Raw genomic sequence first — 135,602 nt, 5'->3', positions numbered from 1 at the left:
TTGCACCTTTCAGAGTGGTCTTTTATTGTGGCCAGCCTAAGGCACACCTATGCAATAATTATGCTGTCTAATCAGCATCTTGATATGCCACACCTGTGAGGTGAGATGGATTATCTCGGCAAAGGAGAAGTGCTCACTATCACAGATTCTTTCAGATTTGTGAACAATATTTGAGAGAAATTGTTATTTTGTGTAAATAGAAAATGTTTTAGATCTTTGAGTTCATCTCATGAAAAATGGGAGCAAAAACAAAAGTGTTGCGTTTATATGTGTATATCATTCATAGCCTGAATTATACAACATTGTATACCAAAAAACATGGCGAAAATTTATATTTTAGGGCTGTTGACAGTATTTTCTGATTTATGGAGTGATAAAAAGAGATATCCAATATCCCTTCTGTAAAAGCCTTAGATACTAATATGACTACAAAATGAAACAAGAATTTTGAACCTGGCTTTATCCAAAGTTCAGATTTCGATTCCTGAAATGTGTTAAAATATGCACATATTTAATGAGATAATGGCTAATTAATTTGCATATTTAAACATGCTATTTCAGAAAACTTGTAATACAAAAAACAATTGCCTTATTGTAAGTAATTAACTGGAGAAATCTCTAGCTGATACCTTTAAGTTAAAACAATTACCCTATTCACCTGGGGTGTCTCGCCATAAGCAGTGGTTAAGTTCAATAATTAAATCTTCTTTAACAGTTATTGTCGACTGTATGCTTTCCAAAGCAGATAGTGAGTCATGTGCATATCACCACCCTATCTGACCTCTTCAACCTATTGCAGCCCAATAATTGCTGCTAGTATTTCTGCTGTATAAACTGATAAGTTATGTGACACTCGTTTTGAGATTGATATTTGGAATTCTGGTATACACATAAAAGTATCGATCCTATTGGCTCTAGTACCGATATTTTGAAACGTAACGTAATATCGGAAGTATCGATATTTTGGGATCGATCCGCCCACCCCTAAGCTCCAGAGCTAGCTGAAGCTACCAAGCTAAGCTAACATGCTCCCCATCTGCACACTGCCGTGGCATTTTACGTTTCTAAGTTAAGCGGACATGAAACTATTCAGCAAAACTATAAATAATAATCGAAGTTATTGAGTTTTTAGCATAATACTTCAGAATCTTAAAATCCCTTCACGTTTGTATGCAATTGTACTAAATTCAACACTGGAATCAAGCAAATTTTAATATGTTTGTATAACATTAGTTATTTATATTTTGATATCACTTAACTATACGTTTAATACATTTAAGTCAAGCTAAGGTACATGTGATGGTAGCTAGTTAGTGCTCTTACCTGTGAGGCCCCTCCAAACAGCATAATAACCAGACTGTATCATTAAAGATCGGGGGAAATCGTGTTGGTGAACACGAATCAATAGTTTAAAAATCGTGTTGGTGAACACGAAATGCCATGAGACAGGGTTGGTCATCCAGCAAAGATATGATCATGTTGGATATGTGTGTGAGAGCCAGGCAGTGAGTTCAGGAGAACACAAAGTTCCTAATAAATAATTGTTGCTGATAGAAATCTAAACTAATCTCATATGAAGACTGGCTGATTGCCTTGCTGGCAGATGACTGACTGGCAGAAGTGATGACTCTGCGTGGCCGACTGACTGATAGGGTTTATTTGCCTGCATTCCTCAGTGGATACCAGCAGGGTACAGTCTGACCCAGCGTGATAATCCCCTTGCTGCCAGGACCCCTAATCAGCTCTCCTTTGCCCCTGAAATGTGCTAGCTAATGGGGGAAGCCAACCTGACGCACAAAAGGAATGTATGTCCACACACAAACACATGCACACCCACTGAGGCGCCAACAACAGCAAAACATCCATATCTTCCTCAATGAAAGATATCATAGACAATATTCTACTTGGCCTGGCCACTATAGGGAATTCCCAGGATATTTAAGTTCAAGGTGTAAAAAATGCATTATTTAACTAACAAAGTGAGAATCGCTTTGGATACACAGCTAAATCAAAACATGTGCGCAAAGATTTTTATTGGGGGAATTCAACCTATGTAAAACATCTCTGAGGAGTGACGTGCTACAAATTATAATCTTTGAGGACTGCTGTTTGCCCCTGTTCTATGTTTGTGGCTAGTAGCTAATGCTACATAAATGCTTACATTAAATAGGTTAGCTAATAAACTAGGCTATAGCGACCTGTTGTAGAATTGTATAACGATGAGGTAAGCATGAAACCCCTTTTACATGAATGCATTAACTTTACTTAAAGCTATGAAGCGACTGTATTTGTTTCCAATTGAGCGACTTTGCTATGGGCCTATTTGTGAAGCTAATTCTGCTAGCTACTTCCATTGGGCAAGGAGCTAAAGGGGAATGTAACTGAGTACTTGCTCACAATATTCTTGTATGAAAAGTGCTAAACGATCAGTGTCCTCTTAATTTCCCTCATTTCTAATTGGGTGTCAAGTCTACATTAAACACTTCCAGCTAGGCAAATCTACAATTAGCATTACTTCTGTCGGCTAAGGAGGAGATGATGGCTCTGATGTTTTCTTCCTCAGAACAAAGGTGGAGAGTATGGAGAAGTCACACATCAGACCAGAGCTCGCGTTAACCGAAAATGTTTCGTCTATGACGATTTTCTTTAAACTATGACGTAAAAATCTGAAAGCAGTCCGTCATTTTGACAGATTAGAGTGCCCAGACATTTCAATGATTTGTACGGCAAAGTACGGTTTGGAAACTATATCATTTAATTTTTGGAGGGCATGCATAACACGACACCGGAGCAGGGAAACTTTTGCGCTGTTCCGAATTTGTTCTAATCTGTCAAAATGACAGACTGCTTTCAGATTTTTCCGTCATTGATAAACAAAATCCGTCATAGACGAAAAATATTTGGTTAACGCAACCACTCCCTCCGGGCGACGTTTGGGTCTACCTCAACCCTAAAGGTGGAGGTGCTGTGGACGCTAAATGCCGTAGCTAAACACCAATCCTACAACAGCAACGATGAAAGATTGTAGCCAAGGGAGCAGAGCTCAGAAGTTAGCTCTTGTCAGACATACACATAGACACACAGTCAGAGACACACACACACACACACACACACACACACACACACACACACACACACACACACACACACACACACACACACACACACACACACACACACTAGTTTTTGGCTAACACAGTTCTGTGAGCTGTTGTGTTCAGTCATCGTTCTTATGTTGAAAGTGAATACATTTACTTTGTAAGTAATTATGGGACGTATTTCTTATTTCATAGCAATTTTCCTTCATACTTTCTTGCCGCGAAATAGGTCTTAATTTCTATTCAAAGTGATCTTAAAAAGTTCTTAAAAAGTCTTAAATTTGAGTTGGTGAAAGCTGCAGGAACCCTGTAAACACAAACACATTTAGTGCAGTAATCCTTGCCCAGTTGGAATCCCATACTGCATAAAGGGTCTAACAAGAAACTATGAGGATGCTGCAATAAAACCCTTCAGCAGTGATCGCAAGCTACGGAGTCAAAGGAGTGGCTTCATTATCAAATTCCAGATGTTTAGATGAGCATACAATCTTGGTTATAAAAGACCCCTCTTGGATCTGAACCCCTCATAGTCACTGCGGCGCCAACGATGGCATCCAGTGCTTCCTTGTTAAAGCATGTCCGTCCATACAGTGAGACTAAGGAGAGTTATCTGGAATGAGCCCTAGGCTTAAGGGCCTCTAAATCATCACAGTAAAATGGTCTTTACAAGGTGTTGTTTCTCAGAAGATAAATGGATGGTCATATATCACCTAAAGGCATAATCACATGCTCCGGTGATTGGTTCCAATCGACAGAAAAGTGATAGTAACTATGTGAGAAATGTGAACGTTAAATTAACCCCTGAACACCTCTCCTCCCCTGGGCAGAGCTACACTGGCATTCTGTGTGATCACTTGACTCCATGCCAATGAAATAATGATGAAGGTGTATGTCAAATACATACTCAGCAAACCAAAAAAAGTGAAATCTCCTGTGTCCACGGTGCACAAGGCTTTCAAACCAGTAAACACATCATACAACTTTTTCATTGCAACATTTTCCTTTTCAAATACATCATTAAAAACATTACTTGTGTGCATTCCACTAGTGTGTGTCATGGCTCTGGCGTTACAGTATGCACACTTACAACTTGCATAATATATTACCAGGACATCTCACTGGAACAGAGCCATCATTAATGTTATCACTAACACCTGTCTTCACCACACATTCTGGCATTTTAATTCATACAGCATGAAAAACGGGACATCTGTGTTTTTGAGTTCTGCAGTGTGCTTTGAGATTGTTGGTGTACATGTAGGTGTACAGTACATTAACAATGTTGTTGTAGGCATGCAAAAACCTGCAAAAAAAAAGTAAAAGTTTGGATTTTACATTACATGTCACTTGTTGGACGCTTTTACACTAACATACACTCAATACTGTGGGCAGTCCCCACTGGAGCAATTGGGGGTGAAGTGTCTTGCCCTGGGACACAGCGGCATGCTGACTGCAGTGGGGATGGAACCAGTGCTCCCTTCACCCACTGCCACATAGCCTGGATGACATGTTGATATTATTTGGTTTCACTCTATCAATTATTAGCTATTTCCCCAAAAATACGTTTTCCTTTTGCACGCTCCTGCTGTAAACTATCCTAAAAAGGAACAGCTGCAGAGCCATGACTCACAGCATACAGTATGTCATTTGGAGGCAGAGACAGCTCACTGAGGACACCTAGTGGACAGGTGGTGTGCCAACACACCTGCAGCTGGGTCTGATCCTCTCCACCCTGCTCAGACAGATCCTGAGTCCAGATGTGTCCACACTGTGCCCAGATCCAGTTGGGTTCAAACCGTAGTTCACATCTGGCATTCGATTGTGTCTAAAATTGGTCTCGAGTGAAATATCAATTTGATTGAGTGATTTACATTGTGTAATGTCAAGTTCTGAAATTCCTTTCAGTGAACCTCTGTTAGCAACTGGCTCAAAGCCACACTCAAACTATACGAGAGGCAAGAGAACAGCCAAACCCAAAAAAGATAAGGTACCAGGTGCGTAAAAGGTAATGTCAACAGCTTGGAGTATGTGGTATAAGGGTAAATAAACATGTGCTGTGACAATAAGCAGGTATGGAGCCACAGTAAGATACACCCATCTAACCTTTTCAGATACCTGTGTTCTTTAATAAGTTGTATGCCTCACGGTGTGGAATAGACTGTTATTACTCTTCAACAATAATTGTAAGGCAACATCAGGCCTTGTTAATTTAATGTAATCTTAGTAAAAAATTAACAAATACATACTGCTGTGTGAGTGTGCAGGTGCTGCTCATTCTGCTGATTGGCTGCCTGACTCCTGATTGGTCCACCTGATGACATCAGCACTTTTTGAACCGCAGCAAGACAATCACTCTGCTTTGAATGTTCTGTGATCTGTGTTAGTGTTGTAGGCTTTTGGCAAGTTTACATTTGGTATTTTGAAGCACTAAAAGCAGTCGTAGAAGTGAGAAGCCCTTGTTTATGTGATTACTCAAGATTTTAGGAGCTTAGGTCAGAGGTTTTTTTTTTTTTAGGTAAATTGAGGGCTTCAGATTTTTTTCAGTTTTTTTGTTTTGACATCGCTCAAGTCCGAAGTTAAGCCAAACTGCTAATTAGATTTTTACATTGAGTTTTACATTGATTGATTGATTGATTGATTGATTGATTGATTGATTGACTCCTTCATTCTTCCTGACGGATTCGTTGTGTTGGGTAAGATTGAATATATTTTTGATGTTTTTTTATCAAGTATCTTGCCCAAGTACATGTTGACAACAGGGACTGGGAATCGAACAACTGACCCTCTGATTGGTACACGTCCATTTCATTCACAAGTGAAAAGTGAGCATGCACAGAGGCGGTCTAGTTTTTTCTAAAAGACGACCTCAGGCAGGTTTGCTCCAGTGCCATTAGCCTCAAAGGTCTTTGTACGTACAACAGTAGTTAAGACACATTCTTTGTGTTGTAGGAACTTTTGCTTTTTGAGTTAATCATTCGTCAAGTTTAAATTTGTCAATAGATTTCTAACTTCGCAGAGTTACAATAGTAAATCGTAGGCCTAGACCAGCAACTTCGTAAAAATCTTGAAAAATAAATACAAGTGAAGTCAGTTCAACTTAATTGCACTGTTTAAAACATTGAACTGTTAACCAGTGCAATAGTGTTTAAAGCATAGTATTAGGGATGCTTATTTTAGACGTGCGAACATGTGTTGAACCAGCCACAAGTGTAAATTCAAGTGTAAACCTTTGTAATGCAGTAAAACGCATACATTTAAAATCCCTAAAAGTGAGGGAGGGTTGTCGAACAGAGAAATCAAAGCAAAGTGCGATGGTTCTAAAGCTGGGAGAACTGAACAGTAGTTGAACTAACATGCAACTGAGCTCTTCCTTCCATACAATTGATCATTTGGAACATCCAGACGGTAAAGCATAGTATTTCCTCAAGTAAAGAATATTTACTCATCAAAGCTTACTGAGGACATCCAGTGGAGGAAAAAGAAGGAGCTCCTCATGTGGTGGTTGGTGTAATGCATTTCTTTGTGACGTAAAGGTGTCACATTGTGTTTTTGAATTGAGCTTCTTCAATGCTGTGATATACATCCAATTAAATGTTCAAATACAAACTTCACAAAATGTATGTTCATGGCTTATTGTAATATTCTAGCAAAAATGTTATTCTTATGCAGTAACAAAGTTGTTTCTGAGGCGTGAAGGAGATGAGTTTTATTTGCGAATGAGGTTCACCTGAGCTAAGTTCGATATCATTTCTGCTTGCCTCTAAATTTTCTATTATAATGTCAAATTCTTGGCTCAGAAATATCTAAATGTTCACAAACCCAGTAAAAATAATAAAAGTATCATGAAGACTTACTACAGAGAATCCCTCTTTGGGCATACAATACTGGCCATGAACCGTACACAATGTTGCTATTGCAGAAATAAGAACATGGACCCAATAAAATACTTCTTTAGTAAATATAATTAAGTGATGGGACACTAACACCACTAATAAGGACGTTGAAACACAACATAGTGGTTCAACATAACAGACCAGGGAATTTTTAGCTTCCACTATTTTAGCACTTCATTGTTTTTTGTCATTAAATACTTAGTTGTGAACAATGCTGTTATCTGGAGCTGGTCGGCGGTAGACTGGAGCATCAATGACTTCCATGGTATTGTTCATGTGCACCAAACTGTCTCTTTTAGGACCTCTGTGGCTTTCTGTCTGTGGTCAGTGCCCTGTTGTTCCACTTTCACAGCTTCAAAGTGGAACAAAGTGGTGGCATTTAACACAACTGACGTAAAACTACAGGAAATTACTTTCATGGGTGGATTTCGAAATCTTTATTTAATGCCACAAAACATTATTCATGTAATGGATAAGAGATTATATCAGTGATATAAAATTAGACTCTGTTTGCAGTGCTTTATGAGAGAGGAATCACAATCTAAATCAAATTAAGAGACAATTTACGGGTTTTTTCAGACAGTGTTTAATCAGAAATTCTTACAGAATAATGCAATCAGAAACACAAAATAGTAAAAAAAAAAAAAGTAAACAGAAAAGGTAATAATGGTTCTGGAAAACATGTAGGAATAACACTTTTAATATGTATTTTTTAATAAAAAGACTTTTTCAACATCATACATAATGCAAGAGAGCAACAGGTTCAGGGTTTATTAGCTTGAGAAGCCATCTTGATTATATTTGTATCTAAGCACACAGATGCTTCTACCTTTGTACAGCTACGCAGAGCAGCAGCTTCGGAAAGAAGAAGTGCAGCGTGTTCATTTGCATTACTAGAAAGCTGTGTAAAACTGCAGTGTCATGCACTGAATGATGTGAAGTGGTTGGATCCCTCTGAAGAGACACGCCCTGAAATGAAGATATCGGATGTTGCGCGTGAAGTGTGTGCGGAGTAGATGTACTTCTTGCTAAAGCACCACAGGTCCACCATTATCTGCCGGAAGTGGCTCCTGAACTTCACCCCGATGAAGGCGTACAGGATGGGGTTGAGGCAGCAGTGGAGGTACGCTACGCTCCTGGAAATGGCCAGAACTTTGAGTTTAATCTTCTCCAACGTACAACTCCTCTCCTTAAAAAGAGACAGGGTTTGGTTCAGCAGAGCAGCATTGTAGGGAAGGTGGCAAATGATGAAAACCACAACAACCGCCAAAACCACGCGCACTGCCTTGTGCCTCTGGCTGCTCTGCGCCCTCAGCAAGGTGCCCACGATGCAGGAGTAGCAGAACACCATCACCAGCAGAGGCAGAAGGAAGCCGATGGCCATCTGAAGAGTGGGAACCACCACCTTTATCAGCTTTGCCGTTTCAGTCTCGTTGAAAGACATTTGACAGATCACAGAGGCGGGTTCTTCTCCCAGATTGAAATCTTCAAAGAGCTTGGTGTAGAGCAGCGTGGGCAGAGTTAGTGCCACGGCTAACACCCAGACAGCTGAGCAGATGAGGCGGCTGTAGGTCAGAGCACGAGAGCGAGCACCGAAGGACCTTCTAGCCTGAACTATAGCCACGTAGCGGTCGCCGCTTACGCACGCCAGCAGGAGCATGCCGCTGTATAGGTTGATGCTGTAGGCTGACCTCAGCACCTTGCAGGCCACGGACCCCATTGCCCAGCTGTTCTGCTCGTTGTAGATGATGAGCGGCAGAGCCAACACGAAGATCAGGTCTGCCACGGCCACGTTGAAGAGGTAGACGTCCGTCATGGTCTTGGCTCTCTTGTAGAACATGTAGGTGGCGATTACCAGGGTGTTGCCCATCAGACCGCATGCACAGATGATGGAGTGGATGTACGTCTCGGTGACGACGTCCACAGGGTTGGGGTCCAGGTTGCAGGGCTCACACCCTTCAGGAGGGAAGTTTTCGTAGTCTAGAGTGAAGTTTTTGTAGTCTAGAGGGAAGTTATCGCAGCCTAATGTCTCCATGTTTTAGATCTAGAGAAGAAAATAAATTGCAATTTACACCAACAACTAATTATGAGGCGACTGCTATAAAACGTCCAACATTTTCAAAACAAATTTCGGTGTCATATTTTAATAAAGTTTCAGTACACAAGATAAGAACATAATAAGATATTGTGGTACAAATTGTAAAACGCACTTTGAATATTGCCAGTAACATTTTCAATGCAGAACTTTTATTTGTAATTTAGTATTTTTGGACTATTTTGTTCTCTAACCAAGCAAAAATATCTGAATTCTCCCTCCACTAGGCAACTAAATGTATTATTAATCATAACATATGACTTTACTAAAAGGTATAACAAATGTATTTATTCTTAAACTGATGAGTAATGTGCCCTATAAGACTTCAGCTGGAAAGCGGTACCACCACAAATAGTTTATTTGCAAGGTGTGCATTACTTGGACTGGGTATGAGTCACATCACCGGTTTTTCTTCTGTTTACAGGAAAAAAGCCGGCGTTCTAGTTCAGCTCTACCTCTGGGTGTGAATGACCTTATTTCAAAAAAGTGAATGTACTGGAGGAAGTGGGTTTGCTTTGTGCTTTATCTGATCCCAGAAGCTGATAAGATCTGTATCGTGAAGGATCTGAGATCTGTCTCTGAGCATCAGTCAGTGTACAGAGGTTACTCAAATGTATCAGGTTCACAAGAAAGATGCACAGATCTTAGATTTTTTTTCTGACGATTCTTACAGGAAATTACCGTTTCTTTAATTTAAAAAATGTAGTTTACTCGTGCTGTCTTCTCCAATGTTGCCTACACCCAAGTTTAAATAAAGTTAAAACGCAAAAAAAAAGGTTTTGAAGAATCCTGCATTTAAGGTTTGACTCCATGTAAAAGTACTAGCAATAAAAATGTACCTATATTATATGAGTGCACTTTCTGAACAATGGCTCATTACACAATAATAAATGTTGAAGAATTATAATCAGAGGTGGAAAATAACTAAATACATTTGCTCAAATATTGTACATAATATGTCTTAACTTATTAGCTTTTAGCTGTTAGCTGTTAGCTGTCATGCTGGACCAAGTGATAGAGCTAAAAGCTAACGTTGATGGAGGTTTAATTTAGTTACATTACGATGTGTTTAAGCCGATTCTGTGAAAATTATTCTTTGGTCACGGTAATAATAGAGTTTAGTACATAATAATGTATTTCTTGATTACATCATACTGCTAAATCTGTCAAATAATGAAGTGGAGTAAAAGGCACAATATTTCAAGAATTGTGAACTGTAATGTAAAACAATAATTAAAAAATCTGAGCAAATGTACTTCCTGTCTACCACTGGAGCTCAGTAAAGCCTAGTAATCCTTTCAACGGATGAAATGACACACCAACAAAGGATTTCTCCTTTATTTAAATAGAAGCGTGTTAGAAACCTGTTTGCGTGCTTCCACTTCCACTTCTTTAAAAGCCTGATAAGGAACAGACATGACAATGTGATGATATCTCTCGTTTCAGCACTCTCACTTCTACAGTAGATTATACATAGTAACGCACAGTAGCACGGGTCAATGAGGAAGGGATGGTTTTACACTAACAGTAGATAATTGAACGAGAAAAGATGAGCCTTTTGTTTAGAAACTCAGTATGAGAACTTCAAGAGCTATCGTTTCCATTTTTTTACAGAACTGACAGTTCTGTAAAAGTCTGCCCTATGTGAAACTTGATTCAATAAAAACATTACACATTTTTTAAGTGAGCAATCAATCAGTGCAGTTTCAGGCTTCAAAATTCTTCACACACACTATGTCAAGGACAAACAGTGACCTTACACTTTAACACTTACGTTTATACTAAAGGATTAACACATTGAGAAACCCTAAAATAAGAGTTTGAGGAAGTACTACAATATTGTATGTAATTAAAAGTTGTTAAACCACAGTGTATAAATACTTAACTACAGATAAATGTCCTGCATTCAAAATATCACTTATTTCAAAGGACAAAAGTATTGCATTGTAATGAACTAAAACTATTGAAGTGTTCACCGCTTTAATGTTGCAGCTGGGGGATCTTTAAAAAAAGAAAGTGTATTAATCACCTTCATTGTTGGCAAATAAATGTAGTGGAAACCAAATAACAACATTTGCTTCTAAATTGTAGTGGAGTAGAATAATTAAGCGGCATTAAAAAGTACTTTTAAGTAAAGTATATGTATCTAAGAATTGTACCTAAGCACAGTAATATAGTACATTTATTGAGTTACTGTCCTCCACTGGTGAAAATACATTAAGCAGTTACCAAACTGGATAATGTGACCAAATAAACCAAATAATGATTCATATTTACTTCTTCTATGTTATTTTCTATTCTGATCAGACTTACCTTGCAGAAAGATGATTTATTCTCTGGGTTGAGCAGAGTGAAAGAGTGAGACAAATCTTGCTCCCGGAGATTCACCTGTTTCGAGGCTGCTTCTGAACAAAGGTCAGTGGGTGGACTGTATGTCACTAATAATGTGCGCTTTAAATATCGAAAGAAGAAAGATATAGGCAAAGCTGCATTCTCACAGGCTCTGCTGTAGTGTGAGTAAAGTGCATCAGGGATCTTCCCCCTTTCTGAAGTCACACATGCAGGGACATTCCGCCTGCACGCTCAGTAGATCTGTTGCGCTCAATTCACACCGACTGCTCAGTCGCAACAGGTCCAGCCTTGAAGTTAAGGACAGAATTGTTTAACGACTACTGTAGATTTTTTTTTTTCACTTCATCAATTACATTTTTAATAGAGTTTTACAAACTAGTTGGCTGCCCTCCCTTACTCTCACTCTGTCTTTGATCACAGGTGTAAACTTACTCATGCCAACATCCTGCACACAGAAACTCTCTCTTTATTCTCTCATGCCCTCAAACCTCAATGTAGGTTTTTCGGAGAATGTGCTTCCCATTTGCCATACAGTTATTTTGTTATGATACATCATATTTTTTGTTTTTGCCTGTGCGTATTATTTCTGTATTTTCTTATATTTTTTTGTGCTTGCTCCAATTTTGTCAGTTTTAAGTATTTTTGCAAACCCTGATTGAGCCTGATGAATCCTTTACAAAAAGTCAATGTTATTATTTTTGTAGCATTTACTTGTTATGTGTTTGACATGAAGTAAATGTGTATTACAGTAAAATATGAGGTGCTTTTCCACAACATGACCAGCAGGTAGAGCTGTTATTTCAGTAGATAGTAGATCATTAACTTCCATTCAGTCGTAAAAAGTCACATCACAACTACCCATAATATGTTTATATTGTACAGGATGCTAGATCTGATAACTTTTTTCAAGTTCTCATTCTCAGGCATAGAGGAAATGAACGGAGCTATCATTTATGGAACTTTTTGGCCTCAGTTTAATGAGCTTCATGTGGTATTCAGGTACACTCAATGTCACTGATTCTAGGGATTTTAAGGATAAAAAGAAAAACAAATGCTTTTCTTAAAGTAAAACAGATTATGGCAGAACGACAGCGAGACTTCGTAGATAGGGTTAGAACGCTGGATTCCCCACCATTTACTGATTCAGGGTATATGCAGGAATCCTGAAGTCAAATGTAATACCTTTTAAGACCTTTTTTAAGACCCTTTCCATACATTTTAAGACCTCATTCCAACTTTGAGTTCTAACTGGTTACATTGGCTACACACTTTACCTCACATTTACTATATTGATAGTAAGATAGCAAAACTAAACAGAGTGCAGACAGACTACTGAAGCCTCCTTTCCACATGAACTTCAACCTCTCTGTGAAGGTCAGGTTTAATGCAGTATGCTGCTTTTTTGCTTCTGTAGACTCTGTGTTCTTTCATTCCAGTAAAACTCCTCAGAAACCATTAGAAACCAGTATTTGACCAATAAACAAAACAATTGACAAAACTTTGAACTATGAAATATGTTAAACTTTGGTGAGCTTCAGCGGCGTAATGCCATATAGGAGCTCCCTCTCAAATACCCAGGGGTTCAATTGGGCTGGGGCTGTCCGGGGCTAAGCCCTGGCACATAGGACGATGCTCTGACGTCATCACCCTCACACATTTGTCATATGTTTACAAAAAAGGATATATATGTTATGATTTTTTTCGTTGTTAATATAGACTATATTTAGGGTCGATATGTGTTGACTTTACTTTAAAATAGCAGATCTCTGTGACCGGATATAGTTTGGCTTAGATCCCGGCCCCACGAGGACGCATACGCAAGCGCAAAAAAGGCTTCCGTTCACACGCATGCGATTAATTAACGTGTCCGTTCACACTAGACCGCTGGAAATGCTGGAAACGAGGCCTGTAAGTGGCGCTGCTGCCTCCCGAAATACACCAAAAGCAGTGAAGACAACCCCGGAGCATGGTTGCCCTTCTGTTTATTCTCCGCGGTGGACGGCGTGTTCTCCTGCTGTATATCTCTCCGGTAGTCCACAGCAGATGAAAAACACCCACCTCACCGCCTCTTCCAAGGAACGAGGGGACCGTGCGGCAGTTTCCGTAAAAAAAATGTTCCTCCGGTCAACATGTCCGTTAAAGTTTAAATCTTCCGTACAAAATTAGAAAAGTGCCGGTCAGAGGTCTTCTTTGTTATTTATTGAGCTTTCAAACAAATTGATAACGACTCTGTTCTCTGTATAATAATATAATAATATTTAATAAACGGTGCCTGCCCCCCCCCCACAGAGCGGAGCAAGGCAACGAAACTTAAAATAATAAGCAGCATTTTACGGCGCGCGCTATGCATGAGGCCGCCTTGGGGGGTTTCCCGACATGTCGTTTCAGTAAATTAAAGGGTGTTTCACTGTTTCATGTTGTCGTTGCTGTGGACCTTCTTAATACCTTGAAAATGCCGTTTAATACTTTTTAATACTTTTTAATAGCCTTAATTTTCGCTAAATTGATTTATCAACTTTTAATACTTTTTAAGACTCCGCGGACACCCTGTGATTCAAAATGAAAATTAATTGATATATAAGAAAACGTTTTTATAATCTGTACTTTTAAAGTGAATGAGAACCCAGAGTGCATACAAGGAATACAAATAGATAACGGCTATGGGTTTTTTATTAACTGGCCCTTGGCTTCCTGTTACACTTACAAAAGTGGCCCCTGGGCGGTAACTGTTCAAACTGGGTTGAAACCCTTATCATAAATTCAATCTTGAAAGCCATGTGGTTGAACTTGTATCACTCTCTTACATTTAGAGAAAAACACTTACATCCACACCCATATAAAGGCATCGTAATCACACAGAGGGTTAAGATGTCATTTAAAGCAAAGTGCAGGTTTCCATCGTTGTTGGACTTAACTGCAAAGCTTGTGTTGAAATATTTAAGAGCCTGCTGCATCAAGCAATAATCTGGTTGTAAAACGTTTGCTTTCAAAATAATAGCTTTTTATGTAAATCATCAATAAACATATACAGCTGATACAGTATACTGTATAACATGTATTATAAAACGGAGAAGTCAAATCAAGCAATCTGATCTTATCCGTGATATACTGAGCGTATACCACGGTTAGAATTGTAAATTACTTTTTCAACAAGTCAATATCCCTCCGCGCCTGAGAAAAACAGTATACAGTTGGGATTGTCGACACTCTGCTTCGCGTCGGGCCGAACCACACCCCTTAGCTGTGATATAATGAGCATATACCACGGCCTGTCGTGAAATATTGCTTAAGTGTATACGTGTTGTTGTACAATAGCGGAAACTACTTAGAACCAGCACTGGGGACCCATTTGTGGCCCCTAGTGGGTCACTGTAGCCATGCCTTTCTAACTATTTCCTCCTGCTTTGATCTTTGTCTCTATTTTGAACCTCATTATGCCTGTAGCTCAAACCCAGCTCCTTTAAAAGAAGCACTTCTTTATCTCAAACAAGTTTAACTGCATATTCAAGGCGATATTACGCATTATTATATATCTATACAATCATATAATTATTTTTTTGCATTTTTATGAATTTGAAATGTTTATTTTCTGATGACATCAGAACTTTTTATAAGTGAAGCATAAGTTTTTTTTACCATAGGTAATTACGTCGATGTAAAAATAGAATATTATAACAAGTAGGGCAAGCTAGACTACAATTTACAATACAACTCTGGCTCTGGTTATCCTGGGGAGGGGTATAAGTAGAAACATTCGATTTATATTAATCGACAGATAATCAATCAGCAACTGTTTTTGATTAAATCAGGTATTTTAGTATCATAATGATAAAACATTCGTTTATATAATTCGATAACAGTGTTGGTATGATTTTATTTTGAAGTTAATAGTCGGAAGTGTTTTATTTCTTCTTCTACTGCACTTCTATCTTAACTGATGGAGCCATGGATCCACGTGTATGTCGTGCTATGGTATGCGCTCCGGTGTGGGCATGTCCCTTGCTGCCTCGCGGCAACTTGCTCTGCAGGTTATCCCGGTGAATCACTCCTTCAGCAGCTATAAGTAGGACAGCTCTCCTCATGGTTATGTTTCCCTTCTCGCACTTTCTGAATAACAGCCACCATGAGTAAGTCTAGCTCCCTGAAAGTAAAGAACTTATTTAAAAGCAAATCACCTGATAAAGAAAGCAAGGAGCGGAAAAGGTCCGATGTAGCAGCGTCCAGCCCCCGGGACAGGTCGGACACTCTGCCGGCAAACCTCGGTCCCTTAAGCCCGGGAGACAGCGTCACTCTGCCCGGGGATGTTTTACCCATTTCCCCGAAAGAAAAGAAGCCAAGGAGGCTGTTGTCGTTTAAGATTAAACGAAAGAAATCCAAGCAGAAAGAAGAAGCAGGAGGAGATGTGTTCTTCACTGATGAACTGGACAGCTTCCAAAGCAACAAGTAAGAGACAAACTAGTTTATTTGTATTACATTTTTTGTTTCATGTTTTGATGCTATGGATTGGCGTTTAAGTTGATAATAAGATACTGATATGTAAATATAATAACCATAGAGCTGCACGATTAGTCGACTAATCATTAAGTTGATTGACAGAAAAGATCAACATCAACTGTTTTAATTGTTTTCATTCTTTAAATAAAATGTCCCTGCAGAAATAGCACAACAAATAATACAGACAGAACTTGTTTTTTTTACAATTTTAAATAAGACCCCTGATCATAAAACATGTTGTCAAATATAATTATTGTATCATTTGACCATAATCACTGTTGACGCTGGGAGCTGAGGGACACAAGTGCAAAACAAAATCATACATTTTCTAATGCTAATGCCCCCCACCCCGAAACTCCCACATTGTCCCCCTTGCAGTCCTTTAGGTCCTGCTTTGGATACCAGAGCACCAAATAGAGATAGATCAAATTGGAGGGATGAAACCCTCTTTCATGGTCACACATGCAGAGCACACAGCACACATTGACGTGTGTTCTCTGCATTTAACCCATCCTAGTAGATAAAAAGCTGTAGGAACTGAGGGAAGATCTGAATTGTGTGGGTAAAAACATCTCACATAGCAACCGTTTCCCCCCTGGCACAAAATCAACCACAGTGAGCTGTGGCTGCAGCTAGTTTAGTCAAGTTTGAAAATTGCAGAGAGCGGTAAACAGTTACAGCGAGGAGGGCGTGAAACTGAACTGTCACGCAGGACACGAGATGCTGTTGTGTTCCTTGCATTTTTACATGTTTGGGCTTCACTCCGTGGGTAGTTGTAGAAAGTGTTTGTGAAACACCAACTGACCCCATTCTGGTGCTCTTGGGTGAGGCATTTGACTGATAACCGTTCAATCATCTATGGCCGACAGTGAAAGACTGTGGCAGATCCGTGATGGGAACATGGATAAGAAGTAAATATTCACTCTGAGTCACTCTTCCCTGGATGAATCAAAGATTCAAACTAAAAGATTGGTTAACCTCAAGCGGTCACAATAATGATAGACATTCACATCTTAAGGACTTTATTTATACTAGATATTTCCAGTCCTTTTTTATTTTTGATCCATCCCTTCTACCTCTATTTATGAAGATTATTGGAGCATAAAAAAGTATATCAGAGAATCACATTTTCTACTCTAACGCTGAGATCAAATTATTGTTGGTTAAAATATTCAACATAAAGTTAAAATATGGAGAGGGAAATCAACTGCCTTGCTCCATTAAATAAGGTAAAAGGAGCCACTAAACGAATGCCAGATTGTGAATATCCTTGCGTTTGTGTGAGTTCTACTTTCAACAAATGTAGTTTGACTTAATTCTGTCATTTCCCCTTATCCCTGGCCCCATTTCTCTTCCATAAGATGAACGTGCACCCAAACCAGTTTGTTGATGAGATCTGTTGCCTCTGACTCAGGTGTTTTTCTCCCAGGCAGTCGGGCTTACAGATCACAGATGCTATTATGATATGAGAAGAACAAGCATTGCATAACAGTCAATGGTGAAATGAAAAACCAGCCCTGCAGGTATTAGTTAGTCCTTCTTCTGTCCATTTATATCTGACTCATTGAAGTTGGTGTTGTGATCTTGTCTGGATCATCAGAGTAAATATGACTTCAGGAAACAGAGTTTGGATGCACATGACATGTGACGCATCAGAAAAAGATAACTGACTCCCTCATGACAATGATTATGCCTTCTCTTATCAGCTTGATTCGGAATAATACTTGTTTTGTGTTGTGAGAGCCTTGGTGCATCACATGAATGTTCGCTGAACTCATTAGTCACATGCATCAGGGTAAAAGACGACTTGCTGTGGTGGCTAAGGCTGTTAGGGCTCACCTGTTCACCATGGCCTTTGACCCCTAACCCGTCACAGTCCCTCTGCTTCCACTCCTACTGCTATTTATTTAAATGTTTACTTTATTATTTGCCCCTTTTGTTTGTTTGTTCACCATGTAAAGCGGCCTTGGGTCCCTTGAAAGGCGCTATACACATTTGATCTATTATTATTATTAGAAGAAGTGTGAAAAACGCAGAAAGACTGGAGACCAAAATCAATTTCCACGACACGGAGGATTGTAAAATAACATATTTTAGGGTTAGGATGCACTGTCGTGCAAGAAAGACATGCACGACAGTCTTTCTTCTCTGACATCATTGCCAAAAACAAAAACAACGTACGTGCCTTGTTTGCTACCGTTGACAGACTAACAAACCCCCCAGTGTCAGTAGTCTCTGAATTTCTATCCACCAGGGCCTGCAATGACTTTGCCTCCTTCTTCACTGACAAAATTCAGAAAATCAGACAAGCAGTCAGTGCCTCTGCATCAGGTACAGCAAATGTGTTGTCCCTATGTCCACCTAATATCAATTCAAACATCATGACACAATTCCATCAAAGTAATGATAAAAACCTGGAGGACATTATTCAACTTCTGAAATCCTCCTCCTGCTGCCTTGATATTATTCCAACAAGATGTTTTTTCATTGCATGACCTCAGATCTACTTCACATAGTAAACAATTCTCTTTACTCAGGTGTTTTTCCACAGGCCCTGAAAATTGCAGTCATTAAACCGCTCTTAAAAAATAACGCTGCTGCTCGAGTCCTCACTAACACTAAGAAAGTGGATCACATCACTCCTGTTCTGAAGTCTTTACACTGGCTTCCTGTGTGTCAAATAATTGATTTCAAAATATTGCTGCTGGTTTATAAAGCATTGAATGGTTTAGGCCCAAAATACATTTCTGACCTCCTGCTAAATTATGAACCATCCAGATCTCTCAGGTCTTCAGGGACTGGTCAGCTTTCTGTCCCCAGAGTCAGAATTAAACATGGAGAAGCAGCGTTCAGTTATTATGCTCCAAATATCTGGAACAAACTCCCAGAAACCTGCAGGTCCGCTGCAACTCTGACTGCTTTTAAATCCAGGCTGAAGACTTTTCTTTTTGTCGCTGCTTTTAATTGAACTATTCATATCTTAAACTGCACTGTAACTTTTATTATCTTTGCTTTTTATCTTTGCTTTTAAATGAGTGTTTTTAAATGTCATTTTATATCATTGCTTTTAAATTAGTGTTTCTAGATAATATGTTTCTTAATGTCTTTCATTTTCTAAAGCACTTTGAAATGCCTTGTGTTGAAAGGTGCTATATAAATAAACGTGCCTTGCCTTGCCTTAGGCCGGGTGTAGCTAGTGTATGTCCAGGTCATTTCTGTGCAATGGTTACTTTTTACAGTACAATTAACAAAAAATGAGAATGCAATAATGGAGTTTGGGTTAAGAGACAAAGTCCATGAAAGATTTCTTTAAGAAGTAAGGCAATGCAAGTTTATTTATATAGCACTTTTCAACACAAGGCAATTAAAAGTGCTTTACAAAAAATGAAAGACATTAAGAAAATGGCATTTAAATCAGTCATTAAAAACAAAAGTTAATAAAATAAACATTAAAAGAAAAAATACATGGATAAAAGTTACAGTGCAGTCTAAGATGTGAATAGTTCAATTAAAAGCAGCGACAAAAAGAAAAGTCTTCAGCCTGGATTTAAAAGTAGTAAGAGTTGCAGCGGACCTGCAGGTTTCTGGGAGTTTGTTCCAGATATTTGGAGGATAATAACTGAACACTGCTTCTCCATGTTTAGTTCTGACTCTGGGGACAGAAAGCTGACCAGTCCCTGAAGACCTGAGAGATCTGGATGGTTCATCATTTAGCCGGAGGTCAGAAATGTATCTTGGGCCTAAACCATTCAATGCTTTATAAACCAGCAGCAGTATTTTGAAATCTATTCTTTGACACACAGGAAGCCAGTGTAAAGACTTCAGAACAGGAGTGATGTGATCCACTTTCTTAGTGTTAGTGAGGACTCGAGCAGCGGTGTTCTGAATCAGCTGCAGCTTTCTGATAGATTTTTTTAGTGAGACCTGTGAAGACACCATTGCAGTAGTCCAGTCTACTGAAGATAAAAGCATGGACAAGATTTTCCAAATCCTGCTGTGACATTAGTCTTTTAATCCTAGATATGTTCTTTAGGTGATAGCAAGCTGATTTAGTAACTGTTTTAATGTGACTGTTGAAACTCAGGTCAGAGTCCATGACTGCACCTAGATTTCTGGCTTTATCTGTTGTTTTGAACATTGCAGACTGAAGCTCAGCGCTAACTTTTAAACATCCTGCCTTGGCTCCAAGAACCATTACTTCAGTTTTATCTTTGTTTAATTGGAGAAAGTAGAACGTTTAAAAGCACATTTTTAAAACTGGAATCCAGCTAATTCTGTGTTTCGTGTACGGTTTACCTTTATACTACTTTATACAAACTGATACCAACATCTTACCACAAACAGGAAGGGTGTGTTAGTTTTAAATGTTGTATTGTTCCCTTAATATTTGAGGTTAATGAGTTAATACAAAATGCAACATATCAGTGTGCAATTCTGTAGCTGATACTCCAGTCTTTCCACATCTTTAGCCTGTGGTGTTTATTTAAGCTAGTAGTTCAGTAACATAAACTCAACTGCATATGAAATAGAGGAAACTTCTAGATTTTCATAATGCAACTTCAAGATCGTAAACCTCTCTATGTGTTCTCTGTTCCAGCGTGTCATCGCCTGCTGAGTCAGTTTAAACAGTGTTAAGCAAACATACACACCTGGTGGATTCAGGTATATTCCCTATATTGTGCAAACTGAAAACGGATACATCATCACGCTATACCTTGTCACTGTTTGCAAGAGGATGAGATCATTCAGTTTGAGGCAGGTTTCAGCTGTCATGTTATCATTGAAAGAAAGAAATTATATCATTACATTACATGTCACTTGTTAGACGCTTTTATACAAAGCAACTTACATACTCAATACTGTGGGCAATCCCCACAGGAGCAATTTGGGGTGAAGTGTCTCAGGGACACAACGACACGCTGACTGCAGTGGGGTTTGAACCTGTGCTCCCCTGATCCGAACACCATCGCTCTATCCACTGCGCCATTCGCCTCCCATCACAGCTCTTTAGAATTTTCGGGCCTGTGACTTGTTGGAATCTGACCAGTATAACACCTGAAGTATTTCAAGTACTGAGGGAACACCCGAGAGAAAGTACAGCCTGTTCAAACTCACTGATAACACTGAGGGATTAGAAACAGTTCTGAGAGTCTGTGTTTGTGGTCTGATTGGTGCTAGGATACATGCTTTGTTTCTCTCTTTTGCTGCAATATTTTTAAAAAGTCTGTCTGTGAAAAAAAGAAAAGCCAATAGCTTCACTAGATGACTTCCAAACAAAGTGTAGATGAAAGCTCTTGCAGTCTTCCAAAATACCTTATCTAGCAAACAGATAAACCCGTCCCACCCTTTGAGCAGAGGCTGCAGTTTCCTGCCTTTCCTAGACAATCCCTAAGGTGAGGGTGTGGAGTTTAAAAGCAAAAATGAACAAGTCAACATTTTTTGTGGCTGTGGTCCCACATCAATAATGCAATCATTCCTACCTTGTTTAATCAAGATAATGTTTGGCCACTCTAAATTAATATCTGCTAAGATTATTCTTTCTATTGCGACACTTTCCCACTGAAAATCTAAAGTTTAATCACGCTACGTTTAAAAAAAACTATTATTTAGACAATGGCACTGTGTTTGCCGAAATACCTGTCTGCCACTGTACGATTTCTATTTGGTTCAATTCAGGGGCCTGCAAACTGATAAAGTCAAAGTAAATGTAAACATGTGTTGTAGTGTTCATCAATAACAAATGAACCACTAACTACTATACCAGTCACTGTCACACTCGCTTTCTATATTGACCAAATAATCGGCAACAGTTAGTGGCCTGAACCATTCATTAATAAGCCTGTTTATCATCGTTTCACTTTGCATCAATGATAAAGATACAGATCGATGGATCGTTACACTCCCCGTAGTTCACATCCGCCTAAGTTAACCAGGTTGAACTGAACCCTGGAGTGTTTTAACCCCCTGGTGCGATCTGGCCCATTCTCTTTCACCAGTGTAGTATATAGGAATTAGATAGCTAACTGGCCAGCAGCTATATGAGTAACATTTTTGAATCACTTTTTTCCACGGACTACTTTCAAACCTCGGAAAAGCACATCCTTTCTGACACTGTTGAGTAATACAGAAATTCAACATCCACCACATTTTATTTTATTTACAATTTCTGTTTGCCTTTGGGAACTCAAACTGGATCAGTTGGAAAATGTAAACCATGTGTCATCCTTCCATTTGTTTGATTAAAAAACTGGGCCGTTAGGTGTGAACCCACGCAGAGCAACTCAATGATACCACCTGTAGTCTGTGTGTGTTTGATAAGCTCAACTCCTATCGTCCCCAGGGCACAACGTGTTTAGTTAGCTCTGATGATTCTACCACCAGTGTTTTTCAGAAATTTGGCTTAAGTTGATACAATTAATCAGTTCTCAAGACATCCCTAGTGCATGACATGTTGTGAGAAGCCATGGACTGAAATGCGCTGTGACTCCCTGATAGAATTCACACCTGTTCTCACCTGCTCATTCACATGCAAACAAACACTAGACACCAGGTCTCAGAGGGAGAGACTAAGAGCATTGGGCGCCACATGGACCAGGCTGAGAGCTTTACTGTTGATTTCCTCCAGGCAATGGGAGGACTTGTATAAGCAAATGCAACCATAAGTAACTTATGTAATGGAACGTAATATCATCGACTTGAGAAAAACATTGACACACATTCCTCAATGTTCCACATTAATGAGATTAGATAAAGAAAACGTTTTAAGCACCATGCCATTTACTTTTGTGTTCAAATGGCCAAGGCCTGGTTTGAGTGTTGTGTGTGTGTGTGTGTGTGTGTGTGTGTGTGTGTGTGTGTGTGTGTGTGTGTGTGTGTGTGTGTGTGTGTGTGTGTGTGTGTGTGTGTGTGTGTGTGTGTGTGTGTGTGTGTGTGTGTGTGTGTGTGTGTGTGTGTGTGTGTGTGTGTGTGTGTGTGTGTGTGTGTGTGTGTGTGTGTGTGTGTGTGTGTGTGTGTGTGTGTGTGTGTGTGTGTGTGTGTGTGTGTGTGTGTGTGTGTGTGTGTGTGTCAACAGAGGGAGAAAGAGTGATTGTGTTTGCAATTTTGCAAAACATAAAGAATTGGAAAGAGTTGATGAGCAGTGCACTTCTTATGTTCTTTTGTTTGACTGAAATCTAGTTCATTACCCTACCTGTGCTCTGCTACTGTTCTTTGCTCTACTTACAGTATCTTCACGGGAATGCAGTCAGCCAGCAGTACGTTTGACTGGTTACATTTGCTGGAGGATCAGATGTTAAATAAAGATTTACTGTTTGACAGTTGCAGTTTATGGCAAATGCTTAAACAACAGGTTGAACTTCCTGAGAAAAGAACAGGTGGCCTTCTGAGTAGGGAATTGTAGTCACATGTTCAACCAACCAGCCACGTTTACAGTTGTTTAAATGGGTTATGGGTAATCAAAAAATGTTGCAACTGCAGGAAACAAATGTCTCTGGAATAAGTTTTCTTTTCTCACCTGCTACGCGAAAAGATTCACTGAGATCCAAAAAAGAGGGATAACAAATCTTTCTAATTGAATGAAAATGAACTTGTGGTTGTGCGATAATCATGGACCACACCCATCTCTTTCATTTTTAAACTCAAATACCTATCTATAATGTTCGTGACTGCATCTTGCACTGTTGTGATGCTGTTGTGTTGACAGAATCAGTCCACAGATAGGAATATACCTGGCAAAGTTCCACAAACTGCCTTTGTTTTGGCTGCAGCGGGTATCCAGGGTCACATTTTGCCATGATGACAATAACACAATATTGAAAAGGATACTAGCCACATGCTGTCGTAGCTGGTAAATATTAGCCTGTTGAGTGCCGTCTATATCAAATATGAGTTTGAGAGATATTGCTGGGGGAAGGAGGCACGCAGGCACGGTAAAGAAGGTGTGTGCTGCAGGGAGGGTTGGGGGAGAAAACAAATGAGTTCACTCATGTGTAAAGGATGTCGCTTCAGCGAGCACGCTGTAAAATGTGCTATTTTAACTGTTGGGAGAGATATTTTTGAAACGGCTTTGGGTGGGGTTAAGAAGTGTCTTATCTCTTTCCAGAAAGTGTAGATAAAATCTGCATCTGTGAAGTTTTTGATGCTCACACATCTCCTACATTACATTATTACATTACATTGCATTTAGCTGACGCTTTTATCTAAAGCGACTTACAATAAGTGCATTCGACCAAGAAGATACAAACTTGAAGAAAACAGAATCATATAAGTACATCAGGTTTCATAGAGCCAAAACATTTCAAGTGCTACTCAACTGGCTTTAGCCAGTCCTTTATTAGTATATAAGTGCTTTGTTAGTAATTCTTTGTTAATATATAACTGGCCAAACGACTTAGATTTGCAAAGATTTTATCCTTATTACTGAGGAATGTGGATTGTCCTGTATCCCTACAGAGTGATTGACAGTTGCATCTAAATAATAATGTTATAATCTCTTCTTTCTCCCTCTTTATTGTAACTGACAGATCTGTCCTCAGCAATATGAGAAGGCATTTCATCATACCTGTCATAGACTACATTGCTAGCGTAGACCTGCAGTCTCAAAAGCCTCTCAAAGAATTCCTCACTCAAACATGTTTCGATTTGTTATTGCTCGATTACTAGCTCAACCAAACTACAGGCCTCGGTCAACAGGAATATGAGATGGGGTTGCCAATATGGCCAAAAGCTTATATTATGGTTTATGTCATTTTACATCACGGTAACGGTATATATAACAATACAGAATTAATCTTTATTTAAGAAATCCATTTAAAATAACCAAAATAAATTAGAGCTTACTTACGAGTAAATGTTCGTATGTATTTTGTGCGTGTAGTTTATCAAATACCCAAAGCACCTAAATGGTAAATGTAAAATCAGTTATTAAAATCTGAAAAAATTCACCAAGGCATAATGGATGAAAGAATTTTAAAACACACAATTGCCATATTTGTGTAAAATACATTTTTTTGATCACAGAATCATTATTCAGTAAAATCGAAACACACAGGCATGAAAAGCATATATTTGTAGGTCTATACAGAATGTAACTTCAATATAATAAAAAACATGACACAAGACATCAGGCCTACAGTGGGGCATAAAAGTATTTAGTCAGCCACCAATTGTGCAAGTTCTCCCACTTAAAAAGATGAGCGAGGCCTGTAATTTTTATCCTAGGTACACTTCAACTATGAGAGACAGAATGGGGGGAAAGAATCCAGGAAATCACATTGTAGGATTTTTAAAGAATTTATTTGCAAATTATGGTGGAAAATAAGTATATTTGGTCAATAACAAAAGTTCATCTCAATACTTTGTTATATACACTTTGTTGGCAATGACAGAGGTCAAACGTTTTCTGTAAGTCTTCACAAGGTTTTCACACACTGTTGCTGGTATTTTGTCCCATTCCTCCATGCAGATCTCCTCTAGAGCAGTGATGTTTTGGGGCTGTCGCTGGGCAACACAGACTTTCAACTCCCTCCAAAGATTTTCTATGGGGTTGAGATCTGGAGACTGGCTAGGCCACTCCAGGACCTTGAAATGCTTCTTACGAAGCCACTCCTTCATTGCCCGGGCGGTGTGTTTGGGATCATTGTCATGCTGAAAGACCCAGCCACGTTTCCTCTTCAATGCCCTTGCTGATGGAAGGAGGTTGTCACTCAAAATCTCACGATACATGGCCCCATTCATTCTTTCCTTTACACGGATCAGTCGTCCTGGTCCCTTTGCAGAAAAACAGCCCCAAAGCATGATGTTTCCACCCCCATGTTTCACAGTAGGTATGGTGTTCTTTGGATGCAACTCAGCATTCTTTCTCCTCCAAACACGTCTAGTTGAGTTTTTACCAAAAAGTTCTATTTTGGTTTCATCTGACCATATGACATTCTCCCAATCCTCTTCTGGATCATCTAAATGCTCTCTAGCAAACTTCAGACGGGCCTGGACATGTACTGGCTTAAGCAGGGGGACACGTCTGGCACTGCAGGATTTGAGTCCCTGGCAGCGTATTGTGTTACTGATGGTAGCCTTTGTTACTTCGGTCCCAGCTCTCTGCAGGTCATTGACTAGGTCCCCCCGTGTGGTTCTGGGATTTTTGCTCACCGTTCTTGTGATGATTTTGACCCCACGGGGTGAGATCTTGCGTAGAGCCCCAGATCGAGGGAGATCATCAGTGTTCTTGTATGTCTTCCATTTTCTAATAATTGCTCCCACAGTTGATTTCTTCGCACCAAGCTGCTTACCTATTGCAGATTCAGTCTTCCCAGCCTGGTGCAGGTCTACAATTTTGTTTCTGGTGTCCTTTGACAGCTCTTTGGTCTTGGCCATAGTGGAGTTTGGAGTGTGACTGTTTGAGGTTGTGGACAGGTGTCTTTTATTCTGATAACGAGTTCAAACAGGTGCCATTAATACAGTTAACAAGTGGAGGACAGAGGAGGCTCTTAAAGAAGAAGTTACAGGTCTGTGAGAGCCAGAAATCTTGTTTGTTTGTCGGTGACCAAATACTTATTTTCCACCATAATTAGCAAATCAATTCTTTAAAAATCAGACAATGTGATTTTCTGGATTTTTTTTCTCATAGTTGAGGTATACCTAGGATGAAAATTACAGGCCTCTCATCTTTTTAAGTGGGAGAACTTGCACAATTGGTAGCTGACTAAATACTTTTTTGCCCCACTGTATATGGAAGAGCATTAGGGCTTCATTGCAAAAAGGGAGTGCTAAGAGTTTATTTGAAATCTTTGCACTAATATTAACAAATACTGTTAAGGCTTAAAAGGTTGGCCATAGTGCCTTTGAACCCACCTGTCATGGAGAAAACTGTACTGAAAAGCTGAACTCTGACTATATTTACTAGAAATAGAGTTTGGTTTATAATTAGATATACCTGCAAATGTAGCATCCAATTAATTACCTGAACCTAAATAACTCAATTGTTTACATTGGGCTGTTTGATTCAACAGGTCTGAAAGAAACCAATGAATCACAGGACACGTTCGATCAGCCTTTACTTTCAACAGGTCCAATGACAAAGCTATTAAATAAGTGTTACTCCTAAGTATAGCTATTGGATAAGCCAGGTCTAGGTGGAGCCAGTTTTATACTCTGTTGGCCTTGTTAGCCATTGAGATTGTTTAGTCATTCAAGTTGTGCAGGATATTAATGACCATTTGCTATTATTCTGTACAAGGCAGTGTTTTGATTTTTACTTTCATTAAACTAAATAATGAAAGTGGAATGCACAAGTTGAATAATGTTACAGAAACATGCACATGTCTGCATACTGTATATGATGCATAACTGTACATTTGTCTTTCTGTCAATATTTGCATGCTGGATAGATTTTGACATGTGATAGTGGCTGCGTGTTAACTCCAGCATAAACACCCTTTTGTTGTACTTTTGTATTGCAATAGGCCCTCAAACAAAAACACATCCACTAAAATGTGAAAAGGTGAGGGAGCAGCAAATAGGCAGGTATAACTAAAGTAAACATGACCTGGCTTTGGTCCTCAAACTAACACTGTTGTTGAACCTGTGTGCATCTATTAATTGGTGGGTTTAAACACGTAGATGTAGTTTATTGTCACTAGAGATAAATCAAATGAAAGACAGAGGATGGAGTTTGGTGGCGTTGTTGGCCTTTGTCATTGAAACCTTGTGAAGTCAGCTTCTTGTTGTTGTTATCACTGTCATTCTATGTACGGTAGTTCAGGAGGTTGGTATTCCGGGAGATAAACTATCTGTTCCTCCTCTTCAAAACAAACACATCATTTGTTTAAAACCTGTTAACACAGTTGTTAAAGAAGTTTCATGTTTTAATTCAGTGTTTTCCTAAGTGAACAGGGACACATGACGGATGGGCTACAGGCTAACATTTGCAAATCTGTTTCTTTGACATAATCCTTCTGAATTGAGACGTTCATGAGGTTTTTTAAAGGGATATAAATTATCCCCAGTGTCCTCCTTGCCAAATCAAATTGATAAAACCTGGTAAAAACTCTGAATAAAGTCATTTTAGGTTCAAACTATTTGATTTCCTATGCAAGCCACCACAAAGGTTGGATACGTTTTAATCCAGATGTCCTTCTAGATGTTCCTTTATCCGATAAATGTAAATTTAAAAAGACCAAGTAAGTTCACAACCTAACAACATATAAAATATAGGTCTAGTTTTTTTCCGACATTTTGAAGAGGGAATTTTACTTATTTTACCTTTAAATTAAGAAGCTAATATACAACAAACTGCTTTGTGTGCACAATTCACACTTTCATGCAGAATCCCACACCCCAAAAAATAAGTGTTTCTCATGATCCAATTGGGATTAGGTATGAATTGTGGGCTGACTCAAGATTCTCAATGGAAAATTCTTATTGTGAAAGGATCTCTAATCTTTGAGCTGATTGTCATTATTGCAGCACACTGAGCACAGGAGCCAAATGTGTTTCGACACAGATATCCGCACTGCTGTTTGGACATTTTGTGCATCAAAGTTTTACATTTCTTCTCACTTAGAATTTGTATTTCTGAATGAAATGGTGAAATAAGATAGGGATTGGAGTAAATACGATTTCATTGATACCAAGGCTATTATAAATTCTGATTATCATCTCAATTGTTATTTAGTAATTCCTGATCCTTTTCTGTGTGGAATAGAAGTAACTAGTCAAGTTTTTAGTATCAACTTCACTATTTTATTACAGTATCTGTCAACATTTGAACATGTTAAAATAAATAATAAAGGATACAAAAGGATTATTTTATATATACAATAAACGGAATAGGAGGCATCAAAATTACAATTAAGAACCACATTGGTACCGTTTCCTGATTACTATCCTTAAATATATTGGTTATTTTTAGGATTTGTGGACTTGAGGATACAATTAAATGCATTCTGAATGTGTCAATGTTTGGTGTCATAAAGCTCTTAAATATTAGGGATGAGAAAAATAAACATACTTATGGTCAGTCAAATTGATGAAATATCCCGGGAAATCCCTTACTTACTAATCATTTGATTTGATCTACAAATCTTGTGAAATAGAGTATCTATACATGTAGGAGTGAAACTTGAGATCTCATAATATTCACTTACCATGAGTATTTTTATGTATCATTATTCAAATGTTTATGTTTTCCTGACAAGACAACTAGCTTCCCTGGCAATAATAGCCGCTTATGAAATTTGGAAAAAAAGCAGGAGAGAAAATGGAAGGACTTTGGGAGGGGAAGCAGACACAAACACACAGTGTGTGTTTGTGTCTGCCTCCCCTCCCAAAGTCAACATGTCAGCCAGCATTATGAACAGCTTTTGTAACACAGTCATCACCTTGTAGTTGAAATTACATCAAACTCTCTTTCCCAAAGTTATAGTAACAAAGATACACTGTATGCATTTTATTACTTCCTCTGCACTCACTTCTGCAGGATGGAGCGCACATGCATTTGGTTTCTGTACTGTGAGTAAAATATAGTTTAGCTGCCAAAGAAGCATGATCATGTCTGCATGCAATGTCTGCAAACATTTTCAAAACCATATTGAACTGGTCCATTGCACACAAGCACCCCAGCTATGAGTCCATGTGGCAGTGTAGTGGCTGCAGCCTAGTGGTTGCCGCAGACCCGCCCAGCATCTGGCAAACACTCATCCCTGCAGCAGTTGTTCCAGGCACTCCCCAATTCACAGTAACTCTTGCAAACAAGGGCTGTTTTCGACTCATAGTGTGAAGCCACTTTAGGGCATATTTATATCATATCATTAGCACTTCATTGTGTTGATTTGGCTATAAGTGCAACATGTGTTGCTAAGGATAACACAGAACCCTTGGTTGTTATCTGAGAGTGAGGAAATAAGAAATAGACCAATTATAGAGCATCAGCCTCTTTTTTTGCTGCATTGATACATCAGATCCAGTTTCCTATTGGGCGACTGGACCTTGGCACAGGCCTTCACATGTTTGGATCACTGGCTGTTCGTCGTGTGTGCAGCAGTAAAATCCAGTGCCCTTATATTACAGCAAGTTATATTCCATCAACAGCCTCAAGTGACTCATTATACCCCTCATATACCCAACAAAGAGTGAGTCACTTTTTGAATCCTTTCCATCCCTTGTTTGAGTGTTTTCAGTAGCTCACACAGGCCTGCAGGTCCGCGCTGTTCACTGAAATCTCTTTGTTGTATTTGCCTGTTTGTTCTGGAGCAAGGAAAGATGTGTTTGTGTTAATAAGGTTTTCCTGGCAACGGCATGTTGTATTAGTGTGGTGTCGGCCTCCGGGTTGGCTAACATACTGCTCATGGATACAAAGGTAACATATCATTGGAACCTTCCAGATTAGCTGTTTTACCTTTTTCGGACACAGACTTGCAAAGTTTCTCTAAATATTTCTAAACTAAAGCCCAAAGACAATGGAAGGGATGTTACCCATTTTGCTTTTTACAGGAGAAAACATGTCAAGCATGTTAACACTAGTGGTCAAAATTAGGGCTGCTCAATTAATCATATTTGAATCGCGAATACGATTATGGCTTGCAACGATTACGAAAACAACGTAATCGAAATAAAACGATTATTTTTTTATTATTACTTTTATTTTTTTTAATATTTTTTTTTTGGGGTTTTTCAGTTGAATTATACTTAATGTTCAGGGTAATCAACTGTTAAAAACATACTGTTCCAAAAAAATGTCTCCAATAAATGGATGTTTTCAAAGTCAATGAATAATCGCATTCAATAATCGCAATTACAATTATTGAACTAAATAATCGAGATTATGATTTTTGCCATAATCGAGCAGCCCTAGTCAAAATACAGTTTCCAAAAGTCCTCCAAAGTTGAGATAAACAACCTATTTCTTTTAACAAAGCGTTTTTAAAGTTGTATTTTTTTGCAGTAGGCACAAACAAGCAATGAGGTGAAATTAGTTTTTGGCGATACACTTGAAAACTGAGGTTTAAAGGTTATGTTTTCCCCAGTAATATACAATACATAATAAAGAGATGATTGTACCTGTTTAACTTCTTAACAATGACAGCTTATTATACGTAATTATAAAAATACCATCATTTATTTATCTTCGTTATTTATTTTAGTGGCATGTTTGGTATTGTAACATCCCTGAAGCACCCTTAACAATGGAATATATTGCTTTAATGTTGTGTTAGGTCATTGGGCAACGTCACATTAAATATATAATAATAAAAATGAAAATCATCATTCTCACAGTGACACATATAAGGTTCTCTTAAGAACAGCCACCCAACTCAGATTTGATTGTTTTCTCATGATTTAATTGTTTCAATCTGGACATACATACGAGATCAGTTGTTCTATTCAAAAACTATTTGTACCCCCAGAAATTGTTGACAGATGCCATGGTTAACACTTAACTTCCTTGTTAAAATCTAATAAACTGTGCGCTGTGGAGCTTTTGTCTGTTGCAAAAAAGAGAAGGTTCAAACAAGTCGGAGCTGGTTTGCGCCTGCGCGTCGACGAGAGGCTGGGAAGATTTCACCCACCTGATTCTGTTACAGGTTAGGGTTAGGGTTATATTGGGTCTTTTAGGTAAGGATTCATACCGTAGGTTGCAATTATCCTCTCACAATGAGCTTTCACTTTTCAAGGTGACACCCGACCTTCAGACATGTGCTTGCAGTGATTCAACTCTTTTCCAATGCAGCCTAAAGGTTATGTTTGGGTCAAAGGTTACAGGGTGCTCTCGTTCCCTACACAAAGCTGTTAAGACCTGTCTTAAAACCTGGACCTTACTGTTTCATGTGTTTGTTTTTATTGCATTTATGTTCTCTTTTATTTGACTTTGAAATGTGGTGGTTGCTTAGCAGTGCAGGTTCATAGACAAACCTTTTGGAGAACAAATCCTGGGCATGTTATCTTTCATAAACTGTAGCACCAGGATCCTTCACACCTATGTGAATCCAAAGTTGACTATTTGTATTAAGGTGTTGAGCAAAGCACATTATACCACCATTTTTCCTTACAGTATCTGAAATCTAAGATATGTTTTTATTTTTTAAGGTGGACTTTTAGGGGCTTATGCATAGCTCGAACTGATTTGCTCTATAAGCAGGATTACAACAGCTGTGAAGAGACCATGTGAAGAACTCAAGCACTGTGATTGGTCAGCTACTCTAGAGCTGCTTATTTGTTCTCCTTCAAGGTTCCTTTGCTGCCAGGAAACCTTTATCACAAAGACTTTAAGCAAGTCATTAAGTTAATTTCTCGACCCATTTAGGTTTATTTTTTTATTTTTAATGTTTTTATTTTATTTTATTTATTTTTTCGTCCGCGACCACAACGTCATCTGCGATCGATTAACTTGTGGACAATGATCCCTCCCTCTACTCCTCCTTTACCCAGTCCCGGACTGGCCATCGGGAGGACCGGGGGCATTCCCGATGGCCTGGCCTGTTAAGTGGCCTGCCTCACACAGGGTGACTGTCATACAGATCATAAATCAAAGCCCTTGATTGGTCTCTGTGTCATTCAAACTCGGGATAACCTCAGCTCAGGTGAGGTAAAGGACTCTGAGTGTTTAGATAGTTAACTTAGTCTAAGTTCTTAGTGGGTCTCAAACGGTTTAGTCACCATTTATGTAAACACATATTTCCATTTGAGAAGGTAATGATTAGTCAAATATGCCTAAATAAATAAATAAAAAGTTAGCTAGGTGAAAAAAGGTAAGATAGACTTTTAAAACTTGTTGAGAGCTAAAACTAGTCTTTGCTGTCGCCTCACAGAGGAGAAGGGGGGAGAGGAGGGTGACAGGAGAGGCTGGTTCAGGAGCACAGACACACTCACTATAAATGAACCAAAAATAAATAAATAAACAAGTTTCAGTGTTTTTTTCATATTGGAAATGGGACGTTATTGGTTATGGCCATGATGTTATGATTATTGAAATGTATACAGTTCTGTTTCATATAGGTGTTCCCATAGATATAGTCTCTTTATTTGCCCCTCAAAGTGCACAAGATTGATGCATTTAACTTTTTTTTAAATCTTACCGGGGGGGGGCATGCCCCCGGAAAGCCCTAGAGGATTTGAGGTCCACCCCCACTAAAAATCACATGGATAGGTTCTTAAATACATTTACCATTTTTTAAATAGTAACCCATGTCCATATGTTTATGTGTGGGTAGTAGATTTAAACTATAGGGGTATCACTACGGGCCCTGCCTGTACCTGTTCGCTCTGCCATCGCGTGAAGGGTCTGCTAACAGCGGCCAACAGAAAGGTTAATGTTGTTGCACATCCCAAAGGCATATCCCCGCTACCACCACCCCCCCAAGTATATTACAGATTGGTGGGAAATAATGGTAAGACTGAATACAGGACGCAGCCTGATACTGTCAATGACATACTATAAATCAGTTCACATGCTGGAGGCAGAAACGGCCGGCCTGTATCTCTTGCTGCAGGAGCTTTAATCCACACTAAGAGCTGTCTTCATCTACTTGTGTCAGCTTGATCAGATTCTGCGGGTTAAAATATATCCATATGACCATATTGGATTCAAAGCAACATGTTCCTGCGTGTTGCTCCCTGGAGGATGTTGAGAAGCATTTAAGGAATCCTAAGAAATGTGGTCAGACAGGATGAAACATATCGAATCATAAAGAGGTCCTTTGTTCTTGTTGGGTTTTTCCCTTTCCTGTACTGTGTTTGTTTGAGTTTCTCTCCCACACTGCCTGAAATGCCCGGTTGGACTCCTTTGTTTGCTTCTGTAACATAGTGACATCACTAAATTACATTTGTTTTGTTTATTTTTTTATTCAACCAGACAAAAGCATTGACATAAAATCTAATTTACAATGCTGACCTGGCCAAGAAGGCAGCAACGTTACACATTATTACACATAACACAGACATATAAAATACAGAGAACACAACTAAGTAAACAAAAAGATGAAAAGCAGTCACTGCATTGTGCACATTAGGACAGTAAGAAAGTTGCACTACTTATTACTGCAAGAGCAGCTGGTGGTAAGGACCTCAGACAACTTCAATTTAAAACAGGCTATAGGGACAAGTGCCATCAGTGACATACATGCTTCTATTGGCTAGCACTCCAACACATTGTACGTGATGGGCTAACGAGACGGGACATCTCTAAGCGGTTGACCAATTACAACAGAGCTGGCCAGCTAACCAATCAGAGCAGACTGGGCTCTGGTTTCAGACAGAGGGTGAAAAGAGGTGCTGCAGAACAGGTAGTATGAGACAAATAAAGAGCTTTTTAAACATTAAAGCATGGAGACATGTCACAGTAGAGGAACACAACACAAACATCAACCTGAAGATGAGCATAATGTCCTCTTTAAATAATATTAAAACACTTCTACACTATGTAATTACACTGAATGTCATTCAGTAGTAATATTAGTGGATTGTGGTTTTGGCTCAGTTTGTCTGTTTATCAGCTAGAATATGGAAAAGCTACTGGCAGAATACTTTGATGATAGTGTGAAGCAACTGAAAGTACATGTTTGGCGCTGATCTGAAACACAGGCCAGAAAAACAAGTTGTTTTTTGCTCTCGTTAACATTGCAGTTTGGATTCAAGTGGGGTGAGGGAGTCAGAAGTGTTGTTCAATCACTCTGAACAATAACTTGCAAAAATTCTTCACGCACACAAACACATCATGCATAAAAAAACCCTCATCCTCTGTGTCATTCACTGAAGGTCTTTGTATCTGTCGATAACAAAAATGTCATTTAAAAAAAAGAACAATGATGAGATCAAAGTGAACCCATGAACAAGATGGTGATATAACTGTTCATATCTCTATTAGATTATGTCAATATCATCATGAGGTTTCAATAGCTCCAGCAAAGTACACATTCAGCCTGTTTTAACAAGAGTAAAGTTACTGAGGGTCACACCAGGGGAGGCGTGGCTCAGTCATCCCGCAGCTCAGCCTGCACAATAATGTAAACACTTTACAATCAGAAGGCACAAGCCCTAGATCTACCGCTCTAATTAATAATTTAACTGCTATTGGTAATTGCTATTATTAACTGTTTTCCGTATTTTTTTTCTCAGTCGGTAAACCATTCAGACCTCTCGTCTTGCCACATTTGAACACAGACAAAGGCTTCAGAACAGTCATTCATGTCAACTGTATTTGTATCTGAAAAACTGATCTAGCTCTGCCCCCTTGTGGGGAAACACTGCACTGCAGAGACTCGTCCTGGTTATTGTGGCTGTGGAAAAAAGGGAGCTACTGCCGCAGGTGGCAACATTATGGTGTCTTATTTCAGGACACACCCCGCGGGAGCATCATAAGCTGCTCCACACACACACTCAGACAAAAATCTACAACCACAGTCGACGGTCAATAAAATAAAGAATCTAAATAAAGAAACGGTAATAGACATGATAAATGGTTTAAAGCAAATCATTCTTAAATAGGTAGGGACATATTGTATTTACAGATAACTCATTCCAATCTGAATTTAAAAGCTTTTTTTTACTTCTTCGGATACAATAAGGATTGTTAAGGTTCATTGATATACAAATAACAGGGTTTTAGTGGGTCCTTAAAAGTCTTAAATTCTACTGTCATGAAACTAAGGTCTAAAACTTAAGTCTTAAGATGTATTCTCTACTTTTGTGTTAACTGCAAGTAATCAAGGAAGTCTTCGGTTATTTCACATTTCTTTATTTACATTCATTTCTATTAAATATTAGTTTGTATTTGCTTAAACATTAAATAAATGCATGTGCTTGTACTCTATACTCTAATAAGACTTATTTAATACGAACACATCTACAACTCTATTGTGGTCTAAAAAGTTCTTTACCCCTAAATAAATTGACCTCTTATATCTATAAGTAGCCACTTAAGTGTGTCTAAGTGTGTGGTATACACTGGTTTTATATTGCAGGGGTGGATATCAGTTTTACAAGCATTCTGGTTGAAATGTAAATGAGAAACAATGTCTGGATCGGTTCAGAATATACTGCTTTAATGTTATCTTGTCAAACAATATTCTGCAGTACACTCAAGCCTTGGATTATTGTCCTCACCTAAGTGACATTTGGATATGTTGTTCTTATTGGACAATTTCACACCTGGAGGCAGCCATGTTTGTGAACCCAGGATCGTGTCAAATGACAGTACTATCCCGTAGACACAATACAGGACAGCAGCTGTGGCTCCTCTCCTGTTGAAATGAGGTGGAACGCTGTCTGTCATTCTCTTATCTTGCTGCTCTCTAGCTCCAGACTGGGTGTGATTGTTCTGTAAATACTTGAGCTGCAGAAAAGCCACTCCTCCCTGAAATAGATGCATCTCTTCATGCCTCGCACGTGTCCTACAATCCTCCGCTGCACTCTAATTACTTAGAGTTGATGTTTTTCCGCTGAGGAGTGAATGTTGCCTTTCAAGTGTCATATTATCTGTATCCAACCCTGTTTTCCAACCCAGTGCTAAGTGGAAAGTGTCACCGCAGTTAAAAACACTAAGAGGTGCCAGTGCAGCTGACAGGGGACGTCCCATAATCATATGTTACTTGTTGGACTAGACATTATGTTACATTTAATTTTAAAAAGTACCGGTACTACTAACCATTATTTTAATTTCCATCATCTTTTTATTCTTTAATTATAATATTTAGTTGTCATCAGCTTTATTTTTTTTTGTAACATACCTACAGACATTAACTTATATTATATTAGTCCCTGTGTATTTTTTTTAATAAACAATTGATTTAATCTTTTTATATATTCTATTATCCCTACTTTCAATACCTCTTTATTTTCAGTAAATTTTATTGAGTTAATTATAGTATTATTATTATAGATATTACATATCTTATATTATCTTTGCTATTAACATCTCTTTATTTTTTATTATCAATAGATTTTATTTTGTTATTTATAGAAAATAAATAATTATATATTATCCCTCAGTTAACATGTATTTATTTCATCCTATTATTAATATATTTAATCTTCTGATATATTCTATTATCCCTACTTTATTTATTTTTATTTTCAAAAGATTTTATTTAGTTAATTATAGACAAATTATAATGATTGTCCCAAAAAAAAAGATATTTGTATAATGTCTCAACACCTTACATTGCATATGTCACACAGTTCTGAAGTTGCTTGTACTTACCCACTTATTGGTCTTTATTTGTATTCTAGTATAACTAACGTGTGCTTTTCTTCTATATATGAATATGTTAATGTTCTGTGTTATTGCATGCCTTTTTTTAACTGCTATGCCACTTTTGCTGTACCAATGTAAATGTCCCCGCTGTGGAACTAATGAAGGATTTCTGATCTGATTCTGACTATTAGATATCTCGTTGTATTCCTACTTTCAATATTGTTCTATTTTGTTTTTAACAGTATATTTATTTTGTTACTTATAGAATATTATATTTTATATTATTCCTAAAATAAACATCTCTTTATGTAATTATCAGACATTAACAATGTTGTGTTTGTCTATCACATGTTTTTTTTCAATTGTATCTAGCATATTGAAGTCACATTGAAATTGTAACAATAACAGTTTGTCCTTGAGAAATCAGTTACCATACAAAATGTCAGGACAGGGACTTTGATGAAGTGACTGTAAAAACAAAGCACTCTTCATGAGAGCAGAAACAAAGACCAATGGCATAACATCCCCCCCCCCTCTCTGTTTCCTGCCTCTCTCCACAAGGAGCTTCGACCAGATGAGTGTTTGCACAGAGTCGGACTGGGACCCCGAGTCCTCCTCCATGATCAGCTTTGACATGAACCAGCCACACCACCCTTCCTCACCCTCCAAATTCTTCAAGGTTGGTTTTATTCACACATTTATAATCAGTGTTGGAGTAAAAAAACGAAACTGTTTTGGATCAGTTTGTGTGTGTGTGTGTGCATATTTCAAAAGTGCTGTGTTTGCAGTCTTATAATAGTTGTCACAGCAGCTGTGAAATGTTTAAAAACAATCTTGGGAAAAGCATTGATTTCATGACTTCAACCTCATATTTCTGTTTTTCTTTTTTCTTCTTGCAATAATCTAACAGATATAATAGTTCACTTTTGTAAGGCAAATAAATAAGGAATGTAAAATTAGAAATAAATAGGAATGTTGAGTATGTTTTCACTTTATTATACTTAATAGTACTCAAGTACTTTTAGAGAACATTTTGAGTTACTTGTTGTTTATTTTTTTTATTTTTGCTTTTGCTACTTAAACTTCTCCTCCACTAAATCTCAAATGGAAATATTGTACTCTTTACTACATTATGTTAACAGCATTTCTTTCAGTTACTAGTTAAATGCATAATATTCTTTATGCAAAACATATGATGATCATTTAAAGAGGCCCTCTTATGCTTTTAGGGTTTTCCCTTTATTTGCTCCTGTAGTGTGTTATATAGGTTTTTTGTGCATGTAAATGACCTGTAAAGGCTAAAATCCCAAAGTTCCCCCTTGACTGAAAGGCCTCCATTGGATTCCTTTGTTTACTTACCTGACACAGGGGCTGTTTCTCAATCGCAAGTAAAACTGCTGCAGAGCAACTATTTCAAGTATATTACGTCATCGAGTGGCGCTAAAGGACTGTTTAAATGCATGTTAAATGCCCAGCATTCTGCACCACTCTATGACATAGTATACTTGAAATAGTTGCTCTGAAGCATGTGTACTCGCGATTGAGAAACGGTCAGGGTGTTTCTTAATCTCAAGTACGCTTGCTTGGTAGCACATGTCTTCCGAGTCAAGAATACTTCCTGGCATTCGGAAAACGAAAAGTGGAACAGGCGAGCAAGTGTGCAGGTGTGCGTCATATGAGAGGCCCGCCTTACATTTTCCGCCACAGATTTGGGGAAATTGGTCCGTGCGCAAAGCATTGTGGGGATTTTAAGACCGCGGAGTCTACACATGTGCAGCCTCGACATTTCTCCAAACGAAGTACGCCGGGCTCGGTAGAATTCCAAGTATGCTGGACATTGGAACAGTACTTCGGCGGCACTCAATGACGTAGTATGCTTGAAATAGTGGCTCTGGAGCAGCTTTACTCGACATAGAGAAACACCCATAGTGACATCACTATGTAATACTCACGCTTATTTTGGCTAACGGTCTTACACATTGAACTTGATAGGCTAAGGGGCGGGACATCTCTAAGTTGTTGACCAATCACAACAGAGCCGGACAGCTAACCAATCAGAGCAGACTGGGCTCTGGTTTCAGACAGAGGGTGAAAAGAGGAAAATGAAGAGCTTTGTGAACATTAAAGCATGTAATCATGTCCCAGTAGAGACACTTAATACAAATATGAAGCTGGAAATATGCACAACAGGGCCCCTTTAAAATATCATTCACTGTTTTGCAATAAAGTTTGGGTCGCATTAATTAACTACTAGAGAAATTCATTCATTCAAATGAATGCATCTGCAATAATAATTCAATAATATATAAAATAATGCATCTTAGAGGGGCAATTTCTTCATTATTATTTTCTTCATATGTTATTTTACACTACATTTGATATTTTAAGTACTTTTCTCTATTTATATTTAGGTTAAAGTAAGATGATGTCCTTGCAGCACAGCCATCTCAGCTAACCGCTCACTAGCTGATATCAGCTACTGTTAGCAACATATCTGAAAATACAATTTCTCCTTAAAATATGATGGAGTTTCAACAAAATCAACGTAGTCCTGTAAAGTATTAGGCACTTCTTCAACTTAACTACATTTACGTATTGCAAAAAAAAGAGATTTTGGCCAACCAGTGGGACTGAGGAAATAATTCTCATTACTTCGAGTCAACGTAGCATTAAAAGGATTTTGATGCTGGTATTTTAAGGTAAAAATAATTACATATTCCTGCATTAAGAACTTAAACTATGTGTTCTGTAGTATTACTTAGTGAAAGTATTATAGCTTTTTGTAGCTGTTTTGACTTTTCCGAGGTTTCTTGTTTAAGTGACCATACTTAGCTTCCCATTCCAGATCATTCTCCAAGGTCTGACTTTCACACTGCTTCCTCTCACGTCTGCCTCCAGGGAACAAAGCTTAATGCTAAGTGACAGACAGCATGTCATATCTGATTAAGTAAACATTTAGTTACAGTGAAAGTGTGCCTCCACTTTAAGATAAGATGACAATAGTCCTTTGTGATCTCATTGTCTGTGTGCTATTATCATCAAACCCGTCAAACCTGCTCCTGGATATATTTGTGTCGGTGGGGGTCGTTAGGGAAGTGGTGAATGTTCCCAGGTTTAATATGACAGCCATCCCGCCTTGTTTACACTTTGGCATGGAGTCTGAAAGATCCAATACCCTGCTGTACTTAGGATCACACTATTGTTCCTGTGTGTGCCTTTATTATTGATTATTATCGGCTGCTGAGATCAGAGCATGAAGCAGAGCGTTGGCTGGCAGATAAGGAAGTAGAGCATAATGCACACAGATATGGTTCTATATCTCCACCTACCTGACATTTGTCATTGCTGTGAGTAAATACAAGAGGAATGCTTAGCGCAGAGCTAATAGTAGAAGCTTTGCTTAGAGGGACGGCAGGTAGCCATACAACGCTTAAACATACACTGAACACAGGATACTTTACGTACGCTGCTTTTAGTATTTATACAGCTTCGGCGCGTGGATTTGTGAATGAGTTCAAGCGACTCGGAGGTAATGTATCATTCTTCACTTTTTATTAAAGCAAAACTAAAATCCTTGATCCGAGAGAGGCTATTCAGTTTTTGTGTTTTATTCTAGAAAAGAGCTGGAAAACTTGGCCACAGGCCACAGGCTGTCTTTACGTTCTGTTTGCTCAGGGAATTACTGTTTGACAACACTGGAGAAGAGGACAAAACCAGTTTTTATCATAAAACCTCCCAAAAACACAGCAGATACCACATGTCTACTTGATTTGCACCGCTTTAGTAAGAGGAAGGGTGGGGTTTTCTCCACACCCTTTCAATATCACTGGATTGTAAATTCCTTTTTTTTCCCTGTTTGCCATGTGAGACATCTTTCACAATATCTTTGTTATACTCTAGTCATGATGCTAATGACCATGCCCTGGAGTCACTTTGTTCAGCGCTGGGACTTTTAACCGTTGACACGCACAACTCCCTGCAGCCAGTACTGCTTGTGTGTTCATCAGAGAGGACTATTCTATTTTCTATGGAATCTGCCACAGAAGTGGGATACTGGCTTTTGTATTTAATGGATCATAATCTTAAGTATTAACTTTCTTTGAGAACTCGAAAATAATTCCACACTTTAGCCTCCAGAAAGTCAAAATGGTATGTAACTGTTGCTTTTTCACACTGTGGTTCATGCTTCTTGTCCTGACGTGTGCTCTTTATGCAGGAACTGTAGTTTGCTAGGTTGCGCAAGTTGTGTTTCACGCCGGCAGAGCATTTTTCACTTTGTATTCGGTCTTCTTTACTGTGACAGAAATCCTGTTAAAAAGCGTCAAAGCAGCCTAAAAATATGAATTAAAACTTCTACACAAGTCACTGCTGCTTGCTCACTCTGTTCCCATATTTTACATTAAATAATAATTTTGTTCTGATTGATTATGAGGCTCTTGTTGGTCGTAAGCCTGTGTGGTTTGATTTCAATCTCGTACTGTTTATGTACAGCTAGCTGTGATAACTGAAGTGAACCTTGAACGGAGCATAAAAGAAGTTTTACATCTGTCTAGTCAGTCATTAGCAAACAAACTCCAGCCAGGCTGCGGGTGTGTGCCCAGGCTGAGTTCCGCGGTGTCTCGCTGTCTCGCTGACGGCCACTGAGCTCACGGAGAGGGGGGGGGCAGGAGCTCCAACAAGCCGTTTAGGTCAGAGAGTGAATACACATACTATACAGAGATGCTGTATGAGAAACCAATGTGAGTTTGGAAAATTGCACAATATAAATCTATTTTAGTATCCCATGACATGGGACCTTTAAACTTTAACCTGAAAAGACAATATGTTTGACAAATTGAAAGTGAACTTTTATGAAAACACAAATGCTAATAAAAGAATAACAAATAGTCAAACATTTGTCTAGTTTTGTTAAAATAAGAATTGGTCATTTTAACATACAATACAAAATATTTTCTTAAGACATAATAATTGTACTACATAAGATCAGGCCCAGTGTTTTTCATAATGAAGCCACCATTTCTTTAACCAAAATGTAATTCCAAAGCTTATAACTGGAAGTAAATATGTATATTTTCAGAACAACACTGATGTTGGCGTTATATCAAGTAAAACTAATTGTAAATTCCTATGATTCAAATTATGTAGTCATCTTTTCCTACAATTTCTTAAGCAAAAACAAAATGAGACATGGTTCTGCCACACAGATGCATGCAATTGTTATGTAATTAAAAATATATTAGTTATATTATACTAGATATTTATCGGTCTGTGTGATCAAAAAGTGCATCTGTATTTTTCCATGCATATTCTTTTCAGAAACTGAATGCAGTAGTTTTATACTCTTATACTCTATATTGTGCTTTAAATTAGACTTTTAACATTAATTAAGTTACAGTTTTTAAGGTGTGGTAATCTATGAAGTAAATACTTCAGTTCCTCAAGGAAAATATTTGGCAAATGATTTCTATTTTGTCTAGCTATGGTATCCGTTGAAGAGCATATCTTTTTAGTTTTCGTTCCCTATTTTATTTTCTTCATTTCTATCAATAGCAACGCTAGAAATGAAAGAGTTTGCCAGCTGCTCTCTCCAACTCATTGTTTATCTTTATGTCTGTCCTCCTTCAGGGTTCGGAGGAGAAGAGGGGAATGATGGATCGCCTCTCCCACTTCTTCAACAAGAGAAAGAGGAGCACTAGGCATCGCTCAGACGCCTCCAGCGATGGAACCACCCCAACATCCCCCCTGTCTCCATGTTCACCCCTGCCCCCAGAGGAGGATGGGCTGAAGACGCCAACTCCATCTCGAAAAGACATTGAGGGAGCAGAGTATGGCGACACACTCAGCCACGGTTCGAGTCCCAGCGGCACCAGCATCATCTCTCTGTTGACAGGGGATGCAGACCTCCCGTTTGCAGACAGTAACAGCAGTGGCAGTGGCAGTGTGAGGGAGGTTCATATGTGCAGGGTCAGCACAGCCAGTAGGGAGAGGAAGTCTGGGAATGTGACTCCAACCACTCTGGATCTCGCTACCACAACTCAACCAAGTGCTGAGTCAGACTTAGGCTTAGCGGAGTCGGTGGTGGAGGAAGTAAGCAGGAGGCTGAGCAGTTTGGATGGAAATACTGTGAAAAATACAGAGAATAAGAGCTCCACATTTAAAATCTCCTTTTCCAATGTAGCTGAGAACCCAAAGTCACCAAACTTAACCTCTATAACCTTGGGAACAAATAAAACATCAGTGAAAATTGGAGAGAAGGGGCACAGCACCGCCTTGAGAGGGTTAACTTTAGGCTCTCGTTCGTCTACCTCGCGCCCCGCCATGACCCAAAAGGAGGGCGGAGACTCTCCGTTCTTAGCGAGGGAAGACAAGAGGAGGGGTCAGGTATTCTCTTGGGACACTAAAGCCTCAGATTGGAGCCCATCACCTGAAAAAGAGAAAGTGCCTGAAGGGGGTTCTCCTGTCTTCTACAAAGCATTATGGGTGGAAACACACCTGGGACCAGAGGAGGACGTGGGGAGGGAGGGGGAGAAAGAGAAGGATATAATGAAACAAGAGGAGGAAGGCTTCAGAGCTGATTCTCCTCCCGTGCTGGCTATACCTGTCACAGTCATTCCTGAGAACGACTCTCTCCCCCAGAGCGTGGCAGACTGCCCCTCCAGCCCCTCTGAGACTCTGCCGTCCGGTGGAAGCCTGCCAGAATCAGACCTCTCCTTGGCACCGACTACAGGGGAGTTTCAAACAACAGTACCACAGCCGGAGGAGCCTGGCACTGGCACAGGCTCAAAGCAAAGTTCACTTCAGGACAAACGAAGGGTGAGAGAACACCGCGTTTCGCGCAAGTCTGTGAATTTGCCTTCCAAGCACAAAGTGTTTGCCCACAAGGTGCGCGTCAGCCCCGAGACAAGTTTGGATGGGGACGAAGCAGCGGAAGAGGAGCTCAGCAGAGATTCAACTACAAAGACTTCAGACGCAACACAAGTGAAACTGTGAGTTTGTTATAATTTTTCTGCGGTTACTGTTTAATAGTCCCTTTGATCCTGGGGCAAGGCTTGGGAGCTTTAGAGAGCTAAGCATGCGTGCAACCTGAGATCTGAGTTCCCAAGCTCTATTGTACCAGAGGAAAACAATACAAAGCTGCACTGAAATATTCATGTACAGTACATCCAATCATAGAAAAACTCTGCTATAGATTACCTTACAAATGTAATGCATGTGTTGCTTTCTTAGATATACGTGTCAGGCTTATGCTTCATTTAAATGAAGGTCACCTTTGCTGTGTTTACCTATGATGTGTGTTTTCACTGTAAGTTAGTCATTAGGAAACTGGACGAGCAACTGGCGACGACAGCGTGAACACTTTTGTTTGACTTTAGGGTTACATGGTTACACTGAGGCACATATATAGAAAAGGCATTGCATACGTAAGGATACGGCTCTCAAAAGAAAAGGGATGAATAGTGGTGTGACAACACCCTGTACATTTGTGAGTTACCGAGCACTGCAGGCTACAAATGGTCCTGCCTGACACATGCCTGAAGACTGATTTATTGTCTCACAACATAGCTGACGTTTTTATGAACATAAGGGGTTACTTCAAAAAATTAACCTGTAAATAAATGTAATAAGTAACTAAATCTAAGTATCACAATATGAAAGTAATTTAACCTGATAACTTTTTGTAATTTTTGGTTGACCTCAATATCAAATTCAATGCGAATAAATACAAGAAGAAATAAATGTCAATAGGATGTTTTTTACTTAAGTATTTTATGTAAGACAACCAAAAAAAGTTAGTTTAGAAAATAAGAAACTCAGATATTAAGTATCAAATAAGGTGTCCGTGTACTGCATTTAAAAAAAAAAATGAAAGTGGCATAATAATGTACCAGTAATTCAATTACATCTTTTTTTAATGTAGCTGTGAGGGAATACAGTTAACATTATTATTTTTTGCCAGAGTGACACTAATGCAACTACCGCTTAAGTTATTTTACTTGCATGCAGATTGTTTAACTTTTCCCAGCAGAGTAAAAGGAATGTACTTTTCATTGTACCTTTTGAATGACTCATTCAGTGAGTGGTTGTTAATGTTACTCTAAAATATCTATGCTTGTGTCTCTCTCACTCTCTTTCCTTTCAGACTGCCAAGCCTCCAGGACAACAACAATGTGGAACTTAAGGATGCCAACCTTGAGCCATTTCCAATAACAGACGTCACAACACACTCTGAAACAAACACTCCTGAACCCCTAGTTATAGAAAAAACAGAGTCTGAGGCCTCAGATTTTGATGATATCTCTGCAAACTCAGACATGTTCAGAGCAAAGTCACAAGCACCTGGGTCTGGGTTAAAAGGCCAAGAAACTGCTCAGGCTCAGCCCTCTAAACGAGGGGTTAAAGCAGCAGCAGAAAGTCGGCATACCACAGCAAGTGGAGCAAAGGCCCCGTCATCAGCAGCTGGCAGCAAGGACAAACTTGTGACAACAAAGGCTAAAGCCTCCACAGAGAGCACAGAAGTGGGAACTTCCAGTGATATTCCAGCACAGAGGGAACCTAGCAATGATAAAACAGCTTCTATGTTACCAACATTAAAAGACCAAATCACAAGTGGTCCCTTAAGTCCAACTGCTACAAAGTCTAAAATCCCCAAAAGGTTAGGATCGGATGCTGATGTGAAATCACCAGTGACACCGGATAAAATGCCGGTGGCTGATGCTTCCGGGTCAGTGTTCACTGAGGCCTTGAAATCTCCGGTGAGTCCAACCAGAGCTGTCAGGAAAAAAAGTTTTGAAGAAGCCAAGGGAGGCCGAGCTCTGTCAGGGAACATTTCTCCAACAAAAACAACAAACAAGACAGGAACAAAGCTTATTAAAGAAAATCCAAATGAGGTCAGTGACTCTTTAAAGCTGGTAAATGGCCTGGAGAATGACCACGAGGAGAGTATTGTTAAAGCAGGACACCAAACGGACAGGGAGAGTAATGCCTCCTCGGCATTAAAGAGCCGATTACCCATTTCATCTCCTACAAGAAAGAAGAATGTTGATACAAGTGGCATCAACTTCAAAAGAATGACACATGATCAGACCAATTCAGACATATCCAAGACAGAACAGAAGCCAAAGCAGCAAGAAGTAATTCCGGATGAGAGGCCTGGTAGTGCATCACCACCTCCACTGCCTGAAAGTCCCAAGAAAGGTAAATACAAACAAAACATATGTATACTGTCATTATTTCAGAATCATTGGACCGTAGTTGACAGCAAAGGTGTGGACTTGTGTTACATGATTTAAACTCGAGTCAGACACCAATAAAAAAAAAAATGAATTTAGAATCGACTTGAAAAAGAAAAGAAAATTGAAACTCAACTTGGAGTTAAATTACAATGGCTTGATTTGACTTAATAATTAGCAATTAATTCCTACAAAGTTGGCTTTTCATTTCCAGAATCCACCTTGTGAACTATTCATATCTTAGACTGTACTGTAACTTTTATCCATGTATTTTTTTGTTTTAATGTTTATTTTATTAACTTTTCTTTTTAATGACTGATTTTAAATGCTATTTTCTTAATGTCTTTCATTTTTTGTAAAGTACTTTGAATTGCCTTGTGTTGAAAAGTGCTATATAAATAAACCTGCCTTGCCTTGCCCTGTTTTAAACACAGCATCCAATCAAGTTGCAGGATTTAGTTGGAAATATAGAACAGATGAATTTGTACAAGTACAAAAACCAACAAACAACCAGCAGATCAATATTGGTGGAAAACTCATTATGAATGTTTTTACACTTCGCAAAGAGCTTTAAAGGTAGGGTAGGTAATTCACTTCAGAAACACTTTTTGTTATATTCCATGGAATGCTCTAAACATCCCGATAGCAATGAATAAATTAAATGCTTTGACAATAAATATATACAAATATTTCAGCTGTGAAAGCCGTGGCGCTGTAAAAAGCACGTCCAATTATCTGCCTCGGCCCGCGGCAGATAATTGGATGTCCTACCTGCTTGTCAGCCTTCCATCTCTCATTGGTCATGTGCACGTTCGTGTGTGTTGGAGGAGGGGCTCTGTAAGGAAGTCTGAAGGAAGGGAAAGATTTTTTTCGGTTGTGTACTTTCAAATTCTAGCGCACTCAAACTGGTTTCTCCATTCTTACCTACCCTACCTTTAATATGACAACTATTAAGCTTTAGAGTAAATATACTTTTATTTATTTTTATTTTGTTACCTTTAGATGTGCTGCTTTTCTGTTTTTATTCTAAGCTAAGCTTATCTCCTTGCTCCAGCTTCCTATTTACCACACATCTTTTCACCTAACTTGACAAGAATGCATAAGATTGATTTGTATTCTTGTTTGTCATACAACTATTTGTTTGTGTCACAAACAGGAGGTATGCTGTCACCAAGATCATCCAATCGCCCCACTAAAAGAAGCATCAACCAAGAAGACAGTGACACACGCAGCACTAGTATCTCTCCACCTCCCACCAAGCAAGAGAAACCCTTCTCTTCAAGGCTCTCCAAACCCAGCGACTTCAAATGCCAAAAAAGTCCAGTCCCATCGCCTGTAAGCAAGCTTCCTACAAGAGGTGAGAGAAGCCCCAACAAAGTAAGATCCAGAAAACCTTCACCAACTGAGAATTCTGTGAGCACATCCACGTCCAAACAGGAGGACTCAAATCAGAACAAAGCGCCTGAGAGTGTCAAAGCAGATCAAGTGAAAGACAATTCCATTGGTGACATATTTGTATTCAATTCTCTATCAAAAGAAGGAAAAGAGCATGCAATAAAACTCACAGACAGTATAGGTGAAAACAAAACAAAAGGGTCAAAAGATTTAGAGGAGAGCACAACCAGTCCTGCAACAGAGAATATTTCAAACATCCAACAAATACAAAACAATGATGCAATTGTTCCGGAAAAGGCTCAAATAATAGTTACACCACTAAAAGGCTCAGGGGCTGAGGTGTTGCCAAGCAGTGATGCTGCCAAGGCAAGCCCATCTCAGACGCCTATTTCTGATGTAGTTACTGGTGCAAAACTCGATTTGCAACCCACTACAGCTCACATTCAAAGTGAAAACACCAAGCAGGAACAGGAAACAGCACCAAAGATTTGTCCAGAAGAAGTGAAAGAGAAAGACAATTCAGAGGCAACGCAGCTAATAGGTAACAGAAAACCAGATTCAATCAAAGATAGCGGCCTTCCAGAGCCGAACTCTGGCGTGTTGGCGAAGGACACAATATCCGCCTATGAGGATGTAAGTGATATGTCAGCAAAACCTGTTGTGGTTGGCAGCACTCACTGTGACAAAATGGCCCGTTCTGATCTGGATCATGTTTTACTAGGAAGTGTTTCCTTTAAAGAAACAAATAAGGTCCCTTCTAAGGAATATAATGGCAGAAATAGCCTTTCCGCTAAAGACCAAGATGCTGAACCCAAAGCTGTATTAGCAAGCACTTCCATTGATACTGGTGTTGACCTGGCCAGAACAGAGCAGCAAGATGAGTTATTGAAGGATCAAATTCTTAAAAATGATAGATTTCCCACATCGAGCAGAGATTTATCAAATGATTTTAAAGAGAAACGTATGGAGGAGGTTGGCAAGAAACAAGCAGAGGGTTTGGACATTCAAACACAGGCTATGACTGTTTGTGAATTGCAAAAGAATGTTGAAAATCCGATGGACAAAGAGCTTCTTTTGCTGCCAGGAGAATGTGAAAGAGATGAGAAAGACTCAAAACCAAATAAAAAGCTAAATGATACTGTGGTGGAAAGCTCTGACTCACAGAGCAGTTGCAAAAAGGAGCTGAAGCGCATAACTGTTGAGGATGAAGAAAGAAAAGACCTTACAAAACCACAGAAGCCAACAGATCTTTCATCTGGAAATAAATGTTCACAGCCTGACTCAGAGGACGGAATACAGACTGTAGTTACAGATGCCCTGGAAGAGAAGAAGTCTGAGCAAGCAAAAAGTGCACTCCAGGACAATACAGCCGGTTTGGTTGATACAAAGAAGCAATGTGAGATCCTCTTAAAGGAAATTGAAGAGAGTGGTGATCAGGAAAATTATCAGCACATGAACACTCAAACTTTGGAAAATGAACAGGAACCAAAAGTCATTCTTACCAAAGATAAGAAGATCGGGGATAAGGAGGCAAAACAGGGGGAAAAACAAGCTGACGTTGCTAAGAAAATAAGCACTACAACTACTAAGAGTAAAACAAAGGAGGTGTCAATGCAGAATTTACCAAATGAGAATTCTGAAGTTAGGAAACAAAAGGAACAGAAGACATTAAAAGCTGGAAATCAAGATGGGGATAAAGCAGAGGAGAATGCTAATGGATCAGCAAAATCCAATGTTTCAAATGCTAAGCGAGAACAGCAACCTGTAACAGAAACAGTTCCAAAGAAAACAACAAAAAGCCATTTTTCACAAACAACTCAAGAACTAAAAGCAGTAAACAGTGAAACCCAGAGTGCTCAAGGTACTACAGACAAGACTGAAACTAAAGATTCACCAATCAAAAGTTTGGTGAATGAGACTCCAATTGTAAATGCTGAAGTAAGCAAACAGAAAGACCAGATGTCCACACTTGTGAGAGAGCAAGATGAAGATATTACAAGACCAGAGAAAAACCAATTAATAAAATCCAAACATCCAAAATCTAACCAGCAACAGCAACCACGGACAGACAAAACTCAAGTTCAAAGTAAACAGATTTCACAAAGTGATACAACTCAAGAACTCCGACCTATGTGCAATGAAGATTGTACAAAAACTGACCTGAAACAGGAAGCAGAAGCGGTACAATCAGAAGCTACAGAGAAGAAGTCAGAAAGCCAAATTAAAGATCTAAAGGTTGTAGGCATTGAAACTCAAAGTGCATCTGGTATCAAAGGAAAGACAGAAACAAAAGATTCATCTGTCAAGAGTGTCGGAGGTAAGGTAGCAAAGACATTAGAAACTCCAAAGGTATCAGAAAGCAACAGTCAAGAACCAAAGGTTGCAACCACCAAAACTCAAAGTGTTGAGGGAGCTAAAAAGAAGACGGAAACAAAGGATTCATCAACAAAGGATCAGAAGACTGTAATTGCTAAAGATCAACATGAGGACATAACCAAACCAGATACAAATAAATCAACTGTATCCAAACCTCCAAGTACTGACGTGATACAGGAAGTGCAAAAATCAGAAGCACCAAAGAAGAAATCAGAAAACCAAACTCAAGAACCAAAGCTTGCAAGCACAAAAACATTGAGTGCTAGTGTAGCTAAAGAGAAGACTGAAACAAAGGACTCATCAGGAAAGAGTTTGGTGAGTGAGACGTCAACTGTGAACGCTAGCAGTGAAGTTAGCAACCAACAGGATCAGAAGTCTGTAATAGTTGAAGATCGTCATGAGGACAAACCCGATACCAGCAAATCGACAAAATCCAAGCCTCCAAGTACTGATGCGAAACAGGAAGTGATGAAAGCAGAAACGTCAGAGAAGAAATCAGAAAGCCGAATTAAAGATCTAAAGGTTGTAGGCGCTGAAACTCAAAGTGCATCTGGTATCAAAGAAAAGACAGAAACAAAAGATTCATCAGTCAAGAGTGTCGGAAGTAAGGTAGCAAAGACATTAGAAACTCCAAACGTATCAGAAAGCCGAAGTCAAGAACTAAAGGTTGTAAGCCCCAAAAGTCAGAGTGTTGAGGGAGCTAAAAAGAAGACTGAAACAAAGGATTCATCAACAAAGCTTTTGGTGAATGAGACGTCAACCGAGAATGCTAACTATGACGTTAGCAAGCGACAGGATCAGAAGACTGTAATTGCTAAAGATCAACATGAGAACATAACCAAACCAGATACAAATAAATCAACAGTATCCAAACCTCCAAGTACTGACGGGATACAGGAAGTGCAAAAATCAGAAGCGCCAAAGAAGAAATCAGAAAACCAAACTCGAGAACCAAAGCTTGCAAGCACAAAAACGTTGAGTGCTAGTGTAGCTAAAGAGAAGACTGAAACAAAGGATTCATCAGTAAAGAGTTTGATGAGTGAGACGTCAACTGCTAACGCTAGCAGTGAAGTTAGCAACCAACAGGATCAGAAGTCTGTAATTGTTGAAGATCCTCATGAGGACATAACCAAACCCGATACAAGCAAATCGACAGAATCCATGCCTCCAAGTACTGATGCGAAACAGGAAGTGATGAAAGCAGAAACGTCAGAGAAGAAATCAGGAGGACAAATTCAAGATCCAAAGGTTGTAAGCACAAAAACCTTGAGCGCTGGTGGACCTAAAGAGAAGAGTGAAACAAAGGATTCATCAGGAAAGAACTTGGTGAGTAAGACATCAACTGCAAATACTAACTTTGAAGTTATCAACCAGCAGGATCAGAAGAATATAATTGTTAAAAATCAACATGAGGACATAACCAAACCCGACACCAGCAAATCAACAGAATCCAATTGCTCCAAGGCTGACCTGAAACAGGATGTGGTACAAACAGAAGCTGCAGGGAAGAAATCAGAAATCATAATTAAAGATCTAAAGGTTGTAGGTGCTGAAACTCAAAGTGCATCTGGTATCAAAGAAAAGAGAGAAACAAAAGATTCATCAGTCAAGAGTGTCGGAAGTAAGGTATCAAAGACATTAGAAACTCCAAACGTATCAGAAAGCCAAAGTCAAGAACTAAAGGTTGTAAGCCCCAAAAGTCAGAGTGTTGAGGGAGCTAAAAAGAAGACTGAAACAAAGGACTCATCAACAAAGCTTTTGGTGAATGAGACGTCAACCGGGAATGCTAACTATGACGTTAGCAAGCGACAGGATCAGAAGACTGTAATTGCTAAAGATCAACATGAGGAAAAAACCAAACCAGATACAAATAAATCAACAGTATCCAAACCTCCAAGTACTGACGTAATACAGGAAGTGCAAAAATCAGAAGCGCCAAAGAAGAAATCAGAAAACCAAACTCGAGAACCAAAGCTTGCAAGCACAAAGACTTTGAGTGCTAGTGTAGCTAAAGAGAAGACTGAAACAAAGGATTCATCAGTAAAGAGTTTGATGAGTGAGACGTCAACTGCTAACGCTAGCAGTGAAGTTAGCAACCAACAGGATCAGAAGTCTGTAATTGTTGAAGATCCTAATGAGGACATAACCAAACCCGATAGAAGCAAATCGACAGAATCCAAGCCTCCAAGTACTGATGCGAAACAGGAAGTGATGAAAGCAGAAACGCCAGAAAAGAAATCAAAAAGAAAAAATCAAGATCCAAAGGTTGTAAGCACAAAAACCTTGAGCGCTGGTGGACCTAAAGAGAAGAGTGAAACAATGGATTCATCAGGAAAGAGCTTGGTGAGTAAGACATCAACTGCAAATACTAACTTTGAAGTTATCAACCAGCAGGATCAAAAGACTGTAGTTGTTAAAAATCAACATGAGGACATAACCAATCCAGATAGCAGCAAATTAAAAGAATCCAAACCTCCAAATGCTGACCTGAAACATGAGGTGGTAAAAACGGAAGCACCAGAGAAGAAATCAGAAATCCAAATTAAAGAATTAAAGATTGTAAGCAACAAAACCCAAAGTGCTGGTGGAGCTAAAGAGAATACTGAAACAACAGGGACATCAGTAGAGCGTTTGCTGAATGAGACGTTGAATTTGGAAGTTAACCATGAAGTTAGCAACCAACAGGATCAGAAGTCTGTAATTGTTGAAGATCAACATCAGAACATTACCAAAGCAGATACAAGAAAACGTCCAAAGGTTGACCTGAAAAAAAAAACACAAGAGAAGAAATCAGAAGGCCAAATTCAAGAACTAAAGGATGAATGCACTAAAACTCAGAGGGTAGAAGGAACTAAAGAAAAGACTGAAACAAAGGATTTACCAATGACAAGTTTGGTGAATGAGATTGTTATTGAGAATGCTAACTTTGAAGATAGCACAGAAAAGGAGCAGAAGCCCTCAGTTGTCAGAGATGAGCCTTTAAGGATTAATAAACCAGAGAATGTCACTGGTCAATCCACAGATTTTAAAGCAGCCAACAAGAATGATGAGAAACAAAAGAAAATTAAAGAAAGGAAAGAAGGCTTTGAAATATCAAATAAAGTGACAAAGCAGGAAAATCAGCAGAAGAAGGCATCAAAGTTAGATGCTCACCAAGAGTCAGAAAGCATTTCTGTGAAAGATGCATCTAGCAAAATAAGTGGTGCAGAACAAAAGGACAAGCCCACTGTTGTTCCAGAGACGGGACGTTATAGCACTGATGCTCAGAAGAAAGATGAAGACACCAAAGAAAAAAGTAAAACAGGCAGTGGTTTCAAACGGGAACAGCTGAATTTAGAAAAAGAGAAAACCAGAAACCTCAATGATCCAAAAAACCCTACAAGCCCATCACTCAATGGCAGTTTGTCTCTTTCTGCAACAGCGGAAGCACCCGCAACATCTCAAAGTCCTCAGCTAAAGAAGGAATCTCCATCTAGTTGGTTAGATTTAGAGCATCCGAAGCAGAAGAAGGCGCATAAAAGAAGACTAAAGGCCTCTGCAAGTGAGGATGAATCTCTTGATCCTGATGACTATGATGAGTTAATCAGGAGCATTAAGGAGGGCAGCATTCCTTTCTCAGTGCCTCCCAAGAGGCATATTCCTAAAAGGTCCCTGTCTCCACCTCTTACTTTGTCACCTATCATTGAGGATCATTTTGAACCATTTGATCGAGAGCAATTCCAGTTCGGCTTAGGGAAAAATGGCGCAGGTTTTAAGGACCCTCCCCTATTATCTATGGTGATGAAACAGAAAGCAGCTAGTAGGGAAGGGCGGTTTCTGGAACGAGAACAGGATAATGCCAATCGCACATCTAGAGGCCAAATGAATTCACTTGATGAGGTGGAAGGCAAAGATGGAGTCAAAGAGGGGGATAATACTGAAAATGGACAAGAAGAGGGAAATAACAATGGACAAGAGGCAGGGAAGCTGACGTCACGACTTGGGAGGATGTCCATCCTCTCCAGCTTAATGAATTCCCCTCGGCCCTCCAGGAAGGCCAAAGGGGAAGTTGCCTCTGACACAAATAGCACGCTTTCCACTCCACAACGGGACCTGCTCTCGCTTGGAAAGAAAGGAGTGTTTGATTCAACTCTGCCTGCAAATAAGAAGGGTGTGAAAGGTAAAGACCAAGGCCCACTTGTGGGTGGTGGTATAGGTGCAGTTAGTGAGTCAGCAGTCAACCCCTCCTCTCCTCCTCCTCCTGCTCTCCCGTCGTTCTCAGAGTTAAAGCAGCCTGTTCATTTAGAGAAGTACCTCAAGAAGAACAAATCAGAGTCTGAGGCCTCCAGCGGCTCTACACATATGACTAAAACTGAACTAGGTCCTAAGGGTGCGACAATGGACCAGACCTCAATAGAAGTACCAAATGTCGAAGAGAGCCTGAAGGGCCCCGCAGCACTGCCTCCAACCAGCGAGAACAGCCAGCAGACTTCCCTGAGTGGACTAACTAAACCTAAGCCTAAGGTAGGAGTTTAAATCCTTTAGATTATGATCTTTTATATTACAGTTCATTTTTCGTTTTATTCAACTTTGAAAGAAAAAAGGTATAGTGGCCCACAGCCTGACTGGGCTTTTAGCTGTGCCCTAACAGAAGCTTTCTCTCTTCAAGTTTGTTTCCATGGTAATATGACTCAGTCTCATATCCTGTTTTGTGGTGCTGTTGCAACAAAGTTATGAATGATTTGCAAGTAAAGACAGGACAAAGCAGGATGGCCTCACCTGGCAGGAGATATTTGCCAAGATCAGCTAAAGCTGAACTGTCACGTCACAACATATTTGCATTTATATGCAAACAAAGCAAGACTATGCAAAACATGTGTCTGTGTATTACTTACTGCACGGCATGTGTTCAATTCTCTCCCTCAATGATTCCAACACACTTGTACCTTAAGGGTTTTTATTTCTGCAGTTGCCAGGGATAGATTATAGTGCGGCTCTACTTATATGACCAAAAATAATTTACCATTTGGTTTAACAAATGTTGTGTAAGCATTATTGACTATGGTTAACAAAATGAAATACATAGCTAGAAGTAGTGGATACATTTGACAAAGTTTGCTAAAAAATTCAAATCAACACTTTAAGGAGTGGGGATAAATCGTTCCTATTTCCACATATAATTCAGCTCTGAAAAGCATAACAATTGAAGTTAAATCTACTTTTTTAAGTTTAAGTTCATGATGAAATGATTACATTTTTCTTTCAGACACCTGCAGTAAGAGGGTTCCACAAAAGGCCTGGAAAGGTATGATTACATGTTATTTACTTATTATATTATGGTGCTTGCTGCTACATGTTCTAATGAAATGTCTATTTGAATCCAGATTGTCGTACATGAGCAAGACCAATTTGGAGGGCAGCAGTTTGAACTGTACTGTGATGTAGAGGATGCCACCACGATGAAGCTGTCCCCTGTCATCTCAGTCAGAGTCATCAGAGGATGGTAAGTGTATTTGATATATATTTTAGTCTCTGTTGGTACTTGTTGTTTCAGATTCATCCCATTTGTTTTTTGTTTCTCTTTGCCCTTATAAACATCTATCTAACAGAGTGATCTACAGGTGTAAAATGTCTCCTTCCATAAACTGCAAGATGACTGACAATGTAACTCTCTTTTTCATTAGCTGGCTGCTCTATGAGAAACCTGGCTTCCAGGGTCGTATCATCGCCCTGGAGGAAGGTCCTACGGAGCACTTAGTGAATATGTGGGCAGAGGAAGGAACCCCGACCACACCAGATGCAATGGGTCAGCCTGTACCAACAGCACCTATGGTCATAGGCTCTATTCGACTGGCAGTTAGAGTACGTTAACCTGTCATACTGTTTCCATACTGTTATTGTAACTGTTTGTTCTGTTATGTTGTTTCCAGTCACGTATGATCCCTGTGGAATTTGTTAAAAAAAAAAAGTCCTGAATATTGTACCTCAATAATGTATTGGTAAGTATTGTATTTAATTTAATTTTTTTAGCAGACCGTTTGTGATCCAACTATATATTTTATTTTATACTGTATTTGATGTGGATTTCTTATATTGAAATGTACCAATAGAAAAGTATGGCTTCTTTATAAATGCATAGGCACTGATACAATTCAAATGCACAATATTTTATTTTTATTTGGTGTTTACAGGATTATAGCATTCCCCATATTGACCTGTATCCTGAGGTCAATGGGATGGGGAGGATGACCTCTTACTATGACGAGACTGCGGAGATTGGCTCGTACAGTATGCCGCAGACCACTGGCTCCATTAAGGTTCATTCTGGAGTGTAAGTTCAACCGACTCATTTAAAGTAACAAGGAGTCTATGTAAATGTAGTTGTTGCCTTTTAGAAACATATTTTGGTTTCATTGTTGGTGTGGTAGTTTTAAATCAAACTCTGTCTATGAAGGTATGCTCACTGCAGGCTAGAGCTTACCATTCTTTAAGCATAGTTTTAACTCTTGCTCATGATTGATGGTTATCTTACTTTCATTGTTTTACTAGATTAGAGGTGAAGTACAATATTTAGTCCTTTTACTCATGTGTAATATGATAATACAGATTTGCCTGTTCAGAGCACTGCAAAGGGAGATTCCCTCAGTGGAAAGTTCTCTTCCCTCCCTTTCCCCTTTGTCATGCTGTGTCTGTGTCTCTAGCTGGTTGGTGTACACTGATCCAGGGTTTGGAGGGTTTGTGGGAGTGCTGGAGGTGGGGGAGTATCCCTGCCCAGAGGCGTGGGGCTTCCTTCAGCCCTTCATCGGCTCGCTCAGGCCCCTCTGCATGGTACATTATATAAAGTATAGAATAAATGTTTCCACTATAATGTCATTTTGTAAGTTGCCTTGGTCTGACATGTATGTGTATCTTTTCATGACAGGGAGCGATAAAGGTGGAGCATCCTCATGAAAGAAAGGTGTGTTACATTTGTTTCATCTATAAATATCTGCTGTTTACAGACACCACGGAAGTGCCAACACCAAGTCTTAGATGTTCCTTTTTTTAACCATTAGTTATTAAATGTTTTTAAGAGGAAACGAATGGTTGACAAGCAGGGAAAATTACGTTCTAAACTAAACAATTAATTATAAAAATAATAGTTGAAATATTTAGGGGGACTGACTACAAAGCTTTTAATTATTTTCAATGTTAAGAAAGAAGTTACCCAATAGCAGCTTTTCATTTATTTATTTGTCTAACCCTGGAACCATTGAAGGCAACTAGATTTCGTTCTTAGTTCCAGTAAAAGTGTCTGTTCCCGAAGGAAATATTCACTAAATGTCCTACATACAGCTCAAACGCAATACTCAAAGAAATAAAGACTCGGTCTTAACTATTTTTTTTGTGTGTACTTCATGTATTCTACGAAATGCAAAAAATATAGATATTGGTGATCAATTTTCACCAAGTCTAATAAATCCATTAAGTTCCTTCCTTATTTGTAATCTATGAAGCAGGTTGGGGAACAGAAAGTTGTGGCTGTTTGTTTTTACTTATTTTGGCAACAAGAGGCTGACATGCACCAGTACCACTTGTTATAAATAGGATTAACATGTTTTCTTGCCAAAATATATGTAATATTAAATGACTTGTAGACACACAATATATGTACATTTTATTAAGAGTGCATAGATTGGTGCACTTCAACCTCTTTTTGTCCAAACAAGTATTAAAAAAATGCTTTATTTCACACAAAAAAAGCAACATACTGAAGATCCTTGCAAAACCTTTTTTTTTCAATTGCCTGCCAGAGCTTCCATTGTAGGCTGGATGCCACTGTAACTTGAAGAATGATTTTCATTATACTTTAGGACAGAAATGAGCCAAACCATACACTAGGGCAGTGGTTCTCAAAGTGGGGGGCGATTCAAAAATAATATGATGCAGTACAGTACTATTACGAGAGAGTGAGAGAGCGCACATAGGTACCGGAGATCGTTGTTGTTAGCTTCTGGTGCTAGCGAGCTACGCTAACGGATATACGTTTTTTTCAACAACAAAGTGGAGGAGAGTCCTCTCCTGTCAGACTGAGAGGCTCAGTGAGCTAAAGGACTCTCTCAGTGTTATCTCAGTGGGTCTCAAATGTTTTGGTCACCATTAATGTAAACAATTAATTCCGAGGCACACGTTTATATGATCATTATAGTTATAAAAAAATAAGAGAATAAATGAAAAACAGGTATGAAATACTATATGACAGTAACACAAGAATAAAGTTTAAAAGGGTGATTTGTAAAATATCCATAAAGAAAAAGTAAATCTGTTTACATTTCTGTTTCATATGGGTGTTGAGAGATGTATCCATAGATCTCATCATTTTGCTCTCAAAGTGCACCAGATTGACGCATTTAACTTCAATATTTAAAAATAAATCTTCCCGGGGGAGCTTGCCCCCGGACCCCCCTATGTGAGGTCCACACACCACCTATAAAAATAGCACTTGACCCCTGCTTACACCTATATGCCGTGAGCTGATTATCGAGCCTTCGTTGTAACTGTCACACTGTGTATATGCGTGGGGATTGTTGCAGTAGAAAATTCCACTGTAGAGACCGGTACATTAATGGGAAACCCTAGATGTTTAAGCACCCTCTATGAAACGTCAAGCTACCCCACAGCACCCCCAAAATAAATCTCTGGCGCCGCCACTGAGCCTGACTATTTGTGTTGGTGGGGCCCGACTTTTTTTTTTCTCCAAAGGGGGGGGCCTGAGAGAAAAAGTTTGAGAACCACTGCACTAGGGGAACAAATTCTGTAGACCGATACACATCCATGGCCTGTCTTTACAATGACCTCTCATCTTTAACTCCTTCTTTCCCCAGGCCTTAGTGTTTGAGAAGCCCAACTTTGACGGAGAGTGCATAGAGGTTGAGGGTGATGTGTACAACTTGCAAGAAGAACTGGAAGAGGATAAAACGGGCAAACCAGGCGAGGAAAAGAAGACCCTGTCTGCAGTGGGTTCTATAAAGATACTTGGTGGTTTGTAAGTATCTGTCTGAGTTTATTAGGTTTGGACACACTTTCATTGATTCATGGCTAAATTGGCTCCAGAGCTACACGAATTTGGAACTGTTTGCACCCGTATGGAGCCGTTTCAAAATACTTGAACGCTGTTATGAAACATATTTTGCCAATTCTGTAATGGTTGACTTTAGCCTATTTATGTGCTAAGCCACACCCCTTTCAAGTTTGATATCTTCAAAGCACTAAAACATGTCAATAAGCTCATAATAGGATTCATGGTAAACGTTGATAGTAATCCGACCACTTGTCTAGGTAGATATTCTCAGTTTCTTATTTTAAAAAATGATTGCTGAAAGACATTGTGAACTTTTTGTGAATTATTTCCGTTCTGTCCTTGCAGCTGGGTGGGTTATCTAGAGGCGGACTTTGAGGGGCAGCAGTACATCCTGGAGGAGGGGGAGTATCCTCACTCCAGTGACTGGGGGGGGTCTGAGGATGGGCTCCTGTCACTTCGGCCTGTGTGCACAGTAAGTGTCACCTGTAATATAATACAAACATTAATCTGCAAGATCTTGTTTCCTTCTCATTGATGGGGTGGTTCTGCATTGATTCAGCTTTCACAGTGCACTGGTCATTTCATCAGTTCCCGCTCTGCCCCCTGTTGATTCTTAATGAACTGGAAACCTGAAAGACTTGAAATGAGAGAAGTAGAAAAATTTCCCTTTCTTATCATTTCCCTGTATTGTGTTCCCTAGGATTACCTCTCCCCTCACGTTAAACTGTTCATGGACCGGCACTTTGATGCACGAGGGCTCAATGTGGACTTGCTCGGACCTGTCCCAAACATGCAGGACGTCGCCCATGGTTGCAAAACACAGTCTGCCAACGTCATGGGTGGAGTGTAAGTAAAGAAGAAAAACTCCCATAGTACGAAGTCATAAAAAAAGGAGGGAAATAGTTAGACTCCGCGCCCTCACAGTGTTTGGGCGTGTTCCTCTTACCTTCAATACGTGACTCAGCACTCTGTCACTGTAGGCACAAACAAACACGCACTGGAGGATAGCATTAGGAATAATATTGTGTAACTGATCCATTTGAGTAATTGATAGGTTGTGGTTGACAAAGGATAGAAATCTCTCGGGGGCAAGGATTTACACTGATATGAATAAGTGCCTCTTTCGTTACAAAAATATATATAAATTACAAGCTTATTTTCTAAGTTTCAGCAAAGAGACTGGATTCAGGCACAATACATACTGCACAGTTTTTAAAATCAGTACCTAAACATTTCACAATGGGTTGTATACCATTTTTAAGTGAGTTATTTATATAAATAATATAATAATAATAATAATATTTTAAACCAATTTTTAGGGAGCAGATTTTTGTCACATTTGACCTGAGTGGATTTGTTTAGTCTTTATCAACATATTTTATAATGTTCTGCTGTTTGCTTTGCATCAGCTGGTTAGTTTTACAACCTCTTAGAAGAAAGGACTTTATGTTTTTATGACGGCAGCCTTCAGTCCAAGTCAGTGATTTATTCAGAGGGACAGGCAGATTACGAGGAGACAGTCTCACCTGTGTTTGTCTCCAATAAGATAAGATAGGAACAAGATTAATGATCCCTGGATTGGAAAGGTAGAGTGTTACAGCAGTCCAAATACACATCATTAAGTACCGTTAATATAGAAATAAAACAACAAAAATAAAGAAAATAAGATTTACATAAGAGTAATCAAAATAACTGAAGGAAGTTTGTTTTAATTTGGATGAATTTTGAGCACATTATTTGGTTTCCCTCTTATGTTGTTAGGCAACTTTGAAAACAATTCTCTTTATATGTCCAGATATTTTTTTATATTAATCAAACCAATAATCGATTATTGTTAGGAAAATATCACTCGACACCAGGTTGAGAATGAATAATCAGGTACTAATGTATTCTTGCAAGAAGGAGCATAGGAGTTAAATCACATACAAAGGATATGGGTTAGCTCACACACATGGGGTATGTTGCTCACCGGAGCAGCAAAAAACATCAGGCTTATATAGTCCAAAACACGGAGATAACAACAAAGTCGTAAATCGAGGTGGCGCTAATATCATCAGCAGTTGTCGGAAAGGTGTCGGGGTCATCTGCGATGTCTTCTGGAAAGAGTCACGTTCTTCCTTCATGCCTCAGAGAAATGAGATATTTAGGAGTACAAGTATGTGTCTTCTCATAAATATCAACAACCTGAAATGCCCTGCCTCCTCCTATCACAGCAAGAGGCAGCTGCAAGGTCATGCACAGTGCAGAGTCACACATAGTATCAGTGCATTAAAACAACACATAATTGTATTTTCTCCAACATATCCCTCCTGTTTATACTTCGTATAACATAGAATTTGGAAAATACAAATGATTATAAAGATTACAAATTCATATACAAAAGTACCCAAACGGCTGAGGTAGGTAGATTGTATAGGCACACGTTCTAATGTAATATGAATGGATGCCATGGCCTAATTATTTTTTCTTTGATACATCGTCAGTTTCTATCACAAAGAAAATAGTTCCAATTTCTTTGAAAGGATGACAACTAATCGATTCATTTGTGCACTTATGTAGAATAACTAGAATAGCACAGCAGTATAGGAGAGTATCACATGTTTTATATATATATTAAATGTAGCATAGTATATAATTGAATAAGTCCAACAGAGAGCTAATGAAGGCAGAGTTATTTGAGATGTTTGTGTCCCTGCAGGTGGGTGTGCTTTGAGCAGCCCGGCTTCAGTGGAGAGCTCTACGTCCTGGAGAGGGGCCTCTACGCAGGCCCTGAGGACTGGGGGGCCCAGAACCCCAAGATCTCCTCCGTCCAGCCAGTCTTCCATGTAAGGAATCATGTGCTGGATCAGTTAACGACAGGATGTGGCTAATTTCACATGGGGGTAGTGTTAGGTTCAGCTGTTTTAATAAGGACTGTGTGAGTGAACAGCTTGTTTTAATAACTCCTTCCTGTCGGTTTTACAGGACCCACTGATGGGAACGACTAAATTCAAGGTATCATCCCCTCATCGGAGACTTCATAATAACAGATTAGCTGATTTTTCTGTTCGGGCTAAGTTTCTAAATTGTGTTTCTTAATGTGTCACAGATGCAGCTGTTTTCTGAGGCAGACTTCCAGGGCAGGCTGGTGTCTCTGGAGGACAGCACAGCGGCTCTGGATGAGGACTTCACCCCCCGGTCCTGTAGGGTGCTGGCTGGCAGGTAGGCACCGCTGAACTGAATCAGACACCCCCCCCCCCCCCTCCAGAACTGTCAGGGACCCTCTGGGTGTAAGAGATTTGGACTTGGCTGAGGAAAACCCTTTTATTTATTTAGCGCCAAATAAAAAACGTTTCTTTTGCCAGGTAAAAACCTTTCGTTTAGTTTAAATTCCACATGAATCTCTCTGTAATTGGACAACTAACAAGCCCTTTCCAAACACAGTGAATAAAATTAGCAACATTTGAGGGACCCAAGTTTCATCGTTCGTCTCAACATGGTTATAAAATGGTTGGATATGAAAGAAACCGCGAATACACGTAAAAAAAAGAAAACTGAACAGGAAGTCCATTTATTCCTATAGGAACCTATATGATCTCATATGCAACACTTCTGCAGTTTATGTTAGGCAGATTGTGTGCACTTGATTCAATATAGTTTCTTGACTAGGTTGGGAGTCAAACTGTGTAATTGTATAGTTAAAAGAAACCACAAGCTGGTTTGTATGTCCTTTATCTGACTTGCTAATGCTACAGGCACATATCCCAGTACACAGCAAAAAACAGCTGTAAAGAAATGTGTTTCCTTACGACCAACACTGTTTGCAAACGAGGCTTTAGAATGTATAAATGTACAATGTTTTACAACAATTGATTTGAATGGTACAAAGTTATTGTCACAATTGAAGAAGAATAATAAGTGTGTACTTATACCATGACTTATACTCACTGTACTGTTTGTCTCTCTGTGTCAGCTGGGTGTTATATGAAGGGGCTCAGTTCACAGAGAACATGTATGTGTTGGAGGAGGGAGAATACCCCAACGCAGAGGCCATGGGCTTCCTGTCCTCAGACTGCACCGTCCGCTCCATACAGACCACGGGGCATGTGAGTATCTGCTTATATTCAAAACTATTTGTGATCAAATCATTGTGGACTAGACTAATAATACATGAAAATATCTTCTTCTCTTCCTTGCTTAGGAGTTTTCTCTGCCCTCCATCGTGCTGTTCAGTAAGGTGGGCTGCAGGGGTCGCAGGGTGGTCCTGAGTCATGAAGCTGTGAACCTGCAGCAGGCTGGCCTGGACACACGCACACGCTCCCTGGTGGTGGAGGGAGGAATGTATGTCAATGTTTAAAATGTCTTCTATTATCTTTTCTGTTTTTATAAAGAGACAGTTAGTAATCTAAATGGAAACAAATCAGTACCCGCATCCCAAGCAATCAAAGTCTGCTGTTATAAACTTGATTGACATGTCCTTAAATATCGCCCCATGCTCTATGGCAGAGGAGCACAAAAGGATTCAGTGGAAAAAACATTGAAATGTTCATTTCTCAGAAAGGTTTAACAAGCACTCATGAAATTCCCTTAAATGGTGTTAGCTTAGCTTTTAGAAGCACACGAGTTCTCATTAGGAGCAGTAAACATATCAAGGATGTGAGGAAGCCACAAGGTGTATGTCACAGCTGTAGACCAGGAAGCACAGGGGGAATTTAAAGACTGTTCATTTGTGATTTATTTGTAATACATTGTGCCATGCTTTCTCTGCACATGTGTGAGTCTGAACTAACACAGAGGGCTGTCCTCTCTCTAGGTGGGTGTTGTATGAAGGCAGTAACTTCCGGGGTCGACAGCTTCTTCTGCAGCCAAGTGAGGTGCTGGATTTATGGAAGTCCAGAGGCATGCAGCAAATAGGATCCCTGCGGCCATTAGTCCAGGTATGGAAGGAGGGATATGAGCCACGGTTATTACAGAAAACTTCAACTAAAAGGAAATAAGCTTTACAAAATATGTTAGTAGACTGCAACTAAATAAAAACAATATCCTTTATTCAAACCAAGACACATTCAAATAAAAACAAGGTGAATTGTTTTTCAGCTTTAGATTTTCTCTAGCTATAATATATTGAAAAAAGAGACGGCATGAATTTCCGTCAACTTTTCTTACCTGGAACAAAATAAATGACTTGACATTCTATTAGATTGTGCTGCAATTGCTCAACATATGACACATTACGAATTATGGACATTGCTGCACATTTGTCCAAATATGCATGTTTGTATTTATGTAGCTTCTACATGTAGCAAGCCCTTATAAAATCATTTGAGGCAAAATTAATCGAATGCACATACAAAACACACTGATAGTAAAATATAAATTAAAAATAACAATTGAACCTTTAAAACTCTAACCTTGATATAATTATATATCAAATCAAAAATAGTTGTTGTCCTTAGTCTTGTTAGATTCTGATGTATTGTATGGAACATAAAATACCAAATTGTCACATTAATCAAGTCAGATCAATAAAACACGTGTTGTTGGCATCTTACATAAACCAGATGTGACCCTGGGTTGTTGCATGTTCCCCCCCAACAGAAGCAGATGTACTTCCGTCTGAGGAACAGGGAGACAGGAAGTGTGCTGTCTCTGACGGGGACTCTGGACGACATCAAGCTGATGAGGGTTCAGGTTGTGGAGGAGACAGGGGGGCTGGAGCAGGTCTGGCTCTATCGGGGCGGGCAGATGAGTTGCAAGGTACATCAGACCCCCACCACACAATATAAAGCTGTAACACTGACCACGCCCCCTCTGGAAACTACCTATGGACTGATTATCTTCAGTATATGAGCTACTAATATATTGTTGGAAATACAAAGAGTTTTATGTAGTAACGGTTTTGTTACTTTAAAATATGGCTGTGTTGAATATTTGGTAGCCTTTTTCAAGGCGCCCATGTATGTACAGAAATGATAAAAACACTTACAATGCGTTTAATCTGCATATAGCATGTGTGTATTGCATTATAGAAAAAATATAACAAAAGTAACAATTCATGTTTTTTGGTTAAACGTTTCTGTTTTCAAACTTCCACAAAAAAAAAGAACAATCAAAGATTTTTAAATCATGAATAGTTACACAAACACTTAAAAGGTGAGGACTTCCTCTTCCTTCCGCCACAGTTTTGTTCATCTTACTGTGTTCCTGAAAACATGGGCGTGATCAGGACAATATGCAAAGCAGGCACACACATGTATTCCCACGAGACTTCATTCCATTGGTCTCCGCCAAAGACTTGTATTTCCGTTTTGTCTGGCAGTCAAGGATACCTCACACTTGGCAACAGGTTTGGATGCAGTTTGTTGGAAAGTTAACCAATGGGACGATGAGGAGTGTTTATAGTTTAGACCTCCAGGATTTCTTTACATTGCATGTTTTATTTGTTTTGCTTTTGCTACTGTTCTTACTTTAAACATGTATCCCAAAACATTATATGTCTATCATTGCTTATTCAAATAGAGATTTTAAATACTCTCTAAAAGCACATTTGCAAATAGGAGATTGTGTAGCAAAAGCAGAAGTGGATTGTAGCTTATTGTAGTTTTTTTTCGCATGTATACAAAATGAATGACTTGAAATGAAAGGTAAACGTTTTTTTGAATGATTCATGTGTATCCATCCTCACCTGCCTCTCTGTCTGCAGCTGGTGGAGGACTGTTTCCTGGAGACCTCAGGCAGTATTGTGATGGAGGGCAGCAGGCTGTGTGTCACCCCGGTGCGAGGCAACGGCAACAACCTGTGGAACATCAGCCCTGATGGTCTAGTGCACTGCGTCCTGAAACCTCAGCTGGTGTTGGAGGTCAAAGGTCAGGCAGCTTTGACTTAACCTCAAACATGTATTTGTTCAGGTACATTTTAGGAATGATTTAAAAAGGTTCCAGTAGTTGATTTTCAGTCAATTCAATGAGCCTAACCCTAATTCAACAGCTCCCTCTGCTGGTGTATTGAAGAAGTGCATTGATTGAACACAATATCAAAATATATGAAGCAGTTATGCGATCACATTTTTTTATGTCATGTTGATAAAAACCAAAGGAGGCTTAGTATAAGATGTCAAAACCTATGGTCAGTAAAAAAAGTCATAGTATTTCAAACTTTTCAGAAAAAAAAGAGTATAGTTACTATGCCTTTGTGTTTTCTATTTATTCGACATACTATACTATAGTATGTCAAAAATATCATAAAAAGTCATAAAATATTCATAGTATTTTGAAAGTATCATGAAAAAGTTACAAGTTAGTATATAAAAAATATAATGAGAATTCACCATAGTATGCCGAAATGTAACCTATAGACACCAGCCAGACCATGCAACCCGCTGTTGTTGGTGGACTTGGTGAACGTGTCTCTTCTTGTGTATGAAGAAATCTCCTAAATTCACCCAGTTATTTGCATATTTAAATACACTTTCAGAAAACAGGTGTAGTTTCACGGGGATAATGTTTATTCCCCTGTGCCTCCCCTTAATGATCCACTTACCAGTTTGTGTCAACAAAGATGTTTACAGTGCAAACACACTGACTTGTGTTTTATCGTCTTAGGTGGACATCAGTATGACAAGAACCTGGTGGTCCTGAACATATGTGAGGAAAGAGAACTGAACCAAAGGTGGACCTTGGACATCCTGTGATCTGATGAGCAGCTCCGTCGTGGGGCCCACTCCACAGAGAGGGAGCATCGGATCAATCGTTGCACCTTTGTGTGGAGTTCTGACTGTTGAGGGGAACCATTGACTGGATCAACAATATAACTATGTTCTTAGAGTAGATTGAATGATTGAGTTGTGTACAAATATTACATATTTCTTTGCCACTATAGACCAAAGACTCCATGCACAAATCTCTATGTTTTCACTGCTTATAGAGAGGACTCAGCCCTGGTTCAATGCTGCACACCTCTCTTTACTTTATGGTACAATTCTACTGGTTCCTTTGTCTTATTTCTGATCATAATGTCTGCATATGTGAATGTATAGTGTATATTGAGAGCTGCATTATGAAGTCTGACGTGCACACTACACTCCAAAGATGTATGGAGACTAAGATGTATTCTTTTTTTTATCAATTTAGATTAAAAAATAGCTATTGTAGAGTTTGGATATCTTGTTAGGACTTTTCACAAGCTGTAGCCTACTTCATAAAGTTGTACATAAGCATCAAGTGTATATATTTGAGATGAAATTTCATAGCAGAACTGCAACAACTATGCTGCCCACTGCTGTAAATATGTGAATGTATGAGAGAAAGCTGTCGCACAAAAAAATAAGAATGCCTTTGTCTTTCTTTTGTCTTTTTTTAGAAAATAAAAGATTTTAATAACTTGTTTCTGTGACACTCAGTTCGTTATATTAGCTATCTCATTTCAAAACAGTCATCCACACAAATGTAGAGCAGTACAGCAAAGCATTCCTCCAAGAGTCGGTGCTATGAGTAATCATCCTTATCGCTGATCAGGACCACAGTCTTCCCTCGAGCGTGGCCTTTCTCCATCTTCTCAAAGGCATGAGGAACCTGGGAAAAACTGAAAGTCTCCTCCACCACTGCCCGGATCTGAAGAGAGAGGAAGGGAGGGGTCATATATCCTGCTGCTGTGTGAATGCAGTGACTGTAACTGTGATGCTCTAGTTAAAAAGGAGTGAACTTTCCACATTTGTTTTTACATTTGATATATAATTATAAACACACGTGTCAGTTTGTTATCATCCCTGAAAGGTTATGAGAACAAAAGGTGGTAATGTACCTGTCCTGCATCCACCATTTCACTGATTTCATCCAGTGCGGGACCACTAGGGGCAAAGAATCCCCAGCGGTAGTGAACCCCTTTGACGAGGTGCTACAAGAAAACAGAAGGAGAGCAAAGGCATAGAGCATTGTTACATCCTGTTACACTGTGAGCCAAGCAGAAACATTACTGGTGATAATGACAGTGCACCAAAGTAAAGTCTGAACCTGAGATACTACTTGATTTACTGATTTCCTAATTCCCAGCATTCTAGCTGATCTCAGTGCTGCTAGGTCCTGTAATAAAGGACAAAGCATTAGCCCCTTGCAACTGGAATATCCAATTTGTCTTCATAAAGATAATTTACTTTAATTTACTTTTTTTAAACTAACTTGATCTGGTAAGACTGTTGGTATGATGGTAATGTTTGCATATTTTAGTTTTATTTATGTGTTCTTCTGGGAGTGACAGTAAAGCTTACTTGAGGCAAAGGGTTCACAAGTATAAGTGTTAGAATAAAATAGTGTACAGAAGTGAGACCTATCAATTGGGTGGGTAAGTCTTAAGAGCATTAAAACAATTAAATTATAAAAGTATGTGTGCACCAAGCCATGACATACATGTGTAATACTGAACATAGATGCTGTGTGTGTGTGTGTGTGTGTGTGTGTGTGTGTGTGTGTGTGTGTGTGTGTGTGTGTGTGTGTGTGTGTGTGTGTGCGTGTGCGTGTGCGTGTGCGTGTGTGTGTGTTTTCAGGAAGTTCAAGTAATGAAGTAGTAATTAACATGTTTACTTCAGGTTAATTTAAAACGTATGACGCTGAAAAAGAAGGGAGCTAATGAGAGACACTGGATGTGGGAGAGCACCTCTCACAGTCTTATATCACATTGTCTGAAGCACAAGGCAGTTCAAGATCCAGGGGCTAATGTGGGCGGTATGGCTGTTCCTTTTGTTCCTATTTCTACAGAAGTGGAGTGTTGATAGCATTTCTAAGGCGTCACACTACATGAGACACACACTGTAGAGTCAGGAAGGAAATAGTTCAGGATCTGAAAATAATGTGGCACTTTCTTATATGCTGAAAAGGAAGTGAAGAAATAGAACTACACAAATATGCAGTTGCTACTCAAGTTTCACTTCTACTTTTAAATAGTATTGTTTCACAAGCATCAAACAGCAACTCCCCATCCTAAGATGTACCAGTATAGACTGTTTCAAGTCATTCTGCACCTCTTCTGTTCCCTTCAGAAGGCTAACACACCCCCTTGGTTTAACATTCACTCTACTTTTGGCAGGAAAAGAGAAGGGCAAGTTTCTCTGGGGCTGTCCCCATCTCTAATAAAGCCCCTTCCACATCCCCCTTAAGTTTAAAGTTCATGTGACATTTTACTCAGGCAGCATAGTGTGATCTCTGTTCTGAAAATGAATCTGTAGGCGTTAGGACAAGATGGTATTAGAAGTGCCTAATATTATTAGAGTAGTATTCACACTTAAGGAAATTAACTGAAGGTGAAATTAAGTCTGGAGGAACGCAATGATGATGAACCAATATCATCTTCTGAGGATTAAGATTATTTTACTATTTTAAAATAACTTTATTTAAGATGTCTTCTTTTAACTCTCTCAAATCTGAATGTCTTGTTGAAGCAAAATGTTTCTGACCTAAGAAAAACAGACGGAGATATTTTTACAGTTTGTGGGATGGTAGGCCATTTAGAAACACAAATGTGAGTAAAGTGAGGTATCAATGGACATATCCCAGTGCCCGTTACTGTGAAAGGTTTGATCCACTTTTTCATATAAAATATGTATGAAAGCAGTTCTCCAAAATTATAAATGTTGGCTGTTGTCAATCATATATGGTGTTGATAATCCTGTTTCTCTTTCCCAGGTGCCAATATCTGCGTCACATTGATGATTTTTTGAAGAACTTTTTTAAATAGCTTGATATACTCAACATATTTCTTCCACCACACATCCTGTCTGTATGAGTCAAAGCACATTTCCTTGGTACTGAACGGAAAGGAAATTGCATCATGTTCACTTATTACAAATGTATTTAACTCCCAGACAGTAAATTCCATCTCCAGAACTTTTTCAGAACTTCTAGAAACAAAACCTCTATTTACTTATTCTCAACGCCATTCATGTAAAACATCATTCCAAACACCTCAACAGGATAATAAAGCAACACACATTTGGCTCTGGGGGCAATCAGACCTTGAACCAAGAAGGAAGTTAGTTAGTGGTTAGTGCTTCGAGTCAGAAGAGGTGGAGCCACAGCAGCACCAAGCCGTGTGCATGGTGCTCACCACAGCTCTCTGACAGGATGTTCTGATCTCCAGGGAGTGTGTGTGTGTGGGGGGGGGGGGGGGGGGGGGGATTAAGTTTATATTCTAAAGTTGTCCTGACAGTAAAAACACATGATAATGCAAATGTACAAATGATGATGTTATATTTCGGGGAAGATAGTATCAGATACGTTCAATAACCTGTAGCAATAGTAAATATATCACAAGAGATTTTACACCTGTATAAATAAAGGCTAAATAAAATATCACAAGTCTGCGTCATGGCCGATGAGAGCATCTTATTTGAGAGGAAGTCTTTCACAGTTTTACTCGATTTTGTGATTAGCTAATCACTACTGAGTACTCTGTTTTTGTCTAATTTCCTTTTAATCAACATATCTTGTCAGGTACAAAGCTACTCACAATAATCTACATGTTCATTGCATGAGTACTTTAAAGATAAATGTAATCTTTTGGGGCTGCTTCCTTTTACAAAGGAACACAAATATTACACCAAAGATATCAAACATAAATATGAGCTTGTCTTTCTCCTAAGCTTTGTTGCTTTTGTTGCTAAATTTACTTTAAGCAGTTAGTTACTTTAAGTCCTCCTGACTGTGCTGCCAGTGTAGTAGACCTGGTAGAGAAACAAATATAATTTGTTTCCTTCAACAATACAAATTTAAAATGTCCTCAAAAATATTGCATGTCAATGTGGAGCCACACGAGGACGATAACGCAAACGGACCGCAATCGTTATCAAAAAAGTCTTCCGTCCACACCACACGCAACAACAGGTAGGCCTACCAGAAACATGTCCGTTCACACGAGACCGCTCGAAAGCCCTGGAGACGCTGTAGTACGCTGTAGTCATGCCACAAAAGCAGCGAAGAAGACTTCCCGCGCAATGTTGCCTTTCTGTTTATTCTTCGCTGTGGACGCTCTGGCTCTTTTTCTCCCTCCCCAAAGGCAAGCGTGTGCTCCTGCTGTAATTTTCTCCTGTAGTCCACCAGCAGATTAAAAACACGCACATCTCCGCCTCTTCCAAGGGACGAGGGGACCGTGCAGCAGATTTTTAGTTTGATTTCTTTTCGCCGGTCAACATGTCCGTTAAAGTCCGGACAAAATTAGAAAAGGGCCAGTTTAAGGTCTTCTTTGTTATTTATTGGGGCATGGGCTATCTACTGCCATGATTTTGATATTTGAATACTTGTTTTTTTCAGTTTCAGATTTTACGTTTTCAGATTCAAAAAAAATATTTTTTCAGTTTCAAATCTTTTTTTAAGGTTTCAATCTTTTTTATCCTTCAGATCGTTTTTCACTTTCAGATCTTTTTTTTCGCTTTCAGATCTTTTTTTTTTCGCTTTCAGACTTTTGACCCTGATATTGCTTCGCGGGGCGGGGCTTACCAAAGAGTAGTTTGGCCCCCTGAGTGACAGCCCTCCCTCTGTCATGATGCCTTCATGGATGTTAGGTCGCGCAAGAAATACAACTACACACTTTCTATACACAATACTCCCGTTATTGGTGGTAAACAAAACTGATACCAGCATCAAAATTCCGTTAAGCGAGCTGTTGAGCATCGTAGTTGGCAACAATCAAGGTATAAGAGCAATAAACTGTGCTAGAATCTGAAATCATGTATCCGCAATCAAGCGTTTTCCTTCCCCACTTCCACGTAGCTCCATGAACGCAGCATAGTATTGACTTGGTTTTTGCGATCAGAATACCTTTATTAGTCCCACAAGGGGTACATTTACATTGTTACATCAGACAAGAGCCAAAGACAGCTTAATGTTACCTAAAGCATGCATACAAAAAGTATTAAAGATTGAAAAAAGAAATTATATATATTTTTAAAGTTACACATTTTACATAATACACACCCTGTGAAAGTTCTGCAGATTTAGCAGCCAGGTATATATTGCAGTTTTTAATGGCAAATATATATTGCACATAATGCAAATATTGCACATAGTTGGTATTTATCAACAAGAGGTGTTATAGTTGTCATAGTATTGTTAACTGACTACAAGGGGAGTTGTCATATACGTTACGGCATGTTTACGACAGTTACAGTAAGTGGGAGTGGCGCGAGAGGTAGTCTAGGTTGGGATTGATGAACCACCGGAGGAGGCAATAAAGCGTGTTGTTAAATAACCAACTGTTCCGTTGTCTGTTAATATCCAAGATATTACATGGTGTCAGAAGTGGTCGGGATGGCAAAGTTTCAACCACCAGAGAGTTTTTGTTTCGAGAAACCCGCCGAATGGTCAGACTGGAAGAAACGGTTTACACCAGGGGTGTCAAACTCAAGGCCCGGGGGCCAAATCCGGCCCGCGACTTCCTTTTATGTGGCCCGCAAGAGCTTGCAAAGAATATAATACGTTTATTATACGGTTACATGCTACTTTACAGTATTTCTATATATGTTCATTTTAATTAATTCATTCACGCGTTGCCGTCTACATGGACGACATCATCATCCATGGCAGCAACACCAGCGAACATGATGAGCGGCTGCAGAAGGTTCTGGATCGGCTGGAGTCTGCAGGCCTGAAGCTGAACAATGAGAAGTGTGTGCTGAGAAAGGAGGAGCTGCACTTCCTGGGTCAGGTGATCAACAAAGATGGTGTACGACCCGACCCAGCCAAAGTGTCTGCAGTCAGCAAACTTGAACCACCAGAAAACGTGCAGGAACTAAAGAGAGCACTCGGCATGATCAACTACCTGGGGAAATATATTCCAGACCTCGCCACAGTGGGCCAGCCACTATATGCACTGTTAAAAGCAGACTCAGTGTGGATGTGGGGTCCGGCGCAACAAGCAGCCTTCGAGCGAGTTAAAGAGCTCCTCACAACGTCACCTACCCTTGTTTACTATGATGTTAACAGGAGCACAGTGGTCTCAGCAGACGCAAGCAGTTATGGGATAGGCGGTGTCCTGCTGGCTCGTGTTGTGTTCAAGGACCCTGACCTTGGCCAGGAAAGACAGGCACTCCCTTGTTTAATTTTTTTGCGCTCTAGATTTCTTAAATGTTTCTTTTTTGCGTGTGTTTATAAATTACCTCAAGGGCCGTACCAAATGGTCTCGCGGACCGTATACGGCCCGGGGGCCGGAGGTTCCCCACCCCTGGTATAGAGGCTTACACACAGAGCCGTTTGCCCCCCCAGAGCATTCCGTTTGCAGATCTATCCACCTTGGGACCCGTTATCGTTTGCGGGGTCCGTTTCGATCGTTTTGTTACGGCCTCGTGTAAACGAAAGGGCTATATGCAAGAGAAACTATGTGGATACAACCCGTATCGTCCTCGTGTAAACGGGGTCTTAGTGCTGATAAAAAGATTTCTTATTGCAACAGCAAACAGGGACATAGGGTGCAACAATTCCCCCCTACACAAATAAAAATGATTTTGCAGCAGATTAAATGCCAATGGTTTTGAAAGGAGATGTTCAGCAAGCACATACGGATGTATTCTACGTGTCCACATACTTTGGTAAGATGAACACATACATTTGGCCATGTAGTGCACGTAAACACAGTCTAACTTAAAGGGGACCTACTGCAGGGACATTTTTAGACCAAGGAAGTTGATCGTAGTTTGCAAAATGTTCAACCGAAATCCTGATATCCTGACACGTTAAAATGGGAAGAAAAAGAGTACTGCAGTAATGATTCCTTAAACCTGGAAATGTTTCAGTATTTCGACACACTCGGTTCTAAATCAATGCGTTTCAAACTGGATTTTGGTTAGACGCTTTAAAAAAGGTCTGTGGTTAACATAAGCCTGAGAGATTTTAACACATAGTGGCTAAATGAGACAACAAAGCAATCCGGGCAAACATGAGGAAACTCATCGACTCAGGGTGTTAAAGTTGAATCATTGCGACCATGATGTAATTCATTTAGACACTACAATGATATTGTTCCTTTGAGTGATTACATTTATGCTTGAAAATCATTAAAGTAAAGTAGAGTTCATTTGTTAAGATTGCAGGGAAAAGGCTTCATTTTCATAAACTTTTGTCTGCCACAGAGTTTATTTTTCCTTCAGTAATCCAAAAGCCAATTGAAAAGGGGAAACCAGCCCAATGCTAACTTCCAGGTTGGCATACAAAAACATGTCATCCATGAAGCACTCCATAGGTAAAAATCCACAGTAAGATACCGTTTAGCAACATTCTGTCGCATGATATGCCAATGTGATTAACATTTTGAAATTGGATCAATTCCATTTAAGGGCACAACCAGTGCATTTCCAATAAATATATAACTTATCAAGCTGCATCTTTGTTATCTACCAGGATTACCTTGAGGGCCTTGGTGGCCACCGTGGCAGCAGTCTGCATCATGCCGTCAGCGATGCCCAGTAAGTCAGTGTTCTGGAGGAACGGCGTCACAAGGGTCACATACTTGGCGCCACTCCAAGGCTTAAGCAGGGTCAGCGCCCAACGCTCTGTTTCCCCCCCGACATTATCCAGGATGAGGTCGAATCTTGAGGTAAAAAACAAGAGAAAAGGGTAAAGATACATGCAGTTGTTGGGCATAAGAAATAAAAGGAGAGTTTGGAGGTGTGCAAGACAGACGACAAGCTCCCTCGCTGCTTTATATTTTGTTTACTGTAAATTGGTATTTCAACTTGTATATTTTAACTTTTTTAATGCCGTTTTATTTATATTTTGAGATCTTTACATTTTAGAATTGTTTATTTCTACCATTTACATTTCTACTTATGTGCAATGCCTTGTCTTTTATGCTGCTGCAACGCAAACATTTCCCAAATTGGGATCAATAATCTTATCTTATTAGTCAACTGTAGCTAGAGGGGCAGGGTTGTCTTGGTAACAAGGGGCAAGTCATGGATACATTCACGCACCAACTCCCACTCAAAACCGACAGATATCTGTAGTTGTTCGTTTGGGATTTTGTACTTCTCCAGTTCACTGAGTGGTTTCTCAACAGGTCCGGAGGTGTAGTCAACCACATGGTCCGCCCCCAGGTCCCTCACAAAACGCTCTGCATTCTGGGAGCAGGTCACAGTCACATGGGCGCCCCAAGCCTTCAGCATCTGGACACAAACGATAGGATCAGATTTAGTTTGTATCCTTTATCTAACATTAAAAACAAATACATGTTTAGGTTACTGTAGAGAGCAGAATGCTAGCCAGTGTTTGAGAGAGACTCACAATGTTTAATTAATGAGATCAACGTCTGTGTAATGTGAGATAGAGTATTCAGGTCACCAAGCAAGGTGTGGGGCACAGTCTGAAACCTGACAGGCCAGGCCGACTTTTAATTCCACCCCTGTTTATTTTATGACCTGTGTCTATTTTTACGCTATTGTCACAGAGAATGATTATATGGTTGTATTTAGTGCTGACTGTTTTGAGCTTGAGGCACTTAAAAAAATGCTACATAATGAATTATTTGTGTATGGTAAGATAAGACAGGACTTTATTTGATTACAAAGGAAAGAGATTGCTCAAGAAATACAACAATATAGGAATAAAAAAACACAATAGAGTAGTGTATGGTAAACAATATCAGCGCAAAAATAAAATAACAATAGGAGTAAGATAAATTAAGTTCACTTAAGATTAATATAATATTCATAAAAAAAAGAAGAAGAGTAAAAAAATAAAGTGTATAAAGAAGTCATATTAAAACCAGTGCCTAATAAAATGTCAAGTCAATAAAGTAAAAAAAATAATTTTGCATATGATTTTAAGTGTAATATCTCCCAGGATATGAGTCCACTTCACATCTCCGCTATCAGCCTCCTCCTCCTCCTCCTCCTCCTCCTCCTCCTCCTCCTCCTCCTCCTCCTCCTCACCTGTATAGCAAATGTTCCGACTCCCCCGGATCCTCCAAGGATCAATATCCTGCGGGGAAGAGGAAAAGCACACATTCAACAATGTTTACGCACTTTTGCTGCACAGTCTCCCTCATTAGGATTCATGTCAAACAGACTTCAGGGCTTCATCGTGTCAAGTTCGCAGCAGTGAGCCGCTGCCGGAGAACAATGGCTCTTCACCTGGAGGCTCGTTACGGAGCGAGGGAGCTTAGGAGGAGCGCTGAGAGGAATAATGATTCAGATCAAAGACAGAGAGCTTCTTTGGGGCGGACAGAGATTAACAGCGAGAGGACATTGTGAGTGTGTCTCCCTCACCGCTTCTTGGCACAGTTGTCCTTGCTGAGCCCCCCCGTGTTGACCAGTGCAGACCAGGACGTCGCTGCCACATAGGGAATGGCTGCTGCCTCTCTGTGGCTCAGTAACTTTGGTTTGCGGGATATCTGAACACAACACACAAGAGTTAGGGATTCACAAAATGTATCTGGCAGATAATGGGAAATCTATATTATCATGTATTATTCCGATAATTCAATTAAATATAGCCAGTAATATAAAGCCACAATGCTTTCATTGACGTGTGAAGAATCCCTAACAGTCCAATACTGTACGGGGGGGGGGGGTGTGCACCTTCAAAGATGGTTTGCATCACACAAATATACGCTACAGGTTCAGCATATTTACGAGCAAACAGTGTGGACTGTTTTACAGTTTCAGAGGCAGCATGAGTTTGGTACTTCCAATGAGAAGCAGCTAATTATCATTAATTGGTATCGGCTCAAAAAGAAAATTCATATTTTCCCTCTCTAAATAATAAAAGCAGTAATAAAGGGTATCACCTTTCAGCAGTACACGTGCTGAGTCATTATGAAATAGCATCTGAAAGCCATCACCAACGCACAGTATTTACCAGATCATCACATTTAAAAGGGGCCCTTTTATGCTTTCTTGAGTTTCCCCTTACTGTATTGTGTTAAAGGTTTTAGTGCATGTAATTACCTCAAATATGGGTTACTCAATTTAAAAGGAAAAATCAACACATTTTTCATATGAGGGTGTTGAAACTGTTGCTGGGCGACTGACACAAACCACAAAGAAAAGAGGAAACTCCTAACCCAGAACTGATACCCGAGGCATTGTGATCTCTCACCAAGATAGATTTGCACCAACAACATTGATGAAGTATACCTCGTTGGCACTCAGCACCACAAACTCAGCCAGGCTGCCCTGCTTCCATGGAGGGATGGCTGCCCACACCTGAAGGAGACACACAGCGACATGACACCCATTCAATTGACATTAACAAATGTGCGTCTGCATTTCTATAGTTAGTTCTTCTTTGGTAAGATAAGTATCAAATTAAAAGTAGCACATATCATATGTAGGTCACAGAAAGCAGAATATGACTTCAGGAAGTGCTCAAACTACTCATAACACAAACATCAAAAATAATTTCAAATAATGTACAATCTATATCATAAACACTAAATAAATACAAATAATTATACAAATAAGATGTTTGAACAAAAAAAACTGTTGAAAATATAAATAATTAACTAAAGTAAAAAAAAAAAATATGATGTGCAATTAATGTTTGGTTTAATTTTATACATTTTTTTTTTTGCCAATTTTTTCCTTTAACCATAGAGACATGGTAGAAAAGGTTGGGTATTTGATATACAAACGGTCATTTTTTATGTAAAGTATTCCTTTAAAATATTTTTGTTAAACAATGAATTAAGACATTTTAGTTTGATTCCAATTGATTTATCAAAAAATGATTTAGTTTTAACTCTACAATGCGTTGCTTCTTAAAGGGGCCCTATTCTGCTTTGTTTCCCTCTCCTGTAGTGTGCTATAGGTTTGTGTGCATGTAAATGGTCTGCAAAGGCTAAAATCCCAAAGTTCCCTCCAGAGGGAGTGTCTCTCCCACACCCCCCGGGACTGAAACGTCTTTGTTTACATCTGTAAATTAATAACATCACTAGCTAACACCTGTGCTTCTATTGGCTAGCGTCCTCCAACACATTCTACGTGATAGTGATGCCCGGGCCTTAGCCTAAGTGGTTGACCAATCACAACAGAGCCGGCCAGCTAACCAATCAGAGCAGACTGGGATCTGGTTTCAGACAGAGGGTGAAAAGAGGTGCTGCAGCACAGACAGTATGAGAAAAATAAAAGGACTGAAAGTAAGCATATCTTCCTTAATAATATCATCAGTGTTATCCATCAGTTAGCAACTCTGGTTAAATAAGACAAATAGTATCTGATCTTCCTGCACAACCCTCTTGTACTGCAAAGGGCTGAGATGCGAGTCATGTCATGACGGTGCATAATGTGGGTAGAAGGATCGTTGCGACAGAGTTCACTGCGGCCAGGAGAGCATGAAGTAAGTTATTCCAATGTGATGATGATGATGCTCTGCTTGAAAACAGCCTCACACTATCACACCACCAGCTGCTGGCCCCATTTTGTAACTTCCTCCGATTTCAGGATTCATCATCTGTGTTTAAGCAAGGTGTTTTTGTGCACTATTAAGGCAGCTACATGTTTTTGTTTACAGCATCATGACTACAACCCTACCTCATACTTTATTCATACATGACTCACTGTGTGCCTGTGTATCAGGTGGTCACATCTCCCTCATTTACCTCGTCCCTTTCTGTGAAGTACTTCACATCCAGGCCGCACTCCATGATGACCCCAGACATGTCTCTTCCCAGGATGAGAGGGAACTCCATACCATTCTGATTCAAATTCAGAGGGTCTCTCTTCATGGACAGGCTTGAAGCACCATAACCACCTGCCAGGGAGAGTTTCTGATTAGAGACCATTTTGAGAACATTCACTGGAACAACAACACAAAGTTTGAAAGAAAACTTGATGTTGAAATGTTGACCTTTTGGTTGCTTAATGTAACTAACAAGGAAACTAAAAGAAGGTGATTATTCAGTTTGAGCAGCTGCTAACAAATATGTTAAACTGATTATTTTATCAAATTAATTTCAACTAAGAATTATTTTCAATATAAACCTGCCGATTATATACATATCATTGGCCATAGGATAATTACGGAAGAGGTTAAGGGCTACAAGTGAAAAACATTTTTGAGATCTGACCAAAGTTAATTTAGTTTTAAAGGATTCCAAAAGTTTCTGAGAGATCTCAAATTAATTTTCACTTGTGGCCATAAACCTCTTAGATAATAACAAGTGGAGGTTTGTTTTTGAGTTCGGCTACAGTATCAAAAAAGTCTAGGATTTAGTTTTTTGTTACTGAATATGCAAATTTAAAAAAAGTGCTTTGGCAGCTAAGACAGATATCAGGAAAGAAAAGCGTCATACCTATACTGAACACATGCAAATTAGACAACAAACAATTAACACCTTCCAATATGCATTGAAGCTGCTCAAACTTTAATTTGTACAGAGCGCCCACAAAAAAATGCTATTGCATTGCCCCTCTCTTTGCAGCCCTGCACCAAACCACCACCTCCTTACTGCCGACACTAGCTTTGTGGCAGAAGAATGACGGGATGCATGATGCATTTTATCATCATAACCACAGGAAACATCAACCTCACACTCTGTATCCTCACTTTTAAGTATTACTTCCAAAAAACGTTACAAAAATCATTGTGATTATCCTAACACTTAAAATCTGTTCCCATTGTGCTGTCACTCACCTCTCATGCCGACATCAATAGGGTTCAGTCCTGCTGCATGCACTTTGATAATAACCTCATTGGGGTATGTGATGACGGGGAAACTGGCATTTTTAGTGAACCGCAACACATCATTGCCTCCATATTTATCAATAACCCAGGCAGGCATAATAGTCATCCTTCTTTTGGTAGTACTAAACAGTCTTTTCTGCCTGCCATGCCAGCAAACTGATGTGTTCACACTCGGTGATGAACTGCAGTGAAACAACCACCTACTGTACATTAAGTGTCTCACATAACTCATTTTAAACTCTTAAATATTAAATAAAATAGTGCAGCTATAATTACCTCCCTGTTACATACAGGATCCACTCTAGCTGTAGCTTTAGCGGTACTATGCTAAATTTCAGTAACCCACGTAACGTTATTTAAGTCCTTTACAAGCCAACTAAATATGAACATTTCCTTCTTTAATAAACATGTCAATCCATTTCCATATAAGCAATATTTACAACGTTTGTGTTTCATTCAAACCAACGTCCTCTTCTTTCCTTAACATGCCACTTCTACTACCGGTGTCTTACAAAGCCTCTCCACCAATCAGAGAGCGCCTTCCTCAACAGCTGTCCAATCACAGAAAGCGTTGTTAGAGGTTTATTGGTCAAACAAACATGGCAGCCTGCATGGGCTCCACACTGTACGAAGGTTGTTAATTATTTTTGAAAGGTTGCCATACAAATACTATAAAAATGCTCAGCCTGACAATAAGGGAGGTTAGTACGACTATTCACTGTTCTCCATGTCTGTTTAGAGCATTTAACAGTTAATTACATATTGGTCGTTGTGTACTGTCAAATCAAACCAGCTTGAAGTGAAACAATGTACAATGTGTGAAAATGTGCTTTCTAAACATATTGTTGGTCCTTACAACATTGTATGAATGTATTAACTTAAGAATGTATAAACACCTGTCTTGATTTTATACAGTTTGTGAAGAAATATCTTTATCTGCAGCCCTGAACTGAAAAGTGTCGGTTTCAGATTGTTATTTATTATTAATATATGATTGGGTTATAACTAATATATAAACCTTAACATTCAACGTTTCAAGGTGAGGCTTTTCAAATAAATATTGGGTAACATCATAATTATGTTCCTTTGTTTTGTAATTTTGGACACCTGAATAGAATGGAGCTATAATGTGCTATTCCTAAGCTGACAACCCAAAGTGTTTATTCTCAAAATGGTAAATTAAGTAAAATTAGTCACATTCCATAACTTGTTCTTCATCATTGTTCTCCAGGTGTCTTTGGCGCTCAGGGAGGGAAGAATCTCCCCAACAGAGCTTTGTAGGAAGTGTCTGAACCGCATTAAGAAAACACAACATCTTAATGCCTACATCACTGTGACGGAGGAGCTGGCGCTGAAGCAGGCTCAAGAAGCAGAAACTAGACTGCTGCAAGGTGTGGAAACACGAGCGTGCATTTCTATACATTCTTAGTGAAGGCATTGGGGTCACAGATCTTGTTTTTCTTCAGGTACCCCCAGAGGTCCTCTGGATGGAATCCCTTTTGCAGTCAAGGATAACTTCTGCACAGAAAATATCAAGACTACATGTGCATCCAGGATGCTTAAAGGTCTGTGCATCCTAAACCTTCTGCATACTGCACACTAGTATGCGGAAGGTTTTCAAAGTATTCAAATGCACTGAATACTAAATACTAAATTAACAACTATTGGTATTATTTAACCAGCAGACTATTCAGACTGTAGTATACTCAAGTGGATCTGTCACATCTCCAATAATAGTGCACCAAACTTCAGGTATCTAAATAACAGGTGTTATTTAGATTTTAAAAAAGGCAACATTCTGGGAATATACATTTTTACTTTATTGCCTGAACATATCAAAATGTAATAAAGTGAAAGCTATTAGCCTTGCTCAAAATATCACGTGACTGATGGCCAAGACGCAATACATTGTGGGGCTATTGAGTATGTGCAGCAGGCTAAGGTCTCATACCCATACATTCTTGCTTATGTAGTAAGAAACACACTAGACTTAATTGACTTATTCCAAGTTTGGATAGTATAATAGTATGATTTAATACACGCCTATGCCTCATTTTTCCCGAAAAATAACATTATGTTACCTGTGCTTCAGACTACACTCCACCCTTCAATGCTACAGTGGTCCAGAAACTTTTTGACCAAGGGGCTGTTCTCATGGGGAAAGTCAACATGGATGAGTTTGCTATGGGGTAAGGGCATTGTTATCAATGTCTCAGTACTCACTGTCAGTAATGGATATTTCCAAACACCATATTATTTTATAAATAGCTTGATTAAGCTGTTTTACGGATTTTTACACATACAGAAAAATACATTTTGATAACTGGTTGGCAGTTTTCCTATTTATTTATCGATTGGTTTCTTTGTCTTACAGTGCGGGAAGTACTGACGGGGCTTTCGGTCCGGTGAGGAACCCCTGGAGCTATTCTGCGTCCTACAGAGAGCAGACAGAGGCAACACCAGACTCTGACTGGGTCATCACAGGAGGAAGTTCAGGAGGAAGTGCTGCAGCTGTGGCCTCACACACCAGCTACCTGTGAGGGAACATATTTACGAGTTGCATAACTGTTACAAAGAAAACAAGTTCAACATCTGAATACAATGAACTTTTACTGCACAGGGCATTGGGTTCAGACACAGGTGGTTCTACTCGTAACCCTGGGGCACTGTGTGGTGTTGTAGCCCTGAAGCCCACCTATGGTCTGCTGTCCAGACACGGTCTCATCCCCCTGGTCAACTCCATGGACGTCCCCGGTATCATCACCCGCAGTGTGAGCGACGCAGCCATCGTCTTAGGTAGGAACCTTTTGATGAACCTCATCCAGGCCTACTTTACATAAAAGATGTCTTGCTCTTAAAGATGGTGATTCCACATTTCTAGTTCTTCTAACCATGTAATATAAATAATATTTGACATTGCAACTAAACCAATATAGCACCTCAGCATTGTTGTTCTTTTTCATACTGCGATCTAATGATTAACCTAACCTTGGTTTTACTTTGTCACACAGGAATCCTCCAAGGCCTTGATATTAAAGACTCAACAACAATTCCTGCCCCCTCGTCACTGACAGAGCTACCAGAACAATTTGATGTCAAGAACCTCTGTGTCGGCATTCCTAAGGTGAGTTTAGTTCCGTATTAAAATCATCTTCTCCTTAGAATGAACAAAGACCTAGACCTAGAGGTAAGCCATGATCTGTACTTGAACTGTATGTGTCTTAGCAGCATTATCATCAAGACAGATTCTTTGAACTGTATGTGTGGCTTAAGATATTTGTAAGTGGTTAAAACATATCGGTGAACACAAATGCATGGATTTTCTGAAGCTGCTTTTCTCTCCTGTCTCCTCACGTATGTCAGGAGTACCACGCCCCCGGGCTGTCTGAGGAGACTGTAGCACAGTGGAGTCGTGTTGCTGACATGTTTGAGAGGGCGGGGGCGCGGGTGAAGCAAGTATCTCTCCCCCACACCCAGTACTCCATCGTGTGCTACCACGTCCTGTGTACCACTGAGGTGGCGTCTAACATGGCCCGCTTCGACGGCCTAGAATACGGTATGAACCCGAGTACAATATATAAACTGTGCTTTGTGCACCGGTGCTTGGGGAAATGGCATATAGATCATATCTCAACTTTTTTAGGTATTGCTGCAATATCTTCTTACTTCCAACTGTTTATACTGTGCTACCCTTCAATGCTTTTGATCATTACAAGTGTGATAGTAAATGAATCTAAACAGTCCTTATGGTGGTATCTGTTATTAAGTTAGACAAATTATTAAAGACAATTCAATTGTTTCTCTCTGAAGTATAGTTTGCAGAGCAAGGTTTTAAAATTTGTATTCATTTATATACATTCATTTATTATTTCATTTCTATTCCTTGTGGTTTTTTATTTATTTTATTAATTATATAAAATACACTGACTGACTTTTATAATGAATGTAAAATATCCGATTAAGTTTATTGAAAGGTTGCTTTTATTTTGAAAAACCAAAGCAAATCTCATGCCAGTATCTTCAAAACAAAGTGACAATTAAAGAATTGTCTGAATGTAATAGTAATTTACTACATCCCACTTAGAACAAGATACATCTACTATAGTTGCCACCTAACTTTCAGATTACACAGGGAATCTCTTTGACTATCTAACATTATGAAATGGCTCTCCTTTCAGGCCATCGCAGCGAGATGGATAGCTCGACGGAGGCCATGTACGCCTCGAGCCGACATGAGGGCTTCAACGACGTAGTGAGAGGAAGGATACTGTCTGGGAACTACTTCCTGCTCAAACAGTAAGGCAGTGTACAAAAGTTGCAACTTTATTGAACCTTTTTCTCTTTGGCCTCTTTTTCATATTGTATGCTGGAGCTGTAATGTTTCTGAAACATCAAGAACTAACTGTCTCCCTCCTCATCACTCTCATTTTGCCAGGAACTACGAGCACTACTTTGTGAAGGCTCAGCAAGTGCGGCGGCTGATCGCAGAAGACTTTAAGCATGTCTTCAGCTCTGGTGTCGACGTGCTGCTTACGCCCACCACTCTGACTGATGCGGCCCGCTACTCCGACTTCACACAGGAAGACAACCGCACACGCAGCACGCAGGAAGACGTCTTTACCCAGCCTGTCAACATGGCAGGTAGGCAGCAAGGCCTTCAGGAAGAACTGTTCAAGCACGCATAGGAAGTGTGGGAGGATGCATTCATGGATACTCCCACACACCGAAAAACTTTCTTTCTCTATAAAACCCACTTCAGTTTAGTTAATCTCATAAATTATAACCACATCATTTATAGGGAAGTTCAAATTGGCCCTATTGTGCTTTTTGGGGTTTCCCCTTTCCTGTAGTGTTATATAGGTTTTTGGGCCTGAAACACCATCACTATGTAACTAGGTACCTCCAACACAATGTACATGATAACGGTAGGCTGAACAATCAGAGCAGACTGGGTTCTGATTTCAGGCAGAGGGAGAAAAGAGAAAACAGGCAGTATGACAAAACAAAAGCTTCTTGAACATTAAAGGAAGTAAACATGTCACAGTAGAGGTGCAAAAGGAAAAAATTAACCTGTAAATTAGTATAATAGGCCCCCTTTAAAAGGGCAAAGGAGTATTTCACTTCTCTCTTTTCTTTGTTATTATCTGAAACCATAGGTAAACACACATTAAGTGTACCTTTGAGTGAGTTTAAATTATGTTCCGCCTTTTATCACGCTACAAACTAACCTCTTTCTTCACCCCAGGTCTCCCTGCTGTTTCTGTGCCAACTGCTTTATCAAGACGGGGCCTTCCCATTGGTTTACAGCTCATAGGCCCCGCCCTCCAAGACTGGAAGCTGCTCAGTGTGGCCCAATGGATGGAGCAGAGGGTTGGGTTCCCCTCCATCAGTGACTATGGAGACTCCAGCAGGAATGATACTGGGAGGTCCAAACGAGAGCGGACTTCAGCTGTATGAAGAGAACTGTGGACTAAAAGTGTAACTTTAGTGAACCTTCTCCACGTGGAAGATGCCTTTTTGGGACATTTCCGATGGAGTTTCAGCAACCATCTAAATAATTACAACAAAGCTCACTATCACTGTTTTACATCATGCATCATATTTTAAGTGCAGGGACATTGTGTTCAATCTGTGAGATGCTGCTGTGTTTGTTTATCTAAAGGTGGCTATTAAAGATATGCAAGAAGGGATACTTATTAACTTTTCACTTTGTTTTATAACCAAATACCTTCTCAACTACTTACGCTCCCATTCGTCTAAGCTTTTCTCTGTGTTAAGAGCAGATAAGCAAATTGTTAACATGGTAAACATTACACCTCCCATATCACCATGTTCTCAGACTATTAAATTATTGATTGAACAATAATAAATCAAAAACCTTGTGTTCATTTTGTTAAGGTCAATTTCTTAGCAAATGAAGAAATTGATGTATTTAAATTGGTTTTGTTCTACTACTGTCACATAAACATTACAAGACATCACATGCTCCGACTGTTCGGCAAAATATGTTTCACCATTAAAGGCCACGTCTCAAAGTTCCCTCCCGTCACGGAAGGGTCAAAATAAAGTCAAAAAGAAATTGGAAACAAAAGTATCATAGAATTATGAACATTTAGAGTTGCAAATAAAATGACATAATGGGGAGCTGAATTTAAGGAATGTATTTTTCATCATTTTAACTTTACTCTCAAAAAGCAAATGCCTGGGACTAATATTCTTCCGTACTTGTCATATTTTCATATTAAATCTCAAAACTAAATTCTATAAACCTCATCTGCAGTCCCCATGGCATTTGAAAAAAAAATGCAATGCGGCCAATAATACAGGTGTGTTGGGAACAATCACATCAACGGAGTGCACACACATTTCTTACATTTGTGATCATTTTAGATGATCCGCTATCCCTTAGTCTTGATATAGTGCCCAGTCACACAGTGGATCTAACCTTGTTGTTTTCAATAATCCACACAGAGGAACACAGAGTCCCATGCATGACTCTTGTTTCCTTTGACATATTACTCTCCGGATGTGCAGATTTGCCGGCTATCCCCTTCTCCTCTCTTTCATCCTTTCTCCTCCCCTTCATCCTTTCTCCTCCCCTCCCACCTGCCCTGGTCTTTCCTGTGTCTCTCATTTGATCCTGGTCTCTGTGTTCATTTCGCAAATGTTGCCCTTGCTCTCGGCTGATATAGGACGTGCTAATAAAAACTCAGCAAAGCACAGCCTCCTCACATACGCCATGTTTCTTCCACAGGTTGTGATAGATGAAAAAGTTAGCTTAACTATAAAACAGAATATCCCTTTAAGCTCTGACACTGAATTACACCACAGCTCTATATATGAATATAAAGTACTGCAAATTGTAAACTACCCTAACAGTGCTCTGTGCAAAATGAAGTGTTTGGTATCATATTAAGAGGTGACATTGATTGTGATATTGGTTATTGGACTCCCACTCACCCACAGAGAGGACATCTAAGCATGTTTGTATTGGTTAAGGAGGGGAAGTTGATTTTCATAGAACTTTGTGTCTTTCTTGGAAAACCATGACGATACTGGCTATTAACAAGTGTGTGTGCCTGTTCCTCTTTAAACCAGAGGATTAGTGGCACAGCTGGGTGTTGCCAGGTGAAAGGATCTCCCAAACTCACAGGCTGGCTCCTTCAGCGTGCTGTACCTTCAACAGATTGCATTGGGGTTGCATAAGCTCAGCATGCTTTAAAAGACTGTTGTGTGGATGCCACTTGTTTCTATCAGTGTGCTAAACTATTGACCTTTTGCCCAGTACATGCTTGAATAGCAGCCATCTCTCTGTGTGGATAGATAAGACTCTTTTTCAATTTGGCAAAAGAGGGTTAAGGTAGCATGTAACTATATCTATTTGTTCTGCCCTTTATATATACAGTCTATGGTTCTATGACCCCCTACTCATTTGCATATTTGCTAATTACATTTCAGAATAATGTAAGTAATCAACTTGGGGACTTTCAAAAAGGTTGCAAAATTTATATAAATGTAAAAGACATATCTTTTAGGGGTGTTCCATCAAAATTAGGTAAGTTCATGATGATATCTATAAGTAAACTATTTACCATATTCACCTCAACCAAGACCCGAAATGAAGAGAGGGTCAGAGGTTTGTTTTTGAATCATAGTGGTCAGCAACATTAGACAATGCCTTATCTGAATTACAGGATTTAGTGTGCATGAGAATGGTAAATGTTACATGTCTTTATTGGAGACTTATGTTCCGCATGTATAGTGTGTTGAAGGAAGTCCCAGAAGTGATGATGCATTCCATGATGGCTTTACTGTACATGTAATAAATGAAAGGATGTTTAATAGTTTAATTGACCATGGTTATACAACTTCTGTACGAGAGTGCGATTAATGGAGTTGTTCCTGTTGCTAGGCTGTGCCAAGTCTCTACAAGCTCTATACCTGACTGGCAAGGGACCACAGTGCCTTTTAAAGTCGTACACTTTTACATAGTAAAGACATTGCAATTTAACATAGCACTCTTTTTTTTTTGTTATGCTTTGGATCATGGTGTGGTTTTGAATAAAGGTTTTTGGTAAAAAGAGTAATGCAAATTCCTTGAAACATGAAACCCAAGAGTTGCTTCCTGTTCTTTTAAATACAACCGCTAAGCCTACAGCATAGAAGGCTTTGAGTTTTTCTTTCTTCCTCTATCTCTCACTACTTGGTATTGTCTGAGATATAAGAATACTAGAGGAATTAAGATTTCATTGAGGACATATTAGCCTGCTTTAAGCAAACGCTACTGCCTTGCTAACAGATCTGTACTTAGGCACAGTGGTGAAGTTAGGAAAATGCTAATGTCAGCATGCTAACAGCTGATAAGGATTCTAACATTCTTAAGTTTAGCATTATATGTTACAACGTTTCCCATTTTCTTTTCAAAATTGTTTTTATGAATTTTCTTGTTCAACACAGAATTCCCACAGATGTGCCGAAACATTATCACAATGCAGTGCATTTTCCGATTTTAGCGTGCTATGTAGCATTCAAGCGTATGTTTGCAGGTTCCTATATTCCGCAGTTGAATGTCCTCTTAATAAGACAAATGACTGAGAAACATTTGTATGTCCTCATCCTTTCTTTTTTCCCTACATCAAATGTCCAAATGTTCCAAATACATCTTTAGGCCTTTGATCCGCGACTTCAAACATGATGCCTCAAATGTGCAGGATAGACTGTTTCCCTGACTTCAGACTGGTATTACCAAAGAGGCTTAATCCATTTCAACAAATAGAATCACATTTGAATAACCATTCACTTACAGCGAGGACCCTGGGAACTACAGGTATCTGGTCAAAACTAAATAATGGACCAATAGAAATGTTGACATGGATGACGCCAAGTGAAAGGATTAGGAATCACTTAAGCAATGAATCCTGAATGGTAAATGAATGTGTGTACAAATCTATCCAATAGATGACGAGACTTTTCACTCAAAGATACTGAACATCGGCTGTTGCATCTTTTTCCAGGTGGGACTATACCAAAACTGCACCTATTTTCTGTACATAAATTTTGCCCTTTAGGGACGCAAATTTGTCCATGACTCTGTGGTTGAAGTCAGGGATGTCTTTCACAAGTTTTCTCTCCATAGAAAGCATGGCCAAGGCATTGAGACGATCCTGGGACATGGTGTTCCTGAGGAAGGTCTTGATTCTCTTCAGCGTTGAGAAGCACCTCTCAGATTCATCTGTGGTCATGGGAGTGGTGATCTGGATCTTCAGCAGTGCCACAGTCTCTGAAAAGGTGTCCTGAAGATTGTTCTGCATGAAGAGCTGGTAGAGAGCCACAGCACCCCTGCAGTTCTTGAACTCATCGTTGCTGTAGATGAGTGACAGTTCGTTTTTCAGCTTGCTCTGGTTCAGCAGTGGGTAAGCCTCCATCGTGGAGTCCAGTGCTTCTTCAGGAAAATGGCAGTTGTACTGCTGGAATTTGTCTCCCTGCAGCAGTGTAGCACTGATCAGGTGCTTGGTGAAGGAGAACCGCTGTTTGGTATGGCCCAAGATAGTGTCACAAACCTAAAAAATGAAAGCACCAATTTAGTACAATATGGAAATGTCAATATGACAATATATATCAAGTTGTACCATATCAAAATATAATCTGTAAAAACGATTTGATCAATGCATACATTTGATAGGAACCATGCAAATGACCATAGTGTCACTCTAAAAGTTAGCTCACCTTAGCTGTAAATACTGATAGATTCAGGATGTATATATCGTATAGTAAATTATGTACAAGATTGCTAAGTATCAGGGTGGTTCTAGGGGGGGGGCAGTGCCCCTTAACACTGACTTTGGACCCCCCTGAAAATGAAAAGTGTATGATTAAACGATTTCTTGGCTGACGGAATAGGCGGAACTAAGGTTATTTGTCATTCTAGTCGTACCCATTAGAGCGTAAAAACTGTAACTATAAGTATCTGAAATAAATATGTGTACCAATAACTGTATTGCATTGTTTTCTTATGCGCAACTACTTCATACTGTCTTTGTCTTTTTCGTCCTGCATCTATTGTGCCCCTCTCAGAAAATAATTGGCCCCAGCCTGGCCCCCCCCCCAGTCAAATTGGTCTAGAACCACCACTGGTAGGATATATCGTTTTTACCTAACTGAGATTTGTACAAAAGACTAATTAAAGGAAAAACCTGAATAAAAGAGTGGAGAAGCATATCAAATGCAGAAGCTTCTGAGCACCAGGGCTAACTAAATAATTTGACCAGTGTGATAATGATGGCCGCTAGTTGCTGATGTTTTGTATACTGTGAGTGTATTGTATTATTTAAACTGACATGACAAAGATTGCAATTAAATTTGACTTGCAATTGATTAAGTGATGTGTGTGACTGTCTCTTAGGTTGCATGTCATTTTGTCACATCTAGCTATGTTTGTTTTTCATTCTAACTGTTGGACTTAGGCCTTTTTTGTAGAGATTTAAAATAATTTATGAAAGGGGACACTTTATTTGTCTCACCTCTGTAGTTTCATCTTGCATTAGTAAGTTAGAAAATGTATAAAAAGGACCTACTTTAAGGTGCGTAATGTCTTTTCTGTACAATGCAGCACTAATACAATTGAAAACATTGTAAAAGACCACACATTTAGCTTCTATCTCACCTCTGTAGCGAGCATCTGAAGTTCACCTGGGCCCAGTGTGCGCCGTTTCTTGCCCAGCTGCTGCTGAGATGCACAGCTGCTGTGTTCTCCACAGAAAGTAGGGAGGGAATCTCTGAAGAGAAAATGTATAGCTTTAGTTGACAGGTAAAACAATTGAAATTGTACATAATAATGTTACATACATATGAATTTACCTGATGTTTTTAACGTTGTCCGTGAACTCCTGCATGATTCCCTGAACAAAGACTGAGTTGACGGTCCGCTTCTGGAGCTGGTTGTAGAGAACATCCACATGTGGCATGATGCGATGGAACAGTTCCAGGAAGAAGCGGAAGGTATCATCCTCCAGTATTCTCACAAAGCCTCCAGCTTCTCTCGTAGTGTTAGGATCAAACTCGCCGGAGTCCCTGATGGTTTCAAAACACAGGAGGAGGTCATCTTTGTGCTCAAACACAGTCTTCACAGTACAGCTGTGGAAGTTCCACCTCATCGTGCATGCTGTTGGGAGTCTGTGGGCCACCACTTTATCGAGCACATTGGTTCTCTTGGGAGATCTAGCAAAGAAACCAGAGATTCCACCCAGGTCAGAGAAGAACTGTCTCACTCTGGTGATGTGAGATGTCACCTGCTGCATGATGAGGTTTAGTTGGTGAGCATAGCAGTGGATATAGTGTGCATTCACATAGACGTCTTGAACCTTCTTCTGCACACCACCTGTGGTTCCTCTCATGACACTTGCCCCATCATATGCCTGGGAAATGAGCTTGCTCTTCTGGTCAATGGGGAGAATGGAGCTCAACCTATCCAGAAGCGCGGTGGCAATGGAATCAGCTGTGGCACTCTGGTGAGATATAAACTCAAAAAACCTCTCTTGCACATCATGGGCTTTGTCAATGTAACGGATCACAAGGACGAGTTGACACTGAGTGGAAATGTCCATTGTTTCATCAACCTGGATGGAGACAAAGTCTGCACTCCTGATTTCTTCCAAAATGCACTCTCTCAAAACTGATAGCATACAGTCAAGGAGCTCATTTTGTATTGTCTTAGATGTTCCCTTAAACACAGTGGCAGTCTGCAGATGCTCTTTTAGAACCACATCCAGTGATGCAACAAAATCCACCAACCCTCTAAAAATATCAGGATTTTCTGAGCTTTCACTCTCGTCATGTCCACGCAGGGCAAGCTCAAAGGCACCACAGAACTTGACACAGTCTATTATTTTAGAAAGGATGTGCCGGTTTTTGTCCACCTCCTCGTTATGCTTACGGATGCCTATCCTGTAGTCTTCGTCGAGTTGGACAGCTATGTTTACTCTTCCAAACATGGCTAGTTGCATGGCATTTTCCATGTGGACTTTACTTTGTTCATGCTTTTTTGCTTTCTCTGATAGGTGTTTTAAGTCATTAACACCTTTCTGAGTCCATGCTAGGTCTGATCTAGAAGTCCGGAAAAGGAGGCAGGGGAAGCAAAATAAAGTGTTGGTGTCGCTACAGCCAGTTAGCCAAGCCTTTTTGATAAACCAGCTCCTTGAGAAACAGCGATGAAAATGCTTACGTCTGTCCTTTGACTCCTGCCTAATGGCGATGTCGGGCCGATCAGGACCAAGATTTTTTACTCTCAGCTTTCCCTCCAGTGTCCTCCCCTCAAAAGCGGTTTCTTTGAGTGATTTAACTGAATTTTCCTTCTCAATATTGATCGCCATTGAAGTTCCGAGAGACGGGAGTCCAAGGCGGTGTGTAAAAATATAAAGCTGGTCTTTTATTCAACATGGAACAACATATAAACAAACTCAAGCCCGGGGAAACTGACTGACCGGAAAACGGAAGTTCCTGTAAACTAAAATGTCCGTGCGGAACAATACCCCCACCCATAGTTCCGTGAGTGAATGATGTCAACCCACCACATTATTTTGTTTTTGTTTACACTCCTGCCCTAAATGTATAAACACTATGATTATACATTTTACGGACACCAACTATATAATATGTACCTTGTTAGTAATAAAAAAAAGTATAAAATTAATAAAAATGTAAGTATTTTTTTATGATAATTTTGAATGTGGGAAACTTTTGAACCAATTTTGGGAAACTTTTGAACCAAACAGTCTGGCCTAGATTCTGAAATATACTTACTTTTTCCCTAAAGGAGGGGGGCTGTCTAAAATGACTTCTTTTTTTAAAATCTTGTTTCAGTTCTACCACAACCACAGTCGATTTGAAAAGGCACATAAAATGTACGATTAGAATCTACATAGCAACCCCCCTTTGCTGTGAGGTGCTGTAAGTATTCTGGAAAACCACATTGACTGTGTAGTGATATGTGTTTCCAGCACATGATAGTCTTTGACTTATTGATAAGCAACAAAGTCCAGCCTGTTGTTTTAGACTCCATAGAAGCACTTTGCAATGACTGCTGAATCAATGTTGAGGGATAAACCTTGCTTTTAAAGCCTGAAGCATCGTTGTAATTGTAAAAAACTGAGCGGCCATTTAGTGGCTGGTGTCAATCCACTTATCAGAGGCTTCAGCGTCATGGTTTTGAAAAGCAGATTTCTGGTGGGAAAAGCAAAGAACAAGTGAGAGTGGTTGTACACTCATTGATAAGGGCCCTTCACCTTTCCCTGATCCCTCTCTCTTTTTTTATTTACTCTCAATCATGTGCTCCCTGCCCCCTTCTCTCCCAGCAAACAAACACAGATGCCTGAACTCAGGTTTCTCCTTAGGTTTCAGGTGGGAGGGAGCCGAGGAGATGGGTGGAGTGGCTGGAGGAGGGCCTTAAGTGGTTACACTCTAGCGGTCGACTAAAGGAGAGCTCTTCTCTCGATCACCTGACCGCACTCCAGCAGAGTTACAGTTTCACGGCCACACTGCAGGAATGTGGCCAGTGCTTCGTCAGGTCTCTTTTTCTTTGGATTATAAACTAGAGACTGAGGGGAAACAAACTGAAGCAATGTAGGCTACTCAGGACAATATTAGGATAGTCAAATCCAGAAATTGTCTGGAGTTTACATTTCACTAATTTAATGACATTGTCCAAAATGCTCTCAACTACTGGAAAAGCTCAGTGTGTTTTAGGTCAGGGGGTGCATCTGTGTGAAGGAGGACATAGATATCACGGTTATCTTGTCGCCCTCAGCCTTTAGGAACAGTTCACATTTTCCCTGCATCTTTGGGAAAATGACCCTTCTTTAGCTTTGGCTGTTGCTTTTCTTGAGTTTTCCCACTAGCCTTAAAACAGAAACATCAACAATGGTTTGGCAATAATTCTCCAGACCATGAGCTTCTCTATTCACACGAGTTCAAAGTAGGATGTATTGGAGCGGGCAGGGTAAAGTAAAGCTAAAATGTCCAGTGACAATGATTTGGATCATTTGGGTTCTCAGATACAGCTCCTATTGGTAGTATTATGTCAGGGTTCCTGTGCATGTTTGATATGAGCTTGAGAGATATGCAAGATTGAGATCAACATCTTGAATAAAAAAAGGTGATGAAGAAGTGGGGGCGGGATGAGAGGCAGGCCCACGGAGCAGATAAGATGAGCTGGACAATACAGCCATTGTCATGTGATCACAGTGGGATGCAATTCCCACACAGACCAGCGTGTATGCACAGCAGGGGGAGGGGTAAAGGGAGGAAGGGGGGAGCAGCAGGTGAATTCCAGCAGACTGTCTTTCACATATAGAGAGGGCCTTTGATGGCAAAGCCCCCGAACCAGGTGAAGGAGGCCTGGCTCACCACCTTTTCATTATTCGTCCCTCTCAAGTCAATAAAGGTTTTACTCACATCCTCTTTGTGTAGTGATACTGTTGATCTATATAGCCGGCTGACTGTATAGAAATGTACATGACTGACATTTGAAATAAGCTGTTGCGCAAATTGATACATTTGTTTCAAGTCATAAAATACTGCTTTTAATGATAATGTGTGCCCAATTGTTCCAGCGAAAGGGGCCACCACCCTTCAAAAAAACAACTATAAAGTTGCAAATATAACCTGTTTAACAAACGGTCTCATACTTTACTGAAGTCTGTTCTCAGCGTTTACACAGGAGGCTCACAAACCTAGAGTTTTAAATTGAAAACTGGCTACAACTGTTTTTCAAGCTTTTTAAAAAGGGAGGAGGGTTGTGATCCGAGCCAATCTATTTCTGTGAACATGGGCAAGTTAGCCATTGTAAGGTGACCTTGTTTGAATAATCAGAGGCCTACCATATAACATGTCCAATACAAAAGGAACACCTTGGTCTGAAGGGAGGCATTAGCAAAGTAAACAAAATTGAAAAGCAAGCTCATCTTCCATGATTAAACCAGATATAGCTACACCTCAAAGCCATTAAGAAATTAAAGGGCTAAATTGTTTTTAATGATTAGACAAAACAAATAAAGTTGTTCCTCATCAGCACGGAGACATTACAGCCTACTCAAGAGTAGGCTTTATAAAAGTACAAATCAATCTGGATAATCCCATGTGCAACTGATACAGTTTTAGTGGACCTATTCTGCGTCAGAAGTCTGTTTAAAGTGTAATGACTCGGAACATTTACTTTCCACACATGTAGGGAGATTCATTCAATTATACATTTGCCATAAAAAACAAGAAATACCTGCAGCAAAGGAATAAACGGAATAATCTGGTCAATAACAATTCAAAGCTTTATTGGATTTACAAAATTGAAGATTCTAAAACATTTACAATCATACACATTTCCCAGAATTTGCAATACAAACTTTTACAATCTCTTTAGGGCCATCGGATCATAAACACGACTTATTAAAGAGCACAGTGATACAAACTTCCCAATCCCCTTATTTCCTGAAAAGGGGATTTCTTTATACGGTCCCAACCAACAACAGAACATGACACCAAGAGCAGCAGGGCGCGTCCCCAGCTGGTGCGTAAAGGTAACGGAGAGTCAAACAAACTCCAACGATGACAGAAAAAAAGTATTTGGTAGAATCCAAAGGGGGCCCGTTCTTGCGAGACCGTTGAATGCCCAGTCCAGCAGTCTTGGCAGTGTGAAGAGCGACATCAGTCCGGTTTAGGACCTCCCGAAGAGGAGGGAAGCGGCCATCGCCAGCGGCAGCAGCAGCGTGGAGGCGGCGGTCCAGCCGCAGCCGCTTTTGAGTGTCGTGTTCACGCCGATGGTGGTGGGCATCATTGTAGTATAGTTGCCCATAGTCGTGTTAACCGTCGAGTTCTGGGCCTGCACCACCTTCAAACAATAAGATCACGTCAGATACTTTCTTAACTTAACTAGGCTACATTGAGGCAGATCAAAAGCACTAGGCAGATCAAAAGCAGGCATTGGTCTGTACGCGCAAACATGGTTAAAAAGGTGACCATGCTTTGCGGATAAGCTCATGATTTTAAAAATTCAAGCAGGAAATTCTATCAAGCATAACACTTATCCTCCAGTTTAAAAAAAACCGGATTAGTTTAAATTAAAAGGTTCCATTTCCACTAGAATCGGCCTATTCCCTGAAGTGTTGCTCTTATAAAAGATAAACGTTAACAAAAAAAACACCATGGGAGAGCTTGCCAAGACGCCGAAGAAGAGACTGATGTTTTTCACAATTTGTTCATTTCAGCGCAGAACATTTTTAGAAAACTAAAGTAGTCTAATATCACGTTGAAATTCAGAGCAAAAAATAAATGAGGAGCAAAACTAACCTGTGTTGAGATGAGATGGAGAGCCAACAGGAGAGCTCCGAGGAAACCTAGACACATCTTGTTCATCTTGCTGTGGAGTGTGAGTGAAGTCTGGCTCGCGAATCAGGTCAGTTCCTTTGGAAGGTGAAGGGATGAGTGAAAGAGGAGATGCAGCCGCGCGCTTTATACCCCCGGTGACGTCATTGTCCACTCAATGCCACCTGCTGAAGCCGAGGCCGTGCTGCATTCATCTGCTGTCGAAAATATGTTAAGCGACAAGCACAGACGTATGTATAGGCTACAACTCTGAAATAAAACAAATTGATAATGGCTGATTTATTTGGTGATTTCTTCGAATTGAGAAAGACTGCTGTTTGTCAGCATACTTTCAAAGTCAAAGTTGTGGTGACATTTAAAAAAATAAAATAACCACCCACCAGTATTAATGTCATAAGTATTTCTAATAGTAGGAATAAGCGTCGTTTTCTTAGTTATTTAAGACTATAGAGTTTTAGTTTTTAATTGTAACCACTGGATGGCAGTGAAAGCTCGCCAGCACTCTCAAGATTGCAATCTTGTGCACTTCCGGTAAAACATACTTTCAAAGTAAAACAACTCAAACGGATCAGTATAATGACAGGATCGATAAGCCCAAGTGCAGTAACGGGAACTATTCCTAATAATATACATTTGAAGGTGAATTTTCCTGCATAGGAACACATTTAAACCATTCCATATTTTATTGAATTCCAGTGACCGCCCTTCCAACTTGAGTTTTAAATGCGATTGATTTATATTGATCCTACTGGCTTTCCGTAGTTGTCCTTGCCTTAATTTCTTCCGGAAGAAACACAGCATTGGACGAAGGACGGAATATGACAACACGTAGACACATAGATAAATGCGCACAGTAAATTGTCACAACAACACTTGTTATTAATTGTCTTTTTGCTTGGATACAGAGCTACCTCACCTCTCCATGCTGCTGTGCCGGGTTTCGGCAGTAAGCCAGACACTATCGAGATGGGGACGGAGGTCACACCGGGGAGGCGGCCTCCTGCACCGGGCTCTCTCCTTCAGCTCCAGCCGCTGTCAGGCTGTCAGTCCGGGGGAGGGCAGCCCTCAGCCCGCAGAGACAGGCTCTCCCCAGGGACTGTACCGAGACACAGTGCTCCTTCCCCGGACTGACTTCCCAATGAAACTGACCGGACAGAAGCTGCTGAACAGAGAGCTCCAGATTCAGCAGGTACAACGAACCATTTAAGCTGACCCTCTACGTCCCAAAATCCTCTACACTACTTAGGGTTCACTACTATCCCTCTCTATACGTGTGGATGCATGCATTTGACTCATTGTTTGGTGCTCTTACAGGTAGCGCCCTTTGAAATATGCTTATTTGTTTTCACGTGAAATATGAACACTACACTTTTGCAGGAGTGTGGATTTGCAGATTTGTACTCCTGGCAAAGAGAGAGGAAGGCCAAGAAGGAGTTCTGCCTACATGATGGACCCCCATATGCCAATGGAGACCCTCATGTAGGACATGCCCTCAATAAGGTGATAACTCCGATCATGTTTTACTTATTTCATACTGTAATGCTGCAAAAATATAATTACTAGTTGCGTTTGTTGCAGCTTTCAGGTGGCAATGACTCAAACACTGCCAAAGTAATAATTAATTTCACTGTCTTGTTTGTGTCCAGATCCTGAAAGATATCCGAAACCGTTTTGAGATGCTGAGGGGGCGTCAGGTCCACTACATCCCAGGGTGGGACTGCCATGGCCTGCCCATCGAGCTGAAGGCTCTGGGGGAGTTGGGGACCAGCGGCTTGGGCCCCCTGGAGATCAGACAGAAAGGTAAAGACGGACAGAAAGCCGGATGACTGTTGTTGGATCTGCAGCTGCTGTAATGTTTCTATCCTCCCTAGCACGAGAGTTTGCGGAGGGGGCCATAGCTCGTCAGAAGGCTGCTTTTCAGCGCTGGGGGGTGATGGCTGACTGGGACCAATGCTACTACACGTATGATGGGGTCTATGAGGCTGCCCAGCTGAAGGTCTTCCAGGAGATGCACAGCAAGGTGGGCAGAAACTGTCAAAACCAACAGGGAAATACTGTGTGATGTTTTAATTGTTATCATCTCAGTCTAATTCTTTTCCCTTTGTCGATCTTCAGGGTTTCATCTACCAAGACTACAAACCGGTCTTCTGGTCTCCTTCAACAAGGTACTGAGTTAGTGTGCATGTGTAGAAGAGGCCGCGTGCCTTCTTTTTTAAATCCAAACACGATATCTGATTCTGTAACCCGGTCTACCTGCCTCTCTAGAACGGCCCTGGCAGAGGCAGAGCTGGAGTACAACCCTGAGCATGTGAGCAGATCCATCTATACCACGTTCCCCCTGAGCACACTGCCACCTGGGATAGCCTCAGAAGGTAACACACACACACACACACACACACACACACACACACACACACACACACACACACACACACACACACACACACACACACACACACACACACACACACACACACACACACACACACACACACACACACACACACACACACACACACACACACACACACACACACACACACACACACACACACACACACACACACACACACACACACACACACACACACACACACACACACACACACACACACACACACACACACACACACACACACACACACACACACACACACACACACACACACACACACACACACACACACACACACACACACACACACACACACACACACACACACACACACACACACACACACACACACACACACACACACACACACACACACACACACACACACACACACACACACACACACACACACACACACACACGCACGCACGCGCATGCAGGTAGTTCTGCCTTTTCAAGATATTATTCTTCTGACTGTAAGAACTCTCTTGACCATGTGGAATTTCGGTTTTCCTGCAGGATTGGAAAGTGTTTCTGTGTTGGTGTGGACCACCCAGCCTTGGACCATTCCTGCCAATCAGGCTGTGTGCTACATGCCCAACGCCAAGTAAGCTCCAACACCTCTAAAGACCTCTAAAGAACTGAGCAGTCTCAATCTTCTCCTTTCGCTCAGTTTGTAGTTGGTCTTTCTGAGTTGCTGCAACTAGCAATTATTAATTTTTTTGACTTATCTTTCTTTGTACAATAGTTGATATAACTGCTTAGTCATGAAATCACACCACCCTTACTAAAGTGCCTTGTTTTCTGTGTGCAGGTACTCTGTGGTGAAGAGGGCGGACACCTCTCAGCTGCTGCTGGTGGCCTCAGAGTGCTCAGCCAGCGTGGCAGCACTGCTGGACACAGAGCTGGAGAGTGTAGGCACCTTCACAGGTAGTGCTGACACACGCACACGCACGCACGCACGCACACACACACACACACGCTAACATGCACAAACATAACAATGCTGTTTTTCTTTATCATTTTGTTTTAAGGCTCCCAGCTTGAGGGTGGGATCTGCAAACATCCCACAATTCCTGACAAGGAAGTGCCACTCCTGCCTGCCAATCATGTGACCATGGCCAAAGGAACCGGATTGGTCCACACAGCGCCGGCTCACGGCATGGATGATTACAGTGTGGCTTCACAGTTTAAACTGTCTGTGGTACGTTTTATTTTGAACTGTGTCAATCTTTTGCAAATTGAGAACATCTGGACTTGACACCAACTGTTTAAGTTATTCATTAGGGAAAAAGTGAAAGATGGCTGAAATTACGCTGGTAAACATGCTTTGTGTCACTTTGTAACAGTGTGTATGTTTTCCCTCCACCAAAGGAGTGTATGGTGGATGAAGACGGAAAGTTCACTGAGCTGGCCGGCCCCGAGCTGCAGAATCTGACTGTGATGACGGAAGGCACGGACAAAGGTACAGAAAAATACATCAAACCTTAACACACTACATTGACTTGGTCCACGCGGATTTGTTATTGCATGCGTTAATTTAAATGTATTTGTCTGTGTTTCTTGTTGTGTTTATGTTAGTGATTACCATGCTGAAGGAGTGTGGCTCTCTGGTGAAGGAGGAGAAGTGTGTCCACAGTTACCCGTACGACTGGAGGACGAAGCAGCCCGTGGTCATCAGGCCCAGCAAACAGTGGTTCATCAACACAGCGTCACTCAAAGACAAGGCCAAGGTAAGACATGTTACGGTCAGAATAAAATCTCTTCCTGGTGCACAACAAGGAAAGCATTGGGCTCTTTCAGGAAGTGGTGCATTTACAGTTTGTTCCTAAGAAAGACATTCCTGTGTGTGTGTGTGTGTGTGTGTGTGTGTGTGTGTGTGTGTGTGTGTGTGTGTGTGTGTGTGTGTGTGTGTGTGTGTGTGTGTGTGTGTGTGTGTGTGTGTGTGTGTGTGTGTGTGTGTGTGTGTGTGTGTGTGTGTGTGTGTGTGTGTGTGTGTGTGTGTGTGTGTGTGTAGGAGGCACTGCAGAAGGTGCGTGTTCTGCCTGAGTCGGCGAGGGGCAGCCTGCTGACCATGCTGGACAGACGGACGTACTGGTGCATCTCCAGGCAGAGGAGCTGGGGGGTCCCCATCCCCGTGTTCTACCACAGAGAGACCGGAGAGCCTCTGATCAACAAGTGGGCCCAAACACCACACACATGCAGTAGGGCTGCTCGATTATGGCAAAAATCATAATCTCGATTATTTGGGCCAATAATTGATATCACGATTATTAAAAACGATTGTCCATTTACGTTGAAAACATCAATTTATTGAAAAAAACAATGTAAACAGTATGTTTTTAACAGTTGATTACCCTGAACGTTTAATATAATTCAACTGAAAAACCAATAAAAAAATGTTTTTACATTTTAAAAAAGAAATAAAAAGATAATAGTTTTATTTCGATTATGTTGTTTTCATAACCGTTGCAAGCCAAAATCGTAATTGCGATTTAAAATACGATTAATTGAGCAGCCCTAACATGCAGACTAACTGGCTCGTGCACATGCCTGGACACACACACATACTGCATGCACACTCACATTTCGACACATGGTCATTGCACACACACACACACACACGCTTTCGGGTATTTCCATGTCGGTTTTGTATTGGTATAGTTGTCACATTTTATCCAATAAATGTCATCTTGATTTTTTTTGTATCTTGTTAAACCATGTTAAGCACTTTGTAACTTTTGTTAAAAAGTCGTAGCTGTATTAATAAAGTGTATTATTATTATTTACAAGTGAACATTCCTCCTGTCTCTGCAGACACACAGTGACCCATATAGCTCAGCTGTTCAAAGAAAAGGGCAGCGACTGCTGGTGGGAGCTTCCTGTTGAGGATTTACTGCCAAATGAGGTGCTCAAGAAGGTGAGAGTGTGTGTGTGTGGGGGGGGGGGGGGCGGGGTTAAAATACAGTGAGGGCCGAGTTGTGATAAACAAGCCTCAGTAATACATCAAAGGAGATCCCTTTCTACTATGATAAAATATAATTATTAATGTTATTTTAAAGGCTTTTGGTCAAGAGTAGAAAGAATTACTTTGAGCTGTTTGAAATCATTTAAGTCAAATATAAAAATGTTTCTGGCCACCACTCTACTGCCCAGAAGAAAAAGCAAACATCCCTGAATACATTTTGATTGAACAAAAGAAGACTCTCATTCGGCATTCAACCTTTTGCAATCGGCTGTTGATTTTTTATTGACATTGACATTTATTCATTATTAATATTTTCATCAGTCGTCATAGCTTTTCTGTAGGTGAGCAATGAATCTCCTTTTATTCTCTGCCTCTCCCTGTGTGTCTCTTCAGAGTAAAGCAGGTCCAGTGACTGACTACGTTCGCGGAGAAGACGTCCTGGACATCTGGTTCGACAGCGGCGCTTCATGGGCCGCAGTACTAGAAGGTACGTCTAAATCTGTCCTGCATGTTCAAGTAGATTCAGTTAATTTGATATTGTATGGCAATGTTTTCATCCTCAGTCATCTGGGTTGATTTAAGGGTAGCAGCAAAACGCCTTTAATCAACTCAGCTGTCATTAGTGTTATTGTAGAGAAAGCTCATTACACTGTCCGCTGCTTAAGCTGCTTTAGAAAGCGGACTGTAAGCAGAAGCAGCACACACATGGAGTATTAGATTGGATTATGGATTATAAAGCAGTGCAGCCTCAGCACACTAGGGTCAGGTGTCTGCAACTGAACATTGGTAGAACAGAAGAAAATCAAATCAGTGAACACATTTACAATGCAGATACAGTGCCTGAGATATCCACCATAACTTAATCTTGCCCTAAATCTTCAAATCATACTTACGTTACACAAATGTGCCAGTATGTATTGAGGCCCTGAGAGGCAATTGAGAAACTAAATGTCTGGTGGATTATTTTTTTTAAACCTTTGTCTTTGAAATGGTACAAAATATAATGTTGTACCATTGTGGCTGTTGTTACAACAATAAACACTTAAAGGTGGGGTATGTCATTTATTTCAGAAACACTTTTTGTTATATTCCATGGAATGCTCTTAACATTCCGATAGCAATGAATATCTGAAGTGCTTTGACAATAAATACATTAAAAAAAGTCATCTGTGGAAGCTGTAGTAATGTAAAAAGCACGACCAATCATCTGAGCCGGCCCGGCTAAAATAACTGGATGGCCTACCTGCCTATCAGCCTTCCATCTGTGCACAAACTTATCTCGTGCCCTCATTGGTCATGTGCACGTTCGTGTGTGTTGGAGGAGGGGCTCTGTAACAAATATTTTCAAATTCTAGCACACTCGAGCTGGTTTCTCCAAAATTACCTACCCCACCTTTAATGACAAAATACAGTTAAAAAATCACCTGTTGAAACTTTTTGTCTGCGTATTGTTACAATGAGAAGGAAAAATTTCTTTATTTTCAACCCCACAGATATAATAAAATGAAATTATTATTTTTTTAAACCCAAAAGACGAAACTGATATTTGTTTCAATTTCCTCTTGGAGCTTCCATAACTATGAAAACAAAATAAATGTCTTTATCTACAGCAGAAAGGGTTCCACTCTATCTTTTAAGGACCCATAACACATATTTCTGACGTAATTGAGATGAGAAGGTTCTTTTTCTGTCCTTGGAAACAGGATACGAGACCAAATGACTCCTTAAGGTGGCCCTTTTAAAGTTGTCTGGTTGTGTTGTTATTTGCAGAGGAGTCTGAGGGAGACTCTGAGGAGGCGGAGTCCCGTCTCAGCTGGCTCCCCGCTCGGCTCCGCAAACCTCTGGTCCCAGGTCACATGATCCCCCTCCTACAGGCCTGCAGCGCCTCCCTCTGACATGTCTCTGTTACACTCTGTCTCTGTTTCCCGGGCTCAGACTGCTTTTACCTGTCACTTAAGACAACTGTGGTACCTAAACACTGAAAAAGGACATTTAGTCCAACTCAGTTAATACTCTTCATGGAGCATTTGAATGTGCTGTGAAGAGTATTTATGGATAGTGGACAGCATGATTCTCCACTCCTCTGTTTCTTTGTGGCAGCTTGTTTCTTTTTCCAGGAATGGCTCAAACTCTGCACTTTGTCTTGTATGTGGATTCCTTCAGGATCAAAATGGACGTTTGCTCAAACTTGTTTCTGCCTGTGATGCCATGGCTGCAACACCTGTTTGTCAGATAACTGTTTAGATATGAAATCTTGAGTTAAAGAAATAAAAACAGGCAATTTAGGGGCGTTTTGGACATGGCATGTTTCCCTAGTCTTAAGCAACGGTCACCTTAAAGTGTGGTCTTTGCATTCCCCCCCCCCCCCTAACACTGGCTGCTCTCTCTTGTTTTTTCTAGACATTTCTCTCCTCTGGGACAACACTTACTGTTTTATTTGTTTTTAAGTAGAAGGGAGTAACAGATTTTCTTTCTCTCGCCCTGCAGAGTCAGAATCCAGGGCGGATGTTTATGTGGAGGGAAAGGACCAGATAGGAGGCTGGTTCCAGTCCTCGCTGCTCACCAGCGTGGCCGTCAGGAACAAGGCTCCTTACAAGTGAGTGTCCCGTCCTCTCCCTGTGGGGGTACAAATGTACTGAAATGTAATAAAATGACTTTGTAATGTGAATAAATGCCGAAGAATGTTCCATTGAGGCAGCCGAGGTTGAGATACTGTGACTTTTGGCTCTAGCATGGGTCAGGCTCCAAAAACACTAGCTTTCACAGAAGCCAATACAATAAGTTATACTACTAATGACCAATGAACTGAACTTGTGTCAAATATGCGACAACGCCTTGTACGCCACAATTGTACCGCATGTAGCAATAATCAAATTATACACAGAAATACTAATTCAAAGCCACTTACATTTACACAAATTTGCTATACCACTAAGAATAGCGATGAATAGCCAAGAATCACATTTTCAAAATGTTCCTTTACACTAACCTAAGTGAACTAACTTTTTTTTGCATTTGTGTGTAGGGCTCTGGTGGTCCATGGTTTTGCTGTCACTGAGAAAGGAGACAAGATGTCCAAGTCTCTGGGGAACGTAGTGGATCCAGATAAAGTCATTAATGGAGGGGAGGTAATGGAGACTTTAACCACACCCTGATGAACTGAGCTTCATATCATCCTTTATTAATTAAACAATAAGCCTTGTTACTTACAACCTGGTGTTTTTCCTGCACTCTCCTTCTCTCACTGTCCTTCCATCTCCAGGACCCCAGTCTGCCAGCATACGGGGCCGATGTGCTGCGCTGGTGGGTGGCCGAGTCCAACGTCTTCTCTGAGGTGCAGATTGGACCAACTGCTCTCAACTCAGCCAGAGACAGCATCAACAAGGTACCAGAGTGCGGTATGGACACTGTACAAGTGGCTTGCGTTATTTCAATCAGGAAAGACTTCATTTTTAGTTTAAAGAACATTTATGGACAGATGCGCCATATGATAAATGTTAAAAGTCTTTGACGAATAGTCCCCAATCCTGAAATCGTATATATAAAAGGGGGAAATGCAGACATATAGGAACCCCCCCCCCCCCCCACCGGGGTCTAGACACTGGTGGTGATGTTGAAGGATTTGATGAGGAGATGGGATGAAGAGGAGGCGTGATGAGATCTTTGGATTAGCTCTCCTGGGCACAGGATATGATGATGAAGGGAGGTGGAAGGGGAGGAGGCGGGCTGCAGCATGAAGACCTGAAATCACAGCTGACTGCAGGAGAGAGGAGAACCATTTTAAAGTTTGGCTGCAGCAGGATGATTGGCTGCTGGAGATTGAGGTGAAATGTAATAGGTTAAAGAGAACGCCTGTGATGAGCTGATTATATGCAGCTGCGGAGTGAATTAATATGTACCCAGTCTTCCTGAAAGAACTTGTGCTGAGCTTCATGTGTACGAGACTCAATGCCTTTTTGTTGTTCCTCCACCAGCTGAGGAACACTCTGAGGTTCCTGCTCGGCAACCTGCAGGGCTTCGACCCCCGCGTGCAGGCGGTGGACCCCAAAGAGATGCACTACATCGACCAGTACATGCTGCACCTGCTCCGCGAGTACAGCATCAAGGTGAGTTCAGGTGTAAAGCTTGTTGACCTCAGTCCAAAGTGCCTCAGCTGCTGACTGATATGTGTTTGTGTGCAGGTGACGGACGCCTACACTGAGTTTGATGCTGGCCGGGCCATCCGTGTCCTGCAAGGCTTCATCGCCAGAGAGCTCTCCAGCTTCTATTTCAGCATCATCAAAGACAGGTAAAGGCTCGCCACAACAGGAACACAACTTGTTCAGTGTGCTAGCATTCTTCCAAATACAAAGCACTTCACAAGACTGAAAATATCCCTTTATGTTTCTTCTAAACTCGCACATCTGTTTGTCCTGCTTTGTTCCTTGTTCCATCTTTTCTCATTTCTGCCTCTTTATGTACTATATTTTCTTAATGTTTTATGTTATTAAAGTTTCTTGAAATAGTTTTCTATCTGTGTTTTTTAATTTTTGTTTAATTTTAATGAATGCACCACAACACAAAGTCAAATTCCTCGTATGTGGTAACCTACCTGGCAATAAACCTGATTCTGATTCATTTAGGTTGTACTGTGATCCAGAGGACTCGCTGGGCAGGAGATCATGTCAGACTGCCTTAGAGGAGATTCTGGACGGAGTGACCCGATCCATCGCTCCCATCCTGCCCCACCTGGCTGAGGAGGTCTATCTGCACGCACCAGGACATGGCGGTATGTGCCAATCACAACCACACAGTATATTACGTGTTTGCTTGCTAACAAGAGTATTCATGAAACCACATTTGTTTCTGCAGAAGGAGAGACATTATTTAAGAGCGGCTGGATCAAAAGCAGCTCAGTGTGGCGCCGCCCAGGATTGGAGGAGGCGGTGGAAGGGGCGTGTGCCATCAGAGACTCCTTCCTGTCTTCCATTCCGGGCAAAAACGCAGCTCAGTACGACCTCAACATCGCTGTAGAGCCCGGTCTGCTGTTTGAACTCATAGAGGTCAGTGAAATGTTGTTAGCAAGCCAATTTCTTTCATGTATATAATCAGTCTATTTTTAAGGGATAGTATAAATTCAAAGTCCTCCTCTTCACCCCCAGTCCCTGCAAGAGCATCCCAGCTCCACCTCCTCCCAGCTGGCGGAGCTGATGATGGTGGCGCGGGTCAACCTGTGCAGCGTGCTGCCCCGGGACCTGCCCTCAGACGCCCTGCTGAGCAGCGGCTCCTTCCTCATCAACCTGGAGGGTGAGGACATCCACACTGAGCGGATGATTTCATGTGCACAGAGGTTTTACACGTTCCATGCAGCTGGATCCTTTTGGATCAGATTGAAACCAACAGCAGGTTTTGTTCTGCACTGGTGACAGGGGTAGCTGGAGGCATAATGTTATTTTAATTTATTATGAATGGGAAACATGCTTTGAGGGAATTTCTTAACATTTTGTTCAAACGTACGCTTAGACTATAGACTTCACTGTGACTTTTATTTTTTTATGGCATTCTATCATATGTAATTATAGCGATATGGCATACAACACATATTACCTTTTTGATGAAATATAATGGCATACCATTTTTCTGAAGGCTTTTTTAATGAAACATTTGTGAAATACTACAGTATACAATGTTTTCTTTTTTAAATGAATATTTAATGATATACAATACTAGAATTCTTTTTTTATTGAATGGTACTAGGACTTGTTTTTAAATGCATTTTTATTAAGAACAAAATGTTGACTTTTTACAACATTTGATACAATCCATAGTGGATAAGATCTACAACATTGTGTACAACACGTGATAAGCTATGCCTTTTCTGATGTGTGTGTCCTCTCAGGTGGTGTTATCCGAGAGGACAGTGCCTACAAAATAGCCGCGGTGCCCACCTCTGCCGCCCGCTGCCCGCGATGCCGTCGATACACCGCAGACTCAGCAGACTGCCTGTGCCCGCGCTGCCAGAGTGCCGTCTCACAGGCTCACTGACAGGCCTGTCAGCACGACGACCAGCAAACCTATCAACTGTTGTGTTTTCCTGCTTCGGGTGAAGTTCCTCGTTAGACAAGGTCTAACAATCGGCAGAGAAAACTGACTCCAAATCTGCTTCACTCCGCTTTTCTGTCTGCTGTCAGTAATGCGAAGACACAGGACTGGCATTGTGATGGAATGGCCTGAACATCACATAAGATCACTGTTTCAGGCTTCACTGCCTTATGCATTTACATTTGTTCCAGAGCAGCAGGTTGAGAACTCTAAAACCAAAATGACAGCCTTGGTCCCTCGTCTGGCCGTGAATGAGCTTTGTTCTTGTACCACAAATCAATAAGCATGAGAAATGTTTACCGTTATGTACAGATGGGAATTGGAAGATATTTACATTTATTTTCGCTGTAGAAGGGATGCTATTCAGTTTTTTTGTAATGTGTAAACAAATCATTACGATGAGGGTATCTATGTGACAACACTTTCAATAATGCTGTATGGAAGAAAAGTCTCTAAATGATAAATAAATGGAGTTTCATCTCTACACATGATATGAGAGTAATGAAATGATCGGCTAATGACACTGCATTAGAAAGCTCTTTATTCTGCAATGACACAGACTACAGAATAGGAGACAAACAGATAGTACAGTACTGTCTGCATATATAAATAAAAAATAAGGTCCATATTTCTTTATGATACATCTCTTGTCCATGGGAGGGAGAAAGGAAGAAGGAGAACTGAACTCTGATATGGCACACAGTTAGGACACCAACACTGACATGTGATCTCCAAAGTTCCTCAGACAAACATGCCCTGTCCATTAATAACCATTCCTTAAACTTATTTTCCAGACAATAATCTTCAATAACACAATACAATTCATGTTACATGCACGGAAAATGATGGATTAAAAAAAAGGTTAAAAGGCTATAATATGCACTCTTAATCTTTCTTCAATTAAGTTGTGAGAACAAAGATATCTTATTAACATGAGCCGAGTGACGAAACACAAAGTCTCCATGACAAAGAGGTTCAGAAGGCCGTTAATCATATTTTCTCGTTACCCTAATGTGGTACAGACCTTGTTTTATTTCTTAATTTCCTTCTCTCCACCTGCCCTCACTGACCCTGCCTCTGAAGGTGCTGCCCTCCACCTCTCGGGGTCAGCCCTCAGCAGAGAGGGCCTCCACAGCCTCCAGCAGGTGCAGGGCCAGAATGTACTGGGCGTGGTTCTCCGGCAGGATCTCAACCAGCCGGCCCACCAGCCTGCTGGTCTGGGACAGGGGGACGAGGGGCAAGCGCAGCTCACTGGGGTCCTACAGGACAAAACAACACTTTATCAATATTACGCTGGTAAACAGGCAGCAAGACTATAAGGGCGACATGGTGTGTGTTCCTATCAGGGAGAATACTATCAGTGGACAAAACTCTTTGTGTTTCCCATAAAACAGTGGCATTGTGTAAAGAAACTGCTATTTAAAAGGGTAAACACTCGAAAATAAATGAATATTTGCTGGTGATTTTCAGGATCATATATAAAATATTTGACTTGGTGATAATCGAAAATAATACAAATATACACTTTAGACCTTTAATGGATGTCAGAGCAATAAAAAAAAGAAATAGGATGCACAAGGGTTAAAAAGGAAAATGAAAATAAATCCTGTTGAGTGAGAACACTGAATTATTTAATTATTTTCACTAATGTCAGTAGTCTGTTAGCTCTGTAGCTGCAGACAGTAAGGTTGATTTGTAGATTTGTGGTTCAGTGTCCAGTCAGAAATGTCCTCAGTGTATAAGATGACATTGTCTGTTGCCTCACCATCGCCTTGATCCATGTGCAAAGGGTGGGGGGCAGGCGGGCCAGCAGCTCCATGGCGGACTGCGTCTGACTCTGGCTGTGGAGCAGACAGTAGCTCAGCCTCTGTCCCGTCAGCACCAGCAGCTGGGAGCCCAGCACGTCCTTATCCTCCACCTCCAGCATCACCTGGGGGGGGGTAAGAGGAGTCAGAGCAGGATACTGGACTGAATCAAGCCCTGTGGTCAGGAGAATAGTTTGTTGCTAGTGTGTGCCTGCCACAAAGGAAAGCACATGTTCCCTTGCCTCCTCAGCGCGGGGGTCCAGGCCCTGGCTGTAGAGCTCACAGACCAGGTGTCTCCTCAGGATGTCGGGGTTGACCTGCAGCAGGGAGCCCAGCTCCAGACACAGCGAGGGCCACCAGTCAGCCTTGGGGCCATTCGAGGGGGGAGTGGGGGACGTGTTGCCGGAGGCTGGGATGGACGGATCGTTGATAGCCTGCACCCAGGCCGTCAGCACCCGGAGGAGGAACTGAACACAGGAGGAAGGAGGGATTAGAGGACGGGTACGGAGAGGGAAGAAGAGTCGGAAGCAGATGAGGAAAAATCCTATTTTTTAAGATCTTCTTTTTCTGTTGACCCGTCGTTGTAACGCCAGCTCTCACCTCTTGTCGTATTGACACCAGGCCGGGGTCCATGTCTCCGCTGGGCATCAGCTGGATGGTGGTCAGATCTCTGAAGAAAGCATTCTTACCCTGAGAAAGTACACAGACATGTTGGTGCACAAATAACTCAACACAATAGGGTTTAGTTTTTGTAATAACAACCAAAGGAGAGAGTTCTTTATAATATTTCCCTTTGGTTATAACAGGTAGCAAAGATAAAAAATGACACTTAACCAATGCTAGGATCACAATCTTAACAATAATAATATTAAACTAAGTATTGAATTCAAAGGGGCCTGGTGACTTTTTTTTTTATTGTTTAAGTGTAAACATTCAATAGTCCAAATAAGGGGTGCCATGTTACAAAAAAAGAAACCTATGTTAAAAAACTTAATTTACCTTGTTTTCTGACACAATAAAAAGTTTAAATTAGTTAATAAAGTAATTACTGTTAGTTTAACCATTACTGTTATATGGAAAACAATTTATGTATGCTGTCAATTTGAGTTCTTAGAAAGGAAAAAAAGAAATGAACCGAATCTCTCAGGTCCGACTATCGTTAGACGAAATGTAAATGTGTGTATCTCTAAAGGATTCCCTTCACTAATCATGAGTATATGTGTGTCAGCAGTCTCCTCACCTTGCTGTCAAACAGGCTGAGAGGTTTGACCTTCAGGCTAAAGGTCATAGCAGCATGTAGCAGGGAGGCGACCAGGCAGTGGTGCTGCACCAGAGGGTAGTGGACGCCCCTCTGCTCCAGGGCCATCTCAGCCAGAGACGCCGGGCCCTCTGCCCCGCACCACGCCTCCTCCATGGACAGTTCCGGGGCCGAGACCTCCTCCACAGCAGAGTCCGCCTGCGGGGAAACGCAACAGAGGAGATGATGATGAGAAAGGCGTGTGGGTTAGTAAACAACATATGGTTAATTAACATTGTTACGACGTATTTAAAGTGCAGAATACACACATGCACAAATGTAAAGCCCTCAAAAAGTGTGCTTTTCTCATTTTCCTGGCACTGTTGGGTTTGAGACTCACCGAGCAGGATCCTGCTGTTTGACACCCGAAGGCCATTTTTCCATTTCATCTGCTGAAGGCTTCTCTTAGCTTCATGAAAGTGAGTTTAATACGAGCAGGATTTGTGACATGCAAGCCAATCACGAGTAAGTTGCATACTGACTCGTGGTGTGATGTGGAAACTCGTAACCTGCAGTTGATTGAAGGTGGGTCACTACAGGCCCATTTATTAAGTTTAGGATATTTTGTTTCTATAACAAGTCCAATGTTAGGCTATTGAAAAGACACATCAGTAATACAGATAGAAATAAACTGAGGGAAGTTTCATGGTGATATCAGATATACTGTTTTACCCTACTGACCCGCAGTGTCTCTCCTTTACTTTTGATTTTTTTAACAAGGTGACTATTTTGTGAAGAAACCATATCATACACCAATTCTAATTGCAAGCAGCATGCCACATCACATGTGTATCAAGTACAGATGTGGTTAGTAGGGCTAGTGGTTTCTCCATGCTTTTTACAGGAATGTCTTTACTTACAAGGTAATCTATAAAAGACACAGGGCTCGTATTTTTAACCAATACTCCAGTCACCTCCATGAGGATCTGCAGCAGCTGCACACAGCAGCCCAGGAAAGAAGTCACGGCTTTGTCTCCCATCCCGACGTCCTGCACAAACGAATACATGTCCTTAATATGGAATCCTAATAACATAATTATACAATCAGAAATAACTTCAATTCAAATGTACTTACCCGTCGACATAAGCGATCTTTGGGTGCTTTCCCCACCTAGGAACAAGAAGTGTGAACATCTCATTTAGTGCCTCTCAGACTCGAAAACACATAGGCATACGTATGTGTGTGACTTACCTTCTCCATGAGGTAGGCTGCTGCTGAGAAGCGCTTCACAATGAACGTGCTCCACATCATCGCAGAAATACCTGAGAGGAAAATCCAACGACACAGTAGAGAGCGTCACTTTCAGAAGGTACTGATTTGAGGGGACATTGACATATTCTGCTGCTGTATTATTTTCACTGAGGATATATTTGAGTTGTTATTTAATGCATACCTAAAGAGCAGTTCACCCTTTACCTAATGGATCTGACATATTATTAGATAGATTAGAAAAACTATTATATTAAATGATTGGTAAAGAAAAGCCTCTCACCTAGCTTGATATGTGGACTGGAGACCAGCTTCAAATGTTCAACAGCACACCATAAATATTGGCCCTCCTACAAAGAGAATAAGGAGTCAGTCCAGATGTATTCATTACATTCATAATAGTTTTCTTTACAGATAACTTGTCAAGCTTAAGAGCAAACTAGAAAATGCATTTCCTGTTGAAAATGCATGTGAATGCTGTAAACTGTGTACATTTGTTGCTGAATTTTGCTGAAAAAGCTGAATATTTTATTAGTTGAATGGTCTCTGTAGCTGCTTTTAGCTACAAAAACCAAGTAAGTGTGTTGCTGAACTTAGCGGAGAAATGCAGAAAAGTGAAATGATTTGAATCAAAATTGTTACAGCTTAAATGCATTGCACTTTGTTGTAAGCTGGAAAGTGAAATGTTAAACTGGAAATGTAGGAAAAATAGTGAAGAAGCTTAATATTTAAAAGAAAAGGTTTAAAAAAAAAAGGTATAAACAATAAAATGTATAGCCTTGATGTCCTAAAATAGCTGAATCATTTAATAGTTTAATGGTTTCTGTAGCTGAAAGTAGGGTGAAGGAGTTAAATATTAAATGTAAGTAGCAGTGAATGAATGTTATCAAACACCTGTGTGTGTAAGCCCAGAGATCAAAGGTTGCCATGGTGACGACGTTATCAAACACCTGTGTACATGAGCCCAGAGATCAAAGGTTTCCATGGAGATGTGCTGTGAAAGGAGTGCCTTTCCATTGTTCTGAATGAGGGATAAACCTCTTACATTTCTAACTATAGTTTAAAAAAAGTAGATGCTTTCAGTAAAATGTCAACGCGTGGAGGATGTCAGGACCGTGAGGAGTGTCGGAATCTGCTTTTTGTGCACTTTCGGGTCCATAATGTGGCATTTTTGGCAGATTTACTAAAGGTGTGCAGCTGGTGCTCTGAGGACAGATCAGGCTGAATGGGTCAGGCTGAATGGAGACATGTTGAACGTTTTTGTCACTTCATGCCCTGAAGAGGCATTTTGTTTAATTTTTTTGCTTAATTCTTTTTTATTTTTCAACGTAGGAGAGGTTTTCCTAAGTTTTTCATGAAAAATTATCTCCAAGGAGTGTAGGGTTTGGGAATTATGGCAGGTTTAAAACCTTTTTTGTATTTTCAATACACACTAATGCCTCTTTACCAAGCTCCAAACTAAGTTAAATATCTCAAAAAATATAAAATATATGAAAAATCTGTATAATATAAGTTGTATAGCTGAATGTCTTGTGAGCGTTTTAAAGTTGGAATGAAGTCTCTAGCTGAAAGTATGTGGAAGGAGTAGCATTTGGCGCAAGGTGTAGGTAAAAGAGGATTTGAAGGTTCCTCCCATTGAGTTACATGTTAAACTAGAGAATGCAATTCCTGAAGAAATTGCTAGTGGGAATGCTTTATGCTGACGCTAAACTGCTATGCTGAAATGTAATGTGTAAGAAGAAAGTGAAGAATTTAGATTAAAATGAAATGTGTAAGAAGAAAGTGGAGAATTAAGATTGAAATGAAAAGTGTAAGAAGAAAGTGAAGAATTTAGATTGAAATGATAAGTGAAACACTGGGGGCTTGAATGTGTGATAAGAGAAGAAAATAAAGTAAAAAGGCTTGGAAAAGCAGCAGAATATTTGAACTGCAAACTTCTGAACTAACTTGATGGCGAATGATCTGTCGCCATGGCAACGGCATTTGATGACACCCCATAATACGCTTAGATGCATTGATGGCTGCATCGTTACCAAACCTGTGAAGTTTTGGGGCGTTTGGAGCAGTTTCACTGAAGTTATGAGAAAACCGTGTTTCATGGCAAGCATTGTGTTGCCATGGCAACAGCATTTGAAGAAATCTCAAAACTGTCCCGTAGATGTCTTCATGGCTGGACTGTTAGCACAAATGTGAAGTCTAAGCATTTTTTAAACATTTTTATAGGAGTTATAGCGACATCACGTTTTATGGCGAGGGATGAGTTTCCATGGAAACGGCATATGGTGAGATCTCAGATTTGGCGTAGAGCTGTTGAGGCATGGACTGGTGATATACAAGTGAAGATTGGGGGACAAATGGACCGTGTCGATTGGATTTACAGCGACATCCTGTTTCATGGCTAGTTGTCTGTCGCCATGGCAACAGGATTTGATGACACCTCATAATACGCTTAGATGCGTTGATGGCTGCATTGTTACCAAACCTGTGAAGTTTTGGGCTGTTTGGAGAATTTTTACTGAAGTTATGAGAAAATCGTGTTTCAAGGCGAGCATTGTGTTGCCATGGCAACGGCATTTGAAAAATCTCAAAACTGTCCCATAGAATTCTTCACGGCTGGACTGTTTGCACACTGCTATCTGAAGTCTGCTGCTCTGAGCATGTCAGTTGGAGTGATGACATCATCGTGTTCCATTACACAGGTGTTTATAGTTGAGCTAACGAGCTCTGTAGAGATCAAAGGCTTCATTGTTCTGAATAGGAGATAAACCTCTTACATGTGAACGTTTTGTGGAAGAAACGTAATAGATACCCTATACATTTCAAAACGTGAAGCATGTCAAGGAAGTTGAGTATCTGAAGTGTAATTTTTGTGTAGTTTCGGGTTAATAATGTGGCCTTTTTGGCAGTTTAACTAAAGGTGTGCGGCTGCTACCGTGAGGAAATACCTGCCTGAAATTACAATGGGGTTTAATGGAGGAATGTTGAACTTTTTTGTCACTTCATGCCCTCAAAAAGCATTTTGTTTAATTATTTTTGCTTAATTATTTGTCATTTTTCAAGCTACGAGATGTTTTCCTACATTTGTCATGATAAATTATGTCTCAGGAATGTAGGGTTTGGGAATTATGGCAGTTTAAAAAAAATATATGAATGCGAATTTCAAGCTGTCCTCCACTCTAGCTGTGACATCACACACTCTAGTTAATGTTAAAATGTGAAGAAAACCTCTAAAACAAGGTCTGAACAATGTTTAATATCTCTAAAAGTAAGAATCAGATTTAAAAGTTGTTTTACATGAATACTGTCAGAAAGATGTGTAAAATGTTAAAGTTGGAATGAGGTGTCTGAGTGAAAGTATGAATGAACAGTTAGCAGTTGAATTGCATGACGATTTGTTGAAGTCTGAAGATTTTCTCCATTGTTAAAAATGTTAAAAATGTGATGTATTATGGGATGTATCTCTGGAATTATGAAAGTTATGAATGAGAAAAGTAATAGCCATCGATTCCCGACCGAGCTGAACGTTTTGATGTTTGAACGGAGTTTCTGTGATGTTCAATGCGGGAGGAGAAGAGGGCCAAAATACAGGCGAAATAACAAACTTTTCGTGCGTAGAATAACAGTTAGTTGGAATGCTGTTAACAGCATTCCAACTAAAAAAGTGAATATTTCCAAAAGTATAACATATTTTGAAAAAGTTGAAAGTTATTGAGCCAAAGTATTTGGTGAAATAATAAGAAGTTGAAGAATAAAGATTTGAAGAACTATAGTGGAACAGCATTCAAACTATAGCGGAACAGCATTCGCACTAATAAAAAACGTACACAAAAAACTTGGAATCTGGAACTAGAACCTAAAATTGGAATTTAGAACATGGAATTCGAATTTGAATAAGGAATATAGAACTGGAATATGGAATTAAAACTTGGAATTAAAATGTGGAATTTAGAATGTGGATTTGAAACCTTGAATTGGAAACTTGAATTGGAATATGGAATTTGGAATATTAATTGGAAATTGTAATGTGGAATTGGAACCTGGAATATGAATTCGAAATTGGAATTTGGAATGTAGAATTGGAATCGGGAATTGGAATTTACATTTGGAACTGGAATTTAGATTTGGAATTATTTAGAAAGTGGAATTATTTAGAAAGTGGAATTTGGAATTGGAATCAGGAATTGGAATTTACATTTGGAACTGGAATTATTTAGAATGTGGAATTTAGAATGTGAAATTTAGAATGTGGAACTTGGAAGTGGAACTTGGAAGTGGAATTTACATTCGGAATTTACATTTGGATTTGGAATCGGAACTTAGAACCTTGAATTGGAATTTAAATGTGGAATTGGAGCCTAGAATTTGTAATTTCAATGTTGAAGTGGAATTTAAATTTGAAATTTAGAACGTGAATTGGAACATTAAATTGGAACCTAGAATTGGAATGTGGAATTGGAACCTGGAATGTGGAATTGGAACCTAGAATTTGGAATTCAAATGTTGAAGTGGAATTTTAATTTAGAACCTGGAATTGGAATATGGAATTGGAATGCGAAATTAAAATCTGGAATTAGAATTTGAAACTTAGAATGTGGATTTGAAAATTTAAATTGGAACCTTGAAGTGGAATATGGAATTGGAACTTGGAATATGAATTGGAAATTGGAATTTGGTATATGGAATTTGGAATCGGGAATTGGAATCTACATTTGGAATTGCAAGTGAAATTGGAAGTGGAATTAGGATTTGGAACCTTGAATTGGAATGTAGAATTGGAACCCAGAATTCGGGATTGGAATTTCAGATTTGGAATTTAGAATGACAACCTGGAATTGGGGTTTGGAATCGAAACTTTGGAAGTAGAATTGGGATTTGGAATTGGAACCCAGAATTTTTTGATTGGAATTTAAATATTGAATGGGAATTTTAATTTATAGTCAAATTTAGAATTGGAATCTAGAATGTGGAATTGGAATTTTGAATTAGAACCTGGAAATGGAATTTGGAATATGGAACTGGAATAGCAATTTGGAATTTGGGATAAGAACCTTAAAACTGTGGAATTGGAACCTGGAATTGGAATTAGAACCTGGTATTGGAATTAGCTAATTTAATTTTGTACTGGAATTTGGAATATGGAATTGAAAGAATCAAGCTAATATATAATTAGGTAAATTGAGGACAATATAAATAAGCTCAAATCTATATTATTTAATAAACAGAAAGACTTATGTGCATGTGTACCTCGGGGTCTTTGTTCCACTGCACCACATATTCCCAGCAGCAGTGGGCGGAGAGCAGGTCAGGAGACAGGGAGTGAGGGAAGCGCTGGCAAACTGCCACTAGCAGCTCTGAAAAACACATAATGAATTCATCTCAATGCGTCTGTATTCAAACTATTTTTTATCAGAAGCCAAGATTTGCTATGAGATCTTATTCAGTCCTAAATTATGACCTGCTGTTCTGTCTGTGTCCTCTTGATTCCCCTCCTCCAGCTCCTTTCCTTCGCCGGACTTCTGCTCAAGTTTTTCATCTGCCTCTTCTTTCTTTTGGAGAATCTCCTTCAATCGCTCAGGGGCCAAGTTGTGCCTAAACACCCACTTGGAGATACTGTCTGCAATGCCGCCTATATAGAAAATTAGATGAATTAATGAATTAGATAGATGAAAAGAACGGGATTAAACGGGATTAAATAACATATATAAGACGATCAGTGTTATGAAATAAAAAACAGAATATGAGTAATGAAAGAAGTATGAGTATAAGAAAGAATGAAAATACTTCATAATAAGGTAACATAAAAAAAGAAGCATGTAGGAATAATGCTTTATGCCTGTTAATGTCCCTGAGGAACTTCTTTATGGTCTACCTGTGCCTCCCTCCAGCAGCGTTTTGATGGAGCACTGTGGTGCAGCGCCCACTGTTGAGCCCTGAGGAGGAGGCACCAATAGCAGAGTCTGCAGCACCAACACATCCTCCAGCTGGCGAACACACACCAGCCACTGCTCCAGCTCAAGGGACACTGCCTCCCACTCTGACTGAAACTGTCACACACAAACACATAAAACAAGCAGGAAGTCAGGAAATATGGTTTAAGTGTCAATATTAGACCCAAAATAAATGAAGTCATAGTGTTGTTTGTGTTGCAAATCTGTGTTTCTATGTATGTATGTTTATCTGTGTGTGTGCATGAGACTTCTCTACCTTGCTGTCAGCCCGGCTTGTGATGCTAGCTTTGGTAGCGCGGTGAGCAACAAAAGCAGCCAGCAGAGCAGCAGCAGCATTGTGGGACTGGATGCATGTAGTGCGGACCTGCTGCCACCAGGGAGAGATAGACTGGGGGTCCCAGGAATCCTCAACTGCACCTATTGAGAAAAGAGAGAGAAGAAGAAATGGTGACTCTCTTCTCCTTTTGTATTGGTTTGACTTGACAGATATTCAAGCAAACATGTCAGCACACTCTGGAGACATGCACATACCTTTCATGTTGCTAAGGGCGATGAGTAGTGTGTGTAGATTTTTTACAGTTTCTTCTGGTTTCTGTAGCACCTCCTTCTCTCTTTGCAACCACACACTTAGCAACAGGGACTGAAAGAAAGAGGAATGTCCTAAAGACTGCTGTAATGCGCATTTTTCACATGGCAGTTTGTATGGCTATGGGAAACATTCTACAAAAAGAAAAAACTACCTGATGACCATTATCTAAGCCGGATCTATATTGCTTTCTCTCCTTAAGAACAGGTGGAAAACATTTATGACAGGACCATTTTGAAGTGTTTGTTGTTGTTATATTTATTCTGGCCACACAATGTTGAAGTGCACCATTACCCCATGCCCTAAATAGGTGAGGTTTAATGTCTCCTTGCACTCTAAACAAGTTATTCCTATATATTTCATAAATAGTATGTTATGTTACATTATCATATCTCTTTTGCCTGGAATAACTCCTATGAAAGCTTTTAGCTCTATTCAGTAGATGTTATGGTGGTGCAATTCAACCTCCTGTGGTAGAAATGAGTATTACAACAACAAACATGATTGTGCAAAAAATTATGTATTCACCGATTTAAAAAAAATAAAGTTATGTTCCCACCATTTTAACATAAGGTTCTTTTTTTAAGAAACGTAAAAACTATTAACCTGGCAAAATCTTTTTTTTCAACTGTTCTTAGGTTATTGACATATGATGGAAACAATTTAGATTAGACTTAGAAAAGGAAACACCACATTATCATTATCCTATTTATCAGCCTCTTCATCCATCTTACCAGGAGCTGCTGAGGACTGATGCCTGCCTGCTGCAGTGTATCACACATTTTATGGAGTGGGCTCTTTCCACACAGACAACCCCAGAACATAAAGTTCCCTGTGAAGGAAACACACGATTAAAGTCCTTAGTCTGGATTCATGGAATGTACTCAAGATGTCTGAAGTCACTGAGATTTCTGTTCATCAAAGGGTTGAAAACATTGCATTTCTGTTCTCCTCCATAAGACTTGTTTTGAATATTTCTCTGGTATTAGATAAACACTTAAACATCTTAGTGTCATGTTACCCTACCTAGCTGATTCCATTGGGTTTCAGAGCCGCGAATTACCCTCAGCTCCTCTCCCTCGGTGCACTCCATCTGGGAGAGGAAGGCCTGGGCGGGCAGGAGGGAGTTGGGCGAGTCCTGGGCGAAGGACACACTGGGTCTGGTGGTGAGCTGAGCGTAGCGTTGTAAGGTAGGACCAACACGGGACAGCTCCTCCTCGATGCCTTCCAGGGACTCCTCCTGGGGGGGGACCACATCGGTATTTGTTAGTGTACATCCGTTTAAGTGAGGGAAAAACAAGCAAACAATCATAAATAAGGAAATGATAGATCATAAGGTCCCGCTGCATGAAATAAGGATAAATATTACAAAAATAGCAACATTGTGAGCCTGTTCTTTCAAGAGGTTTCCAAGACCTACAAAATTCCTAGACGACTAATACTCAAACGATTTGGTTGACGAATCAATGATTGATTTAGTTAAGTCATTAAGCATCCAAAAACACATTTGTTTCTTCAAATTGTTCATCTTTAAGTTTGACCGCAATACCTGTTTCTACATCCATGTTTTTTGAAATATTTGTTGTTTTATGGTTCACCATCTTTGGACCTATATTATAGTTTATTATTACTTTTACTATTTAAAAAATATACAATCTTTTATAATGTTTTCATCCCTACCCATGTTAGCATATGCTATGTTGTTTTACAATGTGTTGTTTATGCGAGTACTATGAACGAGCTTTCTGTAGGTGTGTCCTCTCACAGTTCCAGGGCAGGTCTCTGTGTCTGCAGCCGAGTGCAGCTGCTGGATGTCGGAGTAGAGCTGAAGCAGTTTCAGCTGAGAGGAGCAGAGCTGCTGTAGAGCTGGATCCACTTCATCTGGGTCTGTAATGCACACATACACAACAACACAGAAATTCATTTCCATTTGTATGATATGTACATAGCTTCACATTTACACTAGTTCACATTTCAGCCATTAAGCTGGGCACATTTTTTGGAAACCAGTCAAGGACTCTTTTATTATTACATCTTAGATATATCAAACGAATATATATTTTCTTAAATATAAACTGAATCATTACCTTGTTGCTTTAGAGTGTCATATAAGGCGGATGTGATGTTAGCAAGACAAGAGACAGGAGCATTCTTATTGGACAGTAGTGACTCCAAAGCCTAAAAGGAAGGTGCAAAGACTGCAATTAGAAATACAACTGTGTATTAGTGTCTGAAGCAATCAGTATTTTATATTTGTTTATACCTGCTTTTTAATGGCGGGATGTTTGATGTCCAGCAGCGCACCTTTGGCTTCGCTCTCCAATATATCTGAAAGAAAAGACGAGTAAGTCGATTTTGGATCTCAGTTTATAGAATTATATCTAAACCTCCATTCTGATCTCACTCGAGGATGTCTTACCGGGCTCCACCTCTCTGCTCCTGAGGAGAGTAGTCAGTTTCTTTAACAGGTGCATATCTTTGGCTCGCTCACTCTTCTTGTCACTGAAATGGACAAAGATACGGTTTGAATGGATTCTGTGCAGCACTTATTAAAAGGGTGTCTTAAAAATGCTTGTAGACTAGGGTTGCGGTCGAATAGTCCAAAAATCAGCGTCTATAGCTATCGTCATGGGGTTAAGGGATAGTGGATAGGAGAATTCAAAAGGACTTAGGAGAAGAGACTGCAGTACTTTGGAGAATCCGACTGCACTTTCATTATCCGACGTGTTTATGATGTGCCAGCGGACGTCATAAATGTGCGTCTGCTGCTGCTGTGGGGAAACTATGGAAACTACAGTTTTCTATACAGCGGACTACAACATGGATGTTTATTAAGAACGAGGGACTCATCTAGAGACTCTGCACCGTGCTCTCATGCTGTTGTTTTATGCTTTATGAACGAGGACAACAGAGAAACATATTCTTCATGACCAGAGTTGTAATTGAAATAAAAAAGGAAAGTGAAATGTATGCTCGTCACCCTCTCCCTCCGGTCAACATTAATACAAATGATCCCAATACGTATGATTGTATGAAAAGATCTTAAAATCAATACAAATGTATTTATTATAAACATTGGTCCTTAACATCTATCACTTTGGATAAATAAAATGTTGACTTTATTTGATCATTTCAGTAAAAACTAACGTTCATATTTCTCTTTTTGATTATAATACTGATGAACGTTCAAAACAAAGCACTTTGGCAACTTACCACATACGTTTTAAAATGCTTAATAAGCACTGTAACTTTCATGATATAATTTCTCCGTCATAATCGTTTGTGTCCGTGAACGGCCGACTGTTGTGTGACGGCAAATGCTGCGGCTGCAAGGCATTGTGGGGCAGCAGTTTCTCCTCTCCTTTCGGTAAGGGAGGTCCAGTGGTTCCTAAGCTAAAGGAGGTTATAAAGGAAGCTTGAAACCTCCTTTCCTTTCATTTGGAGAATTGGAACGGCACTTAACATGGCTGCCACTGAGGGACTTCCGGGTCATTTCACTCCGTTAGGAAGGTTCCTAAGCTAAATGGACTATTCGACCGCAACCTACTGTAGGAACAAGGTATCACAGCCTAAAAATCCATGATTGAGGGCAAACATTTTTGAAAGAGTATGACGGCTTTTGTAGTTGTGGTTGAAGACCGTGCAAACGTAAATGATTACAGTCCAGTTATTATAAATTCCATCGCCTTAACATTAATTAGCATTATCCAAATAAGGGTTTTGCCGAATTTAGGGAGCGAAATATGTACAAAAATAAGAAATATGTGTATTTTACCATTTGGTTTTTACACGCACTATGTCTGACGTATTGACTAGTGTGCTTCAGAGGTTGTTCACTGAGCCTTTAAATTGCCTTCATGACAGCTGATCTACTGTTTATTTAAAGTGAACGTATGTGTGTTTTCCTGTGTGTACCAACCTGAGGGCCAGGTGGAAGGGGATGTTGACGGTCCTCAGAGCTCCTGTGATGGGATCCAGCAGACACACCTGCTGTGTGTGGAGCTGCCAGCCCTTACTGGTCACACTGTTCACCCCCATCAGACGGTAGCCAGCATACAGCAACCTGAAAGTGTGCAAACACATGAATGAGAGAATAATTTACATTTCACATTTGTTTTACAGTGCAAGTGCTTTTGCGATATGCTTGTTTGTGATGCTTTTAGGCTAAGACACATCTGATTTGCTTGTGTGCATGTTTGTACCTGCAGTGTTTGCCCACAGTGAAGGCTCCGACTCGGGGTCCATGCTGCATCCCCCACACCTCCAGGATCCCTCTGCGCGGCGCGTAGATGACCAGGAACAAAGCATGGCGTCTGGGGTGGGAGGCAGAGGGCGATGACTCTCGATCGACTCGCTCCTCTGGAACCTGCAGCCATCCCAGCTGAGCATCTCTGTAACCTGCAGGAAGTTAAACGAATGAATGGTCACATTTACATTTCGGGGACACATCAAGTTTTCTATTAAATGCATCATAATTGATTATAAAGTAGGAACAGACTCCGTTAATGTATTTTAATTTTGCCAATCTTGGATATGACAATATTTTGGGCATCGTATTCATATTTTGTACAAACTGTAAAATCCACTGAGAGAAACGTAACATTCCTGTAAATGTCTGTATTGTCAATACAGACATTTGTACACATTTCTTTCACCTCATGGAGAGAACATAGATAATCTTTTTTAGTGGAATAACCATGTTATTATGCCAACTATCATAGTGATGGCTTATTGGTAGATGCAGACATAATGAATAATGTTTTACCAAAAGGTACACAACAATTAGGTGTAATAGGTAAATTACTTGAACTAACGTAACATGTTACACATGCCATATTTACTTTCATGTTACACCTTTAAACACAAACTAGAAATGTCTTACTTTAACAAGCTTGGATGAGGCTGTCACTAAGGCAAACAGTCGGCACAAACCCAGCACATTTGAAATGTTTCATCTTGTGCATCTTATTGGAGAAAATGTGTTAATTTCTGTCCAATGCCGATAAATCTGCCATAACCAATGAAGCGCCAATATTTGCGTGCCTCACGAGTTCAACTTCAAAACCTCTTAATGGTTCCCTTCTCAGTCCTTGGTCATCTTTCTCCTCACCTTTCCACATGCGGATAGCCACGCCCCTTGCCAAGTCCAGCAGCGAGACCCGACCAAAGTCATCCGTCACTCCGGCCAGCGTGTTGCAGGGGGACAGACAGATGGACTCGCCATGACGACGGGAGTCTGGGAGACCAAATCTGAGTGGAAGAGGATTTAAGAGAATGAACGATGAAGGTTCATGAACATGCTTCAGGGGGCAATGAGGCCTTTGTGTTGAGATATCATGACTGATACCTGATGGTCAAGGGAGTAGCAGGCTCCACCTTCGGCTTCTGTTTCTGAACTGCCTCCTCTTCATTCTTATGCTTGTTCCAACCCAACCATCCACTGGGAGGAAATAATGAAAAACACACAAAGAAGGTTAGCAAGAGACAAATTAGATGATGAATCTATGTGGGAAAAATGGATAAAGGAAGACTAGAAAGTTGGGAAAAGTAGTACAGGAGATTTGGCGACTGACAGGCAGTTGAGATGAGAGGAGACTCAGGGGAGGATAGAAGCAAACCAACATCCTGTATTAAGCAGCATTGAGCAGAGAGCAGGTTTGGGCTGTTGGAGCAGAGCATAGCTAACAACAGTGCTGCATTCATTCTTCAAGTGTGTATGAGACAGGAAATAAATGCTCACACTGGCACAAGGAAACATTGGACAACCCTATTTATCTTTAAAGTCATGCACTACACAAATGAAAACATGGTCATTAGTTTAGTCCAGTTTGTTCCGTATTATTAGTCATTTAGTTTGTATGTTTTTTTTTAAATAATGATGTTCTAAATTTGCATATTTTTAAAAGGTTTTCTTATACAGAATAGTGTAATGGTCAGGCAATATTGTAAAAATTGTACACACACACACACACACACACACACACACACACACACACACACACACACACACACACACACACACACACACACACACACACACACACACACACACACACACACACACACACACACACACACACACACACACACACACACACACACACACACACACACACACACACACACACACACACACACACACACACACACACACACACACCTTGCAGCACTGAAGAGAGCTGAGGTGAGTTTGCTGGCCACAGCCAGAGCCACGTGAGAGAGGAGAGGCTGGGAGCTTCCCTGAAGACAAACAGAAAGACAACAACAGCTGAGTTTACTCTCCCTAAATAAATACACTCTTATGTCTGGCCCTGTCTCTTGAATATACAGTTAGGGTGCCTTATTTACAATCCTCATTGGAAAACAAACAGCCTGCTCCTTCTCTCTCTCACTCACTCACCTCTACAGCATAGTAGAAGCCCGTGTATGGCCCACCTCCCACAGTGACATACTGGCTCATAGCGGGGGGGTTTCCCTTGACTGAAGCATGAAACCCCCCGAGGATAGAAGCGTTCTTCATCTGGTCAAACACACACAGCGTCATCACGCCTAACAGCAGGAGAGACGGAGGGGAACAGGGATGTGGGGAAACATTGAATAAGTGCTTACAGGGTTTCCTGTTATCATTCTTTAAATTTTATTTTAAATCAAATATTTAAACCAGATTCGGATTGTTGTCAATATATTATTAAACTATAATTCAAATTGACCTCTAATCACTTTTACCCTGTGATTCAAAACAAGGTCAGCCAAAAACTTCAATCAGTATATCATAAGTGATAATTAAAAGTAATTTCCTACCCACACTACAGTGGTCCACAATGGCGTCCATGTCCTGCAGACCCCACTTCTTATAGGCCAGGGGAGGGGGCTGGATCACATCACTGCCTGCTGCTGCCGCTGGTTGGATCAAAAACACACCTTGTCATTGAAACACCAAATGTTTGACATGGGTTTTATAATCTATAGTTGCACTCATGTCTAGAAATTAAGTTACATTTAAAACAGGTACATTAATATTGACAGGAATCAAATTTGGTCAAATTAAATGGAAGACGCACACACACACGACTAGATGCTCAGAGAAAACCCGCTAAAGCATGGCTGCTAATCTAAAAGGGGGTAGGAGTGGGGCAGTTGTAGTTTTGTGTTTTTTTCCTTAGTACCTGAATGCATTGAGGCAAACACTATCCAAACAGCCAGCAAGAGAAGAACGCATCCATAGTTAGCACACTAAAACACTTTAAAAAAATCGTCAAGTTCGTTCGCTAGACGCTAAAACCCTGTGACTCTTATCCTACACTATAAACACACACACACACACACACACACACACACACACACACACACACACACACACACACACACACACACACACACACACACACACACACACACACACACACACACACACACACACACACACACACACACACACACACACACACACACACACACACACACACACACACACACACACACACACACACACACACACACACACACACACACACGTACCTCTTGCCACCTGGTTCTTGCAGGCCCGCAGAGACTGGAAGAGGCTGAAGCCGTCGATGGTGACCATAGAAGCGGGGTACAGGATGCTTAACTCTTCATGCTGCGACAGAAAGAAAATACACAATTATCAAATATCTGCCACATATCATAACGGGATACGGACAAAAGTTAAGGAACAAGAAGTACGTTTTCTTATGGGGTTACATGCTGGATTATTTTTATGAATCAAAATCTGAGTCTTAGCTTTTAGCTTAGGAAACGCTGGACCTTCCTTTACGAAAGGAAAAGAGAAAATGCTGCCCCACAATGCCTTGCGGCCGCAGCATTTACCGCCACACAACAGTCGGCCGTTCACGGAAACAACCGATTATGACCGGGAAATTTGTATCATGAAAGTTACGGTGCTTATTAACCATTTTACAACTTATGTGGTAACTTGCCAAAGTGCTTTGTTTTGAACATTCAACACTATAATAATCAAAAGGAGAAATATGAACGTTACTTTTTTACTGAAATAAAATAAAGTCAACAGTTCATAGTGTTTACTCAGCTTTATTTTAAGATCTTTTCATACAATCATACGTATTGGGATTCATGTGGATTAATACGTGTGGACGGGAGGGAGAGGTTGACGAGCATAAGTTTCATTTTACTTTTTTATTTAAATTCCAACTTTGGTCATGAATAATTTATGTCTCTCTGTTGTCCACGTTCATAAAGCATAAAACAACAGCATCAGGGCACGGTGCAGAGTCTCGAGATGAGTTTACAGCAGTCCGTCGTTCTTATTAAACATCCATGTAGTCCGCTATAGAAAACTGTAGTTTCCATAGTTTCACCACAGCAGCAGACGCACATTTATGTTCCGCTGGCGCATCATAAACACGTCGATAGTGAAAGTGCAGTCGGATTCTCAAAGCACCGCAGTCTCTTCTCCTAATTCCTTTTGAATTCTCCTATCCACTATCCCTTAACCCCGTGAGGTTTCACTCAGAGGTCAAGGAATAGTGGATAGGAATAAACGATAGGGGCTGATTTTTGGACAATTCGACTGCAGCCCTGGTGATGTTGCTGGGCAACCAGCAGAGACTGTGAGCTGTTTTCTGTAGCTGCTGGCTTGAGTTTGTGGCTATCATGGTGTGTGAGAGAGTGTGTGAATCATCATAACATTTGGTAATGATCAGTAAATGTGTCAGTGAGTGTTTAGAAGACTAGAACGGCACTTTCCTAGATAAGATATTAAGATAAGATAAGACATTTTCCTAGATAAAATGATTGTCAGACACAGTTGTTGTAGGAGTCTTCGGTGTGTGCGTTACCTGCTCAGTCACTCCAGGATGACGAGGGATCTCATACGTGCGACACTTGAGCCTCAACACAGGGTCCTCATGCAGCAGCTGGGCCAGGAGGAGAACGCCATTCTGACCAGAAAGGACTTACATTTAATACTGACATTCCTGAGTATTTATTGAATGATTTAAAAACATAATAATAATAAATGTCTGCTGAATGCCATTTTTGCATAGGCTAACAAAGCGTTGTAGTCCAAGGGGAGGTACCTCTGTGTAGAAGCGGACGTAGCCAGAAGTGAAACCCACGACCACACATGTCCAATCAGGCCGCCCTGTGGAGCTCCTACACACACATACATACACACATCGTCATGTACACAGAAAGCATTTTGCATTTCTCTCTATTCCCTTTTTTAGTAATTCTTACCGCTTCTGGCTTGCCAACGGTATGCAGATGGAGCTGCTCACACACTCTCTGTAGTGAGAAAACACACACAAAGTAGAAAATGTTTACTGTACAGCTCTCTCTCTCTCTCTCTCTCTCTCTCAAGAACTTAGAATAACTTCCTTTTACTCATGTTTATTTGTTCACCCACTGTCAAACAACTATCCATTTTCACTGTGACTTTCTTCATCCTTGGTAGTGTCCGTGTCATTCTCCTTCCTGTTGTCATCCAATATGCTTACATTTTCCTTATACACTTGTCCAAAGATAGAATGCTAACAATCTCAAATGTGACCCTTACCCTTCATCAGTGCTGAGTGTTCCAGTCCAGGACACAGCCAGGGTCATCTCCTCTCTGCCGCCATCATCTGTACGCCACTTAGCTGTAACAATGAATAATCATTAACAGCAATGTGTAACTCCTCTGTGTGCTAAGAGATGAGTGAGTGTTTGAATATCTGACCTGAGAGAAAGACAGCCTTCTGTTCGCGGGCCACTACCAGCAGGTCGGAGCAGGGCGACAGGGACACGACACAGTCCTGCAGCCAGGGGGCCCTCTGCTCTGTGGGCTCCTCCTCCACCTGCAGGGTGAAGAGGACAGTCAGTGGGAGGAGGGTACCTGTACCTTCAATCTGCTAGTGATGTGAGTGATAACCCCATAAACTGTTGGCATTCCACTTTGTCACATTTTGCTTTAACTGAAACACCAACTTTTCCACGTCAGCCGCATTTAAAAACATATTAACCATATTTCAAGACTTATTTTTTCATTTCCCACTCATCCACTTAGGTTTTTCTATTGCTAACGCATATCAAAAGTGTATGGAGATCGCCTAATGTGAAAATAGAGACACATAATGACAGACCTTTGTGGCAGAAGTCGTTTCCTCCTCTTTGTTTTCCCCGCTATCCCATGCCGACTCCCACTCAGAGGTCTCCCAGGACACATCATTTTCTGTAAGGGAAATTACAATAGATATGAACTTGTGACATCATACCGATTTGTAATATAACAGGGCAAACATAACAGTGATCCTAAATTCATAAAAAAAACGGACTATGCGAAATCACAGGCAGTAGGAAAGTGTTGCGTCAAACCGCTAAAGACTCGTTAATGAAACTGTACCAAACCATACAAAATAAAAGGACAAGAGGGAAACACTAACAAAGCATCTCCAGAGATATAAGCTTATCACACTCAAGAGTGAGGGAACTAAGTGATGTTGCAAAATCCAGACTGAAATCCTGTTGCCATGGACATTAATAATGTAGTGTGCAGTGTGTGTGTGTGTGTGTGTGTGTGTGTGTGTGTGTGTGTGTGTGTGTGTGTGTGTTGGTCAATGTTCTTGCCATACAAGAACAAGGTGATGACACCATCTGTGCGTTAAAAAGTATCAACATGAAAGGGCATTAGAGCCCCTGTGTGTGTATGTGTGTTCTCCTTTGTTGAGCATCCTGCAGTGATGTGTTCAGGTGCCTCATGTGGGATGACTCATAGCCAAAAGGGCAGACACTTTTCTCCTCCTCCCTTTCAGCACCCTGCTGATGGTATCGCACAGCACAGATGGAGCTCTCTCCATCATTCACTTTGCATAGCCGTACCATCAAATGATTTGCCTTTATAACTACAGTAAGGCCGTTAGAAAATAGCAGTTTTTAATAGAATTCATTTAAGATTAAGCACTGTCTTGTATCTTTTTTACAGCTTGTTTTGATACTCTAGTGATGTATGTCTTTTCTACTGTGAATTTGTATACATTTGCTGTCAATGTTAAATCTTACTTTTATTATATTTGTATCTTATTGTATCTTTTAAATAATGTTTACTCTGTGTAATGCTTGACAACACTGCTGCTGAGACAAAAATAATTGCCCTATTTGGGAAGGAAACACTATGTATCTCTCTATCTATATAATGATCACCTGAAACCAACAATTAAAGTTCAGGTAGTTCCAGACAAACTGATCAATCCCCCTTTCCGAACTGAAGCCACAGTGCTGTGACATTATGAAGCTACAGTCCTTAGGTTAGCTAAGTGTTCGACTAGCTAGTTCTAGAGGCAGCTAACTGGACTAATGTCACTTTGGTTAACTTATGTGCTGTAGCATGCTACAGACCTGCATTAGCCTTGTCTTTCTAGTGTTAGCCTAGTTTAACTCACCCGTTTGATTCTTCTCCTCCACCGGCTCGTTTTTCTGGCTCTGGAACAGGTAATCCCGGACCGTTTTGAGCTCCTGGAGCCGACAGAACTCCAATAAGCTGCAGGACATCTCTCTCCCGTCCCGTCAGGTAGACAGGGGATCAGCCAGTTAGCCCGATGCTAACAGTGCAGTTGTGGAGAACCAAAGTAGCTTAGCAGTTTGAGTGCGTTTTCAACTCTTGCTGTCGTGTTCACTTTATGACAGCCTGTCGACAAAGACAATATAACTTACTTGTCTGTAACGGGCCCCTAAATAAAATAAAACACTGGTCTTGTCCTCTTATTTTACCCAACATTTGCTGTTTCCACCCTAATGTGTTGATGACACATCGTTAGCACAATAACACGAAGGTACTTCCGGGTAAGAGCTGATCCGAGATTTTCAAAATCAAAGCATGGATGCACAAGTTTAAAAAGAAGAACTAAAATGATATGACAGAAAAAGGGGTAACTTTTTTAATCAGTATACAAATTCCAAACCTAAGAAATGTTTTATTGATATTTGAAAAATGTATTGTTATATTACTTTCACCAGAGGGTGGTAGAGGAGCACGTTTGAGGTGCCTCTTCCTCTTCCTTTCAGCTCTCATTTCCCCCTGTGCATACAGTAGTCAAAAGGCTTGTTTGAGACGCGTTGCGGCTCGCCTCGAAAGTAGACGAGAATTCGCAGCCGGGGGAGGTCTCAAAAAGCTCGCCTGAAGTCGGACAGCTCCGAGTCGGCTTCTTCTTCTTCTTCTTCTCTCGGTTTTTTTGGCGGATTGCAAACAACTTTAAGGTGCATACCGCCACCTCCGGAGTCGGCTTGACTCGGTTTGCATTTATAAAGAGTGCACAAATGTGTTTAATCGTTAATGTCAGATATGTACAAAGTAAATACATTTGTTCCTGGTCAAGATTAGATTCAACTTTATTGTTATTGCACATATTACAGGTACTGAGACAACGAAATGCAGTTTAGCTTCCAACCAGGAGTGCAACAAGCATTAAAGTGAAAAGTAATGTACACAATCTACAGAATAAAATATAGAATGAATTGAATGATGAATAAACAGTGAGGGGTATGAATAGATATACACAGCAGCCTGTGAGCAGTATGAACAGTGTGTATGAATATGCTAAGATATATAAAGTATGAAAACGGTAAGCAGTGCAAGTATAGTATAACATATATAGATATTAATTTCATGATGATAAACATTGTGGAACAATTACGAAAAATGTTACTGGAGGGGGCGACGTAAAACTGACACAAAACAACGACAAACTTTTGCCGAGCCAATTGGAGAGTTTCATCAACAGCACGTGGTAAAAACCACCAATGAGCGCTCAGCTCGAGATACCAGCGAGTCGTTTCCCATCAAGCATTTCGCTTCCGCAGCCCGTGGAGAGGAACTGCGCCGCCTCGCCGTGCCTCGCTCTCAAGGCTGCGGGGGCGTCTTTGTCCCGCGAGATTTCAACGTCTCATGTAGGCGAGCCTCCAGAGCAAGTCGGACAAAAATGACTAACCATCATGCAACGCACTAGCAAGACGTTGATCGAAATTGCGCAGGTCTGCGCAGGTCTCGCTTGTCTCAAACAAGCATAAACTCTTTTAACTATTCTGGTGCTTGGTGATTTGGAATATACATTTCCTTCTACTTTCTGATGTTATAATTTATGTATACCCAATTGTGTGTGAATTGCTATGGTGTGATTATATTTAGGATATGTTTTCTGGATGCAGTCATGAGCAATTAATTTCATGCACTCATTACACAATTAAACATTATAAACCAGGACTGCTCATAAATATGGTTACAAAAAGTCATATCACTAAATAAGAATGATTGATGTTTCCCATGGAGTGCATTTATTGTACTGTTTTAAGTCAGGTAGTTGCTTTGAATATTCTCCTCCTCTTTAATGTATAATCTCAGTGTATGACTTCATCAGATAAAAGAACATAGTTGCCTTAGCAGCATGTGCATTTTCATTTGATGGAATAAATTAAACTGGCACCTGCCACCAATTGTTTAAATACAGTAGCTGCATATTCTCGTCCTATTATATTGTATGTAGACATTTATAATGTGTTCATAATACAACATTTGCTCAATAAACCATAGCAATAACATAATAATAAATTCCACTATGAAACAAAATGAACCAGATGGGCACTGACCAAGGCCAGGTCACTGAATGGGTTCTCCCTTGGCCCATGCTTCATTCTTCCTCCAAGTTTCTTTTTATCCTGCTGCGACAAATATATAACCAAAAACAAACAGAAAACGTAATGTCCTTGGTGGAGATAACGCAAGCTGTATTGCCAGAAAAAAGTGTATTAGTGTTACTTACTTGCTGGTTGCAGGAAACAGGTCATGGCCTATTTACACCGCTCTGTTGCTCTTCATTATTACCGTCCTTTACGCTGTGAAGTTAGAGGTTCAGTGTGAATGTGAGCTGTGTTCCCATGGTCAATGCAATCAGTGTCTGTGCCTATTAGACTCTCCTGACCCCACGTAAAGTGTAATATTGGTCGAGTCTTGTGGGGTCAGAGGTCAAGGTTACTCTCTTTCCTCTGTGAACACGCTGTAATCCTTGTAGTCAACATGACCAGCTGTTAGTGGCATTGTTCAACGGCGCTCAGTGTCTTTCTTTCCCATCCTTTCGAACAATCTTTAAAAAGCAATGGGCATTTTGCCAATGTACTTCCCGCATCCTTAGTAAAAATCCCACCTTGCTCTCACACACACTAACTTACAGTACAGCGCGTGCACACGTAAACACAAACATACAAACTCACCTCTGGGGGGTGCCCAAAAGTTTCCGGTCCGGAAGGCCGGACCCAGAAACTCAGGAAACAATTGGGTGTCGGAGAGTTTCAGTGCCATTGCTTATTGAGCTGTTGTTGCGCGGGCTGTTTAAAGTCCACAGAAACAGCTCTCCATCTGGTTCCCCCTCTTCCTTTGTTGACAAGGAAGTGAGCTGGCATCATTTTGTCCCACGATATAAATGTTGTGATTTACCAGACACGGTGAGAGTCACCCTTATAAGACCTTGCACACTTTGAGGGTTGTGTTGTGCTGCTTGTGTAGCTATTTCAAGAAACAATTGAGGTATGTGACGTCATATCACACCATTGAAACTCATATGGCGGAAATAGAATGAATTAAATAAAGATAGGCCTAAGTCATTATTTATTGACATGTAAGACACAATATGACCCATATAAAATATATTTATTTTAGACCAGAATGACAGCTGAAGTAAAATGTCCAATTTCTTATTTCCATGGCCATCAATAGTTTGTGAACATGAGCTACTCTCTCTCAAAGCCAACACCAAAAAAGTATGTAAAATACAGATTTTTTTCCCACAAATGTTTGTTTTCTTTTTATGCTAAAATAGGTGTCATTGTATTGAAGTGTATTCAGTTGGGAAACAGGAAATATCGCCAGCTATGAAAACGATTCCAATCAAATGCAGTTGCACTCTTTATTTTCGATGACAACACAATGTTGTATCACCCTAGTTTCTGGGTTTAGGGGAAAATTGTTTATGTGTTCTTAAAATGTTTGGACAGTCCTACCACAGGAATAACATGTATGAAATTTGAATTGGGCATAGTTCCTCTTTGAGTTGCCAAAGAGTCTTGAACGCTGCCTTGCTGTAATCTCTTCACAAGTACACTCTACATCTGGGAAACACAAACTTTGAAGGAAGTGGAGCAGTGTGAGAGACGGAGGCACGCTGGCTGCTTTAAGGCTGTTGCATAATCCGACCTCTTAAATGAAGAGAACAGACACAAGCCGTCTGGAAAGCTACAGCTGCCGGAGAGTGCAAAATAAGGCTTATTATCTTAAAATAAAAATAAAATAATGTTTAGATTGTTTTTATAATTACTAATAGGTTGCTGTTTGTTTGTTTTTTGCATCTGATGGAATTCAAAATTAAACAAAAATAATAATAATTAACGAGACACATTTGCTAACATTTACTTTCAATTGAATAAATATTTAATTATCACTTTGTCTGCAGTGCGACTACTTTAAATAAAAAAATATATATATCAACTGAATAAATGTACAGACATCTAAAAACATATTTGCTCAGCAGTATCTCCTTTTTTTGTAAAGAGGAATGGAGATGTCTAGACTTACATTAAATAACTTCACTGGTGTTTTCCCAGTGAATACTATAATAAAATCAGCTGTGTGCGGGCAGGCATCGGCCAATGGCGATTATCTCAGGATAGCATTAAGCGTCCGGATTCATCAGTTCCCCCTACATTTTTTACTGTAATATGGAAAGATATTGTTTGCTTTGGCCCATGGTCGCTGGCCATGTTATGCCATTTCACATATCTGTGTAAAATTTCAGCAGCACATCACACCGAGGGTTCATTTTCCGCTCTGTTTTTTACATCTGGTGGAAAAATCACAGTCCTTTTCTTTGAATTCTTCTTTATCTCTCCCTTTTATATGAACAGTGGTCAGTTATCCGGTTTGCTTGCAAAAGACTATTATATCCAAAACAGCATACCATAAAACTAAATCAAAGTTTTGTGGTATGCAGTTCTGTATAGTTAACTTTCTGAATTGCTTTAAGACAGATAAGACACTAACATAGATCCAAAGATCAAACAGTCATGTGCTCTAACTCTTTTATGACAAATACAATCTGTTCTCTGAACCATGCAGTAAAAGTAAAGTGTTAAATAGCAATATTAGGTCTCTACTAACTCTAGCTGTAGTCTCCAGATTATATCGGGTAGAAGTGGACAGACTGAAAGGAGGCATATTGTGATGAGCAAACATCTCCTGATATCTTGCCCTGATCTAATCTGACTGTTAAAATCCCCCAACTATCCGAAATGATCACTGCTGACGTGGTTCAATTGTATGAAGTTGAAGTGCTGTTAAGCCGAAGACACGAGACCCTCTGAATCCCACTTCACCTGAGGCATTCACAACCCTAAAACAAGTGTATACTGTAGCTCCTTTTTATGAGCTCACTAACAGACAACACTGTCGATGAATAATCCCTTTGAGTGCCATCACAGAGAGTGACTGAGAATAGTCAAAGACCAAATTCCAATTTTCACTGTCCTGAGGCATGTCGCAAATTGCAATTGGTGATGTCTATTTGATGAGACTAGCCTTTCATGCCCCTTTGAACACACTCACACTGTGACTTTGTCACGTAGCCTAGTTCGTGTCAAGGACGTCCTGTTAGCCGTGACGCAGATCCTCACAGAACGTGCATAATGTAACATTTGAAACTCACAGTGAAGATTTTGTTCAAGAGATCTACTTTCAGTGATGCTTGTGTATATCTTTTTCTACACTTTTGTGGTTTTTAAAGCTTCAAAATAATATTCATCTTATAATTATCAAATAAAGTTGCATTAGTATCGAGTCCGACCAACGATGTGTGTATATTTTCTTTCTTGAGCTTTTATAAATCTTTCATTCTGATTGAAAGCTTAGCAAACCTGTTTTGATGCTTCCAGTGCAAATGACATACAACAACACTAACTTAGTTGCCATGTTCAAACAACATTTTTTTGTCACTGGTTAGAAATGGGGTTTTGTTGTTTACCTAGTCTCAAGATCTAATAATGTAACATTCAAATCCGAACCCACATAGTCGGGAGGAGGCAACATTTTTTAATGTTAAACTTTAAATGTTAAAGGCCAAATGTTTAACT

The 135,602-nt window shown here is 40.1% G+C and overlaps 7 protein-coding genes and 1 long non-coding RNA gene across 15 annotated transcripts; 3 read left to right on the top strand and 5 right to left on the bottom strand.

The window, feature by feature from the left end:
• Window positions 1-7,669: 7,669 nt before the first annotated feature.
• On the bottom strand, window positions 7,670-11,716 carry ccr6b (chemokine (C-C motif) receptor 6b). Its single transcript, XM_079641278.1, has 2 exons — window positions 11,400-11,716; window positions 7,670-9,035 (listed from the first exon to the last, which is right to left on the bottom strand). Exon 2 carries the CDS (start codon window positions 9,024-9,026, stop codon window positions 7,911-7,913), a length of 1,116 nt encoding a protein of 371 aa, XP_079497404.1. The 5' UTR covers window positions 9,027-9,035; window positions 11,400-11,716; the 3' UTR covers window positions 7,670-7,910.
• Window positions 11,717-15,450: 3,734 nt separating this feature from the next.
• crybg1a (crystallin beta-gamma domain containing 1a) lies at window positions 15,451-67,518 on the top strand. Of its 3 annotated transcripts, XM_079691768.1 has the most exons (23): window positions 15,451-15,881; window positions 37,678-37,795; window positions 42,742-44,102; window positions 45,257-46,311; window positions 47,503-54,620; window positions 55,363-55,401; window positions 55,481-55,599; window positions 55,781-55,958; window positions 56,288-56,427; window positions 56,798-56,924; window positions 57,019-57,054; window positions 58,961-59,121; window positions 59,503-59,629; window positions 59,858-60,003; window positions 61,856-61,982; window positions 62,122-62,151; window positions 62,246-62,358; window positions 63,110-63,242; window positions 63,338-63,477; window positions 63,950-64,073; window positions 64,735-64,893; window positions 65,840-66,002; window positions 66,738-67,518. In XM_079691768.1, exons 1-23 carry the CDS (start codon window positions 15,562-15,564, stop codon window positions 66,824-66,826), a joined length of 12,123 nt encoding a protein of 4,040 aa, XP_079547894.1. In that variant the 5' UTR covers window positions 15,451-15,561; the 3' UTR covers window positions 66,827-67,518. The 3 variants fall into 3 exon arrangements, with proteins under 3 accessions (XP_079547894.1, XP_079547895.1, XP_079547896.1); XM_079691769.1 differs by lacking the exons at window positions 15,451-15,881; window positions 37,678-37,795 and adding an exon at window positions 40,495-40,645; XM_079691770.1 differs by lacking the exons at window positions 15,451-15,881; window positions 37,678-37,795 and adding an exon at window positions 41,141-41,265.
• rtn4ip1 (reticulon 4 interacting protein 1) lies at window positions 66,833-80,276 on the bottom strand. Its single transcript, XM_079691773.1, has 9 exons — window positions 79,746-80,276; window positions 78,712-78,863; window positions 77,249-77,317; window positions 76,379-76,503; window positions 76,043-76,091; window positions 75,141-75,277; window positions 74,520-74,703; window positions 67,936-68,028; window positions 66,833-67,745 (listed from the first exon to the last, which is right to left on the bottom strand). Exons 1-9 carry the CDS (start codon window positions 80,026-80,028, stop codon window positions 67,620-67,622), a joined length of 1,218 nt encoding a protein of 405 aa, XP_079547899.1. The 5' UTR covers window positions 80,029-80,276; the 3' UTR covers window positions 66,833-67,619.
• A 74-nt stretch (window positions 80,277-80,350) lies between these two features.
• On the top strand, window positions 80,351-85,486 carry qrsl1 (glutaminyl-tRNA amidotransferase subunit QRSL1). Its single transcript, XM_079691772.1, has 11 exons — window positions 80,351-80,497; window positions 81,028-81,187; window positions 81,263-81,361; window positions 81,889-81,985; window positions 82,171-82,332; window positions 82,417-82,592; window positions 82,808-82,920; window positions 83,160-83,352; window positions 83,975-84,092; window positions 84,232-84,437; window positions 85,042-85,486. Exons 1-11 carry the CDS (start codon window positions 80,474-80,476, stop codon window positions 85,251-85,253), a joined length of 1,560 nt encoding a protein of 519 aa, XP_079547898.1. The 5' UTR covers window positions 80,351-80,473; the 3' UTR covers window positions 85,254-85,486.
• Window positions 85,487-88,208: 2,722 nt separating this feature from the next.
• Window positions 88,209-92,319, bottom strand: LOC307045811 (zinc finger MYM-type protein 1-like). The gene is made up of 3 exons (XM_079691771.1): window positions 90,654-92,319; window positions 90,460-90,571; window positions 88,209-89,356 (listed from the first exon to the last, which is right to left on the bottom strand). The coding sequence occupies exons 1-3, from the start codon at window positions 92,162-92,164 to the stop codon at window positions 88,817-88,819; spliced, it is 2,163 nt and encodes a 720-aa protein (XP_079547897.1). The 5' UTR covers window positions 92,165-92,319; the 3' UTR covers window positions 88,209-88,816.
• A 2,780-nt stretch (window positions 92,320-95,099) lies between these two features.
• Window positions 95,100-96,562, bottom strand: LOC307046083. 2 transcript variants are annotated; one of them, XR_013810069.1, is made up of 3 exons: window positions 96,548-96,562; window positions 96,132-96,361; window positions 95,100-95,673 (listed from the first exon to the last, which is right to left on the bottom strand). It is a non-coding gene; the product is annotated as an uncharacterized lncRNA (long non-coding RNA). The 2 variants fall into 2 exon arrangements; XR_013810070.1 differs by lacking the exon at window positions 96,548-96,562 and having other exon boundaries at window positions 96,132-96,523.
• A 373-nt stretch (window positions 96,563-96,935) lies between these two features.
• Window positions 96,936-108,102, top strand: iars2 (isoleucyl-tRNA synthetase 2, mitochondrial). Of its 2 annotated transcripts, XM_079692235.1 has the most exons (24): window positions 96,936-97,356; window positions 97,545-97,667; window positions 97,814-97,967; window positions 98,039-98,187; window positions 98,283-98,332; window positions 98,433-98,539; window positions 99,082-99,169; window positions 99,377-99,492; window positions 99,597-99,766; window positions 99,937-100,027; window positions 100,144-100,295; window positions 100,580-100,740; window positions 101,380-101,482; window positions 101,924-102,017; window positions 103,301-103,381; window positions 104,018-104,126; window positions 104,556-104,658; window positions 104,793-104,915; window positions 105,505-105,636; window positions 105,712-105,818; window positions 106,153-106,298; window positions 106,382-106,572; window positions 106,672-106,816; window positions 107,409-108,102. In XM_079692235.1, exons 1-24 carry the CDS (start codon window positions 97,090-97,092, stop codon window positions 107,552-107,554), a joined length of 3,108 nt encoding a protein of 1,035 aa, XP_079548361.1. In that variant the 5' UTR covers window positions 96,936-97,089; the 3' UTR covers window positions 107,555-108,102. The 2 variants fall into 2 exon arrangements, with proteins under 2 accessions (XP_079548361.1, XP_079548362.1); XM_079692236.1 differs by lacking the exon at window positions 103,301-103,381.
• Window positions 108,103-108,134: 32 nt separating this feature from the next.
• rab3gap2 (RAB3 GTPase activating protein subunit 2 (non-catalytic)) lies at window positions 108,135-130,638 on the bottom strand. 4 transcript variants are annotated; one of them, XM_079692229.1, is made up of 36 exons: window positions 130,440-130,638; window positions 129,875-130,119; window positions 128,579-128,667; window positions 128,176-128,293; window positions 128,014-128,095; window positions 127,695-127,742; window positions 127,535-127,610; window positions 127,295-127,396; window positions 125,976-126,075; window positions 125,259-125,357; window positions 124,858-125,006; window positions 124,618-124,697; window positions 123,805-123,897; window positions 123,568-123,707; window positions 122,660-122,855; window positions 122,377-122,520; window positions 120,877-120,959; window positions 120,721-120,785; window positions 120,545-120,635; window positions 120,223-120,344; window positions 119,484-119,697; window positions 119,192-119,289; window positions 118,403-118,511; window positions 118,128-118,288; window positions 117,793-117,967; window positions 117,379-117,549; window positions 117,168-117,274; window positions 112,207-112,273; window positions 111,906-111,976; window positions 111,789-111,824; window positions 111,574-111,702; window positions 110,657-110,872; window positions 110,017-110,106; window positions 109,659-109,883; window positions 109,377-109,541; window positions 108,135-108,870 (listed from the first exon to the last, which is right to left on the bottom strand). In XM_079692229.1, the coding sequence occupies exons 2-36, from the start codon at window positions 129,981-129,983 to the stop codon at window positions 108,718-108,720; spliced, it is 4,173 nt and encodes a 1,390-aa protein (XP_079548355.1). In that variant the 5' UTR covers window positions 129,984-130,119; window positions 130,440-130,638; the 3' UTR covers window positions 108,135-108,717. The 4 variants fall into 4 exon arrangements, with proteins under 4 accessions (XP_079548355.1, XP_079548354.1, XP_079548356.1 ...); XM_079692228.1 differs by lacking the exon at window positions 130,440-130,638 and having other exon boundaries at window positions 129,875-130,282; XM_079692230.1 differs by lacking the exon at window positions 130,440-130,638 and having other exon boundaries at window positions 111,628-111,702; window positions 129,875-130,281.
• Window positions 130,639-135,602: the final 4,964 nt, after the last annotated feature.

Source organism: Notothenia rossii (genome assembly GCF_949606895.1).
Source record: "Notothenia rossii genome assembly, chromosome: 7".
Taxonomy (NCBI): Eukaryota; Metazoa; Chordata; class Actinopteri; order Perciformes; family Nototheniidae; genus Notothenia; species Notothenia rossii.
This window is presented reverse-complemented; position numbering and strand designations above follow the sequence as displayed.

Excerpts from the sequence above, each read along its gene's own strand:
- ccr6b (XM_079641278.1), bottom strand. The coding sequence starts at position 9,026 with ATGGAGACATTAGGCTGCGATAACTTCCCTCTAGACTACAAAAACTTC.
- crybg1a (XM_079691768.1), top strand. The coding sequence starts at position 15,562 with ATGAGTAAGTCTAGCTCCCTGAAAGTAAAGAACTTATTTAAAAGCAAA. Across the intron at positions 56,428-56,797 it reads ATTAAGGTTCATTCTGGAGT|CTGGTTGGTGTACACTGATC; the intron begins GTAAGTTCAACC and ends CTGTGTCTCTAG. Across the intron at positions 62,152-62,245 it reads TGGGAACGACTAAATTCAAG|ATGCAGCTGTTTTCTGAGGC; the intron begins GTATCATCCCCT and ends AATGTGTCACAG.
- rtn4ip1 (XM_079691773.1), bottom strand. The coding sequence starts at position 80,028 with ATGAGTTATGTGAGACACTTAATGTACAGTAGGTGGTTGTTTCACTGC. Across the intron at positions 76,092-76,378 it reads GACAACTGTGCCAAGAAGCG|GATATTGATCCTTGGAGGAT; the intron begins GTGAGGGAGACA and ends TCTTCCCCGCAG. Across the intron at positions 75,278-76,042 it reads TCGGAACATTTGCTATACAG|ATGCTGAAGGCTTGGGGCGC; the intron begins GTGAGGAGGAGG and ends GTTTGTGTCCAG.
- qrsl1 (XM_079691772.1), top strand. The coding sequence starts at position 80,474 with ATGCTCAGCCTGACAATAAGGGAG. Across the intron at positions 80,498-81,027 it reads TCAGCCTGACAATAAGGGAG|GTGTCTTTGGCGCTCAGGGA; the intron begins GTTAGTACGACT and ends ATTGTTCTCCAG. Across the intron at positions 83,353-83,974 it reads CTTCGACGGCCTAGAATACG|GCCATCGCAGCGAGATGGAT; the intron begins GTATGAACCCGA and ends CTCTCCTTTCAG.
- LOC307045811 (XM_079691771.1), bottom strand. The coding sequence starts at position 92,164 with ATGGCGATCAATATTGAGAAGGAAAATTCAGTTAAATCACTCAAAGAA. Across the intron at positions 90,572-90,653 it reads GACAACGTTAAAAACATCAG|AGATTCCCTCCCTACTTTCT; the intron begins GTAAATTCATAT and ends TTTTCTCTTCAG. Across the intron at positions 89,357-90,459 it reads TTCAGATGCTCGCTACAGAG|GTTTGTGACACTATCTTGGG; the intron begins GTGAGATAGAAG and ends TTCATTTTTTAG.
- iars2 (XM_079692235.1), top strand. The coding sequence starts at position 97,090 with ATGCTGCTGTGCCGGGTTTCGGCAGTAAGCCAGACACTATCGAGATGG. Across the intron at positions 98,188-98,282 it reads TCCAGGAGATGCACAGCAAG|GGTTTCATCTACCAAGACTA; the intron begins GTGGGCAGAAAC and ends GTCGATCTTCAG. Across the intron at positions 98,540-99,081 it reads ACCTGGGATAGCCTCAGAAG|GATTGGAAAGTGTTTCTGTG; the intron begins GTAACACACACA and ends GTTTTCCTGCAG.
- rab3gap2 (XM_079692229.1), bottom strand. The coding sequence starts at position 129,983 with ATGTCCTGCAGCTTATTGGAGTTCTGTCGGCTCCAGGAGCTCAAAACG. Across the intron at positions 117,550-117,792 it reads GCTGCTGGAGGGAGGCACAG|GCGGCATTGCAGACAGTATC; the intron begins GTAGACCATAAA and ends TTTTCTATATAG. Across the intron at positions 109,884-110,016 it reads TGGTGTCAATACGACAAGAG|TTCCTCCTCCGGGTGCTGAC; the intron begins GTGAGAGCTGGC and ends TCCTGTGTTCAG.